The following is a 143,713-nucleotide window of genomic DNA, read 5'->3' as shown; positions in this document are numbered from 1 at the left end:
CTGGTAGAGTGTGTAGGTGGTCAGCCTTTCTTTGGCATCGAATTTGCATACATTTGTGATAGGGACTAGCAAAGGCCCTGGCTTGGGTGAAGTAGGTAGCCCACCCACACAGGAAGGTTTCCAGGGTTCCTGCCTTTACCCATGCCTGAACATACCTCTCCCTTCGTTGATACTAGTTCAAAACATGGCAGCTTAGCTTTTCTTTGGGAGTCAGATAGGATGCCCCTTATTAAAGTGTGAAATCCATGGCCAATCTTTCACACTTGAGCTCAACTAATTACGGAATTAACCAGCAAGGGGCAGGGCTGAAGGGGACAAGCGGTGGTGGGCAAGTTAGCTCCAAAGAGGAGACAGAAGTGAAGGGTCTTCCCTCACTTGGACACCTCCTAGGACTCTGAGGTGCAAAACACACATTAACTCTTCTCTCTCACAGCAACCCTTTGAGGAGGGCGCTGTTACGCTTGCTTTGCTGGAAGTTCAGATGGGCCAAGGTCACACCGGCGATAAAGGGCGGGATCTGTGTCCACAGTGAGGTTTGCTCAGTTTCCAGCCCCACATGCCCTTCTCCCTGTTCTGCTGTCTCCTATGGAGGCTTTGCATCATCAGGAGGTAGGTTCAAAGGGACAAGGCCAATACGATGTTTCGAGCACTCCTAGAGAGTGATAACGCCACTGACACAGTGGGAACTCTGCAAGGGACACCGGATGGCATGCCCATCATTCACAGCCCCATTTGCCGGGTGCTGAAACAGAACCACATCAGGTCAAGCAGCTCCCCCAAGACCTCCCAGCCTGTAGGCAATAAAGCGGGGATCTGAAGCTAGGACGAAATGACGTGAACCAGCAATTATCTCAAAATTTGAAAGCTTAATGTAAAAATAAGCACGTCACAACCGCACACCTTCAAACCAAAGCCTCTCCCAGACCAGCCACCTTGCTAAATACACTGGGATCACAGAAGGGGCCTCTGGCACGTGGCTTCGTGCAGCCTAGAACCACTCACTCCTTCACTCAACAAGTATTTTCTGAGCATTGACTGCGTGCCAGGGTCCTTGAGGGGGTGAAACAACACCTTACTAATGTCTGATCAAAAACCAGAGGTGAGGGGGCGCCTCAGAGCCACCGAGGGGGCTCAGTCAGTTAAGCATCCCACTTTCTTTTATGATCTCGCAGTTTATGAGCTCGAGCCCCACATCAGGCTCTGTGCCGACAGCTCAAAGCCGGGATCCTGCTTCCGATTCTGTGTCTGCCTCTCTGACCCTCTCCCACTCATGCTCTCCCTCTCTCAAAAATAAACATTAAAATTTAAAAAAAAAAAAAAACAACGGATGTGAGGATAGTGTATTAATGGAACACAAACGACTGGAAAGGCAAGTGGTCTCCATCGCCTACCTGCCCGGTATGCAGTGAACTGCGTCCTGCTAAAATTCCTGTGTCAAAGCTCCAACCCCCAATGTGACTGTATTTGGCGACAGTACCTTTAAGGAGTACCTTTAAGTCCTTTAAGGACAGTACCTGTAATTGAGGCTACATCGGGTTAGGTGGGGCCTTGATCCAATGGGACTGATGTCCTTATAAGAGGAAGAGACACTTAAGGAGTGTGGGCACAGAGAAAAGGCCATGTGAGGACACAGTGAGAACGTGGCCATCTATGTGCCGTGGACGGAAGCTTGAGAAGAAAACAAATCCGCCAATGCCTTGCTCTTCACCAGATCCAGCCCCAAGAACTGTGAGAAATGAATTCCTGTTGTTCTAGCCAACCAGTCTGTGGTATTTCATTACGGCCAAGGAGGTGGCGAATGGCCTGGAAAGAAAGGATATGGGGTCCAGCAGACCTGGAAGAACTCTCCAGCACGGACACCCACCTACTACGTGTGCCCTTGGGCACGTCACTGTGTGTCTCTGAGTCTCAGTTTCCTCACGGGCAAGGCAGGAGGAGCCCCTACACGGAGGGGATGGTGACGATCCCATCAGAGCCCAAGTGCAGGAAGTGGAAGGGTGTGGTGATCCCATGGGAGAGCCATAACCACGGCCCGGAGCAGGCCACAGCCCCCAGCCCACCCCTCGCCACATCCTCTCCAGAGAGGGTGCCAGAAGAATGATTCTGTAGGAAGAATCTCACCCCTCAATGGCGCCCTGTCACCCAGTCCAAACCGCATGGAGCTTCAGGTCCCTCGACATCCCCGCCCACCCCCCGCAGACCCGTCAGTGGCCCCTGACGCCTGTCACTGTATCTGGAGCCCACCTTGGACTGCACCCCCCCCCCCCCCGCCTCAGAAGTTCCACACTTCATTGCACACGCAAACCTCAGCTGCTCCATGAAGACCCTCTTCTTCAGCAAGCCTTCCCCCACCCTCACGTCTAGGTCAGGACAGCCCCTTCCGAGCTTCCAGGCTTGGTGACTGCGTCACGTTGTGCTGCCATCGAAGGTGTCCTCATGCGTCTCCTGGTCCCTGAGTGCCTGCTCCTTGTGTGCCTCAGGCCATTTGTCCCCGGGGGCAACACAGAGAAAGTCGTTCAAGAAGGGAGGGGTGCAGGCAGCCGTGGTGAGGAGGGGGCTTTGCCTCTGTGTTCCTTGTGGTTCGAAAGGCACGATTCACTTTCGCGGTTCTGGTTTAAACATGACGAAGTCAGGAGGAGATGCCGTGCGAGGAAGCCATGATGGTCCACTCTATTTTCTGAATTTCAGGCTCCTGATTTATAATAATGGAGACTTCATCCTAAAGTTTTTTCCAGCCAGACATTCTGGGATCCTGGGGTTGAAAGAGAAAAGGCCCTCCAAATGGGACAAAGTATTTTTATGGCCAGTGGAGTGGACTATAGCCTTCCGGCCTGTATGAGAACGGACCCCCACCTACTGCCACGACACTGCAGGAGCCCCTGCACCAGTAATGTGCACCCCACCCCCACCGCCAGAGGGCTTGGTCATGTGACCCGCCTCTGCCGGTGCAACAAGAGCAAAAGTGATTTTCCTGCTTCCCGCAGAGGCTGCCAGATGCATTGCCTGGGTGCATTGCCTTTTGTCCCCCTTTGCCACGAGGTCAAGAGGCTGCTCTTTGTCTCAGAATGAGGAAGTGCTGGGATCAGAGCCTCAGGACTAGGAGAACCTGCAAAATTAATAAATAATAATACTAATAATAATAACGTGTGTTTATCATCCACTGAAATTTGGGTCGTGTTTGTTTCCGCAGCACAATCTGGCGAAAGCTGACTGATACAGGTTTGGGTCACGTCACTCAGAGGAAATTTGGTTTGTGTGAAAATGAATTATGATCATACTGTGAAGTTTAAGATGAATGTCAAGGTTGGGGTATAATAGTGACCCATCTAACCTTCCAATCGGTCAGCAGGCTCCGTGCTGCGGCCACAGGCATGACAAAGTCTCCCTCTCCTCCCCCGTGCCTCCCTGTTGTCTAACAGTCATGGTCAATAATTTGCTAAGTTCTTTGAGAACATATCCTTCGAGTGTCTACTATGCGCTTGACATTGTTTTAGGTGCTGCGGCTACCACAGCGAACAAGGCACAGTGTCTACCCTCCTGAAGCTTATATTTCACAGAGGCTTATGTTCTGAGAGGCCCTTTTGGGACAAGTGCTGGGTGAGGTCCCAGCCCCAAATCATGCCCCCCCTACCTCCCTAAAGGAAAAAAAGTAGGAGCATCGCAAAGGCGGTGACCTTATTCCAGATCAGACCGCGGCCACAACCCTGCTAAGAGAGTTGCACACACACAGCCCTCGAAGGATTCCAGAGAAGCTCCTGGAACAAAAGTGTGTTTCTTTCCCCTGTGCCATTTACAAGCCTCTCCGGGGCTTACCATCTGAAGATCAAACGAATGAAGTGTAAATGGAGAATGAAATGTAAACCCCGAATCAAGCCAAAGTCAGCCTAAGCCTGGTTCCCCTGCGTGGAAAGTGTGTCCCAAGCACAGAGTAAGAATTCACGTCTACCCAGAGGCGTCGGGTTGGGCAGACTTGGGCTGAAACACAGCTTCGGTACTCCACAGCTGTAAGACTGGGGGTGAGACACTTCCTCTTTGAGCCGCAGTTCCTTCCCCTGTGCTATGGGAGTGTGCCCGTCTACAAACAGGGCGCTAGCTAAGCCGAATTTTGCAGGGAAGTTGCAGATCCACAGAAAGCCTGAACTAGAGGCTCCATGGAAAGTTCAGCAGTCCTGACAGGGGCCTGCTCTCCAAGGCTCAAGCATGGAGAAAACCTCCCGAATGCCATCGGTTGGTGTTTGGGGGGCATCGCCCAGGATTTCCCAGGTCTTCAGCCCCACGTCCCCAGAGCATGCATTTCCAAAGACCCCTCTGCATATTCATTGGACGTTTGGGTCCTGTGCGTGTCAGAGAGACATCACAAGCAATCCTTCCTTTCTCCAGAACAACAAGCCCCCAGGAAGGTTTAAAGAGACACTCTTTGCCGCAGGAAGCGTGAGAAAAACCTGCACTTCTTGATTCAGCTTCGCAGATCGGAAGAAGGAAAGGCCTGCTGCACCGGGCTGGGCGGAGATGCGAGGGGAGGGCTCTGTACAGCACACACACGTGCTCACACACACGTGCACACACATACATGCACACACGCACTCACACACACTCTCACACACACACACTCTCATCCATCTGTGCCGTCACAGGGATGCCCACAGCCCACAGACCCGGAGATCAAGGGGGCTGCCCAGAACTCCAAGGGTTTGACACAGAATTCATCCACCTGGATCCTCTGTCCTCTGTTCTCCCGGGCAACTTCCTGCGGAAACTGAAAGATTAACTGTGCGCCTTCTCACACCAGGGTGGAATGTTCCTTACCCTTTAAAGAAGCTAATGCTGGGGCACCTGGGTGGCTCAGTCAGTTAAGCGGCTGACTTTGGCTCAGGTCATGATCTCAAGGTTCATGAGTTCAAGTCCCGCATCGGGCTCTGTGCTGACAGCTGGGAGCCTGGAGCCTGCTTTGGATTCGGTGTCTCCCCATCTCTGCCCCTTCCCAGCTTGCACTCTGTCTCTGTGTGTCTCAAAAATAAATAAATGTTAAAGAAAAATTTTAAAAATAAAAAATAAAGATGCTAATGCTTCACGGTGTCTTTCTGGTCCCAGGGCCAATGTCTTCATGGATTCAGGAAGCAAATGGCTGGATTTCCTACACTCCGAGCTATCGTCGGTATTTCAGAAAAAAACAACATCTCAAAATCAGCACAAATAGAGTCGATCGTTAGCTACCAATGATCAGTAGATCTAACGAGTTGAGCTCCACACAAAGAACTTCATGTTGCCAAGCTCGTGGGAACCTCACAACCCTACGAGATGGGGAAGGAAATGCCATTTCACAGGAGAGGAAACTCAGGTTCAGAAAAGTGAAGCTTCTCGCCCAAAGTCCCATGGCTGATGAGGGACAGAGTCTCTTTCAAGCTATGTACACCCTTCTAGACAGACTGTGGAAATACTCAGATGGGGATGCGCCAGCCCAGAAGGAACAGACCGAACACGATCAACTCTGTTTGTGTGCACCTCCCTGCGCTGGGTTCTTTACAATGGCTCCTGTCTTGATCCTGTTTGATGGGACGCAAAGGCAGATCTCAGGCTCCCAGGGCCACCGGGGTCTGGCCTAGCGGTCAGTGCTGGGAGCTGTAACAGGAGACCTTGCTGAGAGGGAACAGGGCTTCCCCGTGACTCTGCCGCCCTCCGAATTGCTCACTTTGGCTGCAACCTCCTTGCCCTGGGATGGCTGAGCCTGTCTGCCATGACCATGGGGAGGAGGAGGTGGGGACATCAGGGAGGAGGCCACCCATTGGTTCATTCATCCTGGGTGCTCGTCACCGGTGAACAGTTTTGGTGCCCACTGGTCAGCAGAGAAGCTAGTGGAGGGCACAGAGATGAACCAGACAGTGATGCAGCTATGACAAATGGCAGGCAAGACCAGAGGAAGCCAGAGCTAGGAGAACATGGGTTCAGAAGGCCGTTCAAGGTGGACTCGCCAGGACGTGGAGGTCTATTGGATACAGAGCTAAGGAGAATACATCCCAGACACCTGGGACCCCAAGCCAGGTGACCCCGAGGCTCTTCCTTCCATCTCTCACTTTCTGTGGGGACCTGATACCCCACCTGTCAGCACCCACCGGTGCATCTCCCGTCCCCATCTCAAGGAGACCTGCTATCCTCAAGGAAAGAGCGAAGGACCTAACTTTTCCTGAGTATCTGCTAGATTCAAGGCATCGTGCCCGGATTCTTGCACACAGTATCTTCCATTAGTCATTTCCACAGCACGGAGACAGAGCCGCGGGCATTGTATACATAGAGGAGAAGCCTTAGGAGCAAACTGGTGTGTTTGTAACTTACCTTCAAAGAGTTCAGCAAGAAACAAGGCATACATACAAAAAGCATGCACACACATCATATACACATATGCACATCATATAGGCATCATCTACGTACATAGATTGAGAGAGAGACACATACAAGACGTTTGCAATTGCTGAGTAGGTAATTGCCGAGTAGGTAATTGCCGAGTAGGCAATTGACGAGGTAGAGGATATACAACCTGTTCCTTGTTCTCTTCTTTCAACTTTTACGCCGTATGAAACCTTTCAAAATAAAATTTTTTCATGTTTATTTATTCTGAGAGAGAGAGAGAGAGAGAGATACAGACAGAGCATGAGCGGGGAAGGGGCAGAGGGAGAGGGAGACACAGAATCCAAAGCAGGCTCCAGGCTCTGAGCTGTCAGCACAGAACCAGACGTGGGGCTCAAACCCATGAAACGTGGGATCATGACCTGAGCTGAAGTCGGAAGCTTCACCGACTGAGCCACCCAGGTGCCCCGAAAATTTTCAAAATAAACATTTGGAAGAAAAGTCCTAAATTAAACAATAAACTACAGGGCCACCCACGCCAGCATTTCTGCCCCGTTATGAGCTCTGTGCCTCTCTGCACAGCCATTGCTTCCCCACCAGGTCCCCCCATTCTGGGGAGCCCCTCTGGCACGAGCAAGGCCTGATCCCCGGCCCCTCTGCCCTGACTCGCTTGTTGGAGCCCAGCACCCAGCTCACAGGATCACAGGGGTGGTGTCTATAATTCCCTCCCCGTGGACTAACATTCTGAGGGCCGTGGCTCATCCGTCCCTTCACCCCACCAGTGAACACAACAGCCCAGCAGGCCCTCAGAAAAAGCTGCTTGACAAGTGAGTTAATGAATTCTACTGATCCTGATTCCAAAAGCCCTTGCCACAAGCAATGGCAGTGACTCACTTCCTGATCCCAGCCCCAAGTCCGGACAAGGGGAGGGGACCTTGCGGCCCCTCCCGATAGGTCCCAAGGGAAAGGGAAAGGCCTCGTCGCCCGGGTTCGAATCCTTGTTCCACCTCCTGCTGGCTCAGTGAAAACTGGCACCTGTCCCTTGGCGTCTCCGTGCCTCAGTTTCTCTTCACCAAAACGGGAGCTAGCACATCCTTGCCTTGCGTGATATTATGAACTTAGCTAGGAGGCGAATAAAGGACTGGAGCTGGAACCAGGCACACAGCAAATACACAGGAAGCGATGGCTGCTGGTGTTTCAGACTCAGAAGGGCTGTTTAGGGGAGACGCTCACCCACAGGAGATACTGGGGGTGCCGTCCCTTGCACCGGGTCGCTGGGCTCTCCCAGGAGCCCTCACAGGGCCACCAGTAGGAGGGCCTGAAGACACGGGCCCGGGATGAGCGGTTGTGCGCGCCTGTGTGTGTGTGCACGCGTGCACAGGGAGGGAGGAGAGGAGAGCCACTGTCCTTCTCGGACAGCCGCGGACGGCCAACCGGACCAACCCAGCCTCCGCTAACCACCTGCCAGGAGGCTTGCCGGCCCCCCCACGGGGTCATAAATCACTGCCTCCTTTACGAATTTGAGGAACCGATGCATATTTGAAGAGGAAGTTGGGGCAGAAAGAAATGGGCAGATTAATGGAGCTTGAAGGAAGCAGAGTTTCGCTTGCTGCTCCCGCCCGAGCACGCAGTCTGCCGGCAACTCGGCAACGCTCAGCAAACACGGCGTTTTCTCATTGGGGCTTCACGCTGGCACTCGTTTTAACTAATTACGGGGACATCTAAATCCACGCGCCGGCGTTCAGCCGTGCAAAGCGGCCCCTGAACGTCTGGGTCTCCCCAGTCCGGGCCCGGATGCTTCCAACAGCCCCAGGGTCCACCTCGGGGTCCTTCCCGGCTTCCGTCACCCCCACCCCCACCCCCACCCCCAGCAGCCACCTGAACACACAACGCTGTCACGTGCCCGCTGCCTCTTGTCTCTTGGACATGCTGTTCCCTCTGCCTGGAATGTCGCTCACTTCCCTTCTCTGCCGGGAACGCTGTTGCGCATCCTCTGCGAACCAGCTCAGTGATTAGCTACCCTATAAGCTGTCCGACAGCCCCGAGGGGGTGAGTTCAATGATCCCTGGGCGCCCCCCTTGTGGCACATATTACCTGAACACCTCACATTCTGCCCCCGTCTAAGCGCTGAGCTCCTTGAGAGCAAGCGTGGTGTCATCTGTATGCCCTACAAACAACTGCGAGTCAGTGCATGTTTGTTGACTGACTGAGTGACCTACAGAGACGCAGGCTCTCCAGGCTGATGGGTTAAAATAATCGCTCACCTAAAAACAAATATGCTTGTCCGAAGTTTTCTAAGAAATATCAGGCAAACGTATTTTTCTATCGTCTCTCCCCGAAATTTCTGTCTTAAATTTCTAAGTCCCGCGCCCCCGTCAGCCACAGAGCCACGATGGCAATGTTCTTGCCTCTGTTGTCTTTATCTTCTCTGAGTCCCAGGCTTTGCAAATGTGTCTGGTAAGCAGCCAGCCTTCTTCAACCCCCCCCCCCCCTCTGCTGCAGACCTAGGCTCGCTCCTCTCCCAACTGAATGAGGGCCAGGGTAGGGCAGGGCAGGACCGGAAAGCCAACCTGAGACTCTCAGACGTGTTCAGGGGAGAGCAAGGGCGTTGTGGCCGGGCTCCAAACTAAGGACACGAGCACTCCCGTGGAGTCCTCTGAGGAGGCTCAGAGCTGGCCAGACACCGGTCCTCAAATGTCGAGTCCTCAAAGGGCCGATGCGTGGAGAAGAACAGGAACACGCTTGGAGGGGACTCAAAGACCAGACAAGCGCCAGGCTCTGGACAGTGGGCTGGGAATGCCCGGTGTGCCAGCGACAGACTCCGTTTACGCCTGTCGCCACGACAAAATTATCGTAGGAGTCCCTGTTCGCTCTCCACCGGGTCCTGGTTCGGACAGTAATTATACAACCCCTTTAGTGAGAGGGAGGGGTTTCCGAGTTTGGCAAACGCAGGGTGTTCTGGCAGTCGGAGCCGTTCAAGGACCTAACAGGTTGGCTGTGGATTACGAGTCCCTCAGCAGAAGGAGCTACGATGTGTTCCTCTTGATGGCCCGGCACTGAGCCCGTAGGTGGGGCCTGTGCCTGTCCGGGGGATGGATGAACGATTGCCCTCAGAGGGAAAGAGTTCCCCGTCAGCAGGAGTATTTCAGTACAGGCTGGACAAGTGCCCGTCAGGCAGCCTTGCAGAAGGTTTGAAGGCCACACAGCGATTTGACCGGAAGGTCTTTTAGCCCCTCCTTTCCTGCACAGAGCTTATATGTGAGTCAAGTTCGGGCGTGAAGAGCAAAGACCTTGGTAGGCAGACAGGACGGGTTGGAACCCTGGCTCATCGCTTACCAGCTGTAAAACCAGGAGCGAGTCACTTAACCTATCTGTGCCTCGGTTTCCTGATCAGTAAAGTAGGTAGAAGCTCAGATACTTCAAAATGTGAATGTTTTAGAAGTGAGTACATGTGAAATGCCTGGCCCACGGTGAGCACTTTCTAACTGTTTTCTCTGTGACTTCTGTGATGCCAGCGGTGATGCGGGTCTGGGGCGTCCTCCTGTACACAGAGGGGCGTTACTAAGAGAGCTGGGTCAGGGAATCCCACCCTCACAGTGGTGCCCGGGGGAAGGTTAATCAGATGGCGAGCCCAGTAACCAAGATTAGGAGAAAGAAAATCCCTCCAACCCCCTTTGAATTTCAGTTATGTGTACGTTTTCTTTGAACTGGTTATTCAACCCTTTCTGTTGGAGAGAGAACAAAGTAAGTGATGTGGGACTCAAATCTCATTTACAACTTAATTTTAACACGGAGGAGATTTGCAATATTGGAGACGCAGGGGAGAGGAAATAAACTTTAGAGTAATTGCTCTGTCGTCTTTGACAGAAGGCGTTGCACTGCTATTTTTGTTGATGGCATTCAAATGAGAGGATGCCGCAGCTGCAGGGAGCTAACGGATCCCTGATAGTAGGGCCTTCGCTTGACTGAGGAGAAAACCACAGGCCAGAGAGGGGAGGGTCTGTCGCCTGCTTCCCGGAGTCAGAGGCGAGACCAGAATCAGGTTGCGGGTCTCCAGGCTCACCGGACAGGTGTCTGCAGAACTCAAGGAAGAGTAAAATCACAGCCCGAAACAGCAACCCCACGACCCCCACCGCAAAAGAAGACGACGCGGGGGGTTGATGCTCTGAGCATTTCCTAAAACACATAGACCCCCCTCAAGAGACATTCTGAGGGCGAGGGGAGGTCACCTCCCCAGGAGTGCTTACCACAGGCCTGGAAGTGGCCATTATGTGTCAGTTCTTCAAGTTTAGGAGCCCGGGAGGCCACACAGAATTTTTATGTCCATTTTATAGACAAGTAAATTGAGGCAAGGGAGTACCTTCTGTTTTCAACCTCAGAAATCCCTGGGGACTCTAGGACCCGCTTCTCAGGGCATGGGACCATCAGGTCGGGAGACCCCTGTGGCCATCAGACCCCCGACAGCAGACCGCCCCCACAAAACCCATGGTTCTCGTACCCGCTTGGGACGCTCCAAGGCGCGGGTTTTCAAACTGTGCTTTGCATCTTGGATGGGGCAAGGGGAATGAGGTCCCCAGTTCTGACGCCAATCAAAGCAGCCTCACTGTTACTTGGGTTGTATCTGGGGGATTCGACACAAGATTTTATTGCAGCAAAGCACTTAATGTTTTCAAAGCCTCTGCCTGAGGTGTTCACGTGATGCACCTACAATGTCTTTTGTCACCACCAATGAACTGAGGCACAGTGGCTTCTGCAGAGTCTGGCTGCGGTACTAAGTTGTTCTTCAAAGGGTCATAGCATCCCTTCTGTACGGCCGGCCGGGTGCCCCGGCGGCCTTTGCCCCACCGGGAGCAGCCGGTGGTTCGGGAGAGCTGTGGAAACAGCCGGCAAAACGCAGGCAGCTGCGAGGACACTCTGGCTCCGGCGGGGTCACCCGGGGACGGACCAGTTGGGGACCGGTCCATCTTAAGGCACCTTGCCTGCTGCTTCTGCACAGCCAGCGGCCGCCAGGGCCATTCCGATTAACCCTTCACAGCCACTACACTTGGGACATGCATGTGCTCTGTTCTTTTTGCTGATTTAATTAACATAATATAATGGAAATAAAATAATTGAAGGGGCTGCCACTTCAGAAAAGATCATCGCGGGGCTGCTCGGGAGGCATTGTTGCGCGGTTTCCAGGCAACGCCCCGGAGGCCCCGGCGGGGCCGGCGGCCCCGAAGCAGCCAGCGGGGCCGCACCGCCACCCGCCCCCGCCCCCCCCACCAGCCTCCCCCGAGGCCTCCCCGGCCCTGATCCGTGGGCCCAGCGGCGAATGAGGCATAACTTCAGGCCCCCCTCTTCACTTCTGGGTGCCTTTGAGACTCGAAATGGCATTCCGCACTTTGGAAATAGATGAGAAACACCAAACGGGAAATAAACACATCAAAAATTCAACACCCGTTGCCTAATAATAATCATCGGCATTATTTATGTTATTTGTGAGCCTAGGTCCAGCCTCGCTTTCTGGAAATGATCTTTCAACCAAAAATTAGAATGGTGTAGATATTGCTATGAATGGACCCTCCGGGCATTTATTTCCAAACTCCTACCCTTTTTGAGCTGGTGGAGGCCAGGATTCCCCCCAAGGATCTGTCCCTAATTGCTGAGAGACACTCCCCGGGCCCCATCACTGCTATGAGGCTCACCACCCACGGGGAGGAAGTCCAGAGGAGAATCAGCTGTGGGATTTTTTCAGACGAGACCACAGGCAGACATCTAAGCGCAGATTCTGGTCCCCTCTGCAGCAAGGCCTGAGCCTGGGCAGGCTCCTGTCGCATAGCAGAGCACACAGGGCAGCACCACCGGCTAGACCAGCCCAGAGGTGAGGCCAACGTCACGTGCAGTTCCTCCTTCCCTTCTGCAACACCCGCCAAGGGGGAGGTGGCGGGACAGCAGAATGACAGAGACATGGACATTCACTTGGCCACCTGCACAGACACATTCCAGGCTGCAGCACACATTACTGTGAATCCCCCATTATAATATCTTTAAAAATGATCCAGCCCAAAGGAAAAGCCATTATCACGTGATTTGTCTGCTAGAGGAACATTTTTATGCCAACGATGCCAAGCTATAGGCATGCTGTGAAATAAAACACGTGGTTCTATCCAATTCTGCCAAGTCATGAGAAAGGAGAGGGAGAAGGAGGAGGAGGAGGAAGACGAAGAGGAAGAGAAGGAGAAGGAGGAGAAGAAGGAGAGAAATGTCTGTTCACACAGGAAGCTTTGGACATGTTCGGAGTGGGGGTGCTCATCTTTCTCCTTCCGTGACAGAAGTTCAAGAGGATGGGCGCTAAGCGTGAGACGTTGAACTGCTCTGTTCCTTGTTCCCGCCATATTGATTTCTATTAATTAATCCAGGGTGATGGAAAAGTCAATGGTGCCACATTCCTGACCCTTGTGGAAGAAACTAAAGTAATGAACGCCGATGGAGAGCAGTTTCGTCATAATAAACACCTGGTAAGTTCCTGTCAGTCTCCAAGATGAAGTGGGCTTGAGGTATCCAAAACATAGCCCACCTCCCCGTGGGAGAGGAGGAGCCAGCTGCAGGCTGGAAAGGCGTGTGAAGATGAGATTTTCGTTAAAAGAAAAAAAAAAGCGAAACTGAAGAATCAGATGCTGCCTAGATGGGGCCATGTCAGTCCCCCTGCCTTGCCATCTCACAACCCAGCTGTCCACTCATCGTCAGGAGTGGATTCGGGACTCGGAGTCAAGAGACCAGGGCTCTCACTCTGAGCGAGTCGTGCCTCCTCCTAGAATTCTCTACAAGCTCTAGATGCAGATGGGAACTCATTCCTTCTACAAACGGCCCTCGGCCACATGGTATGAATGAGGTTCAGATGTTGTTTCTAGCTCTTCTGGGCATCTCACCTGCACATCGGTGCCACCCCTGAGCAGCCTGAGTCACCGCCCCCCCCCCCCACCCCGGAGCTTCCACGCTGGAAACCACCAAGCCACCTAGGGCTCCCTCCCCTCCCTGCCTGTTATCCCACCAGCCTGCAGTCTTTACCTTCTAGAAAGGCTAGCGTCTAGCTATTTAAATTACAAAGCGCATGAAATTAAAAAAAAAAAAAAAAAAAATATATATATATATATATATATATATATATATATATATATATATATAACTGGGAAGAAACTAAAACAAACTGCAAAGACTTGGCCTGGTGTATGAAGTCCTTCTCCAAATAAGTAAGAAAAATAATCCTATAGAAATTGGACAAAGGAAAGGAACAAATTTTGGAAGAGATACGTAAGTTAAGTGAACATCTGAAGAAATTTTTTACCTCGAATATTAGGGAAAATCTAATTAATACAACTATTTTTTTCCAAAGATGTCAATTTCTTTTTTTTAATTTTATTTATTGTTTAAAGTTTATTTACTTATTTTGAGAGACAGAAAGAGAGAGAGCATGCTAGAGCAGGGGAGGGGCAGAAAGAGAGAGAGAGAGAGAGAGAGAGAGAATCCCAAGCTGGCTACGCACTGTCAGTGCAGAGCCCACACGGGACTCGATCTCATGAACCATGAGATCAAGACCTGGACTGAAATCGAGTCAAGTCCTTAACTGGCTGAGCCACCCATGCACCCCCAAAATATGTTTCTTTTCCAAGTGATCACTCTCGTTGTCCAAGAGGGTAAAATGAGACAGACACTCTGGTGTCCTAAAGATAGAGAACATAAAATGTGTGTAACATTATTGTTTTGTTCTAAGTATCAATTCTAGGGAAATAATTAGAGATGCAAATCAAAGATACATCCTTATGGTGTTTATTACCACTTTATTTTTAGTGTTAAAAAATGAGAACAGCTGAACTATCCAAAAATCGAAAATGGGAAACATGCTTAGATGTATCTGTTTGACCATCACACAGGCACAGAAATATTCGTGAAGGATTTGTTGAGGATGCGTGAAGATACTCATGATGTGATGTTGAGTGGAAAAGAGGGCTAGAAAACCAAGCACAGCAAAACCTTAATTTTGGCTTTGTTTTTTAAACTTGTATTTGACATGTGATATCATAAAAGGAAAGAAACGACCTTCGGGCATTGCATTGAAATCTGAGCTTAGGTTATTATACAAGACCCTTTGGGAATCCAGCCCCCCGTCACCTCCAGACCCTTGGATTTCAGCCACCCCACAATTCTTGGCAGTGCTTTATCATGCTTTGCTGCGTGATATCTCCGTGCTTTTGCATGTGATGGTTTGCAGAGGATGCTTTCTGGAAATGCTTCACCCCCACTGCCACTGTCCCCGCTGACTACCTTATAAATATCTACTTGAGACTCAAGCTTACATGCCCCATCCTCTGGAAAACCTCCCACAGCTGGATTTGGCATCCCACTTTGAGATCCCACGATACGAAGCAGACAACGGATAGCCATTGACGGATTTGGAGCAAGAGAGCAGCACGTTCTGTCCTTTATGAAGAGGCTGTAAAGGAAGCTCAAAGTCTAGGGCCAGTGACAATGCAAGGGGGGATGTTGACAGGCTGGAGTGCAGCCGGCTCTGTGGACCCCGGGCAAGTCTCCAACGATACCTGGACGTCTTTGCAGGAAACTCCAGCAGAAGAAATAGAGTTTGTAAAGATGAAATACCCAAGTAAGGACATGATTTTCCTTGCCTCGGTTTCTCTTCCTTGGAAATCCTAGTGGAGGATCAGAGCAGCCTTTTCAGAATTCTCCAAAAATGTACCATAGATGCCAAACCAATCATGTACCAGTTATTTTTGGTCTCAAACCCCAGTCACGTTGGAGAGGGCTCCGACCATGGAAAGAACTCAATAGATGTTCTTACAACACCTTCCTTCCCCAACAAGAGAGCAGAACAAAGGCATCAAGTGTCCCTCATACCTTGTCATATATTTTCTAGCACCAAGTAGGTCACGGGTGCTCAGTGATGCCCAGCTGAGGTTTTCATTTGTCGTCCTCATCTCCTCTCCCACCAGAGTTTACCCTTTTTCAGTTTGGGCTCCATCAGGCAATTTTCACACTGCTAAGGCTCCCGCGGTTCCGAGGAAGGTGTCATGGATAACCAGGGAGGAGAACCTGACTCCTAACCAAGCAGACAGGGAGCATTTGTCTGGAAAATTCCCTTGGAAATCTCGGAAACAGGTGTCTGCTGCATTTTAAGCCCCGACAGAAGGCTGGCTCCCAGACTATAGGAATAATTGCTTACCCACAGCCTGCAAAGCCTTCCCCAGACAAGTACCTACAGGAACCTCTCCCTTCACTGCTTCCCAAGCCCCCACCTCACTTCCTCTCCTGTGCCCCTCCCCTCTCTCTCTCTCTCTCTCTCTCTCTCTCGAGTCAGGAATGAAGAGATCATCACCTCCCAACTGGTATGTGCCAAGTAACCTGCTTAAACTCATTTGCTCCCCGAACATAATTCCGAGGAAGTACATTTTAATTAAACTTTCCGGCAAACACGTCTTTTGCTCTGTAATAACTCCCCTGAAAAGGAACAGCTACAAAGAGGTCATTCTGTCCACAAACACTGGAAGTAAGTAGATGGACTTCTGAACTGGTCTTGTGGCATTGGCGTTTTCTACCCCGAACCCTCAGCCTCTTCTGCAAGGCCCTGTCTCGGCTCTCCTGTTCCGGGGGTTCTCCCTACCTGGAATGCTCACAGACCTTCTTTTCACAGGACCAAACTCTGCCAGACCCCACCCTGATTTGCCCTCACAGACCTCTCCCCAAGCAAGCTCTTCCCATAGGTCCGACTGCAGAGCCACATACCGTAAAACTTACCGTCTCTTCTCCCCACCCAGATTTCAAGTGTCATGAGGACAGGGACACTCACAGAGACCTTTGTGCAGAGTAGGCGTATCAATAGATTGTCAAGGTAGGGCCACCAAAGAATCTCCAACCGCTGATAAATAATACCCGGCAAAAAGTGTGTTTTTAAGTCATCCAGTAGTCTAGGAGAACTCTTATTTGATTACTACCTAGAAAATTCTGGAAAGCAGGTATGTGACTGTGGATTGCTTCCTCCTAAATTAGCTTAAGAAACGTGTCTGACTCTCCAAAATACAAGTCAACAACCCGTTATCTGCAATCGCAACCTTTAAAAAAAAGCTCTTGGGGCGCCTGGGTGGCTCAATCGGTTAAGCATCCAACTCTCGATTTCGGCTCAAGTCATCATCTCACGGTTCCTGAGTTCAAGGCCCATGTTGGGCTTTGTGCTGACAGTGTAGAGCCTGCTTGGGATTCTCTCTGTCCCTCTCTGCTCCTCCCCTGCTCGCTCTCTCTCTCTCACTCTCTCAAAATAAATAAACCTCGAAATTTTTTTAAATAATAATAAAAAACATTTAAAGCTCTTTTGAAAAGTGGTTTTGTTGGTTTTTAAGCTCATTTGGCAGCAAGACCTAAATTGACCTAAGCTTGTTTGCCAGTAAAAATTGACCTAAAACTAAATTGGGCCTCTTACTTTGCGGATAATCATCCTTTTTTGCAAAAATACTCATCTGCTAATTACAAGGACAGCCCTGGATCCTGCTGGGAGCATTATATATTATACGTAAATCCAATACATTCTGAATTCGGAAGTCACTGGGCCCCAGTGGTTTCAGGTAAGGGATGGAGGAGCTGGTACCTCCAGTGTTTCCTGGAAAGGGCTCCTGGGTGGCTCAGTCGGTCGAGTGTTCAACCCTTGATTTTGGCTCAGGTCATGATCCCAGGGTCATGGGATGGAGCCCCACATCGAGCTCCACACTGAGCGTGGAGCCTGCTTAAGATTCTCTTTCTCTTTCTCTCTCCCTTTGCCCCTCTCCCCCACTTGTACTCCCCCTCTCTCTCTCAAAAAAAAAAAATTAATTAAAAAAGTTTCCTGTAAAATATTTGTACTCTGAATTTTTTACTCTATTTTGTTGATTCATGTGTTATGATTTCTAGGGCTCATACGGTAGATTGTATCATCATTTCCCATGATCAGCTTCCTTCTCCTCTGTAATGTAAGAGATCACGTAAGAATGGAAGATTATAATGTTTGCTGTTGCCACGAGCGTCTTCCGTGGTTCCTCCGGGAGAATACTAACTCACCATCGACACCAGGAACGGTGAGACAACAAGAGCAGACACACCACACATCATGCTGGGGCTGAGTTTTTCAAGGCCGTTGGATGGTGTGGCTTTTGTTCTCTTCCCTCTGCTATGAGGATGTCGTGTCCCAGACAGGGGACGTGCTTTTAGCCTGGATCCTAGAGTGAAGAAGATTTGGCTTCGCACCGTGTGTAAAAATTAACGCAAAGCGGGTCAAAGACCTAGACCCAAGAACTGAAACCACAAAACACTTTGAAGAAAACAGAGGGGGTAATTCTTCGTGACCTTGGATCTGATGATGATTTCCCAGTTTTGACACCCAAAACATGGGCAACAAGATGAATTAGACTTTATCAATCTTAAAAACTTTTGTGCATCAAAGGCCATGGCCAAGAAAGTGAAAAGATAACCTACAAAATGGGAGAAAATATTTGCAAATCAATGTATATATCTGCCAAGGGTCTAATATCCAGAATATGTAAAGAGTTCTTACAACTAAGCAACAAAAAAACATACAGCCCAGCTTAAAAAATGGGCAAAGGACTCGAGCTGACATTGAGGTACTGTTTCCCATTCCTAGGATGGCTATCATTTGAAAAATGGAAAATCCCAAGTGCTAGTGAAGACGTGAAGAAATTAGAACACTTTATCTGACTGTTGGGATTGTAATGAGAGCAGCCATTGTGGAAAGTAGTTTGGTTATTCCTCGAAAAAAGTTCATCATAGAATTACCATATGACCCAGAAATTTCACCCAGTATAATCCCAAAATATAGACCTAAACATTGAAAACTGGTACTCAAACAAATGCATAAAAATGCATGTTCATAGCAGTATTAGTCACAAGAGCCAAAAGGTAGAAGCAGTGCAAATGTTCTCTCAATGAATGAATAGATAAATAAATTGTGATCTATCCATGCAAGGGGCTAATACTCAGCCACAAAAAGGAATGAAGTGTTAGTAGGGGTTACAACATGAATGAATCTCAAAAACATTATGTTAAGTGAAAGAAGCCAACGCAAAAAATCACATATTGTATGATTTCATTTATATGAAATATGCAGAAAATGGATGCAGAGAGAAAGGTCACAAATCACTGGTTGCCGGGGATTAGCGGGGAGAGGGGAATTAGGAGATTCATGGTTATGGGGTTTCCTTTTCGAGTCAGGAAAATATTTTGGAACTAGACAGAGGTGGTGGTTGCACACCATTGTGAGTGTGCTAAATTCCACTAAATTACTTAGGATTTTTAAAATAGTTACAAAGCTTTAAAATAATGAAAACATTACATCATATGAATGTCATCTTAATTTTTCAGAAGAGAGAGAGAAAAAGGAGCAGTGGTCACTACTGGGGGTCTACAAATCTTCCAGCTTGGAACTTCCCAACTAGTGACCCCGAATGGTTATAGATTTGGAAACATATTGATGTCCTTAGTTTGGGGGGCAGCCAGGAAAGACCTGAGGTGGCCAGAGCCTCTGGCCATTCCCTCTCGCCTACAGAGCCTAGCCTATAGTCCAAGTGATCTGATCATTTCCCTTATCGGCCAAGAGGTGGGAGAGTTGGGAGACATTGTTTTTCATGTCCCCACTCCCCTTCCACTGGGGTCAGCCCTGGTTGCCAGGCACAGAGAGGGTCCTGGGAAGAATGCTCACTGCTGGACTTTGACACCTGATGTGGCCAGCAGGGTCCTGTCCTGGCAACCTAGGCTGTGCAAATACAGCAGTGGCCTTAGGAGCCACAAAGGGTCCTCTGATGGCCTTGAGCTTTGCGTGATGCTGATTCTGGAGACCCTGTGCCAGGCAGTGGCCGTCCTGCCAGGAGAGCTTAGCCCAGGGCCAGACCCCCGAGGACTGTGGGGGAGAGGACAGCTTTCCCCGTCACAGTGGAAGCTTTGCATGCTTAAAACTTTGTACTACAATGCAAGGGGAGACGGAGAACTGGCCATTGGAGTTTCTGTCTTTCTGGAGGAAGGACGTCAATGTGCTGAGAGCTTTAGACACATTGAATGGAAACTTGGGGCTCTTAAATCAACCATTCTAGAAGTCAGACTCAAGAACAAACTATCAGAAATAGCAAATGTGAAAACCACAAACAATGAGCTGGAACGTGACCATTCTCCACTCGGTCTTAAAATAGACCCTTATAGAATAGCATGAAAAGAAGAGAAATCTAAATGCTTACAGCAAGTTGGGCTGCTGGCTGACATTACAAGTAAGTCTCAGTCCTTGGAAGACTCGACTAAGCAAATCCAATAGCAAGTACAGCACCCAAAACGTCTTTCAAAACCCATCAGCGGTGTGCAGAGTAGTGTAGGCGACACTCACACGGGGTTTGGAGAAAGACTCCCATCTCCGGAATTCTCTTGAATCAGGGTCCAGCCTCTACGTGGACACTTGCTAAAGAGGAGCCACTGGGCTACTGGCCGTGATGAATCAACAGACAGCATGAGAACTTGGAATTAGGCACATCGAAGACGCCTCGTAGAGGGGGAGCCCTTACTAAATGAATCAGGGGAGTTGTGAAGAAACCGACTTACGTGGCAGAGGTTAAATATTCATTGACAAACTCTCTAACAGAAAAGAAACGGAATGAACGTGTCGTTAACTGAAGAAGCTCAAGTAATCGATGCACTGAGAGGTCACGCGGAAACCCTCCAAACCAAAAGCCTCACGACAGCCAGAAAACAAACCCTTTGGAAAGGGGGCGTGCCAGACTCCAGCAGAAATATCGAATCCCTCCTGGACTACATGAGCAAAAAGAAATGTTTAGCCCATATCCAACTGACAGAGAATTTACCCCCAAAATAGACAGAAGACTCTCCGGTGCAGATGAAAACATCAGCAATGCACATGCAGGGGTTCTCACCTGTAAAATTCAGGCCAAAATTATCTCGGACAAATTCAGAAGGATCACTGCATGATATCAAAGCCGCCTTATTTCCCAACAAAAAAAAATAGTTTATGGGGGGGCGGGGGGGGGGCGCGGCTGGGTGACTCAGCTGGTTAAGCATCTGACTTTGGTCCAGGTAATGATCTCACGGTTCGTTAAGTTCGAGCCTTGCCTCGGGCCCTCTGCTGTCTGCAAGGAGCCCGCTTTGGATCCTCTGTGCCCTCTCTCTCTGCTTCTCCCTTGCTGGTTCTCTCTCTCAGAATAAATAAGTAAACTTAAAAAAAAAAAAAAAAAGTAGAGCTCACAGTATTAAGCTGAGAAATCTGCCAGCTCAGAAACAAAACAAAGCAAAACGAAAAAAAAACCCTCAACAACATAAAGAAATGGACACGCCACGCAAAAATTGATTGAGCTAAATGTAAAGGTTCTGAAAAAGTATCTTTCTGTCCTTGCTGTTCCAAATGGGGAATTTGACAGAGGCTTGAGAGGTCGACCGGGGACCCTCTGAACAACCGGATCCCCGACGAAGGCAAAGCATCAGGTGGTGACGGTGGGGCACTTTTCGTGGCCCTCCAGTCTGGCCAACGCCACCCTGGGTCAGCAGGCTGTCCACAAGCAGAAGACAGTCTCAGCTCCTCTCTGCAGTCAGAAGCTCAGTCTCTTCCTTTGACTCAATCCCCCCCCCCCACCAAATGCCAGGGGAGCAGCTGGCTTAGGCCCTGGTCCTTCAGTTTTCCTGCTGCCAGAGGTCAGATGGTGGAAAGGTGTCCCCATGGGAAGTTCCTGAGATGAGATTATCCTGTGCTTCCCTCTATTTTGAAAGCCCAGACAGGCGCGTGTGGGTGGCTCAGTGGGTTAAGTGTCTGACTTTGGCTCAGGTCATCATCTTGCAGTTTGAGCCCCGCATCAGGCTTCCTAGGGTCCAAGAAGAGCCCACTTGGGCTCCTCTGTCCCCACCCCCACTCTGACCCTCCCCCACTTGCGTTCTCTCTCTCTCTCTCTCAAAAATAAATAAACATTTCAAATAAATAAAAAACTTGAAAGCCCAGACGCTCCCCAAGAGTCCTCTCCACCAAGGGTCTTTGCTTTGCCCAACGCTAGCCTCCCTGGCAATAAGAAACTCCCCAAGACCACCACTGGACGAGCTCTTGGGTCGCATAACCTGGAAACCGAAGGGGGTCACTTTCCTCGTTGGTCTGCCTCCCGCTGAGCTTACTGGCAGATCCCAGAATAACAGCAAGATGGATTTTTTTTCCCTCTCTCTCTCACCAAAAAAATTTTTATTTTGTCTTTTAGTATTATTTTATCCAGGGATCATACGTGACACAGCTCTGTAGAAACACGGTAGGCGACACTTGTTAGTTTAATGTGTTGCAATTGTAGGCTATGTAATACGAATCTTATAAGTCGACTGCTTCTGTTTTATTCAATTTGTAGGTAGTGCATTTAGACTAGTTTCGTTGTTGTTAACTAAAATAATCCAGGAACACAGCATATTGGTTTTTACTATTTAAAATGTCTCCCCCATAACATCCACTGCAATAAAAGTTTTACGTGAGACGTTTCACCAGCAGAAATATTTGAAGCTCAAGGTTTGTTTCTACATAACGAGGGCTCCATACCCTCTGGTTACGAGACTAATATTATTTCCTATTGTAAATGTGGGTTAATCGAAACAGCTTTTGGAAAAAAGACACATGAAGTCAAGCGGAGCCCTGGCAAACGGCCGCCAAAGGGGCAGCTTGAGGGAGAGCGGGGAGCCCTGGCTGGCCCGGGCCGCGGGGATTTGGGAAGAGGCAGCGTGTAGTCCCACACGGAGGGAAAGCTAACAATTGTTCTACGGCATGCTAAATAATAAAAATAATAGACATTTCCACGACTAACAGGCTGGAACAACGTGTTCAAATTTTAACGGTCATGATCTTGTCCCCTCCCCACCCTCCAACAGCTCAGTCCCACTGTATCTCTGTCAGGAACAGGCACAAAATCTTCGTGCCCTGAGAGCTTCTACCTGTAATCCCAGAGGATGGACGTGGGGCAGGGGGAGGTGAGCAGAGGAAGAGGGTCGGAGACTCCGCGGCCCCTCGCCCTCCTCATCGACAGCCTCTGGTTTCCCAGAGTAAGAGATGTGGTTGGAACCACTGTGGTCAGACTTTTCCAGCCGATCTGCCTCCTGGATATCACCCTTTCTCCCTCTTCCTTCCAGGCTCCTTGGCCAAGAAGCTTTAAAAGTAGCTAACATTCATTTGAGGCCTCACCACATGGCGGGCATGGTGTGGGAAACAGTCCGCGAAGAAGCTTCCAATAGTAGCCCCATTTTCCAGATGAATCGGCAGAGGCACAGGACACTCTGTACGTAGTAAGTGGCGTTGCCAGACCACTCGACCGCCCACCACACGCTTGACCACTGCTCGCAGCCCTTCCTGCTCCGCAAATTCCTCACAGAGCTGTCAGGGACACCAGGCCGTTCTGTCCTCACCGCAGCTCAAAGATGGTCCTTGGCCAGAGAGGCATGTGGTGGGGGGAGGGGTCAGCCCCAGGTCTGCCTTGTGCCCAAACTCACCGCCCTCCCCCCCGAGTCGCACAGCTTCCTGTTTACGGTAGATATTTTGGGTTCATGTGAGGGCACATCTGGGGCCAAATAAAGCAGCAGCTTCGAGAAAAGGGGCCTTTCTTCCATTTGTGAAGGTCAGACCGTCTCAGCGAGGAGACTCTCAGAGGGAGGCGCTACGTTTCATGCATGTGCATTCACATTCCAGAAAGGAGGAATTCTTAAGTCATAACAGCATTTTTCTCCATCTCAGACGCCAAATCCCATTTCCACTGTGACCTTCAGTTCTGATAGACATGCCAGGTCTAATCATTAACACACACGCACGCACACACATACACACACACACACACACACACACACACACAGAAGGCAAAACCCGAATTTGAAAACACAAGTCAGGACTACATGTAAAAGGCAAATGTCATTCCAGGACGCACGGGGCACCTCATGACAGATACCAGACTAGAACCACCTGATACGGGACTAGAACCGCAGGAGGGAGGAAGACTTACCAAGCTCACTATTCAGCTTTCTGTTACATTTCCGTTCTCAACACCGGCCACGTGTTTCTTTTGAAGGTAGTATGAGAGTTTTAACACCGTTAAGTGACTTTATGTGAATGAAAATGATTTTGAGTTCTTGCCGGGCTGAGTTTCACGCCAGGACTTGGGCTCAGTAACTGATCGTGACCTAACAGATAGGTCTGGATAACTGATTTCTGCCAAAGAGAAGACAAATGGTAAAGAGAATAGCTCAGATTTGTAAAACACACTAAGAGTTTCGGAAGCAATTTTGCAACGGTCCCCTCACTTGGTTTTCCCTGGAGAAGGAGGCAGGAGGGGGCACTGATCACCCACAGGTCTCGGCCACAGCAGCCCCCCGTGTGTCCTGCGCCCTGGGGGATGCAGGGGGTTGTACCGTGTGGGCTCCAGGCTGCCTCATCCAAGCAGCCCAGTGCTCAGAGCAATGTGGGCAGGAGCCGAGGCTCCAAGAAGCTGAGTGATTCTTAACAAAACATCAGTTAAGACGACAACAAACCCGAAGTCGGATCTCCTGCTCGGGCCGTTTTCTACAGCCTTTCTGCACCGCATCTTTCAGAGCACATTTTAAATGTACAGGGTGGCCATTTAGAGGTGGGTGAGGATAGAGTGTGTTTCAAAAGCAAATCATGTTCCCAGGATCTGAGCAAATTAGATCCCTTTCTCCCTCACAGTCTATAGCTTCATCACCTACTAGAAACAGGCTCTTTTGAGGCTTTGCAAAAAGGGCCATCAGCATCCCCAGTTTTCTTCCATTGAAAACTAAAAAAAAGAAAGAAAGAAGGAAAGAAAGAAAAAGAGAAAAAGGAAAAGAAAAAAAAAGGAAACAGTTCTCTTAAAAAGATGAAGGAGTTTACATATGTTCAAACATCCGCAAATCCAAGCTCCTTATTTGTCCCATGTGTTTGGACCGCGCGCAGACATTCAGCAGCCCAAACGCCCGTCGTTTCTATTGGAGAATGTGGGGTGAGTTTATCGGGTTAAAATCGGCTTTGTTTGGGTTTGCGCCGCCCTTGTTCCCCGGGGGCCCCACATGGGGCGCCAACATGGCCTGGAAGAGGGGCATGTCAAGTGCCCCCCATCACGCATTGTCGCTGCGCAGTGAACTGGAGGCTCAGAGGGGAAGGGAAAAAAAGTAATTCCTCATTTTCATCCTGACCAGGGTTCCCCTTTTCTTTGGCGGCTCGGAGCCGCAGTAATCCGCATTCACGGCGCCCAGCCCCGGGTTCCTGTAGGAGTTCTCTCTGGCTCTCTGGCATTGTCTTCTTCTCTGGGCCCGCTTCTTCCAATAGTGCTCCTTGAAAGCTCTTTCTGCGACAAAAAAGGACCAGCTCTATAATAGCCAACTTGCGTCCTTTCTTCTCTCTCTCTCACCCTTTTTTTTGTAAGCTTTCCGACGGAGCCGGGCTATTTAATCTTCTTGAGGCGTTCAAGATGTCACTTACCTCTGATGGTGGAGACAATGGAGAAATCCTTCCAGCCTGAATGCCAGGCCTTGCTGAATGCCTCTGGCCGCTTTGAAGAGGGTTCTTGGAAGTCTCTGTTTCAGCCGCTGTCCTGGTGGCCCGAGCTCAGGGTTTGTGTGTGTGTGTGTGTGTGTGTGTGTGTGTGTGTGCAATTGCATGCATGCCTCAGGGGCCAGCCTCACCAGAGGCGGCTTAGCATAAAGGGAAGTGGATGGCTTTCTCAGCAGAAAGACCCTGGTTCAAATCCCAGCCCAGACTTGAGCAAAGCATTCACTGAATCCTCTGGGCCTCAGTCTCCCGATCCGTGAAACCGAGGTGCAAAGAGCACCCTCACCCGGGCATATTTCAAAAACGGATTAAAGACAGTACGTTTCTCCTGCCCCCCCGGAAAGTGTGTGTGGGTGCAATTAATTGATTGATTGATTATATAAGTTCCTGGCAACTGGTGTGGAATCCTGCCCTTCCTCTCTGATGGAAGGGAATCAGAAGAGTTTCATTAATTAAAGGATTGGAAGAGAAGGAGCCAAAAGCTCACAACCTTTGTCACCTTTGACCCCCCTCTCCCTGCATCCACTGCACTACCGAGCCCTGTTGACCCTGCGTTCTGCGGGCCATCCTGCCCCATCGCGGGCCTAGCCTCAGAACACATTTCCCCAGAGCTTGAGTCAGGCGGCACTCCCTTGCTCCAGAACATTTTATCCCTCCCTATTGCCTACAGGTTAAAAGGCAAACCTCCTCTTCGCCTTCGGACCCTGGATGATCTGCCTCTGTCTTCAACCTCCTCTCCTACCTTCACCTCCCGGGAACCCCACCCTCCAGCCGCCAGGCCCTGTGCAGCCCTAATTCCCAGCCCCTGCTGCAGCTTTACTGCGGCCCGGGATGCTGTCCTCTGCACACGAGCTTCTCAAATCCCTCCACCCTCCGAGGCCCAGGGCAAATGCTTCATCCTCCCTGTGCCGTGCCCCTCCCCTGCAACACTGGGCTCACCTCGGCTCCGCAAACCCCGTGGAGCCCCCCGAAACCGGAGACTCAGAGGAAAAGAGGCACAGCCCCCCGGCCTTGAAACGCTTGAACCGTCTGTTAGGTACAGAGCTTGCTCGTAAGCCCCAGAGCATCCCCCGCAAAGGCCAGAGTAGTCTCAGTCATTCTTGGGCCGCCCTCCCCGCCAAGCAGAGTGACTGGTCCTCAGCAAACGCTCAGGCTGTTGAAGGAATGAATACGGACCCGTCACATTTATGGAGAACTGCCCGGTGCCAGCGGCCAAACTGGTCAAGTCACATACTTTTCTGTGAGGTGGGTCTGATCCCCATTCTACAGCTCACAACACTGAGGCGCAGACAGACTTGCCGACTGGACCGCGGTCGTGCCGCTGACATCTAATGCATCCTCCCTCTCCAGAGAAATGTCCCGCCCGGGCCCAAAAACGATTTTTTAAGAATTTTGTCATGTGCTGAGGTTATGGGGGTGGGGGGAGGTTCCAGAGAACCGAGGCCGAAGAAGGGTATGTGACGGGCCAGAGATGGGAACGACGCGCGGGTGCTCTGCCGGGCGGGGCCGCCCCATCCCCGCGCCGACCCGGGGGGCGCGTCGGCCGCTCGCGCCGTGGGTACGAGACACACATCGTGCACCTTCTCGGAGCCCCGCGCGCCGTGAGGGCGAACACAGCCTTCCCCGAGCCGCGTACAACTTTTCATTTCCCATATCAATCATGAGAACAAGTTGAAGTTCAGATAATGGCAGCTTGGTTTCCCCTAATTGTTCGGGATTTGGACTGACTGTTTGCACTGCAGACTGCGGCCACTGGGCTCCCGGCGGGGGGCTGTGGCCTGCTCTTTCTCTAACAAACCCGTGTTCATGCGTCCATTCAGATCCATCACCCTGAGATAAACTGTGAATATTGCCCTTTGTCGCGGCTGCATTCTTCCCGGCATCGTGGGGGCACTATTTACGGATTTAAAGGTTCATTTGCACAATTCTTTTGTCAGAGGCCCGGGCGCAGAATGGCAAAGTGAGGGCTGCCTCTTCTTTCTGGGTTACTGCCCCGGAGCTCTCCCCGTGCAGAATGGACATGCCTGCCCCCGGGCTCAGCACGAAGAATGTCAATGCGAAAATTACATTTTTTAAATGACCTGTCTGCTTCCGTGGCCAGGGAGGTCACCGGTTCACAGAGGGCGGGATTACGTGCTGCCACCCACCCCTTCTGCGGCGTTCGCAGACTCGCAGCTCGGAGAAGCAGCCCGGGAAGTTGCACGCTTCCCCGCCTCCCTCTCCAAGTGCCAGGCACAGTGCTCTGTGCTCCTATTCGCGCCTCCCACTCTCCAGTAGCGCTTAGGAGGCCCATTTCACGGGGCAGGAGACTGAGGCTCTGTGAGTTCGGGGGAATTGTTGCAAGCCACCCCACAAGGAGAGGGCAGTACTAAACTTCGAACCCAGGGCTCTCAGACTCCTGTGCTCCTTCAGGCCTACTCTGCAACTGCCCACAGTAGGCCCCCCCGGGCCCGGGCTTCCGAAGGAGGGGTTAAGAATCTGCATCTGAAACAATGGGGCCCAGAGACACCCTGTGATGGCGTGTCAGGGAACATAAACGCTCTGCTGTGTCTAGGAATCCCACAGCCTCTGAGACCTCTGTCAGATGCCGCCCCCTCGGGGCTCCCACCCTGATTTCCTCTGCCGTGGGCAGCCCTATGCCAGCTTCCTGTGCCGTTTGTGAGGACTCTCAGTTATGCGCTTACCTGCTCCCGCTGGATTGCAGGCTCCCTGAGGACAGCACTTATCTGTCATATTTGTGTCTCAGTGCCCAGCGGGGGCCCTGGGAAATCGCATGCACACTAAACATTCTTGCAAGAGTGAAAGGGGGAGGGACTCTTGTGCAACACGGGGGTGTTTCTGAGAAAGAGAATGATTCTGCACGCACCTGCGCAGTCACGCAGCTCCTCTCGGAAGAGATCAGAGCCAGAGGAGAAAGATGACAGTACTGTGGGCTCACCTGCTGGGGATGGAAAGGAAACACAAAGGAAAAGAAGAGATCTTGGGGCACCGGGGTGGCTCAGTCGGTTAAGCGTCCGACTTCGGCTCAGGTCATGATCTCACGGTCCGCAAGTTTGAGCCCCGCGTCAGGCTCTGTGCTGACAGCTCGGAGCCTGGAGCCTGCTTGGGATTCTGTGTCTCCTTCTCTCTCTGCCCCTCCCCTGCTCACCCTCTGTCTCTCTCTCTTTCTCAAAAATAAATATACATTAAAAAATATATATTTTATAAATAAGAACTCTCATCCAGTCCCAGATTCTTATTCAGAATCCCACCAAGTTCCAATCTGTTTTATAGGAAAGATCAGCATTTATCCTTTTTTTTTTTTTTTTTTTTTTTTTTTTTAGAAATTAGCCCAGACTTGGGGCGCCTGAGTGGCGCAGTTGGTTAAGCATCCGACTTCAGCCAGGGCACGATCTCACGGTCCGTGAGTTCGAGCCCCGCGTCGGGCTCTGGGCTGATGGCTCAGAGCCTGGAGCCTGTTTCCGATTCTGTGTCTCCCTCCCTCTCTGCCCCTTCCCTGTTCATGCTCTGTCTCTCTCTGTCCCAAAAATAAATAAACGTTGAAATTAGCCCAGACTTTGTGTCAGTCAGAATGTAGCCAAATGCCTGTGCCCCCAGGATTGTGCTTTATCACAGCAGTTGGAAGACAAGAGAGAGAAAGAAGGGCAAATTAAAAAAGCTAGGTGAAGGAATACAGGGATTTGGAAGTGACAAGGATGACAAGGAATACTTTTTTTTAAAAAGAGACAGAAACTGTATTTTTAGCACTGTTATAAAGAATGGCTACATCTTCCAAGATTGCCGGTGCATCCCAAAATAAATAATGCCAGATTTGCATAATCTGATAAGGAATTTGATCCTTCCCAAATACAAGGGATGTTTTAGAATATCACTATTACTGCCAAACAGAGACTAAAATATGTATGTTTTCCTGAAGGACAGATTTTCACTTCGCTTAGCAGATAGATGTTGGTTCCATGTCTTGACCTAAAATATAGTTTTGGTGTATGTTTCTTGCCCCAGTAGCACGGTTAGCATTTGCGGAAAAAGTTTGAAAGTAGTCATGTCCTTTTTTCCTGTAGCCCACTTCCAAAAATGTGTCCAATCTGAGATAAAGGACAACGGTTGTTTGCAAAAGGATGTTCATCACAATGCTGCTTATAAGTAAAAATTAGATGGTAGAAACTGGATAGGCCCATTAATAGGGAAACGGTTCTAAAACTATGTCAGTGTTACGATGTCAATTTAAACACCCAAAATACAAAATTATGTACACTGTACAAGCCCAATCATGCAAATATATATATGCATAGAAAAAAGAACCAGGAGAAATTAAAAAAAAAATTATTGGCATTGATAATCTTCAGACAAGGATATGATGATTGAAGGATTTGCTGTTTCTTCGTATTTTTCTATAAGGTACAGATTTTATTTATTTGTTATTTTGATTGCTTTCTTCAACACATTTTTATTTACTCTTTATTTTTCTTCAACACATTTCATTTTATTTTTATTTTTGAGAGTGACAGCGTGAGCAGGGGAGGGACAGATAGTGGAGAGTTGCAGAGGATGCGAAGCCAGCTCCACGCTGGAGCCCGGTGCGGAGCCTGAACTCACGAAGCGTGAGATCAAGACCTGAGCTGAAGTCGGACACTCAACTGACTGAGCCACCCGGTGCCCCTCAACACATTTTTAATGAACATCTATGATGTGTAATACATGTGTTAGTAGGTAGAGATACCACTGAGACCAAAGCAGACAATGGACCTGCCCTCTGGAGCCGACATTCTTCGAAGGTGGGAGGGAAGGACGCAGGCATCAGAGTAACTGTACAACCAATTACAGCCGTGGCCACAGGCGATGTGAAGGGGGAGCAATGACCTGTGTCAGTGTGGAATAGAGAGGTCCAGTGTGTTTGTAGTGGGTGTTGAGAAGGGTTTGGAGAGGGTTTCTGTAAGTGATGTTCATGCTCAGCTTTGAACAGTGAGTAGGACTCACCTAGATAGGAAAGAGAAAGGGGTCAATATGGTGGTATTTCATTCTGGAACTTCCTTGGTACCCCGTCTATTCCCCCTCCCCGCCACCCACTCCAAGACTGGAGAATGCAGGTGGTTGGTTTTGTGTGTGTTGGTAGGGTGGGAAGAAAGGGATTTCCTTTACTCCCGGGTCTAGGAGTAGATCCTCATTATTTCAACCCAATCAGGTTAACCTCATCCTCCTTTCACCAGGCATCCATTTTGGTAATTTAGGCCCAATCTAATCCATACGTGGCACTCCTTCAACCAAGGAATTCGTTCAGGAATCAGCAGTGTATTCCAAAAAGACCTAAAAGGAGATTTGCCATGGTCTCTTGAGCAGGGAAAAAAGGGGGCAAGAATAAGCACTCTTTTAAGGGAGCTATAACCAGCTGTTACTCTCCTTCTGGACAGAGGCGTCAGTGGATATAAAGCCTAAAAGACTTCTGCAGTCATTTTGGCATCATGAGGGAAGCCAACATTGGAATGAAGAGCAGAGACATGGAAAGAACCTGGATGAGTTTCAAGGGCCAGGTTATTCGAGGCCGCATAGGACATGTAAGGAATCTAAGCACAATAGCTCATCATTGAAGGATCTTAGACAGAGAAGCACCTTAAAGAGATCTGTGCTCTTAAAACACTGCTTTGGCAGATTATGTACAAAATGGAAAGTAACTTGCGTAAAAGTGATGGCAGGGAAGTCAAAGATTTCAGAGATAAGAAAAGGTCAAAATACCAGGACTTGGTGACTGATTGGATGGGAAAGGTAGAAAGAAGGAAGGAAAGGATGGGATCCATGATCAGCCTGATATTTCAGGATTTCAAAATAGGATGATAGGGACATTCGCTGAGCTAGGAATCCCCAAGGAAGATGAGGCTAAGGAAAACACTCTGAGTTGTTTGTTGGATATACTGAATTGGAGGAGCTTTTGTGTTACCCCAGTAGAGATGTTACGTGAGTGACTGGACAGGTGGGTCTTGAAATTGGGGAAGTCGTCAGTGCCTGGGTGGTAGCTGGAGTCTACAGGGTAGATGGGTATGGACGAGCTGACCCAGTAGGAAGAAGAGTCTCCAGGAACTCATCATTTAAGGGTAGGGTTTGAGGAGACTGCTGAAAAGGAGAGCTCAGAGAGACAGGAGAAGAGAGGGCCCCAGGAGAGCATATGGCCAACAGTGTTGAAAGCTGCTAAGTGTCACATAAGAAGATGATGGAAAGCGTGCTTTGGATTAATGACTTGGATGACTTGGAGGCACAATGGAGTTGGGAACCGGACTCGAGCCACTAGACAAGCGAGTGGGAAGAGACTGACATTACCCATGAACAAATGCGCACAGAGGTCTGCGATATGGCCGTGCTCCCGGAAGATGGTTCAGCTCTTCTGGGCACAGACTCCGTGAGCTGGCACAGTGAGGTCAGCAGCCGTGGAAAGCTGTGTCACGTGCTTCACGATTCCCCAGATCTGGGGATGTTGCACAGAAAGGGCTCTTCTCGGAGCACCCCGGGTGGAGAGAACCACAGATAAATGCCCTTTCCTTCTTTGTCCCCTTTTCTCTGACTTGTTCATTTATTCGGTACGGATTGTCTGGGTTGCCTTAGAAGAGTCAAACCAGCCAATGGTGATATTTATTACTAGATTTTTACTAGTTTCCCAGGGCTGCCTTGACAAAGTATCACAAACCAGGCGGTTTAAAACCACAGAAGCATGTTGTCTCCTAGTGCTAAATGCCGGAAGTCCAAAATCCATACGCTGGTGGACGTGCTCCCTCCAAAACCTCCAAGGGTGTCTCCTTCCTTGCTTCTTTCAGCTTTGGGTAAACCCAGGTGGTCCTTGGCTTGTGACTGCGTCTACGCTAATCCCTACCTCCGTCTTCCCATGGCCACCTTCCCTGTGCGTCCCTGTGTCCAAATCCCCCTCTTCTTGCCAGGATGCCGGTCCTATTAGATTTCAGACACGGCATAGTCCATGTAACTAACGTAACTAATGATACCTTCCATGACCTTATTTACAAGCAAGGTGGTACCTGACGGCCCGAGGACTAAGGCTGTAAGCTCTCCTTTGAAGGGGACACAATTCAACCAGTGACACCAGGTCTGAATCTGCACCGTAGCATCTGCTAGCCGATGGCATAAGCGTGAGCCGGGAAAGACACGTGACCATCTGCAGCTTTAGCTGAAGCCATCCTTCGCATATCACTCACCATTTGGCAGCAGGAAAGCTGATTTTGGCTCAGGCTGGACAGAGAAGACAGTGCTCACTGAAGGGGTTTATTCAAGGTTTATCCTCATGGGGTCATGTCACCCACACCGGGTCTCCCTCCCAAATTCAATTCCAGCCTATTCTTTTTTTTTTTTTTAATTATGTATTTATTTATTTGAGACAGAGAGAGAGAATCCCAAGCAGACTCCACGCTCAGCACAGAGCCCGACACGGGGCTCGATCCCACGACCCTGCGATCATGACTAGAGCCAAAATCAAGAGTCAGGCGTTTCACCGACTGAGCCCCCCCAGGCACCCCAATTGCAGCCCATTCGGACGACAAGAACTACGAGCTCCTTCTTGATTTCCTGAGGTGCTGGAGATGAGGTGTCGTAGCCACTCCACAAACACGTACCGCGGGCTTCCCCTCCGTCGGGCCCTGGGAACGGGCTGAACGGTGTGGCATGACCCCTTGTCCCCTTCGGGACCCTTGTCTAGCGAGAGAACCAGGGTGGCTACAGCAAGGCCTGGACGTCTGCTGAGCAGATAGTGCTAGAAAAGCTGTGATAGAGGAAGGGGGGTGTGCGTTCCTTCCTCCCAATCCATAATTGTGATTATTATCCAAATCCCCGCAGATCACCGAGGGGGGATGGCGTAACCCTACTGAGCCAGCCAGGGGAGGGGCTGCCTGTCATTTTTAACATTTTTATTCTTACGATTTGTTCGAATTACGAGTCCTTGGTTTGCTCCTGCACGTAATACGGTAACATTTCCCCTTTGGCACATATTCTATTAGTGAGTGACTGCTAGCTGATGTTCACAGGGGCAGCAGCACCGGATGCCTGGCTACCTTCCACATTGTAAACGTTCCATACACTGCGGTGGAAGAGCCACATGCTGCAGAGTGTCACTGGCCTCTATGTCCCACCCTACGTGTCTGGGAATAATTGCAAAGCCTTACAAGTGTCAGTCAGCTTCCCTGAAACCCACCTCGCTCCTCTGGGCCCGACGAGCCAACAAGTACCTCGCATTGCTGGGGCGTAAAAGATAAGGAAGGTGGGGGCGCCTGGGTGGCACAGTCGGTTAAGCGTCCGACTTCAGCCAGGTCACGATCTCGCGGTCCGTGAGTTCAAGCCCTGCGTCAGGCTCTGGGCTGATGGCTCGGAGCCTGGAGCCTGTTTCCGATTCTCTGTCTCCCTCTCTCTCTGCCCCTCCCCCGTTCATGCTCTGTCTCTCTCTGTCCCAAAAATAAATAAACGTTGAAAAAAAAATAAAAAAATAAAAAAGATGTATTAAAAAAAAAAAAAAAAAAGATAAGGAAGGTGAAGGAGATGTCACTCGTAGTAGATACTCAACAAATGTGCCCCGTGTTTTCTCCTACATTTGCACGTGGCCCAGTGCATCACGGTATTTACCGAGCATCTGCTATATATATTAGCCTCTGTTTTAGGCACGGGTGATACCGAAGTGAATAAAACAAACCATTTTCTTACTTTCTCTGGCCCTACATCTAGTGGGAGGGAACAGACGACGAAGAAGGTACTTTTCAAGTGAGGGTAAGTGTGCAGAAGGAAAAGACAGGACACTGATAAGACAGGAGACGAAGAGCTACTTCGGACGGCGGGCTCAGGGAAGCCGCTCTGAGGATTAGGAGGCTCCAGACCTATGGCGATCTAGGGACAGACCCCCGAAGGTCAATGCAGGCCCGGTGGGAGGCAGAGGGCATGCTCCGGGAGCACTGCTGAGCCTCAGTTCACCAGGGGCCAAGAGGTAGGAGGTGAGGACGGCAAATGGGCAAAGGCTAGATCCTGCGGGACAGCGTCGACGCTGGCAGGGGTTGGATTTTCTTCTGAATGTGGTGAGAAGCCACTCTCAGGTTCTAAGCGAGGGTGTGGCTTGAAAGACCACTCCGGCTGCTGTGTGGAGAACGGATGGACTGAGCAAAGGCGGGGAGCAGGTGGACCCCTGGGGAGTCTCTCTCAGATGCCTGAGCGAGAAATGGTGGAGACTTAGACCAGCTGGGTGTGGGGAGAAGCAGGTAGATATGAAGATATTTGGGAGGTAATTTGACGAGAAGTGAAAGATTCCAGTTAAATATCGAGACCTCACCTGTCACAGGAACAATTCTCTTTAGTCTGTTAGCCAATCGAATCCGAGGTATATCGAGAGCTGGATAGGTATCAGGAACTATGATCAGAGTAAGAAAACGGCTGAAATGTAACAACCCTTTACCCGTGCGTTTACAGCCATCTTCCCTTGCTTTGTTTCAGATAAATAGAAACCTACACGGCAACGGAATTCTAGGTATGTTTCTGTCTTGATAAAAAGCTATCCCATCACACATTCATAAAAGAGCCTGTGGGTCCTGCTGTTGATATATAGTCACCCATTTGTATTTTCCACATTTCCATAACACGTCATCTGTGTGCTTCTTTTTCAAAACTAGCAGTAAGCTCCTTCTGTGAAGGGAAACATGCCTGTAAATATTGAGTGATTGATCTCTTAACTTGTTACTGGTGTTGTTCATTAGGATTCATCAGATCAAATGGGACCTCAGGATGCCCAGGGTCTCCGGATGTCTTCTGAACATAGAGTGTGATTTGTTGATCAGGGCCGAGACGTTTTAAGCCAGCACTTGAAATTATTTCACAAGGAAGGGGTGCTTTTCTAGATGGAAGGAGTTGACACGCCTTTTGGGATGAGCTTTGGACTGGGAACCAGAAAGCCCTTGGATCCGGTTCTGCCATTGACTGTGTGTCCTTAAAGAAGTCACTCTCCCTCTCGGGTCCTCGTTTTGCCCACTCAGTAATAATAGCATTTGTGGGTGCACCGCACATCCTTGTTGTGAGGAGGATGTAAGCTTTCAAGTTGCCAAGCACTTTGAAAACACGCTGAGTTAAAGGGAGGGCTGTGTACTCTCGCGCCTTTGGAGTCACTCCCCGACAGCACTTGCCCTTGGCCCTTGCTTCATGCTAAGTTAGCACAGGCTTCATGCTCACGAGCAGTGCCAGTGACTTCTTGCCAACATCCTCTCTAGAAGCGATGTCTGCCGGACTAGATGAGCTCACCAGACCCTCCCACGTCTAGAAAGGGACCTGCGGGAGCACCGAGCTCCCCTCACCACAGACCATTTTCAAGGTTTTGTGATTGAGAAGTTTGGAGACCGGACGAGTGCGAAAAGTTAGCACCTTAATTGTTGAAAACTCTCAAAGATTCCAAACTTGTAAATCATGAAAGGCCACTGTTTAGCAGGCTGGAATGCTTTTGAAAAAGACCAGCGATCAGAGATTGGCCTCGTTAATAACCACAGTAAAACTAGCTCTTGAAGCTCAAAGACACAGCTAATTAGGGCAGAAAAATTCAACCTCAAATTAAGAGTGTGTGTGTGTGTGTGTGTGTGTGTGTGTGTGTGTGTTTCTGAAGTGTAAAAGCTTTTCTCCCAGAGAAGTATGTCTAAGTATATTTTGGATATGTTCCAAGATCCACTGTAAGACAAAGCCAGGACCGCAAAAATGTCAGGGTGGGGTTAATGAACTTCCCAGAGCATCTGTGTGCCCATCTGTCCAGCAAAAAGGAATAACCAACTTCCTCATCTAGAAGATTGCCTAATCCTAAACTATGAAGAGAGAAATGAAAAAACTGAGATTCTCTGAGGATGTGTTATGATTCTTCCCTGTTTTGTTTTTTTTAGTCGTAACTTACGTCCGTGGCCCTGCGCGGTCAGTACTTGAGAACTTGCTGAGTATGTCTCCACGTTCTAGATACTGGGATTTAGACATGAATATCAGCGGGTCCCTACCTGGAGAAGCTTGTATCTGCTGTAGACCAGAGCCTGGTAGAGCAAAGAAACTCTACGTATGTTTAGGCCTTTCACTTTCTGAGAAGAGATTTTTCCCTAAGTACAGACCAGTGGCAATGGACTCAAAATGTGCCAGTTTTGAAGATTAGAGGCAGACTTACAGCCCAGCATCTGTTTATCAGCTGTCTTATCAGTTTAAACTTAGAGCAGCCCCACAGCCCGAAAGCGTGGCCTTGTCAATGTTACCGTAAGATTTTATCGCTTAGTGAACCGTCCCAGCAGAAGAGAAATGGCGAATTAAGACATCAGCTCAGCTGCCCAACCCAGTGCTCATCTTCTCACCACTGATGCCGCCTACAGTAAAGAAATCCAGAGCCACTGTGAACCCGACCCAGTGTGAGCCATGCCCGGCGAGGAGCGTCTGAGATCACGGGTCAGGTTAGTGTAACTAGCAGGGGACCTGGGCCCTCCTAGGGGAGCAACAAGTCCATAGGATGGCACTGAGAGAGGAGGCTGCACTCCCAACCGAAGAAGACATTAGGGACGTTTCCTAGGTGCAGGGGTCATCAGCCTGCATTTCAAAGGATGGCTAGAATTCTGACATCTGAAAACGGGCCAGAGGGTGACCTTTATTACTCAACGCGTAGACCATGGAGCAACAGCACGGGCACCCCCTGCACGTGGGCTAAGAAATGCAGAATCTCAGGGTGCCTGGCTGGCTCAGTCAGTTAAGCATCCGACTTCAGCTCAGGTCATGATCTCACACATCGTGAGTTCGAGCCTCACGTCCAGCTCTGTGCTGACAGAGCCTGGATCCTGCTTCACATTGTGTCTCCCTCTCTCTCTTCCCCTCCCCACTCATGCTCCGTCTCTCTCTCTCTCTCAAAAATAAATAAACATTAAAAAAATATTAAAGAAATACAGAATTTCTGGGGCACCTGGGTGGCTCAGTCAGTTGACCATCTGACTCTTGATTTTGGCTCAAGTCGGGCTCCGTGCTGAGCATGGAGGCTGCTTAGGATTCTCTGTCTCCTCTCTCTCTCTCTCTCTCTCTCTCTCTCTCTTTCTCGCCCCCTCTCCCCCTCTGGCACTTTCTTTCTAAAAAAAAAAAAAAAAAAATGCAGAATCTCAGGCACCATCTCAGACCCAGAGAGTCAGAATTTGCAATTTAGTGACATCCCCAGGTAATTAATTTATACATCGAAGTTTGAGAAGCACTACTCTAGCTGGACCACATGGAGCTTTATTTCGCAGAACATAATCTCTGGACAGTTACAGAGTGGGGAAGAGACATCTCTGTGGTAGGATCAGAAAGCCTTCACCCTTCCAGTCATCACTGTGAGACCTCAGGAAAAGTGGTTTTCTCCTTCTGAGTCTTGGTGTCTGCATCTGTGAAATTGAACCATAAGCCCCATTTTGCCTACTTCACATGTCCGCTTCGAGGGGCGGCAAGATAACGAATGTGAAAGTGGACTACCCTTTTTTGCTGACAACCAGCTGATGCTTTTCTCTTTCAAAGTGCTCTTGTTGAAAATGAGACCCCGAGATGTGACCACAGCCCCCCAAACATTGGCTCTGGCGGGCGACGGCCAGTGGAGACAGTCAGCAAAGCTTCAGGGGGATGCTTCCCTCCCAGAGACAAACTGCCGGCGGGATGGGCACAGACACAACAGAGCCCAGAAAAAACTACACAGGAGCCTGAGAACCAGTCCATCTGAGAATACCCAGATGTCTAGGGGGGATGCAGAGTCTAAGAAAGCGCCAGGCCTGCCCTCAAGCTGCCTACAGACTTGCAGGGATTTGAACCTTTCCATAGGAGACCTTCAAAGGATGTTCTGATGTACAAACCGAGCTTGCAGGGTCTCTTCTTGGGGTAGACAGAAGCACGCAGAGGTGACGTACGCAGGCTTGGGAAAGACACAGAGAACCGTGGTTTAAACCCCAGCCCTGTCTCTCGGTAACTGGGATCCCGGGAAAAATCACATCACCTCCCGTGAGACTTGGCGTCCTCACGCGGCAAATGGAGACGCTGGTAACACTGCCCCGAGGGCTGTTGTGAAGAAAGATCAGGCCGGAAGTAAACATGCCAAACAGGTGTATCCTCCCCTTCACTGTCACAGCCCTCATTTTATTTTCTCCATAGGACTTAGAACCATTCGTTTTATTTGTGCATTCTCTGCCTCTCTCACTAAAATTTCAAATCCCTGAAAGCGGAAACTGAATGTCTTGTTCACCGTGGTATTTTCAGCACCTAGAACAGTGACTCGCACAAAGGAAGTGTTTAATAAGAGCCCGTTGAATGAACAAATATTAACACTCCTTCTGCCCAGATATAGATCTTTCTGGAGCTAATTTAGATGTTCATGTCTGCAATTAGAGTTACAAGTCCCAGTGCTGTGTCCTGGTAGTCACGTCTTACACTCCGAACCAGGGTTGGTCTTGTGACTAGTAGCATATTGCAGAAGGGATGATACATCACTTCCAAGATTAGGTTACAATAGACTGCAGGTTCCACTTTTTCTCTGTCACTCTCTTGCTTCTGGATCACTTGCTGTGGGGGGAAGTCATGTCAGGAACAGGAGACGTGAGACACTCTCGTGGTGAGGACTGGAGTCTCCTGCCAACACCCACATAAGTGAGCTTGGAGTGGGTTCGTGGACCCATCCCAGCCTTCAGACACTGCAGCCCCAGCTTGACCGCAACGTCGTGTGAGACCCCGAGCAGGAACCCGGCAAAGCCACAGCCAGCCCCTGGCACTCGGAAACTGTAAGAGATAATAAATGGTTGTTGTTCTAAACTACTAAGTTTGGGGGTAATTTGTTACACAGTAATACATAACTAACACATCCCTACTGAATGGCCTCCAGATCCATGGCTAGAGGAAAGAGATGACTGCATCCCTCCCCACCCCCAGGAGCAGGAAAAGCAGAAGCAGGCCAAGATGCTGAGTTATAGGCAAACATGCCTTTAGGAGGATTTCCGTCTTTCCTTTGAAAAAAAGAACGGCTTCCGTTGGTCTGGCATTGCCCTCAAGCACTTTGTCAAGCTCATTTCCTGATACAAAAGTGAATTTGGCTGCAGCAACCAGGTAGTAGACCATATTGTCCACATGGTATCCAAGGAGTAAAAGCTCCCTGGACCACCAGCCTCTATAAGAGCATGAGAGCAACAGAGAGGTCCTCAGCTGCTGGGGAGTCCTTGCCTCCATGCCTCCTCCAGCACTCTGAGAATCTCCCCATGTTGACAGTTTCCATCCCGGATGCCCTGGGATGTTCCATCAATAAAGTACATCAAACCCAATGAAAGAGAAGGAAGGAAGGAAAGAAAGAAAGAAAGAAAGAAAGAAAGAAAGAAAGAAAGAAAGAAAGAAAGAAAAGAAAAAAAGGAAGAAAGGTGGGAGGGAGGGAAAGAGGGAAGGAAGGAAGGAAGGAAGGAAGAGAAGGAGAAAGAAAGAAAGAAAGAAAGAAAGAAAGAAAGAAAGAAAGAAAGAAGAAAGGTGAGAGGGAGGGAAGGAAGGAAGGAAGGAAGGAAGGAAGAGAGGAAGGAAGAGACAGAGGAAGGAAGAGAGGGAGGAAGGGAGGGAGGGACGGAGGGACGGATGAAGAAAGAAAGGAGGAGAAAGAGGAAAGAAAACGGCATCTGCAGACTCCACATTTGACATGGAAGGTCATACTGGGCCATAGGGGTTCCCTCTGGGCAGAGATCGCACAGGCCCAGTGGATGTTGGAAAGGGGTCATCTCTCACTGATCCTTAATACTTTTTGTCATCTGGCATTCTGCTTTTAACACTCTACCAAACACAGCTGAGACCTTATTACAACAGTGAAACAAAACTTTCCCAAAGCCTTTGGGGAAAACACACACACACACACACACACACACACACACACACACACACACTACACACCACCACCCATTGAGAAAATTTGGTGGATAAAGAAAGGCATATTTATCCTCACACTGTGAGAAGTGCTTCCTTCTTACCTTCCCATCTACCTCTTTGTACCCACCAGAACCCAGGACTTTAGAGCCCCTGGTGGAAATCTCAATTCCTCAAAATTATCATTGAGTAGAGACTCTCCAAGTCCTATCTCCAGCCTACTTACGCATCTATTTGTACATGCCCACTACGTCTCTCATTCTTCAACACTGGGAACAGCTAATCCATAAGGCAGGACTTGCATCCACAGGCTGTAGCTTACGGATAGATATCAGCCGTCCTTGGAAACCGTATCTTCTTACCGTGCTCTTGAGGGCTGCCTCCTTATGGTAACAGAGGGTGGGCCGTATCCGCCCACAGCCCCTACTTCAGCCATCTCCCTTCTGTAGACACAAGCCCTCACCTATGTCCTAGGCTTCTCTTCCACCTTTCAGCAAATAGAAAGCCCAAAGAATGATTGATGCTCCTGATCACAAAGCCGATGGCCAAAACAGTGCTGGAATTATTTCCAGGATGTCTCATTGCTCATCACATAGTTGCTGGCATCTCCCAATAATATCTGTATTGTATGCTCTGTCCCATGACTGCAACCATAGGACCGGGACCTCAGAGGCTGTCTAGTCTAGCCACCCACTCAGTGCTGGAACCCCACCCCTCCACTTTCCCAGTGACAAGATGCCAACTGTTTCCCAGGGCCACTGTTCCCATCATAGGATACCTCTAACATTAATCAGCTCCAGCTCATACTGAGCTAAAAGTAGCACCCCACCTAACACATGCACCCGATATCTTTCAATATTGGGTGAGTCTCTGGTCCCACGTGACATATCTTCTCCCTCTGCCCCATGACATTTCATCAAAGATGTGATGAGAGTCATTGTGTTGCAACTACGTCCTTTGTTCCCCAACCCGTCCTGTATGACATCGTCTCGAGGGTTTTCACTACGTTATTCATTTTTAACCTATTCTACCCTGAAAATAGTCCTTGTAATGTGACAAATCTGGACCTGCACATCATCCTCCGGGCAACATCTTGTCAGTGGGAAATAAGGCTGGACTCACTTCCTCTTAAGTTATCACTGTAATTTTATGCTTCTAACCCAAGTGGACACCAACTTATTTAGAAACTACATCATCCTGTTGGTTCACAAGAATCTCGTGGTACAAATAAAACAAACCTCTCTGGCTCCTTTTCTCATAAACTCTTATTAATCCAGGCACCACTGCCACCCACCCCACCCCCACCTTAAAAAACTCCACGTACGCACCTGGCTAAGGACCATATGCTTGTCGATGTCAAGTTTCACTTCATTGATTCGAGTCCATAACGCCAGTTTCAAGAATTTTTTTTTCATGAAATATTTCAGACACATGAAAAAAAAGTATAGAGAATCTAATATCCACCATCTACTCCCAATCCTGCTTAAGGAAGAAAAGCATTGAGGTCTAATGGAGCTCCCCATGCACCGTTCCCCTCTCTTTCCTCAAACAAGCTACCATTTTGAACAAGGTGCTTATCCTCCCAATGCATTTCTTTACGTATTTATCAGGTTGTTTGTGTGTTTTGAAACCTCATATGAATCACTTCAGATCCCACCTGTATCTCTGAGACGTACTTTTCTTCACTCGGAATTGTATTTTTGATATTTAATCATGTTGATACATGTAGCTGCACTTTATTCATGGGGCCAAAGTCTGGAGAAGCAGTCTGGTTTCAAGTTGATGACCATCAAGGCTTGTTTCCAAATTCCTCCGTTACGAAAATACTGTCAAGAGCATTAGTATGCACGTTCCCCTCTGCATGTGTACAAGGGTATCTCCACTTATTTGCCAAAGAGGAGAATGGTTGGCCCACTAACTGTGAGCATCTTCTGATATATAGACACTCCAGCTGGTTTCCCGAAGTGATGGCAGTGTGGGGGAGGTGCCATGGCTCCACAGTCTCACCCAAGGTCAGCAGGCACCAGGCTCGATTATCAGCCAACCTAATGGGCATGAAAAAGTTCCTCATTATTGTTTGACTTCTCATTTCCCTGTCATTTGTCTTGAGTCTTTAGCTTGTTAGCTGTCAGTCCCACCTCCCCTATTCATGAGGTACATTAATTGGAATGCTTTCGAACCCAAATAACGAAAGAGTCTACTAGAAGCAGCTTAAACGTTCTAAGAAGCCTGGAGATAAAGTGCTTCTAGATTCGGTCAGTATAGTGGCACTAGGATCATATGCTTCACTTTTCTCTCCCATCTTCAGCTTTGGTCCTTGTCTGTCTCGTGGCGACAAGGTCGCTGCCCCACTGAGTTCATACCACTGCATCCGAAGGCAGGTGGGCAATTCCTCTTCCTCCGTCTCTTTTTGTCAGTGAGGAATACCCTTTCCAGAAGCCTCCTGAACAGATGTCCCTGATTTTCCTTCATACCATATTGGTTAGGATTGCTCTACGTACCCATGACTAAAGCGATAACAAGAAGGGAATAGAATTTCCACGGTCAGTTTAGACTAATCAACATTCACCCATGGGGACAGAAAGATTCCCCTGCCCCTAAGCACATGGGACAATAAACTCCTTCCCCCACCACCACCAAAATTGGAACTCTTCTAACAATAAAGAAGAATGGGGATAATGGCTGTCCAGTGGCAAGGTAAGTGCCCATCACAATGGAGAAATGAAGTCCTTTAAGGCTGAATTCTAGAAACTGAATTCTACGGTCATCCCGACCCTCCAAATCAGCCACAGGGGGGTTCTGCGCACAGGGGGGTTCTGGCTAGGACTCCCATGCTGAGGTGAGGAACCCCTCACACCCACACAGACACTTTCAAGTGCACTGACTGGAGTCGGAGGGGAAACTGAGGCAGGAGAATCATGACTCTGTACTAGGAATCATGACAGTTTCCCTTGGCCCCTCATTCCTTCCCTTGTTCCTATTTCTTGAGACTCCCCATAAATTAAAAATGCAGAAATGGAAAATTCACTTTAAAAAAAATAAAAAAAGTCTGCCTCCAATCCAGCATTCAGGAGGAAAGGAAAGTGGATGTCATTTGAGGGGTCGAGGGGAAGGGGGAGGGTGATGGGGGGGGAGGAGAGCGTGTCTGAGGCTGCTGGCTGCACAGGTCAGGGAGGAGAGGTAAGTGGGGCCTCTGAGGTGAGTGGACAGAGCAGGGAAGCGGCCCCCCTAGAGGCCTGGCTTATAGCGTCAGCCCTTAGCCTTGTCCTCTCTCCTGAAGCCCTTGGGGACAGTGGATCCTCTGTAAACAGAGTGATGAGGCCCGGAGCCCTCTCGTAACTTGGGAAGGTGAAGTGTGGTGGTCCTATGGTCTAGTCTCCCAGTTGGAAGTGACGGTTGTGAGTTACCCTGGACTTCAGCAGCACCCCCTCATCGGGCCAGTGTCCGCAGGTGCCCCTGGGGACCTGCCAGCTGGGCTAACATGACTGCCTGCCAGCCAGGCCACCCCAGGTGCAATAGAACAGGCACCAAGCCCATGTGACCCAGACAGCGAGACGCCCCCGCGAGGCGGGAAGCTGAGAGCAAGGCCGAGAGGGGGCAGAAACATTTTCAGGGAAAATAAAACAGGACTCAAATTTTTAGAAGTAAGTCAGGTCTCGCGGAATGGGTGTCTTTGGAAGCAGCCCAGGGCTTGTGGCACACGCTTGTGGTGATGGCCCCGCAAAGCTAAGCAGGGTAGGGTGCAAGTTATCCTGGAGTCATCAAAGTGTAAGGTTTAAAAAATAATAGAAATCTCTCTGGTGAGGAAGCTGCTCTTATCAGGGCACATGCACCCCGGCAGTTTCTTTGCTGTGTAACTCATGAAATTTGTACTGCTCTTACTTTTTAAAGCTCCATGAGTCCTTCCGACCTCAATTTTCCCCCTCCTGTCTGTACCTACTGTTATATTTAAGGAATTTCTAGGGGCACCTGGGTGGCTCAGTCAGTTGAGTGACCGACTTTGGCTCAGGTCATGATCACTCACTTCCTGAGTTCGAGCCCTGCGTCGGGCGCTGTGCTGACAGCTCAGAGCCTGGAGCTTGCTTTGGATTCTGTGTCTCCCTCTCTCTCTCTCTCTCTCTCTCTCTCTCTGCCCCTCCCCCACTTGCGCGCATGCTCAGGCACGCGCTCTCTCTCTCTCTCTCAAAAATAAACATTAAAATATTTTTAAAAGAATTTCCTAACTTTTTCCTGATTTTTTTCTCTTCACTTCATATTCCAAATCACCCCTGGAAACATAAGGGCTTCCAGTTTCCCATCACAAGCCCCCATCTTATGCCTTTAAGGATATCCCTGCCTCATCCCAGCCCCTGTCTTTTCTTAGGATATAAATTGACAGAAATGTTGATTGCTGTAGCCATCCAGCCAATTCTTTCCAAACTACGGCTATTCGCAATTTGCTTATGGTCTTTGAAGATGCGATTTTCTGATCCAGAACCTCAGATTGGTATTAAGCCCATTTTTTTTTTCAGAGCCCTTAAAACTATTAAGCTCGGTGTAGAAATAAAATCACCACTGATACCTCTGTCCTCTGAGACCAGAACCAGAGATCCTTCAAAACTGGCACCAGAGACCAAAAGTTTTCCTGGGTGCTGATTCATTACTCATCAGCCATATCAATGATTAAATATTTACGTGCCAAGGAGTCTGTGATTAAATATTAATTTCCAGCCAGTCTGCTATAAAATATTTAAGGGCTGGTGAGTCTGAAGTGTGCAGCTTTCAGCTCAGAGCAAGAAGGGCCCCGTCAAAGGCCGGATGCTGGATGATGAAGCAGGCGCATGAAGACGAGTTGATGAGAAAGTGTGCTGGCCCCAAGTGCACCTGGACGCCCGGCTACACAGAGCAGAGATTTTGCGCAGCCACGTGGGGTTGCTCTGTTTGCGAGTGATAATTCACCAACACAAACTTACTGTGTGCATTTTCAGAGGTGGCAACACTGAGGCCCAGAGAGGTGGAAGGAATCACCCTGGATTTCAGGGTCAGCAAGGAGCGACGTTAACTAACTTGTTCGCTTTTGAGCAAGAATTGTTTCCATTTCTGCCCCAGAAGGAAAGGACAAAGAGTGTTCGTACTGTCTTTGTATCGATAAGAAATCTTTTGCTCTCGTGTTTCAAATGGTGGGAAGTTAGTACAGGAAATCACTTACAAAGAAGGTAGAAGGACTGGAAGACGAAATAAGAAAGAGGTGCCATTGTTAGAATTAAGGGAATCAGAGGGTAACGCAGAGAGATCACATGCTACTAGCACCTTACTGGGCCAAAGCCCGTTCCTGATGCTGAGTTACTAGACATGGTGGTTGGTTGGTTCCAGATGCACCAGAAAGGTGCCTTCTCAACTAGAGCTGCAGCTGCGGAGAAGGATGCTGACTCTTGCCAGCGAGGGCTGGGACCTCCCTCCAGCAACCCGCCTTGGACAACTGCGGTTCCCTCGAGTCACTCAGGCCTTAGTTTCCTGCATTGTGCTCTGTCTGTGCCTGGCAGGCTTGTCTTTCAACAGAGATTTTCTTGTCTTTGTTCCTCATCGTTTCTTACGCATTCCTTTTATCTCCCCAGCGAATAAAAGTCATAAAGAGAATAATTCATTTCACATATTTCACAGTTTATAAGGTATTTTTATATCCATTATCTCCATTGATCCCCAAAAGAACCTTGTAGACTGAAAGCCGGGGTAATTATTCCCATGACTGAAGGTTCGAGGCACAGGAAGTTTAAGTGACTTGCTCAAGGGTACACAGCAGAGTACCTGCCGTATGGTAGATGCCTGAAAATGCCTGTTGAATAAATTAACAACTGAAAAACTGAATGGGCCTTTGTCATCATTCATAAAAACCAGGGATAGAAGAAGTATTAGTCGAGGTTCAACAGCAGAAAGACTTCGTTAGCAGAGAAACAGACGGGGTTGTTGAAGAGAGATGGAAACTGCAGGGAAAACGGTAGTTTCTCCACGTGGCTCCCAGAATCTATAGACAACTGCATTTCAGCCTATTTTAAGATTGGGCGGGAGGAAAATTTTAATTACAGGGACCCATGAACGCGGGCTATCGTTTCTAGAATCCCTGCCTCTTGCCCATCTCCCCCGTGCAGTCGTGACTTCTTCAGGTTTGGGGAGTGTCCGACTCAGCCCAGCTGCTCAGGGGATCCCACCACGTTTCTGATCGTCTATGTCCTATTGTCCTTGTCACCCCCTGTCACCCCCGTTTCCTACACCAAACTGTCCTTTCCTTACCCCGAGTATCCTAGGTGTCTCTCGCCCCCTCCGCAAACCGCCACCCCTCACTGTTACGAAAACAGACAGAGCCTACTGGCCATATTTCCCCGATCCCTAATCCAGGGTGACATTCCAGGCAAACCACCACATCGCTCCCTTTCTTTCGCTGTTTAGGGCCTGCTTTATGCTGACTCCATTGCACTTGTTCTGAGACAAGGGGGAAGATGTGCAGTCTATTACCCTTATAAACCAGCTCCTTTCTTCCTCTCTCTGCCATTTAAAAGGGCCTTTCTATTTGACTGAACAAGAAAAGGAACTCTAAGAGGGGAATTAACATTGTCCCCATTATATTGTCCAATTAACACTTGTCCCGTCAAAGGCTGAGTAGGAAGCCGGGAGCCTTGGTCAATGAGAACTTTTAATCCCTCAGGTAAATGCAAAGTCGCATTGAACACGATCAAAGGGCAGATCTCAATATATTCTCTCCCCAAGCCCCTTCCCTCCCCCCTCATGCATAGGACTGTATGAGGCTGCTAAGTTCTGGTTTGAATGAGTCTCAACCTCCCTTTGTGGCCATGTTGGGTGAAAGTGTGGGGGATGGTTGATCAGACGTTTAAAAACTCACACTAAGGCTCTTAATTACATTCAACACAAAGACACCAACGCAGACATAGTGAAGTAACGATGACCCAACCATCTTCTTTTTTAAAAACCGATTTCCTCTCCGTAGGTACTAGGCCCAGCACCATTATTAACAAAGTAAATTATGCAAATAATTAATCCTTTAGAAGGATGGAATTTCGGGGTCAGTTTCTTCCTTCTATAGAATGCCGGCGTTCGCTGCGATTTGACCCATGAGAAACGGATGGGGGCTGAGGCTGGAGGGCAGGGACCCCTCAACACTTGTTGGTCATTTCCCCATCTCCTGCGATCCTAACACGCCTTTTCTCACGCAGTGGGTGTGTGAAATGACCCTATACATGAAGATGTCTGAAAAAGTTATTAGTTAAGGATTCCTTTGAGACCCGGGACACTTCAAAAAAGATTCAAATTGGTTTACTAAGATGGAAAATTAATCTAGGAGAAAAGCAAAAGAAGGTACGGCAAATCAAAGCCCGGGGTTGGTTCCTTCCCAGAAGTTCACACCGGTCAGCCCCGCCCGGTTGCTACTGAGGGTCCCCGGGGGCTGATGAGCCCTGTCTGGCTGTAAAATCTGTACTGTCCGGAGAAGATCCACTTAAATACACTTAAAAATAAGGATGCAATATGACCAAACTCAATAGCCTGGAGCAAGCATGTAATATGAGTCCTCTCTGAAGGAGCAGGCCACACTCCTCACCTTCTGGACACACAGTCTGGTAGATGCCTCATGAAATGCTGCAGAATGGTATCAGGTGAAGAGGCCATTCCCCGGAGATGTGCCCCGGTCAAGTTCTGTGGAGCAGACTGAACTATAGAGAGGTACCACGCACTCTTTCCAGAGTCTGCTGCAATCGGTGACTGTCGGGGGCCGGGGGGATGGGACGGCTTGGGGTTTAGACGGTTTGGGAACCTCAGTAAACCCATAACAAAATGTCAGCAGTCTGACCACACTGGCAAGGCCGTCCTCTGAAACTCTGACCCAGAGCCACTGCTGACGTGTGATCCAACCGCCGCACATGCAGCCAGGTTATCAAGATGTGAGCTTCCGTGTCAAGCCAGGCTATGGGGAGAACAGAGAAAGTGGCCCTCCGGTACTCCGAATCCACACGCACTCTTCCCCCCCCCCCCCCCCCCCCCGGCATTGACATCCACACACAGCCATCCTTGCTAGTCCTCCCTTTGTAGGATTTTTTACATACGCGACTCCTTTAGCCTCGAATGCTTTCTCCCCACCGGGCTCCCTCGCTCCCTCACTCCCTTCAGGCCTCTGTTCAAATATCACCTTGTTAGGGGCACCTGAGTGGCTCAGTCAGTTGAGCTTCTGACTTTGACTCAGGTCACGATCTCGCAGTTCATGAGTTCGAGCCCCACGCCAGGTTCTGTGCTGACAGCTCAGAGCCCGGAGCCTGCTTCGGATTCTGCGTCTCCCTCTCTCTCTGCCCCTCCCCCACTCACGCTCTGTCTCTCTCGTTCTCTCTCTCTCTCTCTCAAAAATAAACATTAAAAATTAAAACAAAAATAAACATTAAGAAGTTTTTTTAAATACCAACTTCTTATACGATGCTTTGCCCATCTCGTAAAAAACTAGGACACACACATTCCCATCACTTTCCGCCCCCACCCCACCCCAGCTCTACTTGTTTTCATGGTCGTAGCCCTCAGGGAACATAATCTATATCTACACACTTATTGTCTCTGCATTTGGCTCCTCCCATTTTGCCAGGGCCTGGAATACTCCGGGTGGTGGTAGGTGGGCACACGGCCCTGGTTGGATGAGTGGAGGAGGGAAAGGCATGGCAGGGTGGGCTCGAGAAGCAGCAAAGCAGTTCTCCTGGAAGGGAAGATCAGCCCGAATTAGCGTGGCAGGAGGAGGGCTTCCTGGAGGGGGGGGGCGGGGGAAGGGTAAGTGTCAGGCGGGCATTGAGGGTCAGGAAGCACTCTGATCGTAAAAATGATAATTAGGGTGACCATATAATTTATCGCCCAAAATAAGACACTTTGGGAGTGAAAAGAGTGCTATTAATAATTACACCAGGGCAACAGGCGTAAAATAAGACCGTCCCAGGAAAACCAGAATTTATGGTCACCCTGGTGATGATTAACTAGTAAAAGAGACACCCTACTTGCAAGTGGACGTGGCCGGGTTGTATTCTGAGGAGCACCCTGTAGAGGTCTCGAAGGCCATTCCCCTGAGGATAGGAAGGGTCTGTCCTGAAAAGAGTGGACATCCCCATGTTATCGACCGTAAGCAGAGGTGGGCCTCACATGGGACACTGACACAGAATCCGAGTCTTGCGTGCAAAGCAGAGGGGACTGTTTTCCATTGAGTTCAAAGTTGTCCAGGCTTCGCCTTATTTTGAGTCCGGAAGAGCTCCTAGGAAGGCACTGAGACAGTGGCCAGGAGGTAGGGAGCTCAGGGGTGTCTCCTTGAATTTGTACTAGGAAATGAGCCGGCTCTTAGCTGCCAGGCTACCTCAATACAAGCTTTCCTGGGTTTATTTCCCTCCTGTTGTCTCACGAACATTTAGTCAAGTATCTTCCTGTGACAGCCTGGCCTCAACTATCTCATGTCTTTGTCCTCAATGGTGGGGAGGGGGGGAGGAATCAAGGGGAAATAGGTGATTTTTAAGCCAAGAAGTGTCCTCAAAAGGAATTAATAAGATATCTCTTAAATTTTTTTTTTTAATCTTTGTTTATTTTTGAGAGAGAGACAGAGTGCGAGCAGGGGAGGAACAGAGAGAGAGGGAGACAGAGAATCCGAAACAGGCTCCAGGCTCCAAGCTATCAGCACAGAGCCTGACACGGGGCTCGAACTCGCGAACTGCGAGATCATGACCTGAGCTGAAGTCGGCCGCTTAACCGACTGCGCCACCCAGGCGCCCCGATAAGGTATCTCTTAAGACAGTGACTTTCAACCTGTTTTCTTGACGTATGAAAAATTCAATCCAGTATTCTGTTTTTAACCGATGCAACTTATTAAAACTAAACTCAGGTTTGCTCAGGAGTTGGAGCCCAAAGTTTTACCTTCTTTTCCTCTCTCTCATCCCCTCCCCCCTGTGGGGCTCTCATGAAGTCAATAAATGATGCAGAATTTGAAGACCCCCGTCCTGCAGAAGCACCCGGCCTATACAGAGCCAAAGCTACCACCGCGGAGGGTCTGCTGGGGCAAACGTGGCTCGGATTTTTTTTTAATTTCATTTTTTAAATTTCATTTTGTTTCTTTTCATATTTGGGGATGACCTTTCCAGGACGTCCCGCAGAGTCTGAAAGCTGATGCAGACATAACATTGCCAGGAAGATTTATTGGCTGATCCGAAGCCAAAGAGCCCAGAGTCTCATAAACAGTGCCCTGCCCGCTGAGTCACCCAATGGTCCACACAGAGACAGCCTCTTGTGTCTTGGCCTTTCTGTCATCCCTGGCCAAGGACCACCTCCTGGATCTCTCTTCAGTCAAGCCACAAAGATCAGTGTTGACTCCATCCTGAGAGGTGACCCCAGCTCCCCATAGCCAGCAGGCACTGGAACCCCGGGCTGGGAACTGGGGTGAGGCCAGAGAGGCACGTAGGGCACAAATTCAAGGAGACGTCACTCTCAGGAGAGCTAGTAACTAAGTGTGCCCCAGCTGCCTCACTTGTTTGGTCCCAGTCCCGAGAGCGGGCTCCAAAATTCCAGATCGTTCAGAGAGAAGCACCTAGAATTTTTTTTTCCATAATTTTGAAACCTTTTCACCGAATCATACTGGTGAGCTACCATGTTAAAGACCCTTCCCCATGAAAGGTGAGCCAGGGAAGCAACGAAGGAGAAATGGAACATCCACCCTCCTGTACTTGTACTCAGAAGGTCCTGTGCGCAGACACGCAGACTTAATAGTGGCCGGCCACGTGCACACAGCAGGCCAGGCAACGTGGCCGCTGCCGTGCCTGCTCACGTTTTCTCCCTTTCGCTGGGTCTCCAGATGCCATCTAGGAAAGGCCACGTCGAAGTCGACACTCAATTTTCTGACCCATCTGTTTCAAAAGAATTATGATTTTCCCAAAGCGGTAAAGAAAGATATCAGCGTGAAAAATGGTCTGAGAGAAGACAGAACATAATTTGGGAAGTCAGGCCACCATCTATGCCTTTAGGGATGCACACTTGTCTCACATGAGCCTTGTCGCCCCAGCAAAATCAGCAGGAACAGCAGCAGCAGCAGAAGGGCGGCCGGATGTAGGAGCCCCAACAGTGCTCGGGGGCTTATCTCCTTTCACCTCCCACAGGTCCAGGTGTGACAGCACCAGGCTACTCTGAATCCCAGCCCACCCCTCCCTAGGGGTGTGTCAAATCACTTAACCTCTCTGTGACTCGGTTTCCCCATTTGTAAAATGGAAACGTACTAGCTCCGAATTCATCAGGGTGGTAGGAGGGTAAACAGAAAACACACACAGACAGACAGACAGACAGTTCCTAACCATACAGAGCATGGTTAAATAGGTGTGGGCCACAACCTTATGAGTGGTGGCTATTATCTTTATCATCGCCCTTTTACATCTGAGGCCGTGGGGGCTCTGTGTCACCCCCCTGGGTTAGATTGAGGTCTGTCTGATGTGGCCCATTTTACAGGCGGGAGGACTGATCCACAGGATCCCTCCACAGACACACTGCGGGCCCTTGGTCCTCTGAGCCCTCTCGGCCAGGCCACGTCTGTCCAGCCACCCCCTCGCAGCGGCCCTGCACTGCTCCAGCCTCTGAGCGCCCAGCCCTCCCCGTTCCCCAGCACAATCATTCTGGGGCCGGGGATGGTCAGCTCTATGTCGCAGAGGAGAAAACTGAGGACAAGCCAAGTAAGGACCCCCAGCCTCACCGTCAGTGACAGGCCTCACTGGACTGGTGCTCCCCTGGCCCCACGGCCCAGCACCCCCGCCCCCCCATCCCTGAGGCCATTCCTCTTGTGCGAACATCCCTTTTCAGCTCAGGCAGTGGTCCTCACATGCAGGGGTGCCGAGAACCCCCACTTCCTCCTGCGGCCTCAAAAACACTCTCTGAGAACAACGAATCTAATCCCGTCTTCTCCTTGTATTGATAAGGAACCGGAGGCCCCGCGAGGAAAAGGACGGACCAAGACGGCACAGGGAGTTGGGGGAAGGATCAGCCTAGCCGGTTCCGGTGTCTCCAGGCCCCAGCTCGTCACCCTCAGAGTGAGGGACACTGTCTCCCTTCCCTCTCTCCCAGGCCCCTCCCACCCAGAATTTCTTCCCCATCACCCTATCTACCCCCACTCCAGAAACCAGATCGCCTTCAGGAGAAGGCCTTCTTCTCTAGGGAATTTGGGCATTTAATCCGACCACTTTTATCCGCTCACCTGAGTATCAGCTGTGTGACTGATGATGACTTAAGCAGCTGACTTGAGCAGGTGACTTAACGGCACTGAGCCTCCAATTCCTCTCCTCTATAACAAGGCGTTAGTGCCCCCCATACCCTACTTTGTCTTGAGAATTAGATGCAGAAAGTGTAAGTTACAACACGGAATAATTATCTGCCATCCCGGATGCACCAAATGTCATTGCCGCCGCGAGTTCTGGGGACCCATCCAGGAGCAAAACAAGCAGAAGCCGCGACATCGCGACGTTTTTGTTCTGATGCTGAGGACGTTGTCAATTATGGAGATAGTTTTTCAACATTTTTACATAAGGTAAGGGGAGGGGAGATCCTGGAGACGGAGGGTCAGGAAGGGCTCCTGAGGAGGCGACGCTCGGCAGAGACCTGAACGAAGTAGGTCTGTGAAGACAGAGAGAGAAGGGTCCCCCCGACACAAGCGCTCTGAGGCCAGTGGCCCGGGACCCACCAACCCTGCCTGTGCACCGTTCTGAGCAGAGGCTCAGACAAAGACCTGTGGGCACGGCCAGGACAGAATGCCTTTCTGGAGGGTTTGCTTTTCGTGTTCCCGCCTGCAGGTGCCCGGAGTCTCCTCTCAGGTGTCCCCGGGACCTCGGGAGCCAGCACACGGTCTGCCCAGTGCAGGGTTCTGGAGACCAGCGAGACGTTGCTGCCCGCTCCGAGCGGGCGGAAGCCGGTTAACCAACAGAGAGGCGCACTGAGCTTGGAGGTCCGAGGCACGGACACCGGCCGGGAAGAGACCCCCGCTCCTGAAAGGGGTCTGCGTCCGGTGAGTGGTTTGCCTCGATCTCACCCTTAAAGTCTTCGCCCCGAGCAGCACACTGTGCACAAAGCCCAGGGGCCCAGCCTGGCCTTTCTGCTTCATTGCAGGGTTTCATTTTCCCTGTTTTCCCCCGCCTGGCAGCGTGGTCTCCTGGGGTGATGGCAAGGTAATGGTGGGGAGCGTGTGTGCGTGTGTGTGTGCACGCACGTGTGCAGACATGGGCGTGCATGCACATGCTTGTGCATGTGTGCCAACACTCCCCACACTCCCCACTCCTCATCGTTCCTCTTCTCCCACTGCTTTCTGTATCTTTTGAATATCGTCATCGCTGGTACGTATGATGCAAAGATAGGTCAGTCCCTGTGATTAACGAGAAAACAGATCACAGAGGAGCAAAACACATAGCGAGTGTAACACACGGCTACCCTTTGGTGGCCATTATTTCAACTCTCCCCATTATTATTCCAGGGCCCCCTCTGCTGCTGCTAGGTACGCTGAGTACTGCTATGCGTTTTAAATGGGGGAGAGATGTGGGCTAATGGGTATTCTGGAAGGTTCTTGGGGGAGAGGTAGGGCTGGTCCCGTAGAGTGCGGAGCCTTCGCCCTGCCTCTGGAAACCCTTGGTCCAAATAGAAAGTGTGCACGCCCCCGCCCCCCGACTTCACGAGGCGTCCACCCAAGTGGGCACATCTCTACTGTCCTCTTTTTTCCAGAAAGCAATCCCTTTCTTTCCATCGCATGTTATAGTCTTGGGCGAATAATAATAATTCAATCCACGGGCATTCATTCAGAAGGCAATGGTGTCTATTGCTTGATCGTAATTTAATTAATTCAGTGTCATGTAGTGGGTGTGTTTTTTTTAAATAAACTTTTCTGAATCTTGGGAGGGACAGTAAAGCCTTGGACACAGATCCTCACCCCTGAAAGCTTGGAGAGATCACGGAGCGCTTCCTGCGGGAGATGGTTTTCAGGAAGGGCATCGGAGGAAGAAGAAAATATGAACGGAGGAGAAATACATCCCAGGCGGAAGAAAGCTCAGGAAGAAATGCTACGAGTCTGGAACACATGAAAGATTTTTCAGAGAGCCGTGCCTAGACCGATTGGCTGGAGAACAAGAAGTGTGATAAGCTGCTGGGGTTAACATATGTGAAGTCTTCTTTCATAAAGCGCATTAATCTTGCAAATGTTAGGTGCTATTTTAAGGCTGGGAAGGCCAGCAGGGGCCTAGTGAGAAGCTTCGAATGCCCCGCCCAGAAGCAGGAGGCTGGTAGTCACTCGGTGGCTCGGTGGCTCGGGAGGGGCTTTCCGGAAGCCAGGTGGTGGGGTAGGCGAGGGGGAGGAAAGGCCGATATGCACGTGCCGACAGCGAGAGCTGACGAAGTCCTGACCCGAGGCGGGAAAGAGGACTCGGAGGGGCAAGAAAGGAGATGCGGGCCATGGTGAAACACAGCATCGAGCAGAGATGGTGTCGTGCCAACCGTGAGAATATGGAGACGCCCAGATGCTTCCTTGCCACGTCCGTGCAGTGCTACTCACGGGACCGTGGGCAGAGGCTCAGAGCCTCAGCCCCTTGGCAGGTGCACAGCTCTGTGCGTTCTGTGGTCCCATCGGTCAGCCTCCCGCCTCTGAAGGCTCCCAAGCCTCTGTGACATGCCTCATATCAATACCAAAAGCAGAGTCTCACTGGCAAATCGTGACAAGATTGAATGAAAAGGCAGGAGAATCTATTAGTCACTTAGAGTCAGCACTTACTCCCGTTGGATCGAGCAGGGAAAAGAAAGTGAGAAGAGATACGACAGAAACAGAAACGGGCTGTGCAGTTGTGAGATTGGGTTTCAAGACAGCTTACAGACTGCGTGAGGGACAAGTGTTTTTCTCTCCGTGACTGGCTGACGCCGCATCCTGGAGCGATGCAGGGAGCTAACCAGACTTTTCCAGATACCGCTATCCAGGCACAGAGCAGCCAGCCGAGGTCCCGCGGGCTCCTCGTGAGCACCGAGCGAATCGGCGTTCCCGTTGCGGAACCCTGAGCAAGTCTCCGAGTTTGCCAGGGAAGATTTCTCCCTTGTCAGCCGAGTTTACAAAGAGACGGGGTAGCCCCTCCACCTGGGAAAAACGTGCGCGGCGCCCGCTAGAAGTCAAAGGACAACCAAGGTTGCTGACGTGGACGGACAAGGGATGACCTCGAGGGTAAGCAACCAGAAGCTGGGTAGGTGGGGACCCCAGGTCCGCGACCCACTTGCAGCGTGATCCCAGGCAGGTCACACAAAACTGTGGACCCTCAGTTTCCTCATCTGCAAAACGGGCCTAAAAGGGCCTATGCTGCTGCAGGGCTATTTGGAGGCTTAAAGGAGATCATGGATACAAGAGTGCTCTGAGATTCAAAAATGTTGTTCCTACAAGAGACAATTACTTTGATGCCAATTTGCTCCCTAGGACATTAGCTTTATAGCAAGGAACAGCCCCACACCATCCACCCCCAGCTCCAGCCCCTACCCGCCCCCCCCCCCCCCCCCCCCACTAAGCTGCCCTCAAGCCCTCACAGGTCAAGGGAGAGCTGGGTTGAGATTCCATTCAACATTCAGCCCTGCCACCACATTGCCTCTCAGCCATCCAGGCATTCTCTGCACATGTGATCTTGAGTAAGTCACTTCACCTCTCTGAGCATCACCTTCCTCGCCTATCCAAAGGGGACCGCGCTGGGAGCCTGTGGCTAAGGCCTTTCCAATGATGCGCACATGCTCAGCCCATCTCACCTGCTAAAATGGAACCCCTGCCCCAGCCTCCCCTGTACCCTGTGTGAACTCAGGCAGGCTGTGTGACCGCTGTGAGCCTCAGTTTCATCTTCCATAAACAAATATTGAAAGTACTTCATGCTGGGGGCCGTATGAGAAACGAATAACTTGATTAAAATAAAGTGCCCACCGCCATTTTGGCTCCTGGTAGATGGTTAACAAGGAGTGACCCCCCCTTTCTCATTTCTGTCCCCTACTCTGCCCCCAGGGCAGCTTAAATCCTTAAATTGCTGCCCCAAATCTTTGGTAAATTATAAGTCCACCTGACAAACTTCTTCAATCTCCTTTATCCATTGTTTAATCCTGCCCTGATTGGTGAGACGCTATATCACTATAGTACCTCTGCCCTCCTGCTCCTGGAAAGAAGCCAGAATCACCCAACTGGTAAGTGCCTTGACGGGACCTTTTTACTGTCTCCATCTTGGGGATAGGGTCCAACAAGTCAGCTCTGACCCATACGCCCCCGAGCTTAGGAGGCCAGAAAAAAATATAACCACATTCCTGAACACCTAAATAATGACAGGATACATGGAAATCCAGTTTATCACCTACTTACAGCTTAGAAAGGGGATTCCCATCAGCCCTCTCACGAGTAACAGCAGTCTGAAAGGTTATGCGACTTCCCCGACGTAACATTTGCTGAGGATCCACTATGTGCCAATCGTCGTGCTGAGCACCTGGGATGTGGTGAGGAGAAGACCAGCGGTCACTCTGTAAGACAGAGCATGACAGGTCCCAGAGAAGAGAAGGCCAGATAGACGGGGCCTAATCTCACCTTGGGGGGCCGAAGGCACGTGAAGGGTGAAGGTGGAGAAGGGGAGATAGCCAGCTGAATTCAGAACCTGGGCTCACCCAGTTTGAGAGGCCACCGGCAGGGAGGCCAGGGGTCCCCTGGGGACCAACCAAGACGGCTTGCCAGGTGTTCGTCGTGTGTGCAGTTCTCTGGGATGAGCCTCAACAGCTTCCTGAATCACCCCAAAGAACCCGCTCCATGTACTGTCTTTCCCTCCCCCCAAGGTCAAGGACAACTGCAGTCCGATATTTGCACACATTTCCCTGCTGGAAAACTGCCCTGCACTGTCCTCGGGTGGGTGGACAGGCTGCTGTGGCCTCTCCCTCATGGTGGGAGCCTCCTGACTGCTCTCAGAGCTTCCTTTCGCCCGCCCATCCACACGCAAAACAAACCCTGCTCCCAGCAGCTGTGCGCAGGGGCAGGGGCGGTGTGCAGAGGGGGCATCTGAGGGGTTATGCCAGGGTCACTAATGGGAAGGAGTGTTTCTCATCAGAACCCTTCTCTAAGAGCTCATCGATTATTCATGGCCATTAAGAGGCCAAACTTCCTTCTAAGGGAGGGACCCGTGGCTCAGAGGGCAACCGGCCAGGCCAGGAAAGCAAGCCTGGGGACAGCCCCAGCAGGCAGCGTGAAGTCCCCATCACGGAGGTCGCCACGGGCGAGAGGCGGCCTCCGGAGAGCAGGGAGCGGGCCCGGGGCACGCTTGTAGGTGGCTCCCTGGGCCTGCTGGCAGATGTATTCATCCACTAAATAATTGACACCCTCCAGGAAATGGACCGCAGAGATGCCAAAGCCATTAGAGGCTCTGCCGATGGGGGAAGGGGGCACAGAAGAGAAGAAAACACAGAAGAACCACCTTCTCTGGCCTCTAAAGGCTTCAGGGTTGCCAGGCACGCTCGTGCCCTTGTCTCGTCTGAATTCACCACAGCCCCGCTGGGTGTTCATTGCTACCTATATTTCCCAGGTGAGCAAAACAGGGCTCAGAGAGGTCGAGGGCGTCACCGCCAGGCTGCACTGCCTGATGGTGTTCAAATTGGAACTCAGGCCATGTCCTGTGATCCTAAGCATGTCCCTTAAGCAGAAGAAATTTCACCAAGAAATGAAATGCCTGGTTTCTTATCACAATTTCTGTGTGAGACCAGATGCTTTGCTCGCCCCTGTCTCAGGCCTCTGTACCTGGGTCCAGGTATTCCTGTCCTCCCTGGACACACTGGAGGGACTGTCCCCCATTGGGACATAGCCGCTAGAATATTTAGCGGGCACAGATTGTGACCAGCTGTGTCCATGGAGAGAGAGCCTGAGGTCCAGAGAGGAGTTACTTGTCCAAAGCCCCGTATGGAACAGAATGGGACCCAATATCCAGGACTTCAGGTTCTAGTTCCCTTCTGGTCAGGGTGCTGCCCAAGAGGCAAAGGCCGGCTGGGACCTCTGCCTTCGAGAAGCCCAAGAAATCCCCCCAGTGGCCTACGCAAAACCAGTGCGGCAGGGACAATCCCAGACTCCCACACACTGAGTTGGATGATAAAAATAAAGCTCTGGCTTCAAAACCAGCTCTCAGTCTGACCCACAGAAGGGAAATAAAACGCAACTCCGGGGTAGATACAGACGAGTCGCAGGCTGCAGACACGCCCAGGGTTTATTGATCATTTCTCAGAAACTAGGTCAGCACTGGAGAAGAGAGTCGGAGCGTGTGTGTACGTGTGCAGGTGTTCACAGGGAACCTCACTGCCTCCCGAGGGTGGGCTGGGCCACACCGTGTGTGACAGCCTCCGAGGGCTGCTGAACCCAGTGCCACAGACTCGGTACTTGTTGCCTTAGAACGGCAGGAATTACCATCTCGGTTCTGGAGGCCACGAGTCCGAAATCAAGGTGCCAGCTGGCCATGCTCCCTCTGAAGCCTCTAGCAGAGGAGGACCCTTCCTTGCTTTTTTCAGCTTCTGCTAATCCCAGTGAACTAGCAGTGAAACTGGTTTTGGCAGTGAAACTCCAGTCTCTACCTCCGTCTTCCATGGCCGCCTACCCTGTGTGTTTCTATGTCCACACTTCCCTCTTCTCATAAAGAACCGGTCAGAGGGGCTCCTGGGTGGCTCAGTCGGTTAAGCGTCGGACTCTTGATTTCAGCTCAGGTCACGATCCCAGGGTTGTGGGATCAAGTCCTGCATGGGGCTCCACCCTGAGCATGGAACCTGCTTAAGATTCTCTCTCTCTCTCTCTCTCAAATAAAAGAAAAAAATGTTAAAGATACCAGTCATATATGGAATAGGGACCTACCCTACTTAATGACATGTGTAGTGACTCCATTTCCAAATAAGTCCACATTCTAACATACTGGGGCTAAAGGCTTCCATATATCTTTCTTTCTTTTTTTTAAATTTTTTTAATGTTTCTTTATTTTTGAGACGAAGGCAGAGCACGAGTGCGGGAGGCACAGAGAGAGAGGGAGACACAGAACCTGAAACAGGCTCCGGGGCCCGAGCGGTCAGCACAGAGCCCGACGCGGGGCTCGAACCCGCAAACCGCGAGATCATGACCTGAGCCGAAGTCGGGCGCTTAACCCACGGAGCCACCCAGGTGCCCCTATATATCTTTCTAAGCAGCATAATTGAATCCGTGACACCACACCAGATTTAAAAAAAAAAACAAACATCGCTGGTTTTAAGGGCTGGGCAAGTATCAGTTAACCCCAGTCTCCTTTTCCCACCGCTAGACACTGTCACGGCCCCTTGGTAGCAGCAGCTTTTTGGCCGAGGAGTGCAGGCCGCGCCCAAGACAGAGCTCTGGGCAGAGTCGGCAGCGATCATAGCACGAAAGCTGTTCCATCACTACCTGCTTTTGAGAACTTCGTGAACAAATAACATACTCGTACAAAGCCGTATAAGGGTTCCTTTTCCTCACGGTCCAGATGACAGCATTCCCTTGATTCAGCAAATGTCCACTGAGCAGGTACTGCGTGCCAGCACCCTGTGCAGAGGGGCGTTGGAGATACAGGGATTCGTGACATGCTGTCCATCCCCACGCAGAGCTCAAACTCTAGAGGCAGAAGCATTTGAGTAAACGGATAATGACACCACAGAGTGATAAATGCTGTAATAAAAGGGTGTCCCAAATGCCGTGGGGTACAGAACAGCGAAAAGCAAATGTCTGTGCGATCTTCACTCACGTTACCAAGCTCTCTGTCTGTCCGACCCGCGATAGATGTATCGCCTCCAGTCAGTACACGCAAGGCCGGGTCTTCTTTTGACAAGAACAGGTGGCTTACTGAGGAATTGCATGGTACTCCGGGTGGGTAATGAGGCTCGAAAGCTCCCTCCCAGAGCCTTCAGCATCTGACACCATGGAGCCAGAGATGAAAGGGGACAGTTCAGGCCAAGCAGCCTACGGTCGCCTTGAAACCACCCAAGCAGCACAGCCTTATGGCGTCCACTTCCCTCCTGGCCACAGCAGGTCCTTGGATCACTGGGACATTGAAAGCTCTCGACGTGCTGCTACGACTTGGAGCGCACAACCCCCGGGGCGGAAGTGCTATCGAGCGCAGGACCCCGCAGGCAAACACACACAACGGAGCCTCAGGTTTGCGATTCCAAGTCATCCTGTAGAAAGGGCTGTGTCTCAGCTCCCTGGCAATGCCACCCAGGTGACAGCTGCAGCAGTGGCCGTGTGTGGCAGCCCATCCTATAGACATTTTTATAGGAGATGACAGCTTTCCTACTGCACAGCCCGTATCTCGTGGGAGGCAAGGAGCAGCTGGACAACCACAAAAGGACTTTGATGTCAATATCAATTCTCCAGACCATGAGCAGTCAGTTCGCAGGCAAAAGGAAACAAAGAGCCAATAACTGCATGAGAAATGCCCAATCTATCTCAAACTTCAGGAAATGTTAATTAGAGCCGCAATGGGTTACCGATTGGCGTTTATTAAACTAGCAAAGTGGTATATGTGGGATGATGCTCGACGCAGGAAAGAGACCATGGAACTAACAGTATCCTTCGTTTGTGAAGGAGAAAAAATTAGAACCCCCTTTCTGGGAAAAGAAGACATTTGGCAATACAAACCAAGTCCCCTTTAGGAATGGGTACACCTTGGCCCACTTCTAGCAAGGACTCTTAAGGAAATAATCAAAATGTTTTATATAGGGGCGCCTGGGTGGCGCAGTCGGTTAAGCGTCTGACTTCGGCCAGGTCACGATCTCGCGGTCCGTGAGTTCGAGCCCCGCGTCGGGCTCTGGGCTGATGGCTCAGAGCCTGGAGCCTGTTTCCGATTCTGTGTCTCCCTCTCTCCCTGCCCCTCCCCCGTTCATGCTCTGTCTCTCTCTGTCCCAAAAATAAAATAAATAAACGTTGAAAAAAAAATGTTTTATATAGAATTTTATATAGAATGTTTTATATGTATAGTAGCTCATGGAGCTACTTAACAATACAGCAAAACGGTAAATAATATAAATGCCCAGCAAAGTGGGGGAAATTAAAGAAATAATGGTTCTTTCAGAAGGTGAAATCTAAGAAGCCATTTAATATCAGACTTTATGGGGCACCTGGGTGGCTCAGTCGGTTAAGCATCCGACTTCGGCGCAGGTCATGATCTCGCGGTCCGTGAGTTCGAGCCCCGTGTCGGGCTCTGTGCTGACCGCTCAGAGCCTGGAGCCTGTTTCGGATTCTGTGTCTCCCTCTCTCTCTGACCCTCCCTCATTCATGCTCTGTCTCTCCCTGTCTCAAAAATAAATAAATATTAAAAAAAATTTTTTTTAATCACACTTCCTAGCTAACATTAAAAATAAATAAATAAAATAAAAATAAAATCACACTTTGAAGACAGTGTAATAAATGAGAAAATATTTGTTTTAAAAGAGAAAGTGAAAAAATCCACACGAAACTATACCTACCACTTGATATCAGCTGTGCAAACATGTATTTTAAAAGACTGGAAAGAAATATACCAAAGCAAAAACAGTGACTGTATCTCTGCTGATGGGATTACAGCTTAGGTGAGAAATTTTTCTTCTCTATAAATCCCAAAGTTTCTTCAATAACTATACATTGATGTTCTCGTTAGAAAAATATTTGCGGCAATTTACCTTGTTTTAAAATACACACTTGCGTGGGGGCGCCTGAGTGGCTCCGTGGATTAGCATCCGGCTTCGGTTCAGGTCATGCATAGTCTCATGGCTCTTGAGTTCGAACCCCACATCGGGATCTCTGTTATCAGTCTGCTTCAGATCCTCTGTCTCCCTCTCTCTCTGGCCCGACCCCGCTTGTGTGCTCTCTCTCTCTCTCTCTCTCTCAAAAATAAATAAAAATTTTAAAACTATATAAATAAAAAATAAAATAAAATAAAATAAAATAAAATAAAATAAAATAAAATAAAATAAAATAAAATATATACATATGATGTTACTATGTCTAATTAGACAGACAGGACTCCGTTACAGGCCAAACAAAAAATACTTACGGAGTGAAACAGAAGGTAGTGGTGACTTCAAAATTGTCACCCATTGTGCCGGACTTCTTTGTATTCAATTGTGTTAAGTTACATAACCATTTCTCTAAATATTTGGCCACCCTGGTGACAATTCCAGGTATAGTTTCGTGTGGCTTTTTTCACTTTCTCTTCTAAAACAAATACTTTCTCATTTATTACACTGTCTTTAAAGTGTGATTTTATTTTTATTTTATTTATTTATTTTTAATGTTTGCTATGAAAAGTGTGATTTAAAAAAATTTTTTTTAACGTTTATTTTTGAGACAGGGAGAGACAGAGCATGAACGGGGGAGGGTCAGAGAGAGAGGGAGACACAGAATCCGTCTGAAACATTGCTTGGGTTTCAATGCCCAGTTCAAGTTTCATCTCTCATTGGAAGATTCCATGGAAAATCAGTCCACGGGGTGTGCCTCCCCCTTGAAAATCTTTCAGATATGGCTTCCTGCACGATTCACTGATGCTCCACCATTTGCTTCCATTCCGAGCACGTACATCTTCGCTTTGCTAGATTTCGCACTCTTGGGAGCCCATGTATCGGTTAACTCTTACTGCATAACAAACAACTCCAAAACTTAGTGACTTAAAATCACAAGTCAACGAATTGTCGCAGGGGCGGCGACTGGTTGTTTTTAGCCACGTCACTCATGTGTCTCTGGTTATCTGCCGGGGTGACGAGGGCTTAACTGGTCTAGAGAGGCCTCAACTGACACAACTTATCTCTGTTCCACGCAGTCTCTTAACCTCCGGCAGGCTGACCTGGGCTTTTTCTCTCGGTGGAGACAGGATTCCAAAGATAGTAAGTGGAAGCACATGGGCCCTTTGAGGCCTAGGCTCAGAACCTACATATTTGACTTTTACTATATTTTATTGGTCAAAGCAAATCACAAAGCAAGCCTAGATTCAGGAGGTGGGGAACTAGACCCCACTTCTTTTTTTTTTTTAAGCCTATTTATTTATTTTGAGAGAGAATGAGAGAGGCAGAGAGAGAGAATCCCAAGCAGGCCCCACACTGTCGGCGAGGAGCCTGCTGTGGGGCTCGAACTCACCCGAGATCACCACCTGAGCCGAAATCAAGAATCGGACGCTCAGGTGCCCTGACCCCACTTCTTCATGAAAGAAGCTGAAAAGGTACATCGCGTGGATACAGGAAGGAAATAGGTGGGGCCATTGTTGCCATTGGGGGGTTGATTTGTTTCAACTCGAAATTGTGCCTACTCACTTGTCTGGTGATAACATATGCACCAACCATTTTACTGAGTGCTAACAGCTTCCCTCCCCCTCCCCCTCCCCCTCCCCCTCCCCGCTCTGAATTGCAGGAGGCTGGAAGCCTGGAAACTATATGCAAGCCCAGATTCCCTTGCCAGATGGCTTCGGATTTGGTTCTGCCAGTGAGAGGCTCTGCCAGGAGCGTGAAAGGCAGGAGGAAGAGAGAAGCCACTTTGTTCTTCCTACTTTTGCTTCTAGCAACAGCAAGACACGCGGCAGCCAGACGTGGGCTCCGGGGTGTCTGCTCAGGTAACACAGCTCCGTTGGGGATGAGTGTGGTAAAGGACGGGCCAGCGGGACAGCGCCCGCGGGCTGTGGCACCGGGAGTGGCAGCAGCACGTCGGCCATCCTGGTGGCATGGCATCCGAGGATTCTGACTCTAGAGGAACATTACGGCAGCAGGCACTGCGGTGGCCTGTCGAGATCCCACGGTGTTAATGACAGCAGGCTCCCACGGTAGCCGCAGCCACACCGGCAGGTCGGTGACACGGATAGTCCTAGACCTTGGGCAACTAGCTCTCCAAATTGGCAGCCTGAAATTAGTTGTCTGGATATTTGGTCAAAGTGGCAGGGGAATAGACTACTTTCTAGTACTGGTAGATGACTAGTGGCACTGCGAGGACAAGTTACTTCAGCAACTTGCCTGGGTGGCTCAGTCGTTTAAGCATCAGACTTCGGCTCAGGTCAAGATCTCGCGGTTCGTGAGTTCGAGTGAGTTCGAGTGAATTCGAGTCCCACATCAGTCTCTCTGCTGACAGCGCAGAGCCTACTTGGGATCCTTTCTCCCCCTCTCTCTCTGCATCCCCCCCCCCCCCCCGTCAAAATAAATAAATAAACTGTAAAAGAAAAATTCATTTAAATACTTAGCTTAAAGTACAATCTGAAAACCAGGAAACTTCCGTGCCCGCCCTAAAAGAATCTCCGATTCCTCATATTCTCAGGACTGACACCGGTTGAAGTCAGACCCAAAATTTATTTCCACGAGTTGCAGAATTACAATATAAATTGAATTTACAGCCTTTCCATATTGAGCATGTGACACTGACAGCGAAAGAGTGGCATTCCAAAAGCTAGAATAAGACAGTTTAGATGACTTTCGATAAACGTCAAAATCTAGATTTATCTAATACCCTGGGAATTTTTCTCTATAGAAGCACCCTGTCCTTCTCTCCATGAGGAAACCCTGCAATACAAAATGACCACCATGTCATAATACATAAATAATTATGGGTTGATAGATTCGGAATATTCACAGGAAATGACTCTTAAAGAAACTACAGAAAGAACAGAACTGGACCTTTAAAAAGTCATCCCACCTAAACTTCTTAGTCACTTGGGTAAGCTGCGTCCCAGAGAAGCTCTGATCAGAACCTTCATCACTTCCCATCACTTTATGAAAACGAAATGGAAGCTGAACATTTGCAGGCTCAAGGTGAAGTCATCCTTATCAGGTCCACTCAAGGAAGGTCCCCTGTTTGTTCATTTCTTGAGTGTCATCCCTACCGAAAGTCCCACAGGAATGTGACATCAGCTTATCAAATGTCACTACTAACTGCTACATTTGATTAATGTATATTCCAGTCTGGCTTTCTACAGACTTAGTTAAAGGTTATACATTCTGATATATGCCCTTAGAAGGTAGGCTATCACCATCTGTGGAGGGTTCCATCACTCAACTTTATCATTTTTTAAAATAATTTTTTAAGCTTACTTATTTTGAGAGAGACAGAGAGAACACAAGCAGTGGAGGGGCAGAGAGAGAGAGGAGAGAGAAAATCCCAAGCAGGCTCCGCAGAGCCCGATGCAGGGCTTGAACTCACGAAACAATGAGATCATGACCTGAGCCGAAATCACGAGTTGGACGCTTCACCACCTGAGCCACCCAGGTGCCTCCCCACCATCACTCAACTTTAGCGTCCATAGGGAAAGTTGGCCTTGCCCATGATGATGTTTCAATGACTGAGTGGCTGTTATCTAGATAAAAGCACACATTGTCTCAGCCAGCTCCCCCGGACGCTGTCCCCAACATGATGCTGAAGCTGTCCTTCTTTTCAGATTTGCTCAGACTCGGTGTATTTTCCATGGCAATATGAGATGGGAAGCAGAGAGCACTATGGGACCTGCCCAAGGTCAGAGCCAGGATGGAAAGAGAGCAGGTGCATAGGATTCCCAGCCTATGCCCTTAAGCCCGGCCCCAGAGAGCTTCCCCAGTAAGGACATTCCTGGAATATCTCTTTATGATGTCCCCTCCTGTCTACTTCCTCTGCCACTGCCCAGCTCATCACTTCTCTTCTGAAGGTTGTCCCAATACTCTCTTAACGCCCTGTCTACAGTCTCCTTCCCACAGGCATTCTCCACAAGGGCTCCTGAGAGAGCTGAAATGTCAGTCTGACCTGCTCCTTCAACCAGTGGCTCTCAAAGGTCAGCAGAGTGAATTCCCAACAACGCAGCCTGCAGACAAGCCTTCCCGTCACCTTCCCCGCTGCTTTCCCACCTGCAAATGAGCCTACGTTTCAACTGGGCAGAATGGCTTGGAGTTCCTCAGGCACGGCAGATCTCACACGGAAGGTGTTCTCCCACAGAGATCTCACTGCCACCACCGCCCTGCCACCAAAATCTGCTTTTACGTGGCTTGCGCTAACTGCCACTTCAAGATTTGGCTCGCTCGGTGTCCCATTGCCTGGGCACCATTCCTGGGTACTTCCGGTCTTTCGGTTCCACCACTTGAAAGCTGAGCTCTGTTCTGAAGCCTATCCCCATATAGTGTACTTGTTTAGTGACAGAACTCTCTCCCGCTATGTGTGCGAGCTCTCTGGAACCATCTCTGTCTCCTACCACACAGTCTGACACTTACTTCACACTCAATGCTATTTAACGGATGGATGGATGAATGCAGGGATGGATGGAAGGATGGATGGATGGATGGATGGATGGATGGATGGATGGATGGATGCCTGACATGCTGTTTTCTTTTGCTGAAAAAAATTACCTCTTACTCGCCCTCCCCCACCAGACTGGATTTTTTTTTCTCGATCCTTCAAATTAGAGGATATTATCGCTTCTATCAGTCATAGTTTCAGAAATGTAAAGATTAATACTCACTACAAGCAGCAAATGTTTCATCCTTAAGGTGCCACAGGAATAACATTTGCTAATTTGTATTTGCATTTGAAATTGAAACACAAATTGGCACAAGAACTATTACACATCCCGGCTAATTAATGTTCTAAAAATGAATTATGCAAATCAACCTCAACAGGCCTCAGAAGCTCTTTCCCTGTATAATGAACGACTCGGAATGTGAACCTTGTTTCAGGGCTGATTCTGATGGGGCTGTGAGCGCAGATAGAAGCCGGGCTTTGGAACCAGACTCAGCCAGTTCTGTCTCTTGTAGCCAGGTGGCAGTCGGCCCGGGCCTCACTTTATCTACCTGTTAGCTGGGAATGAGAACGTCTACCGAATCGGGTTCCTGAAAGAGTCAGGGAAATGACTGTTACAGAGTTCCTGACTATTACAAGGAGCTGCCTCTAAACATTTGCCTCCTCTACCCTCCAGAGCGTCCTCCCTGCTCCCGCGCTGACCGTGTCCTGCCTCCTTCGCCAATGCCGGTCCTGCCTCAAACGTGACTATGTCCTCCGGATCCCTGAAATGGAGACTCCGCCATGGTGGGCTGTTTCATTTCCTGCACTAAGAATCCAGGGAGTGATGGGACAGCTAGCTTGGCCACCGAGTACGCCTTAGGCCTTGAGAATGGAATGTCAGAACAGCTGGGAGGAGGTCATGGTGACTGACTGGGGAGAAAGCAGACGGCAGGGAAATTCTGGGCAGCTGTCTGTGTGGTCTGCAGGAACGCCCCGATAACCTATCATCCTGACCACTAGCTGTCTCCTGACTCGGCCGGGCCTAGACCAGCTCCTGCAAACCCGTCCATACGACGCAAGAGCGTGGATCAGGGACATTTGCTCTAGAAGGACTTGTGGGCTTTCACTAGAGTCCTACTACAACCCCTGCAGGCGGGTCTGGTGGTGAACATGATGATTTGAAGTAATACATTAATGTGCTTCCAGGAGCCCAGTAAGAGCTGAAGGCTGGGGCAAAAGGGCAGGCATGTGACCATCAGGACAAAGCAAGGGCTCACCAGGAAGTCTCCCCGGCAGGCGAGCTCTAAGCTCTTTCGGCCAAGGCCATCAGCCTGTTGATTCTCTTAGTTTTTCAGCCATTCATATACACAGTGAGGGTAACAGCACAGGAGGAGCCCGACAGCCAGTTCCCTTCTGAAACCGCTACTGCCACATGTGGTGACCAGCCTGGCCTGGACGAGCCGAGTCCCCAGGAGAAGGTGGCACCGGCGACAAGACCAGGACTGACGGTTCCTGCCGTCAGCCTTCCACATCTAGGCTAGAGGACGTTCCCGATCCACTAGTGGGGGAAAGGGCAATGTAAACGAGCGTCACATGTCACCCGGGCACACTGCAAGTAGCTGGCCTTCCTGGGGGTCCCCGACACAGACAGGGGGTCAGCGTCTTCCTTTCTCCAGGGGAGATAATTTGGTTCCTTTCCATGTATTCCTTTGACTGAAAAGTTCACGTTCAAGGATCTCAAGTTAAAGATATTTTAAATAGCAGCAACAGAATCAAGAGCCATGTGTTCGCAGTCTCAGTACCGGGGACGTTTTCCTCTGATGGAGAGAGCTGATTCCCCCCCCACACACACACCCTGTACCCACGCTTATTATGTGGCTCAGACACACAAAGAATAGGAAAGCCTTGGGGTTTTCTGCGCTACAGAGTAGGAACTAGCTCTCAATTGACGTATTTAAAGTAGGGATTATAAAAGAAAATTAGAAAGTCTCGTGAGAGAAACAACCTCTAAATTATTTATGGTCAGCGCCATGTTGTTTTACGCCCAACCTTAAGCTCGGTCTGCTGACATGATGAAAAGCAGCAGCTTCAAAGCCAGACTTCCCAGCTTCAAATCCCAGCTCCGTGGCCGGATGTGCGTGTGTGTGTGTGGGTGACCTTGGAAGAGTCATTTTATTGTTCACTAAGCGTCCATGTCCTCAGCTACACAAGGAGGTTTACACCTGCGGCACGGGACTGAACTTGACTGAAAAAGCATCCAGAGTAGCTGCTACAGCTGCCACTGGAGGCAAGATCGCCTGGGACTGGACCCCCACTCCAGGACACTCCAGCTGAGCGGTTTAGGCAGGTGATTCTGCGGTGTCCCAGGGCCTCCACAGCCCAACAGGGTAATAATCGTACCGACCGCCTAGGATCCGTGAGAGTATTAAGTGAGGCTGCCATGATCTGAATGCCTGTGTCCGCCCAGAATTCATGTGTTGAAATCCTAACTCCCAAAGGTTTCCATATTAGGAGGTGGAGCCTTTGGGAGGTGCTCAAATCATGACGGTGGAGTCCTCTTGAGTGAGACCAGCACCCTTATAAAAGAGACTCCAGAGAGCCCCCTGGGACTTTCCACCGTGGGAGGACATGGCCAGGGATCAGCAGTCTGCAACCCAGAAGAGTGCCCTCCCCTGACCGTGCCGGCAGCGTGACCTCAGACTTCCAGAACTTTAAGCAAGTTATTTCTGCTGTTTATAAGCCACCTAGTCCGTGGCATTGTGTCACAGCAGCCCAAACAGACCAAAACAGAGTTAATGCATTCATACAGGGTCCGGTGCATGGTAAGTTCTTCTATGTTGGCTTTTAGGACCATTGATTTCTTCGGGCACTCATCGAGGGCACCCTCCATGCCAGGTCCTGTCCTAGACACCGTAACGCAGAGATTAATGGAACACCATGCTCAAGTGGTTCCGTGTTCACTGGACAAGATGGCACGCACACACAAATAATTCTAGCAGAGTGCGGGCTCCGCATGAAAGCCAGGCTAGAGAATTTCAGAGAAGGTGACATTTGAGACGAGCCTTGAAGGATACCAAAGTGTCCAAAAGGGCGACAGTGGGTTCCAGAGAGCAGTACCTGAATGTACAAGGCACGGAGGTGAGGACAGTAGGGAGCACAGCAGGTCCGGTGGGAAGAGGGGGCGGAGCCTAGAGGAGAGGTGTGGCCCAGCTTATACCAACTCTGTCCCAAGTGACTGGGAGCCAAGACACCTTGGTTTTCAACTCTCCCGAGTACCAGCTCCAAGAGTGTGGATTAACTTCCCAACTAGCAAAATGAGAATATTAAGGCATGATCCTTGGGGGCCCTCCCAGCTCTCAAGCGATTTAATTCTCACCAGACGGCAAACTTTCTGGGGACAGATTTCAGGACCTATTTCTCTGCTTCCCCTCGTGCACCTCAGCGACGGCAGGTTCGGTGCTCAAGAAATGCCTTTTAGGCTTTTGGAATTTTCTAGTCTTTTCTAGCTCAGGAATGTCTCGTTTTAACAGTTTGCTCACAAGCAGGTCTCCGAAAGCATGTATTTATAAAACTGAGCCCCCCAATCTCTAAGGGTTTTCTCATTAAAACAAATTGGAAGTGCCTATACAAATGAGGTCAAGGCTTTGAGAATTCAAAACCAAAGTGTTGGCCATCACCTGACTGGTCTGGTTCAAAGGACGCTGAGGTCCAGAGCCTCTTTGACAAAGACAAGCCAGGACTCTCCAGAGCAGACAACTTGGGAAATGTGCAAAAGGGGCTCCCAGCCCAGGCTCCTGCACCCGATAAAATTAGCCGAAAAATGATCTCCATGGCAACAGGAAATTTGTTCTTAAAGAAGGTTAGAAATAATGCCTTTGGAAGAAACTCCGCAGCAGATAGAATATTCTCAGATTACACATAAATGGTGTCTATGCCAACAAAGTGACGGGCCAGGCGGCTCAATTATCTGGATAATTTAGGCCTGAACCAGTGATTTGTAAAAGAATAGGAGGCTTTTAAAGTCTGAAGAATGGAATGTGGCAGGTATGGCCGCCAGGGCTCAGGCGAGGACATCAGAAGCCCTGCCTCTCCTCCAGAAGTTTTCTCTGCCAATCTGGGACCCGGAACAGGACTCGCGGTCCCGGGGCGTTGGTCTCTGCCAGCTACGTCCCAAGAATCAAGGAGGGGTGCACGGAATTGTTAGATGGATGGTCAGGAAGTCATTGGGTGAGGGTAAGTTCTGGAGGACCGATTCCAGCACAGGTGCCCAGACGTCCTTCTTTCTTTTTATTTTTTAATTTTTTTTTAATGTTTATTTATTTCTGACAGAGAGAGAGAGAGAGAGAGAGCACAAGCAGGGGAGAGGCAGAGAGAGAGAGAGGCACAGAATCCAAAGCAGGCTCCAGGCCCTGAGCTGTCAGCACAGAGCCCAACGTGGGACTCGAACCCACGACCCGTGAGATCATGACACTGAGCCACCCAGGTGCCCCCAGACATCCTCCTTTCTGCCCCCCCAAAAAAGAGACCCCAGATCCCCAGACCCTCCCACCCACTTTCTCTCGAACGCATCTCCGTTTTCTACACATCAGCCATCTTTCTTCTCTGCCCCCGCCTTTACCTCCTTTATTCCATCCTTCCTTGGAAGATTGAAAGGCATGTGGCAAATTGAAACCCATTCTGTTTTCATCAGTTTTGAGAGGAGACTGCTCAGCCTGGAGGACCCAGGCTGCTCAGGTTCGGATTCTCCAAAGTCCGGGCCTCGCTTCCTCATCTGTAAAAAGGGGATGAGAATAAAGGTGACTTCCTCATGGCACTGAGGTGAGGAGCGAATAAATCAGTATTTGTAAGCACTTCGAACAGGGCCTTGCACGCAGTAAGAGCTATGTCTGCATTTGATAATCCCCCCAAATCATTGAAAACACTCAAGCCACTACAAAAATCAGACTGGACTCTCAGACACGGAGGCACCCTGGCGGTTCCTGGGTTCAGATCTCTTTCACTGTGAATCATTAAGGAATCAAAATGCTGTGAAGTGCCACATGTCACCCTGCGTCCTTGTCATACAGATGAGAAACTGATGCCCAGAGATAGAAGGCGTCTCTGGGGCACAGAGTCCAGGTAGCCCCCAGGGGTTTTCTGAAGGAGACTTTCTGTCTTCCAGGCAAGCCCTGGGCATCTGCGCGGGGGTAGATCTCGGCAGCTCCCAGCCCCGGAAAGGCCTGGCATCGTGCTCTGCAAATGTTTGCCTAACATCTCGGCCTCCCCTTTGCTTGTGTTTATTTATTTACTCGGTAGTTTGCTCATTAATGAACGAAGGTATTCCTCAGGCAGAGATAAGGATCCCAAGGGCCCGTGAACTTTTCACGAGCTGAGCGGATAAGCTGTATCTCCAAAGAAGTTACAGCTGACAATTCACGTCGAGACCATCCGGCTGCCGGATCCCTCGCACCACGACGGCTCACGGTGTTTCCGCAGCACCAGAACCTAGCGCAGAATCCGGAGTGTGAGCATTAGGAGCCAGGTGGGAATCCGGGCTATGACATCGTTCAGCCTCGTGGGTTAGCCAAGTTACTTAACCGCTCTGGGCCAGCCTCTCCATCCTGAAGGGTAATAACATCCAGCACGTGTTGAGCATTTACTGTTTTCCAATTGCTGTGTTAACAGCTTCACGAATATTACCTCATTTAAATCTTACCATCAGAAAGGAGAAAACAGGGGCGCCGAGAAGGTATTTTCCAACAGAGTAAATAACGTGCCCATAACGCAAATTTACTTCTTGGTTAATAAGTAAATGGCACAACTTGGGCAATTATTCTCAGGGTCTTCCTGGTGGCTGTGAGAACGGAGTTTTATGATGCATTGGCTGGCCGTTGAAATCAGCAAATCTTACTTCCTTCGCTCCTCTGGGTTCCAACTACTAGACTGGATCTAGAAGAAAATGACCTTGTTTCCCCCCTCCCTCCCTTCCCTTCTTCCTCCCACCCTTCCTTCTTCCTCCCTTCCTCCCTTCCTTCCTTCCTTCCTTCCTTCCTTCCTTCCTTCCTTCCCTCCCTCCCTCCCTCCCTCCCTCCTTCCTTCCTTCCTTCCTTCCTTCCTTCCTTCCTTCCTTCCTTCCTTCCTTCCCTCCCTCCCTCCCTCCCTCCTTCCTTCCTTCCTTCCTTCCTTCCTTCCTTCCTTCCTTCCCCCTTTCCTTCCTTCTCTCCTCTCTCCTTCCCTACCTTCCCTCCTGCCCCCTCCCTTCCTTCCCTCTCTTATTTAAATCAAACATTTATCAAACACATTCTCAGTATTCCATACCAAGTTTCTTATTAGCAACTAAGCAAACAAAACCGAATAAGGCAGGAGCTTCACTGCCCTTAAGCAGCTAGCAGTCTTGTCTTTTGTTTTGCCAAGTTATCTAATTCCACGAAATGACAAAGATCCCCCCCCCAATAAAAAAGCTAGCCAAGATCCCAAATCTCCATATTGTTTTGTTATCAACGGGAGAAGAAAGAAGATTCATTTCTCGAGCCTCTCAATGGGCAAGGTGCTCTCCTATCATCTCCCTGAATTATTATACCCTTTGAAGGGTATTATTATGTTTCGTTTTTATGGGAGGCCTGGGCTGCTCATGGACTTGTCTGTCGAAGCCAAGATGGGCTCGACCCACAGTCCCTCCCCTCACCGCGCGCACACAGTTTTCTGTCGGCCGGGCTTCGCGATGTCCCTTCCTCTGGGTTGACATTGCCGACGATGACTCGTATATTTCTGGGAATGGTTTTCTCCCCTTTTGTGTGGGGGGGGGGGGGGGAATCAGTCTTCAGCCCCGCCCATCAGCCCCCTTCCTGTGCACGGTCACAACGGGCCCCTCCCACCGCACCCCTGTCTCCCCCTCCCCCCACCCCTCTCCCGCCCAGGGAACGCGCGGTCCCGGCCAGATTTACAGCCACTCACACAGCTGTTTCCAGCCAAGGTGAGGGTTTCCTCTTAACGGTGTCGTTTACAAGTCAATAAAGCCCCGGAGCCCCGTTTCCGGCAGCCGGTCCCACCTCGGGGGCTCTGTTGTCTCGCCCGGCAGTCAGGGTGCCCAGGGCCCGGCTGGGGGCCTCATTCCTGCCATAAAGACCTCCTCTCCTCAGAGGGCAGAGTTCAAAGCTCTGGCTCCCCAGGACCCCGGCCTAAACCGTCGGCCCCGCCCTGCTTTATGGCTCCCGCTCCCCTCCCCCGCTCCCCTTCCCGCAGCACAGAGCCCAGCCTGGGCTCTTATCTGCCCCGGAGATAAAAGCCGGGCTCTGGGAAGCCAAAGGCGAAGGCGCCCAGGCCACTGGCCCCGGCTCCCACCGCTCTGGGCTGTGTTTAATGAGCTCGAGGAAAGAAGGCCTCTCTCAAACCGCAGAGAAGACACTCCCTCCGGGGCTGGCTTTCTGTCTTCTAGGGGGAGGGCCGAGGGGAAACCTCGGCGCTCTCGGGGGCTCCCTGCCTCCCCGGAGGCTTCCCCAGGCCAAGGCGATAATGAGGTGAGAGAAGATGGCGGCTTAATGGGCCTGGGCCTGCAGAGAAGGGGAGCCCGTCAGGCCCGGGCCCTGCGAGCCGACGCCCCGTGGGGAAGGGGGAGCAAGTCAAGGTCACAAAGCCCTGGGATGCCAGAGCAGGGTCAGAACCGCCCCGGGCGTTCACTTAGGCACTTCTTCAAGCAAGGTAACCAGAGCACCTACTGTGCCCATGGCACTGTGGTTCACGCTCTGGGGTTGGGGGGGGGAGGGCGAAGCAGCCCCAAGGCTGCGGCCCAGGGATGTTGCCAGAGGCGAGAGGGTGCATCCTGACAAAGAATAGAAACCCGCCTGGAGAGCAGAGGGAAGTGAATACATTTGCTTTAAAAGGGCTTGTGCATTCAGGGGGCACCAGTGCAGGTGATTTGGGGTGGGGCGGGGCTCTGTCACTCTCCTGACAGAGGGGAAAGAGGTGCTGGCTGTCGCATCTCCCCCTGGCCTGTATCTAAACCAGAGACACCCCCCCCCCACACACACACACACAGCTTTCTCCCATCTGGTGGTCACAGGCAGCCCCGCGGGGAAGGCCGGGGTCATCTACTTTGTACCCACACGGTCCAGCAGGGAAGCCTGCATTTACCGAAACCCACCCCGGGAACTGGACTGGCCAGTAGGAAACACCACGCGCGTAAGAATTTAAGGGATGCGTCGAATGGCCTTGCCGCCCGGCAGGTTACACGTATACAAACAGCGAGTGCATCGTGCAGCCCTAAAGCCTGGCCCGGGGCTCGCGGCAGATGGTCGGAGTAAGATCGCCACTTTCAAGAGAAAAGGCTGAGGCCCGGGGAAGTTACAATGACCCCAGCTAACATAAGGCCATCACAGTACCTTTGCGTGGTACCAAAACGGTGCCCCTGGGGGGCGGCTGTGGCCCCGTGGGAGCAGGCTCCTGAGCAGATAGCCTGTGCAGAGGAGGTCCCCTTCCCTCTGGGCAGAAGCAGAAGCAGAAGAGAGCCCGGGGTGCACGGGGTATGGACAAAAGCATGTACTGGACTTCGGCCTGCTTGGTCAGGCGTCCTGTGCGACGCGAGGAGGCCACCCTGAGCTCTAAGAGAAAGTGTCCAGGCCACATACAGCCGAGGCAGAGAGACCGGCGGGGGCTGCAGTCAGGCAGAAGTGTCATTCAGCCCCAGCTCCGTGACACGACCCACTGGCACCGCAGCCGTGGGGAACTCACTCTATCGTTTCTCTGTGGACTAAGGCTAATAATACCCACCTCGCCAGGGTTGGCAAAGATTTAAAAGTAGATAGCAGTTCTTATTTTCCCAGCGCCTCAAGAACAGAAGATAAAGAATCCCCAGAGCCCTGGATGTCTTCCTTCCTTCCTCACTTGGAGACAGGTCTTAGCTATTTGTTTCCTGCCTACATGTAATTACAGTGCGAGGGCCTCACTCTCCAGGCCTGCTTTAGTGAAGGAGGAAGGAAGTCACTCAGGCCTTTTCACCGCAGCTCCCTGCTCGGAGACGCCAGCTGGGAATCTGACTAATCTGTGACTGCAGCCAACAACCCCCCGGCATGTTCCAGATCAAGGTACTGCACAGGCCATTCGGGACGGCTCTTGTGGCCACCAACCCACCACTGTTCTCAGGCCCGCCTTCCGGGACACCAGTCCTCTCCCACCTCTCCCACGGCCCTGTGAGTTTATGGCCAGGGAGAACGAGAGTCCCCTCCACCCACGCTGCAGAGCACCCCAGGGCCACTCCAGCCCTCGGATGTTCCCACCGTGAGCTGGGCCATGAGAACGTCCACAGCGTGTGTCCCTCTCTGCAGGGTCTGCGCGGAGTGCCGCATCGGAGAGCACTTGGCGAAAGTCTTGACAGAGCTGGGAACCCATCAGATGATGAAACTGCTTCGTGGCTCAACTCGGTGACACGGCGTATCCAGAGAGGACCGCTGGCTTTATCCAGAGACGTCCTGGACAGTAGCCATTTCCATTGAGTTAAGGAAAAGAGACACAACTCCTTGCAAGACTGGCTCTGCTCTATGACCTTGAACAAGTTCCTTCACACTCTGCAGCAGACCTTCTCCCCTACAATGGGGCAGTAGGAATATGTAACTCTCGAGGGCCCTTTTGGAGCTGACAGTCCCGGATGCTGCGATTCCGGGAGTTACAAAGGACCCTTGCCTAATCGGTGGTATGGATCAAAAGAGAAGATTATTTGTGAACATTGAGCTGCAGGAAAGGAGAAACGCCCTCCCCGGGTTGATGGCTGCAGGATTCATCTGGCTTCATCAGAAAAAGACCATAAAGCTGTTTTGCAAAACAGGTTGATTTCAATGAAGCATCTTGTGGATTGATAGACTCCTGGTCAGCGCAAGAAGAGTTTGGATCCTTGACAAGAAATGGTCTTTATTATTTAAAGTATCAACAGGGCAGAAAGATTCCAGTTAAGGTCCATGTGCACTAGGAGAGGTTATTTTAGCTAAGATGTAAGAGATTTACAGCTTTATTCCTCCCGGGCCCACCCAGTACCTGGCCACCATGTGCCAGACCCTGTGCCGAGGACAAAGAAACGACATACCTCTTCCCCCGCAGACTGGGTCTGCCAAAGGGACAGTCATAAAGAGGATAGTAGTTTACCACACGCCGTAGTTCCGCGGGGATCCACAGGCATGTCGAGCCCGAAGGTGGCTTGAGCAAGAATTAGCATCTCCATCTTACAAAATGGTAACCGAGGCTCAGAGAGGTGCATTCATTTGTCCGAGGCCACGCAGCCAGGGAGAGGAAGAGAAGTTTGCAAATTCTGATCTTCTGACTCGTAGGCCAGAGCTCCTTCTATCCACTTCCGTGCCTGTCTGCACCGGAGGACCCAAACCTGAGAGGTTATCATCCCTCAGGGACCCCTGCACGGAGTAGGTAGGTGCTCCACGAGGATTTGTTGGCCAACTGGGTTCTTGGCTCCACTACTCTAGACAAAGGCTTGATTGCTTCTTGTAAGCCCTTAATTTACTTCTCTCCAGTTCTTTCATACCGACTGTTTGTTATAGGATTGTGGCTTCTGCAAATGGAAAATCCTAAAAGACGTTGCTCCTGCAATCTCCTTAAGCCTGCTGGTATTCCAAGCACAAACCTCAAAACATGCTGCTAATTTCCTCCAAAAAATCGTAAGCATGTCTCTCCATCGCAACGGCAGGAAGACATAGCAGAGCCTTGGAATTAGGCAGCACTGGGTTCCTGTCACCGGGTCTCTCTGGGCAAATATTGGCCTATTTCAGCCCAAGGGGTCCAATCTATGAAATGGAGTTCAAGCTCCCCTTGAAAAGATGTTGGACTGGCCAGATGAAATTCATCAGAGCCTCTGCCACGCCATGGGCTTTTTAATGACGTGAGTGGCCTTCTCTACCCCAAACTCCTTCCACGACTGGGCTTAAGCAAGTCCATGTCCCATTTTCTTCTCCGTAAGAGTTTTTCCCTCATCACACTCTCTGGCCCACTGGTATTTCAGATCGACCTGAACTGATGACCAGAATTGGACCATCTGAATTAATGATGGCGAATTCAGAGCCTCCCGGATTATTCGGTCATCCTCCTGGACTCAGTCCGTTGACTGAGTGGCAAAGGTCCCTGCCAGCAACAGCATTTAGAGCAGGACAAGTGTGTACCCTTGGCCCAAAAAAACACTTCGTAATGAAGAATGGCTTCTCTTCATGGCTTCAGCTCTGACGACACAACCATAGGGACTTGGGGGACCCTTTTCATTGAGAAAGCACTAGGCTCTGTGCAATCAGAATCATCTTATCGGCCAGGCTCCATAGCTCCAGGATCCAGCTTGTGAGCTTTTTAAAGGGTCCCACAAAAAAAATTTGAGAGCTGACAAAAAAAAAAAAAAACCAAAAACTGGTTCTGAAACACAAAACAAAAACAGCAAAGTCAAAATAGGTAAATGTTTAATTAATTGTCTTAAAAAGCTAACACTATGTCCCACGCCACTTCGTAATTGTTAAATTTATTACTTGTGAGCATTTCATTGCATTAGAAAACAGTGTGGAGGTTATATATTTGCACGTGGCATGAATTTCCAAATAGATTGAGAAGGAAAAAAAAAAAGAAAAGAAAAGAAAAAGACCTTATGGTAAATTAATCAAGTTACCCATAGCTAAATAATTTTAAAAGCAAAACTGCAGAGTTCTTTTGAACTTTTTATAGCAAAATAACAAAAACCCCATAATACATAATATGGAACGAAGGAGTCCCGTCACATATGACAGGATGTGGGGCGGGGTCTCCGAGAGTGAGAGAACCAGGGTCTCCGGAGGACTTTCAAGGGTCCAGATCATCGTCTGCAAAGTCCCTATTACTTTCACCAAGAGGTAGGCACCCACCTAGACTGCCCAGACAGTGGTAAAGACTTTCAGATATTTGCTCACTCAAGAACTGGGTGCCATTTTCAAATGCCGGGCCACCCTTTTTCCCAGTTCCTTCTGCCGAGCATTCCTTCCGCTAATCAAACCCCGGTCATCCAGCTCTGAGGGAATGTTTACTCAGTACACACCATTCTAGAGTCAAAGGCTGAAGGCCACGCTAAAGTTAAAACATTAAAAAGGAAGTCTTACCTTTTGGGTCAGTGTTACAATTTTCTGGGTGTGGAATGTGACCCCTGGGGGGTTGTAATCACAGTAAGTGGCGACGTGGAGGAGAAGACAGCCCTCTGGGATTGAAGCAGAATATTTAGATCTGTTCCCCAGTCCACGAGGTGCTGACACTGCAGAAATTCTTTATTCCCTTCTAGACTTCAGTTTCCATGGCTGTAAAACGGGGGTGATGATCCCCACCGGGAAATTGTGAGCGGCGAACAAAGTGGCTTTTGAAACCCGAGAAGCGCTATACGGGGTCAGACGGTTGTGCACCATGTAGCCAAGATTTTTTTTTTTTTTTTTTTTTTTTACTTTAGTGCAACAATAAAGGACTCCCAGCTGAAATAATTGTAGCTTCATTGACCATCTTAACAGTTCGTACTGAGATTTAATTGTGAGAAGTTCTATTCCCCAACGATGGCCACATCAGCACGTCTCCTTCCCGGATGCTCTCCCTGCCATGGGATGGTCACATTCCTCCACTGAGAGGCGGTGTCCAGGCTCCCTCTACTCAAACCTGAGTGGCCCGGCCAGGTGCTCAATAGTCCTAAATGATAGGATAATCGTTTTATTCATTTATTTTTTTTAATTCATTTTGCTTATCTGCATTTATAAAATTTCCATAGCAAACATACCACTTCCCTCAAAATAAGTCATTTTTCAAAATGCCCCTCATATCCCCACCCTCTCAAAGCATCAGCAGGCATTGGCTGATATCTGACTCTCCATAATTCACCAAAATAACTGCTCGCCCCCAAATCCTGACAAGCTTATACCGGTGGACAGACTCCAGAAACCACCGAGGTCCTCGGCTGGGCAACACGAGTGAATCCAATGCTCGGATTCACCCATAGTTAGACCTACCAGCCCAACTGCCCCAAGAGTGGAGGAAGTTTTCCCGAGGCCCGAAGCATCAAGGTTTTTTTAACCAGGAGAAAGTGAAGCTTTTCATTCATTCATTCATTCATTCATTCATTCTTCGAATATTGGTGAAGCCCTGTGTGTGCCCGGCATGGGATACCTCTGAGAGCTGATGGAGGAAGGGCTCTGCCTACAGGCAGTGAAAAATACAAATGAAGCCGTGATCTGAATGTGGCATAAACGCCACGAGAGGGGTCACCTGAGGCGGTAAGTGGACGGAGCAGGTGCACTGGCCCAGAGGGGGAGATGCAGGAGGGCCGCCCGGATAACGGATGTAGTGATGGGGATTTAAGGAGTGTCAGCGTCAGAGGGCAGAATGCAGTGTGCTATAGCACACACGTTTATTCCTCCCTGAAGCCTTAGGTTGAAACCCTAACCCCCAGTGTGACGGGACTAGGAGATGTGGGCTTTGGGAGGTAATTAGGTCACGAGGGTGGAGCCTCAGAGAGGTCCCTTCTCTTCTTTTCTGCCCTGTGAGGACACATGAAGAAGACAGGCCATCTGTGGACCAGGAAGCTGGCTCTCACCAGACACCGAATCTGCCAGTGCCTCGATCTTGGGGGTCCCAGTCTCTAGAGCCGTGAAGGATAAATGTCTGTTGCTTAAGCGCCCTCCCAACCCCCACCAAGTCTATGGTAGTTTTATTGTAGCGGCCAGAACCGACTGAGACAGAAATCAAATGAGACCATTCTTGTGAGCGCACTTTGCAAGATGGAAATACGGGATGTGGTGGCCAGCCCCTGGCCACCCAGCCTCTGGCTGCTTCTGTACTCCAGCCGGGACTCTGATAGGGCATGAGGCTTCTGTTTGCCGCGTTGATGAGCACAGAAAACCTTGGACCGTGACACCGACACAGGTCTTTGGCTGCCATAGTCTCTCGTACTTTTATCTACCGTTCACTAAACAGGCAGGGCAGGAACAGCCTTTCTCTCTCCGAGGCCAGTGGCCAAGGTCCGAGATGCTGCTGGGGACACATCTCCCCTGCCAGCCTGGCCCGACCATGCTGCCGGCCAGGTGGGGCTTGTGAGACAAGTGCCCTTAATTTGTCCTGACGTCCAGCCAGAGAGAGAGCCAATCTTCCAGGGAGCACGGAGAGCTCATGTCCTCCCATTATCCACTGGAACTGAGGGTGGAGGCTGGAGCCCCACCCCTCTCCTGCAGCCGTCGCCCTGGGCGGGTGGCTGGGGACCCTGGCCTCAGCCACTCAGTCCGTATGTGTCCTTCTGTGTCACCGTCCAACATCACTAAGAGGCTCTTTCTAACAGAAAAGCCCTGCCATCCCCCCTGGGGGTCCTTCAGTGCCTCCCCTTGGTCCCTAGACCAGGAAGCCCAAGCTTGTCAGCCAGGCCCTCCGTCTCCTGCTCCTCTCCAGCAGCCTGGTCCCTGCCATTTGTTCCCCCCAGAGCCAATTCTGACCATTTGTTCCAGCCAGGCCCCAAATGGGACCCCATACCTTCTCCTTTGTATGACTCCTGCCAATCTTTTAAATCTTTGTTAAAGTGTCACTTCCTCCAAGAAGCTGACCCGGAACTGCCAGCCTCCTGCCCCTGTTGAGATCCCACAGATATGTATCATTTATTAATCTTGCTGCCTCGACGTGGCAAGACAGCGTTCTCCCACCTTCTGCCCTGCTTTTCCCCACCACGCCCCGGGGGCACCTGGGGAGTCTTAGGTGAAATGGAGACTGCAGCTTGTCAGCAGAAGTCTCATGAAACAAGACGGGCCAACATCGGCAAGGGGGGTTTCGTTCATCATGTAGACATTTAACTCCGAAGGCCCTGCAAGGGCCCCCAGGTGCCGGCAGGAGCTGGGATCAGACCCTGATGGTCCCTGTGATGCTCTTGCTGAGGGAGCCCAGTCGCCCCCCTCCACCCAGGGCAGGGCAGAAGGTGGAGGAAGCCCAGGAAGGAATCTTATGCACACACTAACTCTCCCGAAGACACAGAGCCTGGCTTTTAGAAAGTACCCCACTCCCCACAAAAGGGCCCCAGGAAAACCAGAGGTTCCTCCAAATTCTGGTACTGTCACCAAAAAACTCTGGGAAATAATTATTTGAATGAAATTTACCCCATTTCTTTTCCTCAGACTCTTTCAAGTCCTCAGGAGAATGGCGGCATTGCAAATCTCCAAGAGGGAAATTAAGTGTGAAAAGTAATTATGTTCATCTGGCCACAGTGTCTGATTTGGGGGAACACTTCTTCTTTGGGGGGGAACACCTCTTGATGAACCCCAGAATCAGTGTTTCACGGAACACAATTCAGAAAATGCTGCCCTAAAGATATTTATGAAGTTAAGAGTTCCCGAAGGAGCCTATCTCCCAATATCTAGATCTTTTAGAGAATTTTATTGATATTATTTCTTAATATATCATAAAGAGCCTGCTTTTGAGGCAGCCGTGTTTCTTGTTGATGACGCACACCATGTATATGAGTGTTTCCCTCATTACCGTGGTTACCAGGAAGCTCAGAATTGCGTCCTGGCCCACATCCAGCTACTGCCCAGACCTCTAGAGGGACAAATTTGTCTTCTTACCTTTATTCTGTTACTGTCTTGTCTCTTCTATTTTTCTTTTCTCTTAGCCATGATTCCTTCATGTATTCATTGTAAACCTATTTTACTGGTATGTCAAAACCCTCTCGAAAGAGAGGCTAGGGGTGCATAAATAAACGTAAACAACTGTTGTATTGTTAGCGATAAAGATAAGAGACACAGTTGCATTCCGAAGAAGAGGGGACTGTCCAAGAGACGTTGACTATTAGCTCTTTCCTGACCAGGAAACGAGGACCCAAGACGTGTTTCCTCTTGGCCTTAATCGTCACGTTTAAGTGTTTCTAGTCTCTAAAGTCAGAAGACGTGCCTCCTTCCCTCCCCCCACTCCCTTGAGAGACTGGAACAAAACCACCCTCAAGATCAAATAGATTACATTAATGACACAGAGAAAAGAGGATGGTCTGTGCCCACTCTCTGAGCTCCCCAGACAACAGGCTTTTGTGCTCAGGAGAGAGACGGGGGCCGGGGGGGCAGTTGACAGGCTGCATCCACTGGACAGGGCCTGCTGGACTCGCACTCGTGCCCTCCAAGACTCCGTGAGTTGGGTGGACGGAGGCCCTTTGATTCTTGGCCACTGCCCCCACCACTGAGGAACCCTGCCTGCCCAACACCCAAATAGCCACCCCCAGGGCCTTTCGAGGGCCCAAAGGAGAGGTGGAGTATTCAACAGACCCCACCCTATTCAAATATTCTGCCTCCAGACAAACTCAGGTTATCATCCCTTCTGACAACTTGACTGTGAAGTGACCCACATATGAGAAACACTCTCCCGCAGGCCTGTCTTCCCTGAGCCGGAGCTGGAGATGGTCACCCATAAGGCCCCTTGTCCCCATCTCTGGACGGTAGCCATCTTCTCCCCCTTTAGCGCTTCCCTCATGGATGGTGGCCCAGGAGCAGACCAGTGGCTGCCTGAATCCCCTTGGATTCTCCTGGGAGGCCACGAGCCCCTGGTGAGCTCTCTCTGCTGTTGTGCACACCCCCTCCCCCACACGCTGAAGGACGCTCCTGGGCAGAGACGCAATGGCTATGAAAACAGCCGTATTCATAAAAGCTGGGGAAGGTGCTGCTCAGACCCAGAGGGACAGTGGAAACTGTCCGGATTAGACCTTCCCTCTCGGACTCCATCAGCACAGCCGGTGCCACATCATTACCAATCTCCTTGGCTGTGCGTTCTAGCAGGTATGATGTGCTCCTTGAAGACTGGAACCTCGTGGAATTCACGACTCCATGATTACGCCGGGGCCTGCCTCTGAGTAGGCCTAACAAGTCCAGAGGAAAGGCGGTAAGAAGGGGGGAGAGAGAGTGAGGACTTCAGAGTTTGGGGAGGTCAGACCCTCTATTTTCATGACCTCCTTCACTCTTCACAAAAACCTTAAGGGTTTAGATGTTATCGTTAACCCCGTCTCAGAAAAGAGCACATGAGGCTCAACCGGGAAGTAACTAGTCAAGTTTGGACCAAGTTCCAGCCACTCGCGCGGCCCTGACCCTCCTCCGGCTCCACCCAGGGCTGGCCCAGGAGTTTCAACTTTATCCCAGAGGCAGTGGACCATGAAATCTTTCTGAAAACTTCGGAGTTGACTTTGCAAAGCGGTGTTCAAATTAGAATAGGGATTTTCCACCACGGAATTCTCGGCTTTCCGCAGAAGCTCCGACCACACATCAAAGGCATACTCTTAGAGCAGTTCTATTTGTTGGGCGCGTAAGTCAGAAAAAATCAGAAAACATCTAGAGAGAGAGATTCTTCCCCATTCTTCTCTACACGCAGGTTAGTGTCCTTCTGCGAATCCCAGACTTCATTCCACAGAAGTCCCCAGTTCTCCTGGGAGAAGAGGAAAGGAACTATCGGCCTGTCGGCCAGGTCAGCTCACTTCAATACAACAGACAAGGCCTCATTAGGCAGCCGTGGGCACCAAGGGGACCCCGAGGCCACAGACCCCATCCCTGGCCCACTGGGCACTAGCATCCAGACGGGAAGTTGGAGTAGAAATAAAGCGTTCCCAGGATCACCACGTGCAAGGAGAGGTTTATGTGAGGCCTGTGAAAGTTTGACCGACCCTCGGTTGTAAAAACTGCAAAGAGATTTATTTGTGGCTGTCCCTTCTGTGGGTGTCTGCTCCAGGGGAAACAGCAAATCTTTGTGAGGGACCTATTGGTTCCTGTGTATGGCTTCCTCTGCTTAAAAGAAGAAAAAAGAAAGTCATTTAAACTATTTAATTGGCCTAATTTGTGTTCTTAAAAAACGAAAATGAAAAAAAGCTGAGATTTTATGGGTGGTGTTACATTTTTAACGGGCAAGTATCCCAGGCCCATACTTTTAATTGGAAAATGTCAAACAGCTGGTTGTTTTAGGCTCGGAAATAAGAATGATACCCACCGTTTGCTTCAGGGCCACAGTTTACAAAGCGCTTCGTGTCAGAGACTTTTCTTTGCTACCAGCATGCGTGGAGATTAAATTATGATGGACATGTGTATCTTCACCATACTCTGTTCCCGAGATGCTTCGAGACAACCAGCAGGCTTGGCTCGCACAAGACACAGGTGTAAGGCCTCACTGAGGTTAAGCTCTATCACGGACGGGGCCGCCACGCACTTGGAGCCTTTCCGTGGCTGAGACTTTTCCGGAACGTAGCCCGTCATCCTGCGGTTATCTTAACGAGGCCTGGAAGTTCCGCCTGTCCCCACGCTTCTTGGCCATCTCTGGGGGACGAAGGGCCACGTTTGCTCATCTGAAGCCGGACGTGTCGGGACGAGGGCTGGGCCGGAGGCGGGAACAGACTAGCGTCCCGTCTTTTGCCAGCATCCTCCTCTCTGCCTCAGGCCTCGTCTCTGTCGTCCCTGTGCTTCCGTTTCCTCACGTGCGGAGACTGAATCCCGCCACGTCCCACTCTCAGCACCACGCCACAGATGCTGTGTGATCTTGTGCGAGAATTACAGGCATTACCGCACTATTGTTTTGTTATTGTCATAGACCTTGGTGTCCGCAGGCCCAGGCCCAGCTGCCAGCTCTATCTCTTGCTGTGAAACCGTGGACACGTCACTCCCTCTCTCTCGACCTCTAAGTCCACGTCTGTAAAATGAAGACGGTGCCCTTGGTCAGGGCACCTTGGAGTAAAGCCACCAGACGAGCACAAAATAGCGAGCTTGCGCTAGAATGTAAACCGATGCCCTGCCCCCTTCGTTGAGAAAGTCTTGCTGTGAAAAAAGCAAAACAAAACAGCTGGTCTAGACAATATGCTGAATGAGCAGTGGTGCTGCGTTAGCCCTTCCATGACTAAACAACATGATTCCAACGACATTCTTATCCTACTTATGAGATGAACAGGGACCTAGGAAGTGGGTTTGATTCAGAATTATTGCTATCCAGGTGGGGCCACTATTCTAATTAGCCCACGGGGCTTCACAGGGGACCTAACATGGCCCAGCATGGCCGCACGTCAACACGGTGATTCCCTTCCCAGGAGCCTCCCGGCTCGATGGGCAGATGAGACTTGAGCAAGAGTTTATCAAGAACTGGCCAGACCTATAGCCTCAGACAGAGCCCGTCTGTAGAGGAGTCGTGGAGAGAAAGTTCCCTGAGACCAGGCAAGTGGGGAGGGCTTCCTAGGTGAGATGGCATTTGCATCTACGTTGTTAGCGATAGCCTACACTCAATAAAATGCAGGGAGGTCCGTGAACACAGTGCCTTACACGCATTATCCTTGTGTTCATTTTTCTGTAATCTAGAAATGAGCTCTGGGGCCCATTTGTGGGACACCCACCAACTTTCTCAGGCAGGTAATCTAGACCTCTTACATTAGTCACTTTCCTGATAACACCTGGATATGCTTGGACAGAGGCCAGCATCGACGTGTACATCTACGTGTAATACAATATACAATAGTATTTATGCAGGTGGATCCCAATGGCTGGTTTTGGTGATGCCTCTAACTCAGTCAGCCCCAAATCGCAGCTAGGACACAGACCTGCGCTTGAAATGCAAACCTGTTCTCGTGTGTCATCAACTCCGTCCTCTCTGCATCCAATTGGCTTTGACAACTGGAAAGTTAGATGAGCCATCGGGCCTTTTGTTCATTATCCACACTTCGCTGAAATTATTAAGGAAAATATATAGGTACATCTGCTGGGAAACTCTTGCCTCCCCTATAGTTCAGAATCTTGCATTTGGGGATATTTTGTCGTATTTTAAGTCACCCGATGATAATTGAGGGCCACGTCTGCCCCTACAGTACTCTTTGACCTTCTGGTTTCAGGCATGAACTTTCTTTCTCCTTGTCCCTCTGCATTTCTTTCCATTTGTCTGTCTTTTGGTAGAGTTTTTTTTTTTTTTTTCTGTCTTTATGGTTTTTCTACACAATCCACTGGCCATGTGATGGTTTAAATTTAACTTTCAACTTTCAAATTACTCTGTGTGTGTGTGCGTGTGTGTGGTTTTCCCTGCCTAGAAAGGAAATATTCCCATGGGAAAAGATAAGTGTGAAACGAGGGTGGCTAGGGTCCTATCTTTGAGGTGTCCAGACTCATACAAAGAACTTTTTAATGAATTGTTTTTCCTGAAAAAAAAAAAAAAAAAAAAAAAAAGGAAGACATGTGCAGTCTCTCCCCCAGAGGGTTCTGAATTCTTGGCTGAGGAGGATAGAAAGAGGATGCTTCCAACCCCTCCCCCTTCAAATCCTAAATCTTTGAAAGCTACCCTCGGATCAAGCAGTGTTTTCTTGCAAATTTTGCAACGAGAATTCTAGACTTTTTGACTACAAGGCACATCCGAGCTTACGAAAGGAGTGAATCGCTTTGGGTTTGGGGGGCCCTTCTAGAATCCTTGGGAAGGGCTCCTTTTATTCCTGGACCGCCTTTGATGACACATGACCTTTGACTCTGATCAATGCATCCTCCTCCTGGGGCAGCAGAGAGGAGATCAAATCTCTCAGCGCCCAGAGGAAGAGCCGGCCGTTAGGCCCTGACCTCCCGCCCTGCCCCTAACCTCACTGATAATTGAGTTTTCCAGCCATGCTCATCAGCAGGGTCGAAACACAAAGAAACAAGCCCCTCCTGACTCTGTCTTTGCCCAGATGAAACCTCCAGCCAAATCTGTTCAGCTCACACCAACATCCGGCACCGGAACACTCCGGAGAGCCGGCGTATCTGGGAGACGGCTCCCCCATTCCAGCCTGGGCCCCCTGACGCCACCCACATCCCTGCTGCAGGCTGTCACTCGGACAGCGTTTGCTCCTCCTAAAAGAGTGCTCCGAGAGAGAGGCCCTCGTCTCCTTGAAAGATTGCACGGCGATTGAGAAAGCACCCCCACCCCCAGTGCCTTCTGTAAAAGCACATTTCCCAGACTCTCCTTGAAGGCTAAAAATTTAAGAAACTTTCTCCAGGGCACGTGGGGGGCCCAGTCCGTTGAGCGTCCGACTTCGGCTCGGGTCACGATCTCGCAGTTCGTGGGTGCGAGCCCCGCGTCGGGCTCTGCGCTGACAGCTCAGACCCTGGAGCCCGCTTCGGATTCTGGGTCTCCCTCTCTCGCTGCCCCTCCCCTGCTCACACTCTGTTTCTCTCTCTCAAAAATAAATGCACACTGAAAACAATTAAAAAAAAAAAAAACCTTTCCCTACCTCACCTTCAATCCTTGTAAAATTTCTTATTTTAGAATAAAGGAAGGGATAAATAACCTTCTTCAGAGCACCGCCACCCTAGGTTTGCCCCCCTCGTGGGAGGAGTGGACAGTTAGCATCACGTCCGTGGCCAGCTGCTGAAGAAGCAGGAGGTGATGGCTGGGAGGCTGGTCTGCACCCGGTCTGTCTGTGGCTTATGGCTCACTGGGGACTGGTTCACAGGCAGCCAGAGGAGAAGCCCTCCCTGTGTGGTTTATGAATAATAACAATGCTTTTCCCACCTTGCATTTTTCATGGTCTCCTCTGGCCCTCACCCCCACCCCCACCCCCACCCCCCCCCCCACCGAAAGAACCGTATTATGTCCCAAGAACCCAAAGGGCAGCAGACTCCTCCAAGGTGACCCGTGCCCAGACGAGGTGCAGGGTGAGCTCTGGAGCCAAGGCTGTGGACTCTGAAGCTCATGAACTCTCTGCAGCATCTCCCTGCTTCAGGAGGAGCACGCCAGGGATAGGAGCTTGGAGGCGGAGGGAGGGACCGGGTGTGGAGGGCCTTGGCTCTCTGGCCAGGACTTAGGGCTTTCTTCCAGAGCCTCCCGGAGTAGCTGCTGCAGGGAGGTAATATATGTGCAGCGTTGAACAGTCAGGGTATTTCCCCATCTGGAAACTGAAAAATGGAAAACCTCATCCGAAACAGCACCTTAGCACCTGGGCCTGCCAGACGCGCCCTCCCCAAAGCTGGGACCCGTTGGGATAAAACCCTCCTTGCCATCACCGCTATTTGCCTTCTTGCCTGGGTGGTGTGGAGCTCCTAGGGGCCCTTTGCTACAAGGTCCCTACGCTGCCTGTTTGGATGTAGAAGGTCCGGGAGTGAGGTGCGAAGCTGTATATTTACCAAGTGCCCACAGGTGGCGATTGGCCATGGACAAGTTTAAAAAGAAGAAACACACCATAAGAGCCCCCCCCCCGCCCCCCGCCCCGCCCGGACACTGGGAAATAATAAGGCTCCACCTGCAGAGTCTGAGACGGTAGGTCCAAGGGGGAACCAGGAACCTGGATTTTTAACAGAAACTGAGCCAGGATTGGGGTAGGGTGAGAGGTGGGTCACGCAAGTGCAGGGTCCGATTCTTTATTTATAGGCTTGCTCCGTTGTCCATCATGGATATGCTTACGCTAATTTCTGACGTTCTCTATCTCGGTGTCTGGGCTGCTTGGCCCTCCTTAGATTTTGCACCCTGGATGAGTTCCTCACTCTCCTCGCCCTAGTCTTGGGTCTGAACAAAAGCCCCAGGTGACCCCAAGTCCAACAGCTCAGCACCACCTTCCAAGGTCTTGCCCGCATCTCCGGCATCAAGCCCCTCCACTCTTCACACTGCTGATGGCCTCAGCCATATGCACAGCGTCTGCACCCCTACCTAGTGCACCCCTCCCTGATGACCGGGTCTCAGCCTGGCCCTTGGACATGCTCTCCTGCAACATCCTTGTTTCCTCTGGGATCCTCACTCCTCCTGGCCAGCTTCTCCTCCTCCAGCGCCACCACAACCTCCCTCGTGCGCTAGGAGCTAGGACCCCTGCCACACACTCTCCCATTTAAACCACCAGACACTCAGGGTGCCTGGCGTATGCGACTCAGGATCTTGGGGTTGCGAGTTCAAGCCCCATCTCGGGTGCTTGAATGAATTGATGAGTGAGTGAGTGAAACTCAGGACACAATGGGATGAGCACAGGCTTTGGTCTCACAATACAAACTCAAGCTTGAATCCAGATCCACTGCTGACTACCTTACCACTCCTGACAGAGACTCAGCACTCCCGGGCTCCATTCTTCATCTATAAAATGGGGCTGATCAGGCCCCCCTTGCAGCGTCGTGAAAATAACCAAGTGTCGGCACCACAGTAACTGATGGGCCATAAACTTAGAAAATACTAGGGACCAGCTGGTAGATCTTCCCTTCTCACCATCTTCTGGTGCTCTCTGCTCTCAGGGGTGTGCACTAAAGTCTTCTGAGGCTGCCCGTTGTGGTTCTTGTATCATGGCTAAGTTTGGTTTGATGGGCAGTTAATAAGGCTCAAGGCTGAGACGAGAATCAGTCCCCAGATCAACTAGATGTTTCGCACCATCTACAGCCAGACACAGCAAGGAATTGAGGTGGGTCTTTGTTGAATGTTACTGATTCAACCCAAACGTCAGGATCATCGTCTGGTATCTGAGCTTGTGTGTGGTGTCAGTCTGCCGCGAGGACTCCTAGATACGGTCACAGATAGAGTCTCCTGAAATCCTCCTGAGGCTTCAAAAGTCAAGAAAAAGATCTTCCTCCAGAATAGATTTACCCTGACCCTCCCTGTATTAGTAGCGTTCTCCGGAAGAACAGACGTACAGAGGGGAGAAAAAGAGAGAGAATAAGGAATTGGCTCATTGAAAAGTGGAGCACCCCGTGATCACGGGTGCCGACAAGTCCGAAATCTGCAGGGCGAGTCAGAAGGCTGAAAGTGCAGGAAAGACTAGATGCTGCCATCTCGAGTCCAAAGGGCATCTTAACATAGACTTCCTTCTTCTTTGGGGGACCTCATTCTTTTTGTCAATGCCTTCAACTGAGTGGATGAGGGCCACCCACACTACAGAGGCTAATCTGTTTTATCCAATGTCTTGGATTCAACACTAATCACCTCTAAGATAGATCTTCCCAATGCCATCGAGACTGGTGTCTGACCAAACCACTGGGTACCATAGCCTAGCCAAGGTGACACAGGAAGTAATCATCATACTCCCTGAGTTTACACCACGAAATGAAATCAGCCCCTCAGATGGTCAACATGTAACCAAACAGGAAACAATCATGGGAAGGTGCTCTGTGGGCGTGTGGGTAGGGTCCCACGAGCAAAGGTGCCACTGGGATGACAGCTATGACCAGCCTGCTGCTGGAGAACAACCAGGAGATACCAGGCGCTCTACTAGACTGTAGGGAAGTCCCAAAGTTGCCTGACAGAGTTCTCTCCTCAAAGACGGATTCGTTCACCCAACACTTTTGGCTCTGCAAAGTACCAGGCATCTCGACTGGACTCTGGGGTAAAGATATGAGTCTGACAACAGACCTCAAGACCTCACAGTCCAGGGTGGAGGCAGATATCCAAAGGACAAGAGCTATGACAGCACGGGAAAAGCAGGTCTGAGCGCCTCCACTCCGGGAAGATGTGACCTTGTTTGTGGGGATAAAGAACTAACACCAAACACAGTGATCATCACCCGGGAGATGAATAAGGAGAATTCGGTGATGTACAATGTGAAAATTTTTGCAGCATTTGGAAGCAAAGAACTAGGTGTAGGCATGGCATTAGATTTTAAAAATGCAGTGCTGAGGGGCGCCTGGGTGGCTCGTCGATTAAGCGTCTGACTCTTGACCTCAGCTCAGGTCTTGATGTCAGGGTTGTGAGTTCAAGCCCCACACTTGGCTCTGCGTGGGGCGTGAAGCCGACTTAAAAAAATAAAATGAAAATAAAATAAATGCAGTGCCAAACGGGCGGAAGAAGTAAGAAACCAAAGAATGGATAGCAGAGTGTCATTTATATAACTTAGACATACATTACACAGGGCAACATGCTTCAGAGATGTGCCTATGATTTCAGGGGTGCAAAGCAGATGCACTGAGACAGTCGTCTGTGCAGAGAGGGGGATGGGAACGAGGAGGGATGAGCACATCAGTGGGAAGAGGAGCCTGGCAGGGACCGGTGAGAGATGTCTCATGAACTGAGGACTGTGCGCGACTCAGGCCTCTGCACTGAGTTCTATGGAATCTCCACATTGACCACCGCGGGAGAAAAATGACCATGCAATACCACCTGGTTACAATGATTTGGTCCATGCCTGTCTTCCCTTCCAGACAAGAGGTTGGCAAAATGTGGCCCATGAGCCAAATCCAGCTCACCATCTGTTTTTGTAAATAAAGTCTTATTGACGCACAGCCGCACTCATTCACTGGCAGAGCGCCCGTGGCGGCTTCCACAGTATAATGGCGGCTTCCACACACACTACAATGGTGGCTTCCGGAGTTGCAATGGAGACCGTGTAGCCCGTAAGGCTTAAGGTATTTACCAAGTGGTCCTTTCTAGAAAGACTTTATCAACCCTGTTTCAGACTAAAAACTCATGGCAGGGGCCACAAATAGAGAGAAAGGAGGACCCCGCAAATGGTGAGATGGATACGGTGAGCAAACACCAGACAAGCACACGAGCATCCCAAGACCAGACTACAGAACTCGGGCCGTGAGTAGGGTCATTCAGTTCTTGGTGTGCACCGGGCCTTTGCACATGCTGCGCTTCTATGTGGAACACTCTCCACCCCTGCTTTTCCTGGCTAACTCGGAGGCCTCTCTGGCCCCCGTCCTCAGGTCGTGAAGTGCTGCTGTGTGCTGTCCTTACATTCTGCACGTTCTGATAGTACATGGCACCCTGGTAATTATGTGTTCAATGTCCACCTTCCTTTTTTCACATGGGTGCGGACCACGTCCATTCTGGACTCCAAGCAACTGTAGAACGTGTAGGGGAAGGGCGAGGAATATGAGCAGAAAAGACCGGAGGAGAAATGACAAAAGGCCTGCGATGCCAAAGAGAAGTGGATGCTTTCACCCAAAGGACGCGTGCTTAGGCCTTCCCAATACAAAGAAAACAGTCTGCTCGAAGAATTATTGACCTGGGGCTACAAGGAGCCAGATCTAAGTCAACCCAACTCCCCCCTGGAGGCTGTGCTGCCCTATTCCCATCTTTGTTCCTCTGTGAGACCAAGACTGCTCATAGAGTACGGAATGCTCTATGTCTTAAAGGCTGGTAATGTAGGAAAGCTGAAATCAGGAAAGGGGTGCCAAATTTGCAACACAGATCACCCCCGTCTCCATCCATCTCCAGCCTCCAGGCACTGTTCCGGGGGCTTTACATAAACTCACCCATGGAATCCTCATGACCAGTGATGTTACAGATGAGGAATCCACGGCACAGGGAAGGCTAGCTAGCCTCCAGCCCCGGGTCACACATCTCTCCAGCAGCAGAGCCAGATTTACTCCCTGGGAGCCTGGTGACAGAGTTTAGGCCCGGACCATCACTCGATGCCACCTGTCACGTAAGATCGCTGGTGGCCTTCTCACGTGTGACATTCAGGTTCTTACGTGCTCCTTGGAGCACCCTGTGTGTGGGGGTAGGGGGAAGGGATTCTTAGGCCACCTAGCAGGTGAGAAATCTAAGAAGCCAGGTGCTCTGAGCAGCATTCTAGACTCTTCTGTGCCCCTGCTACCAAACCCCAAGACAGTGCACCCTTGCAAAAGGCAAGTCATTCCACATAGGAAATGCTCGCCCGGTACTAGGCCAGGCCAGGTCCCAAGCTGGGCACCCAGGGGACCAGAGAGAGGGCAAGGCTGGACCAGCCCCGGAGAAGGCCCTGGGCCTGTGGATGGTAGGGCCTGGAGACACATATCCGGAACCACGGGGAAAGTCAAGGTGCAGGGTAAACCCCTAGGTGTTTACGGGTCATTTCCTTCGACGGTTATCAGGGAGTCTTCCTGGAGGAGAACGTGGCTGTCGAGTTCCTGAACTGAGTCCCACGTTCCCACATTTCTTACCCAGTAGCCAATAAAAGGACGCCCTGGGCTTCCTCCGCCCGTTGAAGGAGACTTCATACCGGGCGCCCTGGCCCCGATTCAGCCTCGGTGCCGGCTCCCAGCTCAGCGCAAAATGTCTACACGCGGTCCACTACCCGACAGCTCTTCCGTCTCCAGCCCTATGACCTCCCTGAATGAGGCACACGGACTCTGACCCTCATGATCACCTGGGGACCCCGCTGGAATTCACGGGCTCCGGCCTCTCTCTCCCGGTGCCCCGCCCTGCTTGGGCCTGGGAGCTGCCCGGCATCGGCATCAGAGGGACTGGAAAGGACAGAACCCGAGATGAGAAGAACCCCCGCCCCCCCCCCCACCCCCGCCCGCTCCAGGCTTTCTTTCTCTCCTGGAAGTCGAGCCCTCGCTGGCCTGTCTGGTACTTTCTGTCCTTCCGTTCTTGAGGCTATCTTCCCGAAGGAAACTTTGGGGATTGCACGTGTGGGGATTTGACGACTTCGAGGGTCACTTTCACCTGAGCAGGTCTTGACCCCCTGACACACGAGGTGCCGGCGTGGGGTGTGCAGGGAATAGGGAGATGCACTCTGGTGAAGAGTAGAACTGATTTCCTTGACACAGAGAAGGAGCCCCGGCCTGGGCAGGGACATGAGAAAAGACAGAGGGAAATCTCCCTCTCAAACGTCCCCGCAGAGCCGCAATGTGGCTCTAGAATGGTGTCCCCGCTGAGCTCCGGGAGAGACCTTCCTTCGGAGGACGCCCTCGGGAACCTGATGTGGCACCTAATGACACTACTCTTCAGCATCAGGCCACCGGGGGGGTCTAAAACTCAGCTGCAAGTCGGACCCCTCTCCTGGCTCTGGAGCCAGACGGCTCCACTTTGCCTGTCTCGGCCTCCCGTCTCTTGTCTCAAACCTTGGGCCCTCTGACCCCTGGCCTCTGCCTGCCAACTCCCACCACCTGCCTCGGCTTCTTTTGTACCCATTTATCCGATCGGCCGACGTCTGCCCGTCCCCGAGGACTCCTGGCTTGGTGAGTCCTCGGCAGCGAGGGAGCGGGCTCCAGCCTGGAGCACGGGCAGCCTGGGAAGTCTGTTCTGCTTCCGACCGCGGAAGGCGGCAGCCGGTTGAACCCTGACCTTTGCAGTCATCCGCTGGCCTGCAAGCCAAGCTGCCACAGACACACAGCAGCCCAGGCGGCCACACCATCCGCTTAGCAGTCACCCAGGCCCATTAGACTCCCCTGGACGCTCTCCGGGCTCGTGTTTTGGGGCCTGGGGCACAAGGTAACGACACCAGCATCGTCCAGAAACAAAAACAGAATCTTTAGCTTCCATCCGTTGGAGGATCTTCCTGTTCCCAAATATGATAAGGGAAGGGGCCCAAGGGGACCCCTCGGGTGCAATCTCTGGGGTCTGGACTAGAGATGCAGCACTGAGCAGTCTGTGGGCCACCGTCTTCCCGGCAAGCCTGGAGCGGGGTGGTTAAGAAAGCCCCTCTCCCCTGCTCTGCACGCCCACAGGACCCCGGTCAGACCTCAGTCACAACACCCATCAGAAGTCAACGTCTCATTAACTGTGCAAGGTGATCTATTCTGCTAGAATTTTAGGTTTTTCTTTTTTTCTTTTTTAAGTTTATTTATTTTTGAGAGACAGAGAGAGACAGCGTGAGCAGGGGAGGGGCAGAGGGGGGGGGGAGAGAGAGTCCCAAGCAGGCTCTGAGCTGTCAGCGCAGAGCCCGATGTGGGGCTCAAACTCACAAAACCATGAGATCATGACCTGAGCCGAAACCGAGAGTCGGACGCTTAACCCACTGAGCCACCGAGGAGCCCCTAGAATTTTGTTTTTTTAAAGGCAGGGCAGGTGTCTTCACTCAGGCTTGCGTTCATTCAGGTATTTGTCTTCGTATTCATGTTGTCAGTCAACAGCATTTATTGAGCGCCAACTGCATGCCCAGGCCCCGCCCCAGGCCCAGGGATACAAAGATAAATACGATGCAGTCCCTGAAGCCAGGGCTCCCAGTCTAGTGACAAGTAAATAGATCACTAAACCTTAATGTGACAAGTGCAACAATACAGAGAGGCAGAGGGCCATGGGAGTTCAGAGGAAGAAGCATTTTTCCCTGCCTCAGGAGATCTAGGAATGCATCACGGAGGAGGAGGCTTTTTAACTGGGTTTTGAAGGATGAATAGGAGTTCTTTTGGCCAGAAAGGCACTGTAGTCATGAACACATAACCATCTTCATCGATGAAACCTCAGCATTTCTGACACAGAAAATGCTCAGGAGGGGCTTCTGGGTGGCTCGGTCGGTAAAGCATCTGACTCTTGATTTTGACTTCGGTCATGATTTCACGGTTCGTGAGTTCAAGACCTGTGGGCTCTGAGCTGAGTGTGGAGCCTGCTTGGGATTCTCTCTCTCTCTCTGGTGTCTCTCTCTCGTCTCTCTCTCTCTCTCTCTTTCTGTCTCCCTGCCCCTCCCCTGCTCTCGCACACAAGTGCTCTCTCTCAAAATAAATAAATAAATAAACATTAAAAAAAAAAAAAAAAAAAGAAAATGCTCAGGAACTGCCACATCATAACCAGTGCAGACTCCGTGCTGGGACAGAGAAAGAGGGCACTATCCTCACTCCTGTGCCTCAAACTTGGAGATAGTTTGGAATCCCTTGGGGGGTCTTAGAAAATACTGATGGTCCTTCCTCCCTTAGAGATCCTGACATTAATGGCCTGAGATGCTGCGGGTCATTGGAACTTGTAAAAGCTCTCCGCGTGATGTCAACGTGCAGTCATGTTTGAGAACCCCTCCTTTAGACCAATGCTTCTCAAGCTTAAGGTGTAAATTCATCCAGGGGATCTTGTTAAAATGTAGTTTCAAGGGACACCTGGGTGGCTCAGTCCGTTAAATGTCCAACGGTTGGCTTCGGCTCAGGTCGTGATCTTACCATTAGTGACTTCAGTCCCCGCGTCGGGCTCTGTGCTGACCGCTCAGAGCCCGGAGCCCGCTTCGGATTCTGAGTCTCCCTCTCTCTCTGCCCCTCCCCCACTTGTGCTCTGTGTCCGTCTAAATAGACATTAAAAATAAACATGTCTAAATGAACATGAACATTTTTTTTTTTCAAAAATAAATAAAATGCAGCTTCAGCTGGGACAGATCCGAGGTGGGGCCCGAGAGCCTACGCTATTTTATTTTGAGAGAGACAGAGAGAGCGTGAGCGGGGGAGGGGCAGAGAGGGAGACAGAGAACCCCAAGCAGGCTGCACACGGTCAGCGCAGAGAGCTCCACGCGGGGCTCGAACTCACCACACCGTGAGATCGCGACCTGAGCTAAAGCCAAGAGTCAGACGCTTAACAGGCTGAGCCACCCAGGCGCCCCGAGAGCCTACGTTTCCAACAAGCTCCTGGTAAGACAGAGACCGCTGGCGCGGGGACCACACTTGGAGTAGCAACTCTCTTGAGGCTGAATCCCCAAAGCGATTCGGCAGACCTCAAGGTCCTGCCTGCACCCCGGAGCGGCGGTTCTGCTCTCCCGGCACTGACCTTCGGCTCTGGATCGGGGGCGGTGCTGGGTATTGGTGCTTTAGGCGCTGGCACGGTGTACCTGTCCCCGCCAGCTGCCCGCGCGGCTGCACTCGAGGCCGAGGCACAGCCGAGGGGGCCCGGGCGGGCCAGCTGACATCCCAGTGCACGGGGTGGCGGCTGCTTTGGCAGGAGCTGCCTGCTGGGTAAACATTGTTCTGGGTTTTCTCTTTTTTTCTCTTCAAACAAGCCCTTCCCAGCGCCGGCCACATAACCCTAAACAATGCCCCTCTGTGCTGTTGACACAAAGGCACAAATGGTGTCATTCCAGCCCAGAGATAAAACTCTGATCCTCCCATAATGGGGGGCATTTCCTCTTGGAAAGAACACCAGCAGATCAGGAAATTCAACAAGCCCCGTCTAAACTCTGCCCTCCGGCTAGGCTCAGGTTTTTTTGTTGTTTTGGGTGGATTTCTGTCTCCCCAAAGCTCTGCTGGTTTCATGTGCCTCCGTCAGCAGGTATGTAAGCCCCAGACAATGGCCTCTTTCTGCAGACAATGGTCAGCGTGAGCAATGTCGCAGGAGGGCAGGGCTTGAGAAGGGACAATCAGCTTTCAGAATCCCGTGGCCGAGTGGGTGCTGCAGGGAGGGACCTGCTGTCACCAGGGCAGCTCTCCTCAAAGGCACCATTTATAGGACCCGCAGCCCCGGAAAAATGGATGCTTGGGCCGCGCGGAATTGGGGGGCCGCCCGCTCGCTGCAGGCTGACCCCCGTTCCCTGCCGTGTCGGCCTCCCCGGGGCGCCTGCAGCCCCCGCCTCTGCCGTGCAGACTCTGTTTAATGACAACACCGGCACCCCCAAAGTAGAGCGAGGCCTGCTGTCCCCCCGCACCGTGCCTCCTGCAGTACCCAGCCCGGGGCCTCCATTGGCCGGCTCTCCAGAAAAGAAAGGGCTTATTCATCCCCTAAGGTGGAAGCTCGCTTTCTCTGGGGGGAAATTGTGTAACCGTTTTGTAGTGGAATCCGCTGCAGTCCTCAAGGTCTTTCGGAAAAAGAAAAACAGATAAGGGGCGGAGGTTGGAGCTGGTGCCGGCGGTCTCCTCCTTAGATTTGCTCACTGCGGAACAATTTTTCTGACAGAGGCCAACAGGCCCGAACGTCCTATCAGCCAGGCCCTGGATTTCAAGGACCCTCTCGGCAACTGGAAAATTAAAAAGAAACTTTTTGGCAGACAGCCATGCCTGCAAGCATGCATTCGCTCCCCTAGCACAATGCCTAACACCCAGTAGGCGCTTAGCAAACATTTGTTGAATGGATGAAACGTTTTGTAATGTTGGATTCTATCTCTCCGGCTTAAAACGCCTTCAGTAGCTCCCTATTGCCTACAGTATAAATTTCATTTTTCTTCACACGGTCGACAACTTGTCCCCTGGCCCCTCCAAGACCTCTCCAACCTCACCATCACCCCTGTGTTCCCCCATTTGTCCCCGACACACACACAAACGCATACACACGGTGCCCCCAGCTTCTTGCGGCAACACATTGTTGTAGACCCTAGGCCTTTGTCCCAGCTCTCCCTGGGTCCCAAAGCCCTTCTTCCCAAGCTTCTCCAGAGATCTGTTGGGCTCCTCCCCCAGCAAGACTCGCCTCTGGCACCTGCTCCTCCTCTTAAAAGCCATCATGGTGCTTCTGACTCCACAGCCTTGCTCTTGAACGTGACCCTATCGTGTCATATTTATCTCTCCTGACTACACGTGGACTCCTTGAGAGCAGGGACTGCGTCCGATTTAGCCCCATATGCCCCGTCAGGGCCCAGGGTCTGGTCCATCATCAGTTCTCAGTACCTGGGGGACCATCTAGTTCTGGTGTGCCCAGGACATTCCTCATTTTAGGACTGAAAGTCCCACGTCCCAGGAAACAACTGGGTCCTAGGCAAACCAGATGGTTGGCCTTCCTATTGATAAGTGAGTAGTGAGTGAATCAGTGTCCAAGTTTCCATTCATCGATTCATTCATTCCACACTTGTGAGCTGGGTCCCCGCTTATCCAATTTCAGGGCATTCCCACAGCTAGGCAACCCCACATCTCTTCGAAACAACCCCACTAACCGGCATTGTGAAAGGATGAGTCTTTGCGGTTGAAAGAGCATGAAGTCCATTAGGCATCTTTCCGTGGCCCTTGGGGTCTTCTTTTTGGGCAACCAGCCACCTTGTTTTTAACACACCTGTTGACATCTGCCTTACCTCCCTGAACTTGCCCCGGGTCTCCCAGTCAGCTGCCCTCAGAAAGGGTGAGAGCTCTCTAGCCTTGCAGCCTCACAGATGAATTGTTATCCAAGGTTTTACAAGTCAAAAGGTATATAGGCACTGGGGTCCCCTTCCCAAAGCAGCCCCCAGCCCCGGGCCCTCGGGGCAGGAGCAATTGCAGCCAGGACCCATTTGTCTGCTCAGCCTCCCCCAGACCCTCAGACAGCCCAGACCCATCTGTTTCCCAGTTCGAGGCCAAATCAAGCTACGAAAGGATCAGGCTTCATTTGACCCGAGACCGCTGGGGCACCGCCACCTCTGCCCTAGCTTGACCGGACCAGCCTTAATCCCCCTCCCTCCTTGGTGGGCTTTCAGGGGCACCATCTCCCCTGCATGGTGATTCCAGAGCTCCTGAGAAGTGTGACCCAACGGAAAGCCACAAAGACTGACACACCCGGTTTAATACCAGCTCAGCCATGTAGCTGGTAAGTTACAACTTCTCTTGTGCCGTCTCATTGGAACAGGGAGCTTCTTGCGTTTATTTGTTTGTTTATTATTCTTTAAAACTGTATTTATTTTTGAGAGAGAAAGAGAGAGAGCACAAGCAGGGGAGGGCCGGAGAGAGAGGGAGAGACAGAATCTGAAGCAGGCTCCAGGCTCGAGCTGTCAGCACAGAGCCCGACTCGGGGCCCGAACCCACAAACTGTGAGCTCTTGACCTGAGCTGCAGTCAGATGCTTAACCGACGAAGCCACCCAAGTGCCCCATAAACAGGGAAATTCTTCATGTCCACTTTGTAACATCACTTAAAGATTATAGGAGAGGGGCATCCAGGTGGCTCAGTCGGTTAAGTGTCTGACTCTTGGTTTCAGCTCAGGTCATGATTTCACATTCATGAGCTCAAGCCTTGTGTCGGGCTCTGTGCTGGGTGTGGGGCCTCTTTGGGATTCTCTCTCTCTCCCTCTCCCTCCCTCTCTCTCTCTCTCTCTCTCAAAATAAATAAATAAACTTTACAAAAAATATTGAAAAAAAAAGATTACACGAGATCGACAAGGCATCCAGATCGGGGTTTGGCACACAGTGGGTGCTTCGAAACGTACTTCTCACACCTTCGATGCCAAGGGAATAAACAACCATTTGAGTGAATCCATTTGGCACCTTGGAGCCATGCCCATACTTTCTGGAAACTCCCTCTGCTGAATGAAGAAGAGACAGGGTCACTGGGCAAGGTCACCAAGTTCTGCCCCTTTTATTTTATTTTTTTTTTTTATTTTTTTTTTTTATTAAAATTTTTTTTTTTTTAAAGTTTTTTTTTTTTTTTCAACGTTTATTTATTTTTGGGACAGAGAGAGACAGAGCATGAACGGGGGAGGGGAAGAGAGAGAGGGAGACACAGAATCGGAAACAGGCTCCAGGCTCTGAGCCATCAGCCCAGAGCCTGACGCGGGGCTCGAACTCACGGACCGCGAGATCGTGACCTGGCTGAAGTCGGACGCTTAACCGACTGCGCCACCCAGGCGCCCCAGCCCCTTTTAAAGTGTCCTTTCCCCTAGCAGGACGACCCAAGTTGCAGAAGCTGTCCCTATCCAAGATGGACAAAAGTCGTAACTTTACGCTGGAACATTCCAAAAAATCTTTGGTTAACAAAAGACAAGAAAAATAAATATCAACAGATGGATTTCTTTTTAATTCTTGCCCTAAAAATTTATAATAGAAATGTTAAAATTTCTTTTAATTAATTTTAAAATAATTTAAAATTATTTAAATTAATTAATTAAAAAATATTTACCATGAGGCAAATATGAGGCATCTCAATGCTAAGATTTGGAGGTCTCCCTTCAAAGAAACAATAGTTTAAAATCCTTCTCATTCCTCATGGAAAAAAAATTACTTCCTTTCATCCAAACCCAACTCCTTGATTCTCCAAAGGTCACGAGTTGTGGGCATGAGCACCTACCTTTTAAAATGCATGTATTGGGGCACCTGGGTGGCTCAGTCAGTTAAGCGTCCACCTTCGGCTCAGGTCATGATCTCACCGGTTCATGAGTTCAAGCCCCGCCTCAGGCTCTGTGCTGACAGCTTGGAGCCTGGAGCCTGCTTCGGATTCTGTGTCTCCCTCCCTCTCTGCCCCTTCCTCGCTCTCACTCTGTCTCTCTATCAAAAATCAATAATCTAAAATTTTAAAAATAAAATAAAATAAAATGCATCATTTAACCAACCTGGGCTATTCACACTGCACACGCTGCCTTAGTACACTCCATTCACACAACCCCTTGCTCGCTTCTCAGTTTCTTCCCCTCCATATAATCTTAATGCCCCTATTTATTTCTTGCTTGTTTCTAGGAACACTTTGACTTTTTTATTAAGTCAAAATTAATAGCTTTGCACCCTAAGAATGAGCTACAAAACTGTGTTATTTTTGGAAAGTCCTTCTAAGGTTTGGTTTGGCTGGATTTGATTCGGTTTTTTTTTTTTTTCTCAATGGTAGCCCTGAATTAATGACTGTAGGGAATCTCTGTTAGAACATTGAAGGCTGCCTGGGCTCACACGTGTTTAAAAATGCTTTGTGTGTACGAGCACACACAGGTACAGGAAGGGTGAAGATCGTAGCTCAAGAATCATGCAGCAGACATAGCACAAGGGAGCTCTACATCAACAGCAGGTGCCTTCTATCATCTTCTACGTTATTGCAAGTCAAGTTGGAGAAAAACTGGAAATTAATTGGAAGAGCCATAAAGACAACATCAGGAACATCACTTCGCTTGCTGTACTCATTTTTTTTCCCAATTAGTTTTTGGAAATACTTGCTTTTCTTTTGTGCTAATTTCCGAGTAATTGTCCACTTTGGAACTCTTACAAAATGGGTAGGTATTTGAGAACCATGATGACCTGTGACCTTTGACCCAAGGTGATCTTTACTGGGGGGATCCATGAAAGATTGATTTGAGCAGAGCTGAGTTAGACAAACAAGCCATTCACGTACCTTTAAATCCGGAGGCAAATCAGGTAAAAATGTTAGCAACCTTTGTGGCCTGGAATTTCCTGCCCCCATAGTCAGGAATTAGGACGATACTGCTCCTAGCCTCTGCAAGTATTGATGAAGATGTTTCTGGATCTTTCCCTTCAAATGGACCCCTAGAATAATCCAATGGAGCATACGAGGTCCCGTCAACAGGTAAGCAGGCTTCTTGACAAATAACTTTAAAAAAGAATAGAAAAGGGTGCCTTTTACATTATTTAGAGCAATAATTCTAAATGTTTCCATCACAGACATATTGAATCAAAGGAATATTCAATCCTTCTTCCAAAGAGTCCAAGTTTTAGGAAGACCTTTAATTAGCGTCAAAACACGGGAAAATGGGAGTTTCTGACGGGGCTGAGTTCCTGGGAGCCATGCAGAGAGGACAGGATCACAACCTGAGAGAAACTGCCCAGTGCTGTTCTCTAGTGAGGGGTCCTGCGTCAGGGCGGGACGGCAGCTACACGGGACAGCAGTTACAAGCATTTGTGGCTGGCCTTACTGCCACTCCAGAAACTTCAGTCGCTGTGGAATTGCCCAGGCTGGGAGCTACTGACCTTGACGCCTCATTTCCACCATCTCTGAGCCCACTGACCAAGCTGAGGAGACAAAGTAGGTGGAGAGGGAGGGTTTAGGAGGCGACATGCGGGCTGCACGTTCATTTTCTCTGAGGAGTATTTATGTTTAAATGTAGGGGACAAAACCCAACTGGATCACATTAACGAAAATTTTAAAACAGAGAAGCATCAGGACACCTGGGTGGCTCAGTCAGCTAAGCAGCCAAATCTTGGTTTCAGCTCTGGTCATGATGTCACGGTTTGTGGGGTTGAGCCCCGTGACAGGCTCTGTGCCACTAACACGCAGCCCGTTTGGGATTCTCTCTCTCTCTCCCTCTCTCTTCTCAAAACAGATAAACTTAAAAAACAAAACAAAACAGAAATGCATCGATACTAATGCGATGTCCTACATTATTCACATGCACACCCTCTATGGATTCCTTATTTGCAAATTTCCCTACTCACTAAAACGCATCTGTAACCTCAAAACCGATGCTCAAAGAACTTTCATGGTCATTCACTGACATGCACAAAGTGACGAGTTTGAGTGACCCTACATTCGGGTTCCCAGCCAAGGCAAACCAAGGAGAGTCTCTGCCTTCTTGTTTCAGCTCCATACTGTAAATAAATGGCCCCTTGCCAATCTATTTAGCGCAATGTTTTTTGTATTTGTGTGCTTCCTGTTGGTGATTTCACTGTTTAAAATAGCCCCCCGCCATAATGCTGCAAGTGTTCTCAAGAGCCAGGAAGCTGTGATGTGTCTTATAAGAAAAAGTACATGTGTTAGAAAAGCTTCATTAAGGCAGGGGCCATAGCACTGTTGGCCATGAGTTCTATGTTGATGAATCAACAATAGATATCAAATAAAGTGTCTTTAAACAGAAACACACATAAAATAAGAATAGGAATTGGTCAGTTGACAAAAATGCTATAAACAGAAGCTCACAGGAACCTAACCATGTATTTCTCCTAAGAACAATGGTCCTGTTCACTGAGTCAGTGTTTGAAGTGACTTTGTAGAACACTGCCATGAATATTGAGGACCAATTGTACTTAAAATTTCATTTCCTGGGGCACCTGGGTTGGCTCAGTCGGTTAAGCATCCGACTCTTGGTATCAGCTCAGGTCATGATCTCACGGCTCATGAGTTCGAGCCCCACATTGGGCTCCTCGCTGATAGCACAGAGCTTGCTTGGGATTCCCTCTCTCCCTCTCTCTCTGCCCCACCTCCGTGCTTGCTCTCTCTCTCTCTCGAAATAAATAAAAAACTTTACAACGTTTATTTATTTTTGGGACAGAGAGAGACAGAGCATGAACGGGGGAGGGGCAGAGAGAGAGGGAGACACAGAATCGGAAACAGGCTCCAGGCTCCGAGCCATCAGCCCAGAGCCTGACGCAGGGCTCGAACTCACGGACCGCGAGATCGTGACCTGGCTGAAGTCGGACGCCCAACCGACTGCGCCACCCAGGCGCCCCAATAAAAAAACTTTAAAAACTTCTCCTTTCCTGCTTGCTTCAGTTACTATTATAACAAAAATACTTGGCAACACGATCCTATAACAAGGCTTCTTTGTGTGAATAAACCATCTACTTAACCATTCCTTTATTGTTGGGCCTTGGGTTGTTTCCGATATTTCAACCTTATAGACAAAGCTGCAGACAGTATATGGTGTAGGCATTCCACAGGGACACTTATCCATCTTATCTTTGTCGGCATCCCCAGCACAAACCTCAGGGCTTGACATAGAGTTCATCTCAAATAAATGTTTGTTGAGTGAATGAATAATGTCAGGTTGAACAATGATGGTTAAAGACCATCAGTTCAAGATGGAAGTCTTAGCAGGTGCTCAATACATGCCTGTTGTCTGACATATTAACATCTGCTGATCACCCTGTATGTGTTTGTAGCTAACACCAGGCCTGCATTCTTACTCTCATCCTCCTGTTTAATCCACGCCACCTTCTGAGTTAAGTTTGATTAGCCCCATTGTATGTAGAGCCACACAGCTAAGTGGAGCCACCACCATGCTTCTAGCCCAGGTCTCAGTGACTCCCAATCCTCTGCTCTTTCTGCTTCACCAGGCTGAAGACCTCGGTGTGTGCTGAGCTATGTGGGCACAGCTCTAGAGCCATGGGATCAGGGCGAGTGGATCAGTCAACCCTCTACAGGGCCCGCGGGACATCCAATGCCTGAGGCTCTGCCTTCTCCCCACTCCTTATAATTCTGCCACCTGAAGTCCTCCTTTCTCCCATAACCACACAGGCTGGACGTGGTGGGTGGCTGTCGCCATGCGTCACTCCTGGGCCTTGCCCTCACAGAGGTACTTGGTGGGCACTCAGCCTTCAATGCTGGGGCCCATGTAAACTGAAACTCATACCTGACTTGCCCGTGCTGTGGGAATGGATGTGATGAGGCAAGCAAGGCAGAGCCTATTGGATTCCAGAAGCTTTTCAAGGTTGAGGTTTTGAACTCCTCTTTTGATTTGAGTGGGTCGGAGTTGGGAGTGGGATGGGGGCAATGTTGGGGCATTCCTTGATATTTATAAAAGATGAGGCAGAGATGGAAATAAGCTTTGTCCATTTGATCTGCATTTCAAAAATAGAGGGATCGCCTCAACTGGTAACTCCCCAGCCAGGGAAGGATGATGGGTATTAGGCATGAACCTTAAGGTTGGTAATTGTTAATAGAGTAACTCAGATATGGTGGCGAGTCCCAGGGCAGGGGTCAGAGGACTCTTGCAACTTCGGAGGCTCACCAGTTGATCCGTCAGTAACCTTTCCCATTTTACAAAACAGCTACACGCCATTCTGTTCTCTGTTTCACGAGGCTGTCAGGAAGGAAAAGAGAAGATGGTGTTCCCTGTGCTGAGAATGTCTGTGCCTCTTAGCTGTCGGGGGCACTCCCACTCATCTGACTCGCAAGACCCAAGGCGAATGTTTTCCTTCTCTGAAGACTTCTTTGGTGGAACTCTCCCAAAGTAGCCACAACATCCCCTTTGTCATATAGCGCCCCACGTAGACTCATTGTTTGCAACAAGCTGCCCTGAAAACACGGGCTTATTGTGTCTGTCTCTCCTGGGGGTAGAGACCATACCTAATCCACTGTCGGTCCCCAGCAACGTCTGCCACGTAGAAGGTGTTCTGCAAGCACTGAACGAATGAGTGGGAAAAGGCAGAGATCAGCATCTTCTTAAGAAGTTGCAGTATCTTTCTGCACGTTTCTTTAAGTGCCCTCAAAATTCACAGTGCTGTCTTGAAGCGTGGAGTCTTTGAAGGGGATGTCAATGCTAGTTTCTCCTACCATGCAGGAACCCTTTTTCAGCATCCCAAGAGAAGTAGTTGTTCCATATCTCCCCTGGACATCCCCAATGATTGTAAGCAGGGGGAATTATTCGTGAACCCTGCCTTTCTGTGGGTACTCTGACTTCTTCATTACCAAGGGCCCTGAGTTCTGGAAGACGGGGAAACAATCACAGTTATAACAATCATGATTTGTTGACGGAAACGTTCATTATACAGCTAACAGTGAGTACTGAGGTACCATGTACTCTTCTTGGTGCTTAATTCACTGAATCTTCATTCTACCCTCCACCAACCCTACAGAATGGTATGATTGTTAGCTTCACTTCATAGACAGGAAATTTGAGGCCCAGAGAGGTAAAAAAAAAAAATAATAATAACTTGCCGAAGGCCACGCAGTAAACTGCAGAGCTAGGGTCAGAACCCAGGTGATCTAGCTCTAGAACCTATATTCTAACTACCGACCTCTGCTTCTCCATAGAAGTGAGTGAACGATGTTGAGGGTGCACGGTGCACTTGGCATTACATCGGCCCTTTTCCATATATGAACTCTGTCATCACTGGGGACAATCCTGTGACTCAGACAAGCGAGTGTCCCCATGGAACAGGTAAAGCAACATTCCAGCCCCGACCCCCTATGATACGTGTCACGCGTCCCGTAGGTCGGCTAGGACCACCCCACGAACATTGCCTTGGATAGAAGGAGACGGTGTCTCAGAAAACACTTCTTCCTGGCTACACAGAAATGTAGTTTCTATGAATTCATTTTGGACCTGTCAACATATACCGGGAACGTCCAAGGAGTCTCTTTTCTGCTCTTAGCCTCAGTTTTCTCACTTATGAAATTTGGAGACCAGACCAGGGCTCTAAGACCCTGTCCTACCCTGGCATCGGGCTCTGCTGCCCTGAGGTCTATGCGAGAAGAGAAGGGCAGGGGGAGAGGGAGGGGAGGGAGGAGGTGGGCAGAGTTGGCAGTTACTGGAGAGGCAGCAGAGCCCCCAGGTCTTAGAAATGGGCAGAGGAGAAGAATCTACAAAGAGCGGTAAAAGCAAAAAGGGGAGAGAGATCCCACAGTCTCCTGGCAACACCCTCAAGATCCTGTTCCCTACCCCCATTCAGTCTAGAACACACCCTTCCCACACCTTCTGATAGAAACTGGGCTAGGGGACGCCTGGGTGGCTCAGTCGGATGAGCATCCAACTCTTGGTTATGGCTCAGGTCATGCTCTCACTGCTCAAGAGTTTGAACCCCACCTCAGGCTCTGCACTGACAGCGTGGAGCCTGCTTGGGATTCTCTCTCTCTCCCTCTCTCTCCCCGTCCCCGATTGGTGCTGTTTCTCTCTCTCCCTCTCAAAATAAATAAATACACTGTACCCGAAAAAAGCTTTTTATAAAAAAAAAAAAAAAAAAAAAAAAGACAAAGAATCTCCTGGTGATTCCCTCAAGGTTCTGTTCTCTACCCCCCTTCGGTGCAGATCACCGCCTTCCCAGACCTTCTAATCGAAGCTGGGCCAGCCCTGTTTCCAGGCAGCGGGGGGAGCCGGCGGCGGGCATATCTCAACACTCCACAAGTGAGCAGGTCCTCCCAGCCTCCCCACCAGACCCCCTGCCCCACGGTCCTCCTTTTGCCAGCTGCCCTCGGAAGACAGAAGTCACCCCAGGGGACACCAGGTGGGCAGGGTGGCCCTGAGGTTAGCTGAGGTTTAACACCCGCCTGGAGGGCAGGTGCGCCAGGCTGCTCTCCGACAAAGCACCTTCCCTGCGTGGGACGGGCCCCTCAGCTTTCCACGGCCCCAGACAATGCTGAGAAGCCGACTTTTGGCGAGTCGCTCAAGGTTTGGGACCCTCCTCCGCAGCTCACATTCAAACCACACCGTGCACACCCTGTGCGGTGCGCTGGGAGGCAGGAGACATCAGGCCACACAGCTGAGAGCCCCTACCCTGTGCACCCTCTCTGAAGAGGGAGAAAAGAGGCGCTAAGACCTGGGCCCCCTCCCTCTCTGCTCATCCCTCCCAAAAGGGTGAGGAGGAGAGTTACCTTTCAGCCCTCCTCTGGGCCAGCCTGGATGGCTGGTGTCATCGCCTGCACTCCCCGGGGTGTTCGTCGGGGTGACACTGAACGCTCAAGGTCAGGGTCTGGCCTGCCTCCCGTACTCAGCACTGAGGCCCCCCCACCCGCGGGTTTGATTTTGACGAGACGAGGCGGCAAATGGGAAAACATCACGCTCTTCCTCAGGTGGGTCTTGAAGTAGAAACTTGGGACAAGGGTGTTCGAAACCAGAGGCCAGAGGGCTGAGCCGGGCCCCGCAAGCCAACCTGAGCAGCAATAAGGCTGAGACTTGAACCTCCATCGGCCCACTCCCGCGTCTGTGACTCGGCTGGCCCAACCCAGAGGGAAACGATGTGTGAACCCCACCGCTGCTAACTCACCATCGGGACGAATGGCGGCGGCCCTAACTTACCCCCTCCCCGACTCCAGCACTGGCCACGGGGAGGGTACAGGCGTCCAGTGCATACCATGCTCCCAACGCTTTAGGAGAGGGACCCACATAACCCATCACCCAACCGAAAAAGAGAGGCTTCCAGCTCCAGCCCCGCCCCCCCCCCCCCCCACTCCACCCCTCAGGGCCTCAATCTGCTCGGCTACAAAATAGGGGTAAGAATAGCCCTTTCAATGAAATGACTATAAAGCCCGGGAAGTGCACCCCCGTTTACAAAGGTGGGTGCTGAGCACCCCCATTGAGAGAGAGGAGAAGCCAACCAGAACTGTTGCACAGCTAAAACGGCTCCTGGAGGAGACAGGGCCCGGGGGCTGGGCGGAGGGTATTATCGGGGCCCAGGTGAGTTCACGGGGGTGATGCTGCTCAGCTGGGGCAGGAGGGGAAGCGGGGGGCTGGGGGCTCCGGCTCTCAGAGTCACCAATTGTCTGTCGCCCTGCTCCCTCACGCATGTGGCAGGCAGAGATAAATTAACGGCAATCAACAATAAGACTTCAACTTTCTAATGAACTTGGTGGAGTGCGCCTTCTATTTTTAACTGGCCCAATTTCTCGGTCACATCACATGACTCCTATTGTCTTGGCTGAGAATTATGAGAAACAGAGAGAGAGAGAGAGAGAGAGAGAGAGAGAGAGAGGGAGGAGAAAGTGAAACTGGGCCATATTTTTTAGTTCAGCAAGGTGACAAACTCTCTTAGTTTGCATGTGTATTTTCTCTTTCATTTGCAATTTGCTAAGTAGCTTTAGAGAAAAACAGTGACTTCTTCTTCTACAGTGCTCTATTTAAGGAAACAAAGAGCTAGAAAATGACCTGATTGGGGTCACATAGAAAGTCCTGAACTAAATAAGAAGTTGCTTTGGAGACTGTGTCGATGATTTAGCTCCATTTAACTTCAGGGGTCTCGGAAGCTTTTTGGGTTTGGAGATGGGGTGGGCTTAGCTCACATTTTTACCATTCGTGTAATATTTCCCGTCATATTGGGCAGCGCCCTGGTGTAGTGGCAAGAATATTGGCTTAAGCTTGGAATGAAACTATTCTCTGCCTTTCTTGACCAACGTGGGCTGACATGGGAAACTCTGGTGGCATAGATGCGTTCCCTGCGTATTGTCATTCCCTCGATCTCCAGGAATGACTCTCCAGGGCAAGTGTCGATATCTTGAAGACAACCTGCAACTCATAGCTCCAGCATCCCTGAGGCTGAAGGGAGGAGATCTCGTTGTTTCTCATCTGTTACCCAGGAAAGAGAACCAAAGTGGTTCCTTAAAATTCATCGGTTTCAACAAGTTAGCTTAACTACACAGATTCTGAATTACTCAACTTCGGAGTCGCCTAAACATTTGAAATCTGAATGCCCTTGTTAGGAAGTTGGAAATCTTAAGAAGCTGCCCCTTTGGCATTATCAGTAGGTCCCCAATTCTGGACCTTCTGTGTTTAAGCCCACGATTCCCAAACTGTGGGTTGAGGTACCCCGAGGCCCACAGCAAACTCAGGGAAGCACTGAAGAGTATTTTGTATCTTGGAGCAGTTCCTGACATCCGTTAGACATCACACAAACCACGTGCTTTGTGGTCGTTCCTTCCTGCAACAGTAGATTGTGCTACATTCCTTTCAACGACATCTTATCCTCGCAAAGCGGGGTTTGGGGGTTCAGTGATAACGGGCAGATGAAGTGTGAAAGTCACTGTGAGACAGGAAACGAAGATGTTAGTGTCCAATCAGATGCCAGGATCAGAGAAGCTGCATAGCACCCAAAAGGCTCACATGCCGTTCACTGTATTTATTCAAGAATGAGATAAAAATGGTTCTTTTACTTTCAATTTATGGGTATGATTATTTCAGGTGGGTACTAATTTGTTAGGAGATAAATGATTATTAAGTTATCGGCTAGAACTACTTAATAAACAGAACTGTTAGGTATTTCTTTTGGTCTACGGGCACCATGAGCCAAAATGGTTTGGGAAACCCATAAGCTAGCTTACAACTCCGGAGGTGGCCTTTCAGCTTCTTACTTATAAAGGTCTCTTCAAGTGCAATGGAAACTATTATAAATATTGTGGCAAGTTGTATTTGCCCCCCAAAAGCCCCCAGCAATATTTCTAGTCCCATTCTGTTTTCTAGAAACTTGCCTCTCCTCTCATTATAAGGTTGAGCTTAATTTCCCTTCTCTTTTGAACAAGAGTCAAGTTTTTTATAATTATCTTTTTAATGTTTATTTATTTTTGAGAGAGAGACAGAGACAGAGCATGGGAGACAGAGCATGAGTGGGAGAGGGGCAGAGACACAGAATCTGAAGCAGGCTCCAGGCTCTGAGCTGTCAGCAAAGAGCCCAATGCAAGGCTGAGACTCACAAACCATGAGCTCATGACCCGAGCCAAAGTCAGACACTTAACTGCCTGAGCCACGCAGGCACCCCTGAACATGAGTCAGGTTTAATGACTCCTTTCTAACGAAAGCTACTGAATACAATGTGCAGAAGCCATGCTGGGTGACTCTTAAGGCCAGGTTGAAAAGATGATGAGACTTCAGCCTGCCTTTCTCTTCGGATGCCCGCCCTGGGAACCCAGCCACCATGCTGTGAGGGAGCCCAAGCAGCCCATGTGGAGAGGAACTGAGACCCCCCGCAGCCAGCATCAGCCGCCCCTACTTATCCAAATCTTGACCAAACAAGCCTTCAGATGATTATAGCCCCAAGCTTGGAGTCTGGCAGCTAAGGCTCCAAACACTATGAAGCAAAAATAAGCCATCCTCTCTGTGCCCTATTAGAATTCCTGACCCAGAGATCAGTGAGCATAATAAATGGTTGTGTTAAGCCTCTGAAATTTGGGGTACTTTGTCACGCAGCATTAGATAACCCAAGCGAGTATGATGGACACGTATGAGATGCCTATCCAGCCCAGGAACTACTAGCTTCCCCAGCTCTTCTCTGGAATTCTCTCCTTATACGGTCACCCCATCCATATAACCACAGAGAGGACACCCCCCCCCACACACACCTTACTTGCACCAGGTAACTCCACCCCTCTGGCCAAGAGGATTGGACCAGGAGTAACAACCTGACCAAACAAAGTCAATCCCAGTCTTGTCTCAGGAATTTGGAACTGAGAGGGAGATTGGTGCTTCTGTTGTCACTGGTTCCCTTGACGTGTAACTTCAGGAGTTTCAGGGCAGCCATCTTGGACGCCACATAGACTGGCAAGCAGAGACAGAAGAAGAAACAGACACACAGGGCAAAGCAGAGGTAAGAGGGAGAAAGTGTGCTGCCCCAGGTCTCGGAAGGACTTGCAGTTCTGGACTCCAGTTCTTCCTGAGGCTCCAGAGAGCAACCTCCAAGCCATTTCTTTAAAATAAATTCCCCGTGTTTTGCTTACATTTGCTAGGATTTGTTTCTGCAGCCTCAGGGTATTTTTCACATCTACCCAGCACTTTACAGCCCACTGAGGCTCTTTATCTGCATGATCTCATACAATCCTGACCAGACCTCTGTAAGAGGTATATGTTACCACCCCCCCCCATCATCGAGAAGAAGAAACAGAGGTCCAGAGGAAGCTACGGGGGTAAGGCTCACAGGTGGAAACAGACATTAAACCAGAACTACAACCTGTCTTCTGTCTCCAAATGCCAAGCTGTGTTTGGGGGATATTTCTTCCTCCTGCTCTATAGAAGTGGGGAGGTGACATCTGGTTTGTCTCCGAAACCAACCATATGTCCACAGTGTTTTCCTGCTGCTTCATAAGACTCAGGGATGCCCAGCATTCAGGCCAGTCCTTGGGAAACCAGACCCTCAGCCAAGGATACAGGGTGCCCAGTGCCCAGTGCCCGGCACCCAGAGAGCTCAGTACCCAAAAGGAGCCCAGTGGGCACTGTAGATGCTCCAGACAAGCGACTCCTCCAGTCTGAGGTGGCCGGAGACGCTGCTCAAAGGAAATGGCATGGGAAGTTCAGGAGCACTTGGATACGTCCAAGGTGAGGGTGAGGGGGGGAGGGAGATCATACTCCAAAATTGCCTTTTTCTTTCCAGGACCTTCTCAGGTTCTTCAGTAACAAGAAACCTGAACCTTTGAATCCTCAAGGCCTTCAACTCTCCCTGAGAAAGTCTGCTGAAGAAATCATCTAGTCCAGCCTCCAACCGATGAATGAGACCCCTCTGCCGAATCCGAGCAACGCTCTAATCTCCTGCTGTCAAACAAGGGACGGGGGCCACAGGGCATGGGAAGCACATGAGCAGAGAACAACCTGGGTTCAAGCCCTGATTCTGCCACATATTCCTGCTGGTCCCTACATAAGTCACTTAAGATGTCTCAACCTCAATTTCCTCATCTCTCCCCTTCAATTGAGATGTTGTTTGTTCAACCCAGAAAAAAGGTAGGTGAAGTGTCCAACATCCGTCATAGTAAACGCTCAGCAAAGTCTAACATTTAAATGACCTCGTCTGACAGCCCATCCAATCTTTGTTTGGTCCTTATTGTTAGAAATGCTTTCTTCTATGTGGATGAGCTAAGCTCTGCCTGCCCGGAATGCCCACCGCTGACCCTGCCTCTGCCTCCAGAGCCCCCCGAAGGACAGCCCTCAAGCCCCCAACCTTCCTGCACACACCACTGCTTCCTGCCTCCACCCTCAGACCGGTCCCTTCCCTGGTCCCCACAGTCAGACTGTGGAAGCTGCAGACTGCCTGTGTGTTCCTGGGGGAGCCTGCGCACATTGAAAGCCTTGTTTGCATGGAAACTTCCTCACTGAGTCGGGTCAGCAGCTTCTGTCAACACAGCCCTCAGATAAGATGCTGTAACTCAGAATGTTTGGCTCAATAGACATCTGCTACGCCCGAATCATACGTCCCGTGCTAGCGGCCTCCAAAAGGCAATTTCAGATTTCCCCATCCTTCTCTCCCCTTCTCTCCCATGCCCGGCCTCCCCACTGCACAAATAGAAGCCAAAGGGAAAGGTCCAATTATTCCATGGAGATTTAGCTACTGTATTGACAAAACTCAGCGTTAATTCCCAGAAAGCATTCAAGCCCTGGGGTGGGGGCAGGGTGGGGGCAGGGTGGGGGCAGGGAGAGCCCGCTGGATAACTGGGTGAGAGTCATAGGCGCTTTTCAGCCGAATCTGACCTAGTTTAATGAAATCAGGTCATCTGTGAGCTCTTCATTACCCTCAGACTAAACAGGACCCAACAGAGCAGCCAATGTCCCTGGCCTTTCTGAATTCTGCTCGTTCGCATTATGACATTTTGATGTTGGGTCTTAATGCGTGTTGACTTAGTGGCTGGGCTCCTGCAAAGGTAGTAAACAGGCAGGAAAGTAAACAAGAGGGCTGATGTTAAAAGCACACACACACAAAGGCAGTGTAAATACCCCAGGTCCCCAGCCTGCATCCTCAGGGAAGCCAGCAGACAAAAGGCGTCACGAGTGTCTGTGACTATTATCGCTGATGGACGGACGGGACTCACCTATTATCCTGCCGGCTCTTCAGCTGGAACTCGCGGCTTCAGCAGATCTTCGGGGCAGGGGGTGGGCTGGGAGGGAAATGAAATTGTCAGTCTAGGGATGGTAGATTGGATTCAAGGGCAAATTGCTCTCTGGCAACAACTGCAGAGGACAGGGACAGTCACTCCTCTTGAGACTGTCCTATGGGCTGGTGATGGCTTTATTTCATCTGCTGTCCCGATCTGCATTTTCCGGAAACCGAAGCCTGTGGCCTGGGAGTCTGCAAAGGAACCGTCTTCTCTCGGTGGATGCTTATTAATGGGATGACTATTTACGGAAGCAAATGATATGTGTGACTTCCCGGTCCCTATCAGAATCGTCACAGCCTGTCAACCTCAGAAAGGGCAGGATGCTCCATCCCTGATACGCACAGCAAGCGCTTCAGTACAGAGGTGGCCCAAGGACTGAGGGTTCGGGGTGTGGTCACAGTTTTAACTGAAGATGAACTTAACGGGCACAGACTGGCTCAGGCGGACAGCCAAGGGAGGCAGGAGGGAATTCGCGCACACACTGGCTACTCTCTGGAGTCCGTAGTAGTCCGGGGTGGGGTTGAGAGTCTCACATGGTGATGGATTTGGTCTGGGTTCTGGCTGTTGCCTGTTGAGCAATGGCTCCCTGTGGGAAAACGCCGTCCCCTCACCCTCCCTTCCCGAAGGCTCCTTGCCTTCGGGGAAACACTCCTCTGTCAGTTACCTCATTGACGTGCCCAGCCCCTGTGGAGAGAGGCCTGAGGGCTCACAGTGCAGACTGGAAGAAGTGAGATACTGTGACCTAAGGGTGACCTGAGCAAGGAGTGTCACTTGTCTGGCTTTTAGTTTTTCCATGTGCTTCCCCACAACATTTCTAAGGCTCTTCTATGAAGTTCGTTCTGATTCTACAGAGTCCTAAAACCATTCTCTGCCTCGGTTCCCCGGGCCCCCATACTCCTTTTCAGAGCAGGTGTGCCCTGGAGAAGCCATCTCTGTGGTCTTTTGGGCTCCACCACTGGCCTCGGCTGCCTTAATGCCAGGCTCGGACGCTGACCTGCTGCCTCCCAGGGCCACCACTCGAGAGTAGTGCTTGCCCTGGGTCTATTGTTTCCTTTAGCGATTGGTAGACACAGTTGGCCACAGAAGAAAACCAGTTTCTTTCCCAAAAGCAAGGGATTACAAGCTGGTCCACTCCATGACTGTACAGAGCCGAAGGGATGGAAGGCGTTGGGTCTGCCCCTGTGCCTGGCCTGACAACCAGAGTTAGACTGTCCAGAGAAGCAAGATCCTGCGGTCAGAATGACGGCTGAGATTCTGGCTTTAACCCCTCTGTACTATCTAATGGGGAAAATGGCAGGATCGAGTTTCCTGTTTTATTGGCATTCGATAATATATATTCAGTGACCATGTCTGCAGTGAGGCAATTGGTTTAAAGGGGGTTATAAGGATTGACTTGTATTTAAGTGCTTAGAATTCCAGAATGGTAATTATCTCGATGTGCATCCTAATTTATAGGAACTCCAAAGAGCTCAACAGCATATAAATTTGAGCCTGTCTAAATGAGTCTCTGAAAGAACATCTATAATCAGAGAGGCAGAAAAAACACTTTGCCCAAAGAAAGGCTAGAGAAGTTTAGTCCAGTGGTTCTCAAACATTTAACCACAGAATCTTGTGGTTGAGATAAAAGCTTCCATGAAAACCAAATACATAAAACAGACCCAAGGGGTCTGCTCAGGTAGAAGCAGAGGAAGGGCCCAGAACCCTGCCTCCTTTTCCCCCTTTCAGCCCCTTCCCCAGGCCATCAAGGCTCAAGGCACCCATGGAACGTCTGGGGCTCTGACGAATGCGTTGAGAAGCAACGACCTACTACAAGCTCCTCAGTTTATAGATGAGGACCCCTAGGTCTAGAAGGATGAAACGAATTGTCAAAATCGGAGTGCAAGTCAGAGACAGGAGAGGAAGTAGATTTCCGGGACTGCGAGCAATGCTCACTCACCATTACGTTAAGTGCCCACTTTTCAATGCTGCCCCAACCAATCTTCATTATTTACTTGCATTCAGGAGTTAACTTTAAAAGTGTCTTTTTCAGAGACGCCTGGGTGGCTCAGTTGGTGGAGTGTCCGACTTCAGCTCAGGTCATGATCTCGTGGTTCATGAGTTCAAGCCCCATGTCAGACCGTGCTGACAGCTCAGGACTCGGAGCTGGCTTCAAATTCTGTGTCTCCCTCTGCCGCTCACCCACTCACGCTCTGTCTGTCTGTCTCTCTCTCTCTCTCTCTCTCTCTCTCTCTCTCTCTCAAAAATCAATAAACATTAAAAAAATGAAAGCGCCTTTTCCAGAACTGAAACAAAGTTTTATCAATAAGATGAACAGGCATAACAATGCTGGTGGAGGAAAGGCAGCTGACCCAGAATTAGCAAGTGGTGGTACATTACCTTAGATAAGTCTTTTTCTTTCTGGAAACTATTCTTTTCATCTGGAGACGCTAAACTCAGTGACTTCGAAGCTCATACAGACTTTAAGGCTAAATAGCATGGATTTAGATCTTCAAGGTCATCTCTTCTTTATTCTCCTATAAATGATTCCTTTGAATTAGATGACATAGCTAAAGTAGAAAACTCAATAGAAAGATCAGAAAACACAATTATGGAATCTTTGAACTGTTTTGTTGTGTGTGTGTGTGTGTGTGCGTGTATATATATATATATATATACATGGATGTGTATATGAAAATATGGGAAATGAAATATATAGCCAATGAAATGTGAGTATATATCCAAAAGAATTGGAAAATAAGACATAAAAGATGAAATGTTGGGATCAACCCACAATATTCAACATCTGACTAATGCTATTTACAGAAAGAAAAAACAGGAGAAAATTATTACAGACATAATTATTTTATTTATTTACTTATTTATTATTTATTTATTTATTTATTTATTTTAATGTTTATTTATCTTTGAGACAGAGAGAGAGCACAAGTAGGAGAGGGGCAGAGAGAGAGAGGGAGACACAGAATCCGAAGCAGGCTCCAGGCTCTGAACTGTCAGCACAGAGCCCAATGCAGGGCTCGAACACACGAACCGTGAGATCATGACATAAGCTGAAGTTGGACACTCAACCAACTGAGCCACCAAGGTGCCCCAGACGTAATTATTTTAAAGAAAAATTCCTAGAAGGGAAGGGCATGATGAGCTCCAGGATCAAAAGTATACAAGAAAAAAAAAAAAAAAGACGAATCTTCAGTATAAAGTTTCAAAATACTGAGATAAGGAAAGATCTTAAAACTTCCACTAGCTAAATAGGAAAAAAAAAAAAAAAAGCTTCCAGGGAAGAACATTAAATTCTATCCAAAGATTGGGGATGAGAATGGCATCAGACTTCTCAATAGCAATATAAAATATTAGAAAACAAACAATGCTTTCAGGGGCACCTGGGTGGCTTAGTCAGTTAAGCGTCCGACTTTGGCTCAGGTCATGATCTCGCAGCTCCTGAGTTCCAGCCCTTCTTCGGGCTCTGTGTTGACAGCTTGGAGCCTGGAGCCTGCTTCACATTCTGTGCGTCCCTCTCTCTCTCTGCTCCATCCCACTAGCCCTCTGTCTCTCAAAAATACATGTTAAAAAATTTTTAAAAAACAGAAAGAATGCTTTCATATTTCTGAGAGAAAGTGATTTTCAACATAGATCTCTATACCCAGCCAAACTAGCTAAATAATGTAATGATCGAATACAGACAATTTTTGTTACGCAAGAATTCAAAAATTTTACATCCCATACACCATTTCCTAGAAAGCTGGCATGGGTTATGCCACATCAAAACAGGGGATTAAACAACAGAACAGATCGGTAGATAGATAATGAGAGAGAGAGAGAGAAAGTGAGAGAAAGGTGAGTGATCAGCTGAACAAATGAATAGGAGCAGATCAGCCAACACAGAAAGGCAGCAATGATAAGTCACACATCGCAGGCAAAATAGGCTAGGGTGTGCTGGGGCTTACAACTACACAGTTTTATTTCTTGCTACATGTCCATCGTGGGTTGGTTATAGCTCTACTTCGTGTCATCTCTGCTCCAGATCTAAGTGGAACATCCTCTATCTGAAATGTTGACAGCCGTCCTGGCAGGGGATAAAAGAGGCCACAGCAAGCCATACTCTGGCTCTAAGATTTCTTCTCAGAAGTGATACACATGTGCACACATGCACACACACACACACACACACACACACCTTCTATCACATTTCATTGGCCAAAGCAGGTCACAGGACCAAACCTGATATATGGGACTCAGAGATCTAATCTTCTCCAAGAAGGGGCAGTGAATATGTTTTAACATACAGTCTACCTCATCCCAGAATGACAGCTGCATATCAGGCTTAAAACTCAGTCCAAATTAGAACACAAGACAAAGGGCAATGAGAGTGTTCTGGAGGTGGGGAAATGCAACTGATAAATGGTCTGCTTCATACAAGCACTTGCAAAACACTATTGATAAACCTTAATGATTTTAAGAAATTAAAAATAGGTACATAGTCTTATGCAGAGAATTACTAGCTCCAGAAAAACACAAAAAATTATTGCAAAAGAAGAGCATTCATAATATACTACTGGCTCTTCAGGGAGCAACGTTTTCATAGTAAAAAAGTAAATACTGACTATTGATTTAACTACAGATTACAAAGTAATTATATTGGGAGGATAGAAAGAGAGGAAGTGAAGGCTATAGTTATAAGAGATTTAAATCCTCAACTCTACTAAAGTAACCTCAAGGCTAAACATATTCTTCCTGGATTCTGATTCTGTAATATCTCACTCTGGATGTGCTCCATCAAGAATCAGTAACGCATAGTAATCAACCAGTGGTGTGCCGGCAGTCAATATGGATAATGCCTAGCATTAATAAATTTAAAAATAGCAATATAAGCACATAGAAGACGGAAATAAATCATGTAAAGACCAACGTAAAGTGTTGAAACTGGTTGCTTTTAAGGAACAAAATCAGAAAGTGAGAGGCAGAACAAGGGATTTTTGTTGTTGTTAGAACAATGTACATTTTACGTTAACAAAAATACAGGTAAAACACAAAAATAAAATATAGCCTGCTACCTCTGATTCATTTTCGAAGTCAGCAGGGTATACATCATAAATAAATAATAAAATACTTACACTTAAATGATTAATTTTCAAGGCATCCAGACATAATAAATTGAACCTGACGTTATAACCATCTTGGCAGTAATGGAATCTTTCTTTGATGATTCAGGAGGCACTTTAAGGACCTGGCAATGACCTAAGGTCATTTCTCTGGGCATCTTTCCTCATTCTCTCCTGATTTGTTAGTCTTGTAGGAATTGATTTCATGTTGGCCGTTCCAAAATTCCGAAGAATCTCTTTGGTAAATGCAAAACCCCTTTGAAGGCTCTACGAACTCTGCTGGAAATGTCTGTGGCTTTCCCTTTGCTCCATGGCTGAGTGGGGAAGAGTGGAGGGCTTCTGGCCAGTCACAGGGCCAAGCTATGCGAACCCAGCTGCAGAAATCAAACGGAGAGGAGACAACCTGGCTTCCTCAGAGGGAGAAAGTACTGAAATACCCAAAGTCACTCAGGAATTTGGAAACCATGGGCCCGTGGTGCCCAAACATCACCGTGTGGTAAGTACAGCCAAGCTCTTCAAACTGGGAAATTTCTTGGGAGTTGTTTTGTCTGCTCCCAAAAAGCTGGGCTGATGTGCATAGCTTTCAACAGATCTTACCTGGAAAACAAAATACGGTCAATCTCTCACGTAAGTTCACTGTATGATACATCCATGTGATAATACCTTACACAGATTTTTTTTTTTTTAATTTTTTTTTTCAACATTTATTTTTATTTTTGGGACAGAGAGAGACACAGCATGAACGGGGGAGGGGCAGAGAGAGAGGGAGACACAGAATCGGAAACAGGCTCCAGGCTCTGAGCCATCAGCCCAGAGCCCGACGCGGGGCTCGAACCCACGGACCGCGAGATCGTGACCTGGCTGAAGTCGGACGCTTAACCGACTGCGCCACCCAGGCGCCCCCCTTACACAGATATTAAAAATCACATTACAGAAAAATCCCTACCGTCATGGTAAAATATTCATAATGTGCCAAGTTTAAAAAGCAGAAATAAATTGATAACTAATATAAGGAGCTAATATCGAAAATGTACGAGGGACTCCTACAACTCGGAAGCAAACAAAATTAGCATCAGATCCGAATCGACATTTTTCTCAAAGAAGACATACAGCTGGCCAACAGGTACATGAAAGAATGCTCAGCATTATTAGTCATGAGGAAGGTACAAATCAAAACCACAACAGATATCACCTTACACCTGTTAGAATGGCCATTGTCAAAACGACAAGAAATGACAAGTGTTTATAAGGATATGGGAAAAAGAGAACCTTCGGGCACGGTGGGTGGGAATGTAAATTGGTGTAGCCACTATGAATAACAGTACGGAAGTTCCTCAAAAATTAAAAGTAAAACTACTATATGATTCAGCAATGCCACTTCTGGATATTTATCCAAAGAAAACAAACAAACAAACAAACAAACAAAAACGAATTTGAAAAGAGACATGCACCCTATGTTCACTGCAGCATTATTTACAATAGTCAAGACATGGAATCAATCTGAGTGTCCTTCGATGGATGAATGGATAAAGAAGATGTGGTAATGGGGTGCCTGGGTGGTTCAGTCAGTTAAGCTCTTGTTTTCAGCTCAGGTCATGATTCTCACAGTTTGTGAGTTTGAGCCCCGCGTCGGGCTCTGTGCTGGGGGTGCTGGGCCTGCCTGGAATTCTCTCTCCCTCCCTCTGTCTCTACCCCACCCAAGCTCATGTTTGTGTGCTCTCTCCTTCTCTTAAAATAAATAAATAAACATTAAAAAAATAAAAAATAAAAAAAACAAGCTCTTAGGTCTGAAGAACAGATTGGTGGTTGCCACAGTCAGGGGGTAGGGGCTGGCATGTATGGGTGAAGGGGGTCAAAAGGGACAAAGAAGGAAAGAAACTTTACATGTATGAGCTTCTTTAAAAAAAAACAAAAAAGGATATATAATCTGTACATTTCATACATGTGTGTATGTACATGTGCATTTTGAATATTAAAGGTACCTATCTCTGGCTGGAAATCGACCGATTTTTAGTGAATTTTATTTATGAAAATCAAATGCCACTTAAAATAAAAAGAATCCTGAAATCCTTATACACAGAAAAGCAGGTGGAATGTACAGAATTTAGTCCAGATTTACCAACCAATCACCTAGATTGGCATCTTTGGCCTCAGTTTCCCCATATGCGAAATGAAGCTGTTGAACGAGAAAAATGACTTCCACTCTACCCTGAAGCCCGACACCAGTACTTTGGGGGATGGGGACTGGGGAAGCAGGTGGCTTTACATCCTCCATACCAGCGCTATCCAAAACAGCTACCCTTTTAACCAAAAGTATAATTGCATCATCTCTAAAGTCGTTTGTGATCATATTTTTATGTGAATTTGATATGGACAGTTCTATAGGCCAGCCTGCTTGCCTTCTTGCCTTGAGGTCAAGAAGCTTGAAGCCAAAGGCCGTGCTCGCCTGCAGCATCATGTTATCCCAATGCCCTGTCATGTTTCTCACCCCATATAAGAGATGCACATCTTTCTTTTGCTTTTTTATTCATTAATGGTTTTGTTTCATTGACGTGAATGCTGGAAGCTCTCTCTAATCCTTTTTTGGAAGAGGCAGAATTGTAATGACAAGGTTTCAGTACCAGTACGAGCCCTCCAACCACTCCACCATGGAAACTCAAAGGAAAATATCAAATGAGCAAAAATCTGGAAAGAACCTGTGGGAAACTCGCATATATTTTTTTTATTTACCTGGCATCCAATGTCTTATTATGTAAATAAGCAGAAAGCCTTATAACATAGCCACCCACACCCTACTTATATCTGTTTGGGGTCTATATCACTTAATTTTCTCCTCCAAAGAATGAATGCAAGTTGCTCATCCAAGCCCAGGTTTAGAGACCATGCACACAAGACGATTTGCTAATTGACTTACTAAAGAATAGACAGGCAACCGCTTAGCTCAGTCTCCACATCAGAAAGAAGGACACCCCCTTAGCGAATAAAAAGAAATTCTGCTGTACTTAATCCTCAGGTTCTGGCTCTGCAGTATCTCACTCTGGGTGAACTCCACCGGGAGACAGAGACAAACATTATCCACAGGCTGCTAATAAATGTAGAGACCAGTCAGAGTCCAAGAAAACACATTGACCAGGGCACATGGTCACCAGACCAGAAGACAGATTCTCTCACCAGTCTACCTGGCTTGGCCTCAACCTGGCGGGAACCCCATTTACTGTCCTTTGTCTTCTAGGACAGCTCATCAGTGGGTCCCAGGGAGCGAGGATTGCAGAGCGGCATCCTGCAGGCACATTGATTTTGTTCATCCCAAGGCCAGCCAGCTTTCCTAGAGGGCATGGAGATTTGCTGCTCACGGCCTTACCACCCTAGTGAATTCTGTCTTTTCCTTTCTAGACTTTCTTGCCGCGTTAGACGTGCTGACCATCTTCTCCTTCCTAAAATCTGTTTCCTCTCATTGAGAGGAGCTCCTTCCGTATCTCTGAATTCTGCTTTGTAGACATCACGCATTCTCCCTCTCACCATCCCCCACGTGAAGATGCTCCTCAGGGCTCTGTCCTCAACACTCCCCTCCTCTCACTCCCATGCCCCTGGCTGAAGCTCCTTTCTGTGGTTTCAACAACCGGCCTCGGCCCCTGACCCCCGCTCCGATCCTCTCTTCTGTGTTTGTGGCCCTGCAAACCCAAACGCCTCTGAACACTTCCTCTTAGATTTCTCACCTGTCAAATCTACAAGTTCAAACCTGAACTCACCCTCTTCCCCTGCCAAAAAACCTCTCTCACCTCTTGTGAATCACTTTACCCTCATTTACTGCCCCTAAACGAGTCCGGAATCTGGGAGTCAGTCTAGAGCTTTTCCTCTCCCGCCCCTCCAGCCAACCACCAGGTTAGGTGAATCCTTGGACCAAAATATTTCTCCCACCTGCCCCCTTGTTTTCCCTGGCCACTGTCCTGCTTGTTCAAGCCCATGTCACCTCTCCCCTGAATAAGGAGACACAAGTCTCCTCCCCGATCTCCTGCCTCCAAACTCTTCCCTGCACATTGTCAAGTGATCACATAATGAAGGGCTGACTATAGTTTTCTTGGCTGAGGTTTAGTCTTCCTTCATGATCAAGCTCAATTATCACTTTCTCTGGGAAGTCCTCCTTGATTCTCGATCAGTTACCTGTCCCTTCCCTGTCTTCCTCAAGTACCTTGCGTAAACCCACCTCTATCACAACCCCACTCTCTTCCGCATTGTTTGTTTACTTGCCTCTCAACAGGACTCTTAGCCCTTCTGGCTCCTAGTCTCTGTCTTTTTAATCCTTAGCGCCTGTAACAATGCCTGGTCCCAGTCGTCTTCGATACACCAATACAGAGAAGAAGGGAGGATATAGAGGGAGGGAGGGCCGCAGGTCCCTCTACCAACTCCATCATCAATCTTCCGTATGACTAGAGCATTCTTTGAGTCTCAGTGTACCCATCTGCAAAATGAGCCGCTTCGTTTATTAAAGACAACTTACGCTTTGAGCACCTTCTCTTCTGGGCACGATGCCCCGTGCCACACCTATCATAAATGTAAACAGGTTCTTTCCTTTCCCAGGACCTGATGATCAGCATCATATTTTCATGGATGTGTCCTGCAGCAGGGACAGATGGCTCCCTCTGATGCGTCTGCATACTCTTCCATTATTGACACGCCCCCTGCATTCCTCTCCTGGCTCTCCTGGGCTCCGAGGAAAGTGTGTTTCTAACCCAGCTAGGTCCTCTTCCACAGAGTATTGCAAAAGATATAAAGGTAGGGAATGCCTTTGTCCACACGTGCCTTGTGGAATACACCGTACGGCCTTGGGATCCGCACGTACGAAGCATCCGTCGCGTGGGTAATTTTAGCTCCAAACTCCACGTCCGCCACGATTCACTGGGAAATCGTTTTATCTTGCCCTCGCTTGGGGAGTTTGAGCTCCACGCTGTTTCTTGCACCCTCTGTCTGGCCCCTCTCCAAAGTTGTGATTTACAGGGGGAAGAAAATGTTTCTGCCAATAAATGTTGAGAAGAGGGACGGTCAAAAAGAAGCTAAATTGTCATCTTCCACAGTGAAAGCCAACAGATTGTTGCTCACGCTGTCACATCAAAACACAATATTTTACTACAAGAGGTGGAGGGAAATGACAAGAGTCGTAAGAGTTCAAAGTTGACACCTCTGGGGAAACAGAAATAGGGAGGAAGAAGTTGGAGGAAACTTGCGCGGTTTTTTTTTTTAAGTTTATTTATTTATTTTGAGAGAGAAAGAGAGATAAAGAGAGACAGCGCCAGTGGAGGAGGGGCGAAGAGAGAGGGAGAGAGGGAGAATCCCAAGCAGGCTCAGCACTGTCAACACAAAGCCCGACTCGGGGCTCTATCTCATGAACCGTGAGATCACGACCTGAGCCGAAATCCAGACTCAGATGCTCAATAGACTAAGCCACCCAGGCGCCCCCAGACCCTTGCTTTTCTTAAGAGGCCTTGCAGAACTGTTGAAACGATATGCATACATAGCTTTGATTAAAAAAAAAAAAAAAATAGAAGCTAAATTAAAGAAAAATTAGATCCTCCCCGAACTTGAGTAACAGCCCTCGTGGTGATGCCCATAACCTGAGCCACTGGCCATGGTGGTACCCGACGATGTAAAAGCACTTCTGAAAATCCCTTCCGGTCCCACCCCCGCGGCCATCCTGTCCCAGTGAGCCCTCCCCCCTCCCTACTCTCACGCGTCCTTCAAGGCTCCGCGTGCACCTGCAGCGGAGCGCGTGCCGAGAGAGCCCCAGGGACCCACAGCTCGGGGGACACGACAGTGCCCAGCTGGGACCCGGAGCAGCCCCGTTGAGACCCCCCCCACCCCCCCGCGAATCCTGAGTCGCCGTTACAGTGGTCCTCGCAGGAGCACTGGCCAACTTTTTCGTGGGGTCGGCCCCACCTCCTCATCAGCTTCGAGGAGTCGAAACCAAATCAATGCCTCCCCTGTTGCAAGCAGCCGCTCATCGTCCGCGCGTGAACTCTGCCAGACCCAGGGGCAGAGAACAAGTTCTCTCGTTCCGCCAACGCCTCCAGCTCTTGCCGATGGCAGCTCCTGGCCCATTAGGAACGCATTTTCCACGGTGTCAACCACCCCGCCACCCACTGGGCTGCAGCCAGCAGCGGGGCCGCCGCCAGAAACAGCTGGAATGGGTCACTCAAATCCACGGACTGTGGCGCCCAGAGAAACATTAGTACCCCAGATAGAGTGTCTGCTTCCCGTGTGAGCAGTAGAAAGAGAAAGGCGCCGGGGACGGCAGTGAACGTGCTGCCGTGACCGGAATCCCTAGGAAGAACCCTCAGACTGTCCTGCACGCCCACACACACACACACACACACACACACACACGCCCCGCGGCCCTGAAGACGAGCCAGCGGGCTCAGTGGGCACCAGGCAGAGCCCAGCTTCTGGGCCTGGCACGTTTAAGGAGAGGCACAGCAGTCAGCCACCGTAGCCGTGGACCCAAGGAAAAACAGGCACCGAGCCCACGCCGCAGGCTCACACTTCACGTTTGCTCACGCGTGGGCCAAAGGCACGTTTCTCATCTCACTTCTGGGGCGAGGACGCAAGTACGCGGTCTTTCGGTGTTAACGGAGAGAGAGAGGTGCCGAAGTCTGACACACGCTCGCCATCTCCCCTGACCTCCACTCCTGCCGGAATCGTTCCTGGAAGCCCTCGCGGGATCACTGGAATTTTGGTCAAAGATAATACATATTTGATTTGAACCTCCCAGTCCTGAGGCAGACTGCCCACCAGACTCGGAGTGCTCGGCTGCATTTTTCAAATCCCCCGGAAAGCTCCAGGCATTGTGAGCAGGGCCTGCTGACCAGGCTGATGTTTTACAGCCCGGCTCTCCAACAATGCCATTTACTGCAGACGAAAGATCACAGCCAGCAGATGTGGGCGGCCTCGCTCTGGCCTCTTGAAATTGCATCTGTTTTCAAATGTGACTCGACTTCAATCCGAAGCTGACCATAACAGCCATGGCATGGACGGGAGGTGTTTACTAGATAAGCTTTTGATATTTGATGTTTGCTAATCATAGTAAAGGCTTGAAACAAAATCCCAGCTACAGTAAATCCTCACCATTGTACACAGGAGGCAGGAAACGCCTAGGCGCTCTGCCTGGGGGTGTGATCCGATGCTGGGTGGCACAGGGAGAAGAACGTGGGTCCTGGAGGTCAAGGAAACGAGGATTTAGTGACGGTAGTGACGGGTCCTAATCCTTTCTGTGACCAGCAGTGGGGAAGTCACTTCCCCCGCTGGGCCTCAGTTTCCCCGTCTTAGAATTACGGCTCAGACGTACTAAAGTCCTGTTCACGGTTAGTGCCTGGGTAGGACGGGGACACCAGGAACCTTCCCTTCACAGCGCCGTCGCATGTGAAGTGTGAATAGTCACGCGGTAATGACCTTCGACTTTGCAGGCGCCCCCAGCCCCCAGTTCTCTTTCCAGTGGATCCTGACTCCTTGAAAACCCGATGCTTTGGTGTCCTGAGAAATCGGCATATCAGAAGCATCACAGTGGACAAAGGAAGCCTGGTTTCACGCCCCCCCCACCTCCCCCCCAGGCAGGATAGAAGGCTTGGGGCCTAGAGCACAACCGTAACTCCCGTGGAGAGTCAGCACGGGATTCCCTCCCAGGAGTCAGATCCCAGGAATGGAGGTAAACTCTTTGGGGTTAGAAGTGGCCATGGATGGAGGTCATCGCACACCCAATTCCGAGATGAGCAGCCCGCGTCCCATGCACCGGACATCCGTGCCTCACTGTCTCACCTATCTCACCGACCCCACCGCACACCCACCCTGTCCCTCATTTGAGGATGGCCTCCTAGATTCTCTCCCACCTTAACCATAATCTTGTCTTAGGTTTAACTTACCGTAAATTTAAAAGTGGATAAAATCTAAACCCCAGGGGATTGGAGAGGACTGCTTACAGGTTCTCCACTGCTGTTCTCCCATCTGATTTCATTTCTGCTGCCCCAGCTTCTCGGTGCTGACCCGGCCAGCACTCTATCCTTACTTGTCCCTATGAATCCGGCCTAATAGCAGCTACTACTAATGGCATAGGATGTGACTTTCCCACGACAATCTAACTTTTAAAGGGAGGCCACGAAGCCTGAGCACCTTCAGGGCTCTCAGGCGTCAGAGCTCTCCTAGTGAAACGGCAGACATCAGCCAGGTTGTTCTTTCTAGACTCGGCAATCTCCCTGGAAACCCCATAAATCCTTGCCCCCTAAGCCCCCATCTTACTGGGTCATCTTGGGGCTCCCAGGGCTTCTCAGAGCCATCTGGCCAGAAAATCTGTATCATCATGTGTGAAATCCTCCTTTGGCAACAATGGAGAGATTTTGCCCATATCCACGGAATCTAAAACTGTTCGCTGAACTGGTGCCAGGCAGGTATAAGACCGCAGGAGAAGGGCACAGAAGCTTGCCTTCCCAGGAACCGTGCCAAGAACCCTGCTGGCCACTGGACAAGCTGGTTTCGCCTCCCGTTCTCAGATCTTTCGAAACCCCTCAGCAGAGTGAAGCGATTGGCCACCGGCTCTGTCTTGTGGGGAGGGGGACCTTCTCAGCGGTATCAGCGCAGGACATCAGTTAAACGATTTCTTTTGCGGGACTAATTTAGGGCCCGCTCATACAATGAGGCCGGCCCGCTAGGCCATGTCATGAACCAAACAGTTTAAAAAAATTTTTAATGCTTATTCATTTTTTGAGAGAGAGAGAAAAAGAGAGAGAGAGAGAGAGAGCTTGAGCAAGGGAGGGGCAGAGAGAGAGAGAGGGAGACACAGAATGTGAAGCAGGCTCCAGGCTCAGTGCCGTCAGCACAGAGCCCGTCGTGGGGCCCAAATCTACGAACCGTGAGATCGTGACCTGAGCCGAAGTCGGACGCTTAACCGACTGAGCCACCCAGGCGCCCCCCAAACTGGCCAGTTTCACACTGGATCTTCACAGCAAGTGCTCACAGGCAGGGTCACATCTCTCACCCATAAAGAAGCAGCACGAGGAGAAGATCACACAGACGTGAGTCCCGGTGGCCGGAGCCCCTCCCGCGAGTCAGGTACTTGGCAGATAGTACCTCGCTGAAACCTCCGTGCCCACCTCTTCAGGGTCCGTGTTGTAATTCCCTTCCTGATGCACGAAACCCAAGAGCCCAGAAGGAACAAGTCAAAGCGAGACACGAGCCCGAGTCTCTGACCCCAAGTCTAGTCCCTGCCATGAAACTTCTTGGCCTCCACCGTTTCCCAAGAAGATTAAAGATGGAAATTAGGCCATCTCGACATTTCACAAAACCCTAGATAGACAGACTCACAACTGTCTTCACATCACTGCTGGTTCCTGCAGGTCTGGACAGATGCCTGGGGCTCAATATTACCCCCGGGGGCCTCCGTCAGAGCCTCTGAGGAGCTGGTATCACTAAGAAAGCTGCCTTCCCGTCTAGCGGCCAACACCCACCAACCACCACTGTCTCGGGGACTTCCTGGCACTGTCTCTCCCCCAAACACTCTTCTGAGGTCTCAGGCCGCCTTCTTGCAAGTCATGGACCCAGACATAGTCACCAACCACCAGCAAAGGAGATTTGCCGGGCCTTTGCATGAGAGTTTTTGCTGCCGTTGTTTTGCGTTTTATTTTTTTATTTTTATTTTTTTTTAATTTTTTTTTTAACGTTTTATTTATTTTTGAGACAGGGAAAGACAGAGCATGAACAGGGGAGGGTCAGAGAGAGGGAGACACAGAATCCGAAACAGGCTCCAGGCTCTGAGCTGTCAGCACAGAGCCCAACGTGGGGCTTGAACTCACGGACCGCGAGATCATGGCCTGAGCCGAAGTCGGCCGCCCAACCGACTAAGCCACCCAGGCGCCCCGTGTTTTATTTTTAAAAACATAGCCATAAGGTTTATCTTTCTTATGCGAGAAATAAAGTTAATTTTTAAATTCTCCATAGTTTTATCAATCAAAGGTGGTCCCCGGTAATGCATTTTTTTGAATTTTTTGTGCCTAATTGTGTCTCTGCTGCTCTAGGACGCACTGGTTTTGTCATTATTGTGGCTGAATGCACAACTTTATGTCTTGTCTCTCCCTCTTAATGTTATGACAGAACCATTTCCCTCTGTTTTTATAAATTCATCATAAACATCCTTTCAATAGCTATATAAAACCTAAGGTGAAGACAGAACACGATTTACATAGTGAATCCCCTATTGTTGGGTCTCTAGGTTATTCCCGATTTTTCCCTATTATGAGCAATGCTGTAATGAATATACTTGCTTATAATTTCCTTCAGAGAGATTTCATGAAGTGGAATTTTAAGATCAAAGGGTAGGAAGAATTTAAGATTCCTGATAGATGTATCCAAATGGCATTACAAATATTTAAATATATCTTAAAAACGCTGATTCACAGAGTGTCAAAACAGGATGGGGGATTTAAAACTCACCTGGTCCAACCTCTTGTCCTTCCAGACGAGAAATCCTGGGGGTTCTATGAGATCACGGCCGGTAGTCACCACCCACTCAACAAAATGGCTCCCACCTATCACTTATGTACTTCCAACAACAGTGTGCATTCGGGCTTAGCTCACTTCTTTGCTCTTTCCTCTGCTTGGAATATCCTCCTGGCCTATTTCTCCCTGTGGAGAAAAACACACAGACATCAAGTGCTGTGGGCTCTTCTCTGTGATGTTTTTCTCCCTGTCGGTTGGTCGTCATCTGCGCCAGAAGCATGACGGGCAGACAGGCGTTTGAAGGTCCACTGGTGAGACCCCTCTGAGAACCACACCCCTGATCCCATCTTCCATGCCAGGGTGTGCGTGCCTCGACTCATGAGCACATAGCAAGTGTTCAGTCACGCTGAACATTTTCTTCCTTCCCCGGCCCAGCCCCAGCCAGCCCTTGACTCCAGGTCGTGGCCAGGCAGGCCTAGCCACATGGAGAAGCAAATCCCTCACCCCCTTCCTGGCCACGCTTCTACTCTGCCTAGGGTACCCCAACATCCAGGTCAACATCCAACCATGAGGTTCTTGTAGGGAAAGTAAGCAAGCTTCCCAGACCAAGGTTTAAATTCCACCCCCAGCTCTTATAGGCAGAGACCTTGAGCGAGTGACACGTCTCCCTGAGCCACGATGTCCTCACCTGCAGAACTCTCTAGAAGCTCCCTTACCGGGTTACTATGAGGCCACCACTCTCCCTTTCCTATTACCCAGGTACTTGTCTCGATGTACTTACCCCAGGGGGCATCAGCACTGGGTAGACAACAAACAGAGTGGGCAAGCTAGAAAGAACCAGAAATGATCATCCCCTCCTCCTTCAAAAGGCTATAGGCTAACGGGGATGTCTTTGTCAGGAAGTGATGGGTACAAAGACACCAAGCCTAACTGTGTAATTATGCTGGGATTCCTTCTAGTAATTAGCTTTTCCTTATGAGAAAGGCAAATAATTATCTTTCTGCCTCAGATTCAGACAGCGCATTCAGAGGCATCTACCCTCATATCCAGGAGGGCGGGAGGAAGAGGGTGCCACCCAACTAAATACAGAGCTATTTGAAGCCAGTAAGTATTCTCCGAAATTATCTGCATAGACAATGCAACATTTTGGAAGATGCTAAGGCTTTTGTGTGCCGCTACGGTGTTTTCCATATGACAAAAGTGGGTCCCGTTTGAAAGCGGCAGGCAGGCAGCGTCCAGCAGGCGGTGATGGTCTGAGCCGGGTCCATCCCCAGGAGGCAGTGGGAAGTTCCAACAGAGGGTCCACACGGATAGAATGGAGCGCTCGTCTCCATGCCCTCAGGACCCTTCAGAAACAAGGACCAGAATCCACTCTGGACTGTCCTGAATGCCTGATTCAGTCTGTTTCCAGGGTCTTCCCATACCCACCTTCCTTTCAAGCTCAAACACGATTCTCCTCCTGGCTAATGCCTCAACGTTCAAGAATCTTTCAAGTGTCATCTCCTCTAGCAAACCTTTTGCCTTCTTCGAATACCCCCGGTTAGGGCTAAGGCTCCTCTCGAATTTCCCCTACCTTGTGGTATTTCCCTCATCACGGCGCCTCCCAGGTGGCATGACCCTCACTGAAATAATGTTCTTGGGGGAAGACAGCACTGTGTGTTCATGTTATAGCTCCCGAAGCTAACACGGTCCCAAGCACTCAGTAAAGCATTGGCGGAACGAATGCATGAAAATAACCCGTTGACTGACAAAGGATAGATTATTGGTTGGAAGTAAATGAATGAATGAGCAGATTCATGAAAGAAGTCAAGTTTACCTTTGGACAGTATTAAGTCTGGGCTGGAAAGGAGCAGCTAAGAGACAAATAAGGCCCGACCCTGCCGCAGAAGGGGTTTTAGGTAGCTCCGAAGGGGTTGGCACAGCTCTGGCTGGCTGCCGACAGGCCAGCCCAAATTTCCCGAAGAGGCATAGACACGAACGTCAGTAATGTGCCTCCAGCTGTCAACAGTCAGACGGAAAAGACTGCCTTGAATTTGCTGTGTGATGTTTCGGTGTACTTTCTTCAAAGCCATGAATTGGAATTTGAACCGAAATCACTCACTTTCAAGGAACTATATTAATTCTCCCCGGCTGCACGATATTGCCCAATAAGTTTGTTACTGTGGACATTTTTCATCTGTCTCAACAAGTTTACCTTCCCTCGAAGGTCCAGCTCCTTCTGTCTCTACACGGAATCCAGCAGGCACGAGAATCCGCCTGTCCTCACTCCTCCAGAAGGGTCATGCTCTCCTGCCTATGGACCACTCCCACCGCCAGACGGGGGGGGGGGGGGGGCCGCCGACAGGGATCTGTCTCCCTTCTGCACTCCCCGTGCTGAGGGCAATTTAATAATTACCCAGAGAAGGGGCTCCATTCCTGTTCATACAAACGGGCGAGCAAATGAACTGATGCCTCAGATGTTTTAAAAACTCACCCAAACCCTTCCCGATACGTCTCCGCACCTCTCAAGCCCTCAGAGACGGTTCATAAACCATCTCTACTCCTGCCTATACTATAAAGCTTCTTCTGGAAGTGTCACAAGTCACCCTCTGGCTGGCTAGAAGTGACTAGATGTTGTACTTTTCACTGTTCCGGGCCCTGCTGGAATCACCTAGCGGGAGGGGGGAACCTAACGAGGAAGAAAATGTGGTGCTGCCTTCAAGGAGCTCACAGTCAGGGCGGCCCCAGAGCTGTGACTGCCGGCGGCTGGTCACACAGGCGTTGTCACAGAACCGTGAGACCCGCGGTACAGTGACAGGGAGAGTCATGTTAGGTGGAGTCCACAGGGAACTTGTGGAGGCCAAGGAGGCCAGGACAGTCCAGGAGACGGCAAGCCAGCAGGGAGTCCTGGGAAATGTGCTGCGGCTGAAGGGGCGCAGGGGCAGGGGGGAGGCCAGCCAGCTCTGTGGAGGGCTGGGAAGGAGTGAAGAGGCCTCCAGGCCCTCTGGCTTTTGCATCTTGACGAGCGGGGGCTCTAGTGGAAAGAAAGACTGGAATGCACCCCACTAGAAGCCACCCTCTCTGGTTAGCTGCACACCAGCGCGCGCAGGGCTCACTCTGCCGTGGGCCCCCTCCGGAGGGCGGCCAGGCCCCGATGGCAGTGGAGGAGCGGGGCTCTAGGTAGACAAGATCAAAAGACCTGAATCACCTCTGGGGTCACGGTGACAAAATGCTTATGGGCTGGAAGAGGAAGGAGCCATTCGAGTGAGGAAATGAATGCTGGCCTTTTCCCCCCCAGTAGGCACAATGGGAGCCGGTGGGGAGGGAACAAAGCTGGCCCACTTGGGCGGGAGGCAGGCGGTGGGGAGCGGGCCCTGTTCTCTGGCCCAGGAGTTAATGCAGGCCCGGGAAACAATGGGAGCACTGACCCGACCTCGGCTTTAGAGTGAGAACACTGCCGAGGTCAGAGCAGCCTGGCCCCCAGCGAGGTTAACCACATCAAAGCCCCCGCTGATCGCTTAGCCCACTGTGCCCCTAATGACTGTAAAATTGGAGTTTCCACCAGCGCTCCGGCCAGCTACCTCTTCAGGTAGCCATGGAACAGGGGTGGGAGCCACCAAGGTGGGGAGGACCCCCCCAGCCCATCAGCTCACCAACTCGGCGACCTCACCTCTCTTTCAGATTGTTCTGCTGGGACCACCCCGGCACCCACCCCAGCTTCCCAGAGCATCCGTTTCACACTCCTGACTTCCCTGTTCTGTTCTAGGTAGCAAAAACGACACTCAGCTTCTTAACTTGTTAGAATGTTGAGTCAGTAGGTGAGGAATTTCAATAGCCCCCCCCCCCCCATATGGCCTTTCTTTGGCCTATTACAAAAGTAAGACACACCCACTTTGGAGAATAGAGACAAAAGGAGAAGATAAGCGTCCCAGAGAGAGGCTCCTGCTGACATTCCTGATGTACTTCTTGCCAGCTTTCCCTCTATGTATTTTTTTCTACATAGCCAGGGTCGCTTTGTGCTTATAATTTCATATCCTGAATGTTTTGATTTAACAGTATATCTCAAGAACATTCCCATGAGAGTAAAAACTCTCCATAAACAAGACATTTAATATCTAACAGCAAGTTCCAAGACGATCATACCTAGAATAGCAGGGAATGGACCTTAGTGTGATTAAGCATTCACTTGTAGGTAGTTTCTAATATTTTATCGATACAAATACTTCTACGATGAACGTCTCTGGCACATCCTTGACTTTTTCTTTGCAGTAGATTCTCAGAGACACATAATACAATTATCCAATCGAAGAGTAGGAATGTTTTGGGGGAAAAATTCATTTCAACTTTTAAAAATGATGAAGAAACAACCCATATGGTGGTCGCTGAGGATATAGGGACCATTAACATATGGCCTCTACCATCAACACGTGCGCCTGGGTGGCTCAGTTAGTTAAGCGTCCGACTTCGGCTAAGGTCATGATCTCACAGTTCGTGATTTTGAGCCCCGCATCGGGCTCTGTGCTGACCACTCAGAGCCTGGAGCCTGCTTCGGGTTCTGTGTCTCCCTCTCTCTCTGCCCCTCCCCTGCTCACTTTCTCTCTCTCTCTCTCTCTCTCTCTCTCTCAAAAAATAAATAAAAACATTTAAGAGGCGTTTACACAGCATACTTGATCTATCATCCCCACTCTTCTCAAAGTCAAGCCTATGGAAGATTAGTAATTTGAGACAGTATGGACAACTGCCACCCCTCTGCCAAGCTGGTTCCTGCCTTGGGGGCTTCGTTGGAATGGGCTCCTGCCTAGAATGCCTCATCTCAGAAAAGTTCCAATCCAACTCCAAAGGCCAGATCCAGTCCCATCCCAGAAGTTGCCCCAGGCCTCCCCAGCCTACACTGAATTCATTTCGAGCCCATTGCCATGAACACAAAGGTCAGCCTATAATGAAGCATGAGCTACCTGAGAACAGGGACCCCATCTTATGCCTCTCACAGAACTTGGCATATGATTGGAACTCAATAATGCGTCATGAATCAGTCAAAAGACATATGCCACTTGTCAAAAGATAAACTGAGTCGTACTAAAATTTGTGGAATTCAGTATTTGAGCAACAATCGATTCCAACTGCAACACCAAACCAGAAGTGGCTGGGAGCACTCCATGGATGGGAACGAACGAGGGGCAAAACTTTTATGGAGACAAGCAGAAGCAAAGCAAGAAAATTATTTGATTGGTTATTGCTTAAGCAGCTGCCTTATTTGGAAAAGCCCAGCTGGCTGTTTGTGATTGGTCGTCCTTGGGTTTTGATTTCTTAACCTTGAGGCAATGCAGGCTTAGTTATTGGTTTGCTTAAGCTGCTAAGCATTAAACCCACCTTAGTCTAATAGCCCCCTAGTGAAATTAATTTAACGCATTCTTTGCTATTTACTGATTATTTCTTTTGTGTTCATCTTGTCTCTTACAATAGACAACGTAGTGTCATGGTCAAAAGTTTGGAGTCAGGTGAAGATCACATCTGAGGTCCACCTTCACGGGCCTTGTGGCCTTGGGCAATCTCAGGTTTATCATGTGTAAAATGCCAATAATAATAGATTCTATCTCTTTGGGATTGTTGTAAGGATGAAGTAATGTACCAGAAAGCAAGGAAACTTTCTAAGATACTAGTCTTCTGTCAAAAGGACACAGGAGCAAATGTGAAGGATTACCTGTGGCCAAAAACCAAGAAAAATAAGAAGAAAGAAGGAAAGAAAGAAAGAAAGAAAGAAAGAAAGAAAGAAAGAAAGAAGAAGAAACCAAAAGGAATGAAATATGAAATCTATAAAAATATGTGAGCTCATAATAATGTCTCCAATCTCACTGTTCACTGAAGAGTTGTTTAGGCACCAGAGCAGTCTAAAAATTGATGAAAAGGAGGAATCTATCATTTTAAAAGAGAATTAAATAACACATTTATCTCACATTAATTTGTTAGCACAGAGTAAGGGTTCAAGAATGTTATGCCTTACTGAACAATGAGAATATGAGTGTTTTGAGAGCAGGAAGTGAATTTCTTCTTGTGTGTTTTAATTCCTTCCTTCTTTTGATTAATTGTCTCTAGTTCATCAGCGACCAGCTTGTGCTTAGGTTCTTGATAGGTACGCAGCGAGTATCGGTCCATTGCCGTTTCAGAATCTGTAAAAGTCTTCCAACATCACATCCTTCCACCTTTGACTTTGTAAGAGGCAAGATGAGCAAGTTCTGCAGGCAGAAGGCAAGGGCTCTGGGAGGCCACACTTTGATCCAGGCAGGCAATTCCCTCCCCTCCTCTCTCTGCCTCACTTCTTTGATGGGAGAAGAGGAAGAAATCTGCTTTAAGAAACCAGGTCATTAGAGCTAAAAGGGACCATCACAAAAACTCAATCCAACTGCCTTGTTTGCAGATGAAGGGCCTGGGGCTCTCGAAGGTTAAGTGACTTGCCCAAGATCACAAAACCAGCCAGCTGGGCTCCAGCCGGGGGATCCTTTCCACTGTGCTGCTTCTAGTAAGTCGCTAAAAAAGAAATCAAAGTTGAGCTTTAAGATTGCAGACATGGATCTGCGGAGGCAGTCAAGCTCTGTTCTACTTCTGGAGAAAGGGAGGAAAAAAAAAAGAAAAAAAGAGTGGTTCAACCACGCTGGGCGATACCTGTTCCCAGTTGCTTTTCTGCACAGCTTTTGGAACATCATCGGTGGACATTTCATGGCTCTTTCAAGGAGAAATCACAGCTTCTGCCAAATGCTCCTGGACCAGAGGGCCCATGCTCCCTGGACCAGGAGGCTGGCATTCTGGGGGAGCACAGGAGCTGTTAATCCCTACCCTCTCACCCCAGCCCGGCCATGGGTACCAATGCCAAGGCATCCAGACCATGCAGAGAGAAGAAGGTCAGCAGAAAACCCCACTGCATATCTCAGTCCAGTGGGAAATGGACCTTCAGAGCATGTGGGATCAGCAGCCAGGCCAAAATGTTCAAGGGGTGGCCAAGGTAAGGCCTCGAGGATAGTCTCAACCAGTGCCATGGTGCAAATGACACCAAGACACGGATGCCACTGACTCTGAGCTCTCAGCCTGATCTCTTCACTTCCACGTGGATGTCTAAATGGCACGATTACATGTCGGCTGTAGAGTTGTTGGTTTCCTGTCTTATCCCCTCTCTCTTCCTCTCTCTTTCTTCCTCTCTCTCTCTCTCCCTCATGCTCTCACTAAATACTCTTCCCACAATCTTCCCATCTAGAAATGACACCCTCCACTCAATTGTTCAAGTCCAACATCTGGGAGTCCTCATGATCCTGCTGCTTTCAGCAGCTTCTAGGGCCATCCATCAGTAAGTCCCATTGGCTGTTCCTCAAAATCACTTCCAAAGCCTGACCACTGCCATCCCTCACCACTGCTACCAAACCACAGTCACTCCACCTTGGGCTGCACCTGCTCTTAAGTGCTCCCCTTCCATGCCTGGCTCACCCTTCACCCCTGCGTTCCACCCAACAGGGATCATCTTCTTAAAATGTAAACCAGATCATATCACTTCCTGCGCCAAAGCCTCCAGTGGTTTCCTACGGCGCTTCAAGTAAAACCCACTAGCTCCCCAGAAAGCCCTGAGAGCCCAGCCCCCTGCCTCTCTGGGCTCCTGTCCAGGCCCCCCACCCTCTTCTCACCAACTGTATACCAGCCTCGTGGTCTTTCTAACCATTGAATGCATGACATCGTGGTCACCATCTGGAATGTTCTTCACATAACTGCTGCCATCACACCCCTCTGGGCTCAACTCGAAAGTCAGCTTCACAGAAAGCCCTGCTGAGCCTACTCTACATTGTTGCTTTTCTCTTCCTTATAGCCCTTACCACGATTCTCCTTAATACCATATTTATTCTTTTGAATGTGTGTTCATCCCCAACTTCTAGTGTAGACTCCATGTGGACAGGACTTGGCTTGGCTTGTTCAGGAATGCATCCTCTCTCCCTCACATCACAGGTGCCAATAATCTGTTGAAGGTATGGATTCAACTTCTAAGGGGAGTTGAGCCAAGTGGACTGCCTCTACGAGTCAACAAAAAGAAGGCCTCCTTCAAGAAACCTTCTTGCCCACGCCCAGGACCCTGTGGGAACCCTGATGGTCTATACAATACCGGTTCTCCAACCTAGCCACTCACTCATTGGAATCACAGCATTAGTTTAGAAAAACACTGAAGCCTGGCTTCTATCCCCAGCCAATCTGATTTCATTTGCGCCTGGAGATTGGGAACGCTGGAAATTCCCCAAGCGCTTCTAATGCACTGCCCAGTTTGGGAACCACTGGTCTGCACCTCTAATGAAACCAAACATTATGCACAATCCACATCATTTCAGTCTCTGAGGCTACATGGTGTCATTAGAGCGAGGCCCTCTGTTTAGAGGATGTTCTTGACTTCTCTCTCCAGCCACTCAGGCCTTCCTGTCCCTTGGATACACTGAGCCTCAGCTGGGATGCCATCCCCGTGCCTGGCCTGGTTTTATCATTCCATCTCATTACTCCGTTGAATTCTCGCTAAGGCGCGTGTCACTGCTTGAAATTATCCTCATTTCACAGAAAGAGAGATGGCGGCACCGAAGGGCTAAGCAACTTGCCCAGATCCCCACGGCTTCCGGTGGGATTGGAGCCCGGGCAGAAAGGCTGGGTGCAGCCACGCCCGTTACCAGGGCTGATATTCTGTTACCGAATCCTAGCTTTACCCAATCTCTCTCCAAGGCCAGGGCTTCTTCAAGGATAAAGTCGGGGTTAAAACAACCCCCCTGGGAAGGTTGTTGTAAAGACCAACAGAATCAATCCCTATAAAATACCTTAAGTGTCTGCCTGTAGGAGGTGATCTGATGTGTCCCAGCGTCGCTGTCTACCAGCTGTAAGACCCAGGCGAGTTATTTAATCTCCCTGGGCCTCAGTGTCCTCGTCTATAAAACGGGGGTAGTGACACCACATTCCTCATGAAGATTTTGTGACAATTAAGCGAAACGACGTATTTAAAGAGCTTAGAGAAGCAGTAGACACTTATACGCTCCGTAGCTATTAGCTGTTGACGGTATCATTATTGTCATCATCATCCCACCTCTACCTTCGTTCAGAGGTGCTTATTTTCCAGTTTCATCCGAGTACAGAAACCATCTCCGCGTCTGCTGCTCTTATCACGTATCCATGACGCCATAGTTTTTTTTAATTACTTTTTTCGCGGCAGTAGCCTAGGCTATCCAGGCGCTGACCCCTTGGTGATGGGTTTTCAATTCCACGGACATTTCCTGGACATTTACTCTGGGCCGGGCCGGTCCTCCGGGCTTCAGAAGATACAAAGAAGTATTTGTGAGATTTATTCCCTACCCTCAAGGAAATTGCAACACAGTGGGATACCTGTGGTAGCTGAACCTCAAGAAATTTCTGTATCAGCACAAGGGAAGAAGAAATCGATTTAGTCTAAGAGGAGATTTAGATTGTGAAACTGAGCACACTGCTTCTAAAAAGATCCCTTGGTGAATACGAGCCAGAAGGCTAAAAGATCGGAAACGGGGAAGGGTCCTGAGACTCTTCGGGTGCATGATGCTTACTTTGCAATCGGGGAAGCAGAGACCCAGAGAAGGCAGGGGAATTGCCCAAGGCCACACAGCACACAGCGGTGACCTCATGAGGAAGAAAGCCCACGGCAAGAAGAAAACAAGAACACGAAGTTTTAGATTCAGCAGGGGACAGCGAGACAGATAATCCCAAGCAGGCTCTGCATGGCCAGCGCAGAGCCCCAGGCGGAGCTCAAACCCACGAACCGCGAGATCATGACCTGAGCCCAAGAGTCGGCCCCTCAACGGACTGAGCCACCCAGGTGCCCCAGACTTTTTTTTTTCTTATTTTTTTTAAATACCCAGTTTGCTGGCCTCAAAAATTTGTCTATAACGGAACTATGACAAAGCTGATACTCTGCACGGGATCTGTAAATTTTATTATCTATCTGGGCACCTGGGTAGCTCAGTCGGATAAGCCTCCGACTTCGACTCGGGTCATGATCTCACGGTCCGTGAGTTCGAGCCCCGCGACGGGCTCTGTGCTGACAGCTCGGAGCCTGGATCCTGCTTCGGACTCTGTGTCTCCCTTTCTCTCTGCCCCTCCCCCGCTCATGCTTTGTCTCTCTCCCTCTTCAAAATACGTAAACAGTAAAACAAATTTTTTTGAAATGTGTTATCTATTTGAGCAAAGGTCTTCAAGATGGTAATAGTGACAAGGAATCTGAGGTTCAAAGAAACCAAGGGCCTTATCTGAAATCATCCACCCTTCTGGTAAGAAACGTAGATTCAAACCCATTCTGCCATGTCCAGGCTTTTTCCTGCTGTGCTTTGCTGGGGTGACTTTGGTCTTAGTATTATTTAATAATTACTTAATAAAGACAATAAGTACCCGCAGCTTTCACATCCACGCTGTGAAAACTTGAAATATCAGCACAGTTACTGAAATCGTTTCCTTTCTTATATATTTAAGAGCATATATAAGTCACTGGCTTATGTCGTTCACTCCAAAGGCGTTGTCAGTAACTGACTGGACACCCAGAAATCCTTCTGCCGCCAGTGTGCTCGGGAACCATACATGTGCCCTGGCTCCAGAGGGTATCAGAGTAGTTCCTACATGTTTTACAGTTTAAGCTGACGAATATTTATTGCAAACCTGCGGTGTGCCAGTTACTGTCCCAGGCATCGCCTGGGCTAGAGGATAAGCCAGCCAGGGCTGTGCGCTTTCAAAGGACCAGGAGCAAAGGTGTGAGGGGCCTAAAGGCAAGTTTTCCAAACTCCTCATCATAGTGGGAGTCCCTAGTTAGAGAGGATGCTTGGACCTCTGGGATTGCTTTGAAAAGCTTTTGGGAAGGAGGCCCTGTGGGAAATGCCTGGAACTCTCTCAAATTGGCTTCATTTCAGACCCCCAAGACCAAGGAAGCATTCAAAGGGGAGTCCTGAAGGAACCATTTATATGGAGATCTTCTCGGGGGCGCTGTTCAGGAGCTTGGACGCAGTCCACGGCTAACAGGGCTATTTCTGTTCCAACCAGAAGACGCCTGACTATCTCTGGCTTCTTACCAGTTATAATGGCTAAATACACCCACTTAAAAAAGAAAGAAAGAAAAAAGAAAGAAAGAAAGAAAGAAAGAAAGAAAGAAAGAAAAAAAGAAAGAAAGAAAGAAAAAGAGAGAGAGAGAAACAAAGAGGGGGAGGGATATAGAGAAGAAAGAAAGAAAGAAAGAAAAAAAAAGAAAAAGAAAGGGAAAGAGAGAGAGAAACAAAGAAGGGAAGGGATATAGAGAAGAAAGAAAAAAAGAAAGAAAGGAAGAAAGGAAAGAAAAAGAAAAAAAATTTAGTCACAAAACATAAAAAGGAGATGTGTTTTTCCTTTAGTCTTGTGGTATTGTGGAGCATTATAACTGGAAAGCACCTCCCATCTTAACATCCAGATGTTTGGAGTTATAGGATCCTGATTCCCACTCAAGAGAAATCCATGAGGAAGGAGAGATGGCCAATGAATGGTCTGCACATCGCCATACACACTACCCCTCACCCCCGAGTGGACTTCTAGGCTTATCTGGGACCCTGGTGATATTTTCCAGGGGGTCTCCGTCATAAACAGGGCCTTCCCTCCTTTCCATCCCCCCATCCCTCATCCCCCCACCCCTCCCTCCTCCTCCCCCATCCCGGGATCTGCAAAGGTAGAAGGTCAGAGCTCGGGAGCTAGAGAATGTTGCGTGTTTGGATCCTAGCTCCACCTAAGCGTTAGCTGTCTTTTGTGTATAAAATGGAGAGGGTCCTTGTGAGGGTGGCATTCAAAGGTCCCTATAAAAGACCAAGAACACACCAGTCAGAGGAGGTGCCCGTCTGGTGATGGGTTATGCGAAGACATCGCATGGGGTTCCGTGGGGCACACGGAAATTTTCCGAGAATAAATTCCCATTCCAGATCTCAGCTTCCTTGTGTGCTCTAACCCAAAAGTGACTGGGAGCCCTGCTGAGATCAGGGTCACGCTGAGACCAAGGTGGCCACCGAGCTACGTCCTAAAGGCTAAGTACCTCATTAAGCATTAAATTGAGGAGAGAATGGAAAAGAGCTCCAGCAGAAGGACCCCCTCGATGGAAGGTGAGAAAGCATGGAAATGCCTGGGCAGACAATGAGACCCACCTCTGATTTATCTTGCAACAGTAAAAATGTCAGGGTGCCTCTAAGAGAGTAGTTAGTCCAGCCGTCAATAAGTGCTGGTTGACCTAATGATTAACTAATTGATAACAAAGAGTTCCTAAGTGCTATGTCCTCATTGGAAGCTTTTGTGATGTTGATCGAACTCAGTAGAATCCCTGCAAGTATTTAGGCTCCCTGACAGGGCTGTTCCACAGGGTTTTCCCGAGGAGCACCGGAGGAAATGGCGAGGCTGCTGGGCTGAACTACCCCGGGGGCTGAAGGAGGCTCTGGGGACAAGCCAACGGTCTTTGCCACCAGGTTTGTGGCAGCCTAACATTCTCCAGCCTTTTTGTGTGTGTGAAGATACGTCCTCACTCTTATCCCCCCCTTCTCTTTTATTCTTTGCAATTAGTTCTGGCCTTGCCCCCAAGCAACCCCAAAGCACCAAAGGTGCGTATGGGTCACCGGTCCCTTCTCCTCCCGGGACGCATCACTTCTCGTCCAGCACCGGCAAATTTCCTACTGACCACGTCGTGATCAACTGTTTCTCTTCCCATCGAGGCCTTGTAGGCCGGTGCTTCTCAAACTGCAATGTGCCTTTGAACCCTGGGGCATTTTGTTAGAAGGCAGGTTCTGGTTGAGTAGGTATAGGGTGGAGACCACTGTCCTGTATTTCGAACAAGCTCTCGGGGGGGGGGGGGGGGGGATGCCCACGTGGCTGGTCCACAGACCACACTTGGAGTAGAAAGCTATAAACTGGTATGGTAGCTGTTTCTCGCCTGCTCATTGTAAGAAAATCTCCTCGGGAGATCAGGGAGATGGCTGATTGGTGGGATTTTCTCCGCCCCTCCCCTTTCTGGAGAGCTGATAAGAACCCCTCGCACCCGAATAGCAGCTTAGTATTTACAGAGTCATCTTCTGTCTTCTCTTTTCTCTTCCTCCCACACTGCGAAAGTAGTTCAGGGAGGCTTTAAGAGAGGTTGGGGGGGAGGTCCCGTTTTCCAAGCGGCCCCAATCTGTGTGGCATCGAAAAGCTGACTGACCTCACCCCTGCCTGTCCTCACCACTGGCTCACAGCCCAAACACTGATGGCCTCTGGCCAGGAGCAGAGAGAGGAGGTGATGGAGAGTTTGTAGTAAAGGAACACCTTCTGGCGCCCATGGATGGTCAGGAAGTAACCACGGCAGGGGTCCGCTCTCAAATCATCCTGTCTTCTCGGGCCTCAGCACATCCGTCCATACTTCAAATAGCCCACAGGGACCTTGTGCCCTCAACGCTAGGCCACCTGCACATCTCTCCTCTTCTCTTCACAATAACCTTGCAAGATAAGACTCATTAGTCTCCCTTTTACAGTTGAGGAAAGAAAGCCTAAGGAAGCTAAATAATTTGCTTAAGGTCACCCAGTAAGTTAGAGGGCAGGATTCAGAGTAAAAGGCACTGCGCACTCACATCTATTTGCTTGGAAATCCGTTTACGTCCCTTAAACGTATTACTCAGACTCTTCTTCTCCACGTTTCCCCGCGTCACAGTGCCTTGCTATTCTAGAGATGTCTGTTGTGTTCTGGAAGCATCTGCCACCCAGCATTAAATTGAATTGGACTGAACAATGCTTTATAATAGTATATTTCATTAAATTTCAATAGCCTATTGCTTCCTGAAGTGACTGGGAGACAGGAACACAGCGCCGCATTCTCGAAACAAAGTTAGTACAACTCCGTGCTGGTGAAATTGCTACAGAGAAAACATTGTAAACGGAAGTGGGGTTAGAAACAGGGCCGCGGAGTGGACAGTAATGATTCGTTTCTGTTTTAAACTTTGGTGCAGGTGAAAGATAGATGGATATCTACTCGTGGATGGGTTTGTTTCCCCTTTTTGTCTTTCATTTTTTGCAATGATGAATGGCAACAATAACAGTGAGTACTTTTTTTAGCACTTAATATTTACCAGACACCGCATTAGGTATGTGTTACGGAGCTTAAATCCTTTACCAAAAGCCTACAAAGGAGGCGTTGTTTCATCTTCAGAGCTACAGAAGCCTGAGCGCCTGGCCCCACATGACATCCCTAGTAACGGGGTCTCCTTCGTCCCTCTGCCTCAGTCTCTCTTCCTTGTTTTTTTGCCACAGTATCTTCCCAGTAATGATGTCAAGTTGGTTTGAACACGAGATCAAATTGACCAGGATGAACACTCTGAAATCTCCTACAATATTACGATTGTCTTCTCCTATTTATGATTTTCTGCTCTCTGCCCCACCCCATCCTCATGCCCTACCCTTGAAACAAGGGCACTGATGCCTAGGTGACGGGGGAAGAGGTTCAAGCCTGAAAGAGGTATCAGTACAGAAAGCTACCCAGGTTCAGCCCCAAAAGAAACCATTTTACTTGGAGGTCTGTTCCCCATGACACTTTATTTAACTACAGCCCATCTTTCCATCTCTGGTGAGACCAGAGTGCATCGCTTTGGGCCAAAGTCCGTGCAATACTTGCAGGGAGTGCAAAGAACAGGACAGAGTCATACGGAGAGAATCACCAAGCAGGAATACGTTTCTGAGCACGAAAATATTAA

General features: G+C 49.7%; 3 long non-coding RNA genes across 4 annotated transcripts; 1 reads left to right on the top strand and 2 right to left on the bottom strand.

Moving 5' to 3' along the window:
* Window positions 1-38,176: 38,176 nt before the first annotated feature.
* Window positions 38,177-119,151, bottom strand: LOC112864334 (uncharacterized). 2 transcript variants are annotated; one of them, XR_015248885.1, is made up of 9 exons: window positions 118,533-119,151; window positions 115,361-115,950; window positions 113,359-113,424; window positions 101,524-101,739; window positions 78,092-78,659; window positions 74,366-77,381; window positions 70,627-70,779; window positions 41,119-41,835; window positions 38,177-38,674 (listed from the first exon to the last, which is right to left on the bottom strand). It is a non-coding gene; the product is annotated as an uncharacterized LOC112864334 (long non-coding RNA). The 2 variants fall into 2 exon arrangements; XR_015248884.1 differs by lacking the exons at window positions 115,361-115,950; window positions 118,533-119,151 and having other exon boundaries at window positions 76,060-77,381; window positions 113,359-115,280.
* On the bottom strand, window positions 70,791-73,170 carry LOC147582253 (uncharacterized). The gene is made up of 3 exons (XR_015248887.1): window positions 72,942-73,170; window positions 71,704-71,930; window positions 70,791-71,608 (listed from the first exon to the last, which is right to left on the bottom strand). It is a non-coding gene; the product is annotated as an uncharacterized LOC147582253 (long non-coding RNA).
* On the top strand, window positions 106,893-112,337 carry LOC147582252 (uncharacterized). Its single transcript, XR_015248886.1, has 2 exons — window positions 106,893-107,652; window positions 111,933-112,337. It is a non-coding gene; the product is annotated as an uncharacterized LOC147582252 (long non-coding RNA).
* Window positions 119,152-143,713: the final 24,562 nt, after the last annotated feature.

This window comes from Puma concolor, chromosome A3, assembly GCF_028749965.1.
Source record: "Puma concolor isolate L17-30 chromosome A3, mPumCon1.1.hap2, whole genome shotgun sequence".
NCBI classification, from domain to species: domain Eukaryota; kingdom Metazoa; phylum Chordata; class Mammalia; order Carnivora; family Felidae; genus Puma; species Puma concolor.
This window is presented reverse-complemented; position numbering and strand designations above follow the sequence as displayed.